Raw genomic sequence first — 144,179 nt, 5'->3', positions numbered from 1 at the left:
TCCAGGACATCAGTTCCTTACTGGCTGCCCATTCTCAGTGCCCTTTTCCTGGTTTCTCCCTTCCTGCCTGCCCTTTCAATGGCTGGAGGGCTCCAGGGCTCAGCCCTTGAATTCCTTCTTTAGATATACCTACTTCTTTAGTTACCCAATCAAGGTTTTGGATTTAAATACTAACTACATCCTGATAATTTACAGTTCTGTATCTTCAGAGAGGAGTATTCCACCGAGTTTCAGTTTCATAAATTTGGTTTTCAACATTCTACCTGGAAGGCTGACAGGTATGCCAGCTTCGTACATTCTCCCTCTGCCCAAGCCTGTTTCAACATGTCTCCATCTCTGCAAATGACAATCCCATCCACCCTGTTACTCTAGAACCTTGTCGTCCTCCTTGTCTCTTTTTCATAGCCTAAATTCAATATGTCATTAAATCCTGTTGGCTCTGTCACATATGTCTAGACTCTGACTAAGCTGTTGAGGCTGGCCTTGAACTTGAGATCCTCTTGTCTTAGCCTTCCAAGTTCCTAGGATTACAGGCATGCACATCTGTGCCCTGCTTAATCTGTTTCCTCTATATCATCACCAATTGCCTTAGCACCAAATGTGAAAGAGTTTAATTTCTTCCTCTGATGTGCAATGCCTCCTCTGTCATATGTCATGTTTCCTGACATGCACGGGTTTGTTTGGTGGCTTTATTTCATTTCACTCTTTGTCCACTCTTGCGCCAATCATCTGGGCTTGGACATTAACACTCAAGGGTCTTTATTACTACAAATCCCTCAGTGTCATCTCTGATTCTTACTTGCTCTGGTTCTCTGCTCCTTCTTTGCTCTGGGTCCTGATGATGTATCTACTGGGAGATAAGCTATGTACATAAAGAGTTTTAAAGAACTTTTATCCAACATTTTTTGGAAATTTTTTAAAGGGGGAAATTTTCAGTTTACTTAATTTGCCATACTTTTAGAAATTGTAATCCTCAAAACAATTTTACTTAACATTTCTATGAATCATTCTATTCTTAACTGCACATAAATTAGTTTTATAGTAGAAGTAGCTGCAGTGTAAACAGTAAAGATTATTAAGAGGTTGGGAGGTATCAAACAGCAGATCCATTTTAGAATATTCTCTATTTCTTAATTCCATGGGCTTTGTGGCAAGAAGTCCTTTATGATAGAATAATACAATCTCTCGCCTTTAATTTGAATTAAAAATTGTATTCAGGGGCTGGGGTTGTGACTCAGTGGTAGTGTGCTTGCCTAGCCTGTTTGAGGCACTGGGTTTGATTATCAGCATCACATAAAATAAATAGATAAATAAAATAAAGATATTGTGTCTATTACCACCAAAAATATTTTTTAAATGAATTCAATAGGGCTGGGGTTGTGGCTCAGTGTTTTGCAAAGTGTTTGCCTCACACATGTATGGCACTGGATTCAGTCCTCAGCACCACATAAAAATAAATAAACAAAATAAAGATATTGTGTCCACGTATAAATTATAAATTCAATTATAAATTTAAAAAATTAAAAATTTTTAATGTATTCAATAGAAAAATAAAGTTTCTTGACAGCTTCCATATGGCCTTCTGCAGTGATATACACAGAGCAGTTGAGCAGTGCATTTTTCTTGAATCAAACATAATATCATTTATTCAACTAATGTCAATACAGAGTCAGAATTAAATTTTCCCCAACAATAAGTTGAAGAGTTACCAGTGCTTTGATCCATAGTGGGAAAAAGTAAGAGTAATTACAAGGAAAGTACAAAAAATGGTGCATCACATGAAGACCTCTTCATCTATGCTCAAACACAGATCTAGGCACGTTTCTGATAGTATCTACTAATGCCCTTTTGTGAATTCAGAGCACAAGGGAAGTTAAAATCCCAATGTAGCCTGGTGCGGTGGCACACACCTGTAATCACAGCAGCTCGGGAGGCTCATACAGGAGGATTGCAAGTTCAAAGTCAGTCTCAGCAAAAGCAAGGCACTAAGCAATTCAGTGAGACCCCATCTCCTGGGGATGTAGCTCAGTGGGAGAGTACCCCTGAGTTCAATCCCCGTATACCCCCTCCCCGCAAAAGAAACCAGTATAACACATTAATAATAGTGTCCTTTTGGGACAGATAAGTGGACCTTTTCTTCAAAAGGTGAACAAACTTAAATTTGCGCTCAAAGACTTCGGGTATTATCATTATTGTTGAATTTATATTATTCGGATTTAAATGTTATCATTATTTAATTATTTGAATTTTTCATAATTATCTAAATTCAATTATGATTAAGGAAAAGAAAACATTCAGGCCTGCTGACTTGGCCAGAATCAAGCCTGGCAATATGATTCATACTTCAGCTTTACTCCCAGGGGAGTGCCTGTTAAGAGCTCTTGGAATTTTTCATCCATTTCCTGGTTCTGAGTTTCACTGAACAAGTTTTTCCAATCACCAACTTCACCTACAACACAAAAAACGTGGCAGACCCAGACATCTGTTAGAATATTTTTTTCATGATTTTAAGGTATGCCCTACCTGATTTTATTATTTTTGTGCATGCAGTATTTCAGCTTTGAAATGTGAAAATGAACACATGAAAAAAAATAGCATTAAAAACTAATATAATTTTCCTTGTAAAATGAACACTATCCACTGGGGCTCCTGCAAGGTGGTGTGACATCAGTGGGGGAGAAAAGATTCATCATCGATGATGTCCTACCACCACTCCTCTCGCAATGTCTGGGATCTAAAATTCCACTTTGTGAGGTTAATTTTTTTCCTCTCTAAAGTCTTTTAAATACTTTAAATACCCTTTGAAAAGTAGCAATTTTTATCAGGTTTTGGTTAATATACTGAAAATTTTGCAAAAATTTAATAATTCTACCTACCATGAGGGTATGTTATTTCTATCTTTAGGATCTTTTGATGGTTTGTGTTGAAATTGTAAGTTCTATGTTGCATAGCCTTTGAAATATACGTTGATATAGAGGGTTTCATGTCACAAGGAAAGGCTTATCATATATTAAGGAAATGAAATAAAACACAAAACTGTTTACAAATGTCAACTGTATAAAACATGAACAGAAAAAGACTGGGAGAAAATGTGCCTTTGTTGGGAAACATTTAAACTTTTGACAACTTTTGTAAATGGTTTTGTGTTATATTTTAATGCTTTTCCACATTTTTTCTGTGCTGTGAATTTTCTACAAAAAAAATCAGAAATATTTAAAACTATTACTTTGTTGACTTCAGAATTTTTCTATCCTGAATAGTATTTGATTAACAATATATAGAAAGGTTCAATTTTTCCCCTCCTTAAAGCTAATAAAATAAGGCATAAAAATTAGGAGTAGTTAGGAATCAGACCAAAGCCAGGTTTGTGTTTAACGTTCCTTTCATACTGGATTTTTAAAATGGGTCTTCAACTGAAAATGTATAGTAGAGTAATGCAAATGAGGCTCTATTCCTGACTCCATTGTTTATTAGCTATGTAACAAAGGAAAAGTAATAGCTTTGACTCCTTTCCTACATTTGTAAAATGAGGATTTTGGGGGCTGGGGTTATAGGTCAGCAGTAGAGCATTTGCCTAGCATATATATGATGCATTGGGTTTGATCCTCAGTACCACATAAAAGAAAAGAAACAAAATAAAGGTGTTGTGTCCATCTAAAACTAAAAATAAATAAATAAATTAGGGATTTCGTATCCTTTTTATTATGAAATTTGATCCCAACAATATGTTTAATAGACTATCAAATGCCCAATGTTGGCAGGTGTCCTTGCTGTTACATGTGCTGCCTTTAAGTTTTGTTATAACATATTTTCATTGCATTATATGCAAAAAAAAAAAAAAGAAAAAAGAAAGACTGGCACAAGAATTTAGAGTACTTTGATGAAACTCAATAAATCATGTGTGTCAGGGACACCTAGTTATCTCTCCAACACTCATTTTCTTCTCTTACATTTAAACAGAATCCTGATTCTAATTGGGTAACAATGTGCCCAGGTTTTGTTGTTATTGTTGTTGTTGTTTAAATCACATTTTCTAACTATTGCTGCAGAGAGAGAGGTGATCAATGAAATGTAAGCAGTCCCTGAATGGCGCCTCCAGAAAGCTCTTTTTAAAGGGGGTTCATTCAGATAATGCGCATGATTCTTTCCCTTGATGTTTCCTTCAACCTGCCTGGACTTTTTTTTTTTCTTAATTGATTTTATTTTTTAAATAAATGACAGCAGAATGCATTACAATTCTTATTACACACATAGAGCCCAATTTTTCATTTCTCTGTATATAAAGTATGTTCACACCAATTCATGTCTTCATTCACATACTTTGGATCATGATGTCCATCACATTCCACCATCATTGCCAACTCCCTGCCCCCTCTCTTCTCTTCACACTCCTCTGCCCTGTCTAGAGTTCGTCTATTCCTCCCATGCTCCCCCTCCCTACCCCACTATAAGTCAGCCTCCTTATATCAGAGTAAACATTGGCATTTGTCTTTTTGGGATTGGCTAACTTCATTTAGCATTATCTTCTCCAACTCCATCCATTTACCTGCAAATGCCATGATTTTATTCTCTTTTATTGCTGAGTAATATTCCATTGTGTATATATGCCACATTTTTTTTATCCACTCCTCTACTGAAGGGCAATTAGGTTAGTTCCACAGTTTAGCTATTGTGAATTGTACTGCTATAAACTTTGATGTGGCTGTGTCCCTGTAGTATGCTGTTTTTAAGTCCTTTGTGTATAGACCGAGGAAAGGGATAGCTGGGTCAAATGGTGGTTCCATTCCCAGTTTTCCAAGGAATCCCCATACTACTTTCCATATTGGCTGCACCAATTTGCTGCCTGGATTTTGAATGCAATGGTGGAGTACAGCTGCTCTCTGTGTCATCACAGGTGACAAGCAGAAAGACAGAAGGCACTCGGTACAATAAACGGTTATGTGGAGCTGCCAGTTAAACAGCTCTGCACTGCCTATTCCAGACTTCTTATCGTGGAAGAGGAAAATGCAATTGTCTTACTGAAAATGAAGTTATTGAGATTGCCTGTTATGTTCAAAGTTATTCCCCAAGTGACATGATACCCCAGAAATGAAAGCAAGTTTACCTTTGCGGAACAGGAATGGGCCAACAGCACCATGCGTCTCCTGAGATTTTTCTCTCATGGCTTGGAAGGTACTCTGGGCTGAGATGGTTTGAATCTGTTCCCCAGTTACAGAGAATCCTAAGAACTCAGCAATTTGTTTTATTCCAGCAGTCAGATTCTGAAAATAAAAAATTTAAAGGATAAATATTTTTCCATGGAAATTAAACTGGTGCAAAGAGAAACTCAGAGGGGATTAAGTTTATTAATCAGAGTGGATTAAGATTATAAAGTCTAACTCCCTAGTTAATTTGCTTCTCTCTTAGATTTCTTTGATACTTTTATGTAAGTATTCAAGATATCATTATAATATATTCTATATTGATTGTACTTTGTAGTTTCAATTTATGACACTCACTGAACTAGATTGTACTATTTAGAATATAAATAATGATAGTAGCATTAATTAGGTAGATTAGAATTTCATGTAGGATGATATCCGTTGTATTAAAAAGCATCAGCTTAGACCACCCAAGGAAACAAATGTATTTATATGAGTTTAATTCAAATCTTTCTTCAGAATCCTATTTGTAGCTAATGTTTAATTCCACCAAATAAGTCTAATTTTAAAAGTCATAAAAGCTTGGAGTTGGGTAAAGTGGTGCATGCCTATAATCCCAGTGACTTAGGGAGCTAAGGCAGGAGGATGGCAAATTTGAGACCAGCCTCAGTAACTTAGCAAGATCCTGTCTCCAGAAATAAAAAGGGTGCTTGGGGCTGGGGCTCAGTGGTAAATAAAGGTATTGTGTCCACCTACAACAACAACAAAAAATACATTATAAAATTTAAAAAAATAAAAAGGGCTGTGGATGTAGTTAAGTGATAGAGGAGCCTCCAAGTTTAATCCCCTGTACTAGGGGGGAAAAAAAGGAAAAACCTTGAAAGAATCTTGAAATTTATCTTGTCTAATTAACCATGTAAATCATGATCCACCCAACACTGTGTCTGGCTGACGTAAATTCATAAATATTCTAAAACAGGTTTTAAAACTGTATTCTCCAAAACGCTAATGTACTGTCAGACAGCTGTAGACGTTTCATGGAGGGAAAAAAGAAGGGTGATGGGGGTCAAATTCGTATAAAATCCTTGAGATAAATGAAGGCAAGATCATTTTTCTTTAGACTCTCTCAGAGCCTTTAATGTACCGATCAATCTACAGTGTGGCTCTCCAGAGGAGCTGGCTATGTAATATAGCACTTCCTAAATCTGTTTGTACAAACAACCTCCTTCCAATTTCCAAAAAAAAGAAATACTAACATTCTGGGGCAACACTGCTAGTCTATGAAGCACAAGTTCCAGAAGCATTATTTTAAACTAGAGGCAGAAAAGACTAACTTAAAATGTCTTCCATATAATATAAATGCATCCTATAAACAGAAAAGGTGGATTAAATTGCATGTGCTTTTGATAAGAATATCTCAGGAAAATAGTGTGAACTCAAATTAGGGAGCATTTAACACACTCCCTTCCCTTTGACACACTTTCTTCCTTGAGGATCCAGGACTCTGGTTTCCCTCCTACCTCACTAACTGCTTCTCTACTGATTCCTCCTCTTCTCAAATTCTTTATATCAGCCATCTCCAGGACTCAGTTCTTGGTCATCTTCTCTTTTCTCTCTCTACACCTAGGTATGAAATCTCTGCCTTAAATGCCATCTGTGTGTCAGTGATGCCCAAATTTTATCTACACCTCACAACTCTCTGTATTCAAGACTTTTATGCTCGACTGCCTACTTGACCTTTTCATTAGGCTAATAACCATCTTACTTAAACTTATCATGCCCCAAACAAAACCTCTGATTTTCCCCACAGCCCTGCTTCACCTAATGCCATCTCCGACTCACATGATGGCATTGGAGTCTTATTTGACCCCTCTTTCTCTCCACATCTTCTCTTCCATCTAATCCACCAGAAAATCCTATTGACTCTTCCTTCAACATTTATCCAGCATTTAACCACTTCTCCTACCTGCACTGCCCCTTTCTGGCCTAAGTTTCCATCTTCCCTGGAAGATGCCTGGATTAGGGCAGTAGCCTCTTCACAGGTCTCTCTGCACTATCTTTGCTCCAGTCTATACTCACATACCAGCCAAAATGATCCTGTTAAAAACACACCATTGGCTTCCCTTTCCATTCAGAGGAAAGCAGGAGTCATTTCAATGTCCTGCTATCCTAATGATTTCACTCCTCCCTCATGGTGACTCTCTCGATTCTCTTCTACTGGCCTAGGCCTGGCTGCCTTCTTGCTGTACCTTAATCACATGTGAAGAAATCAGGGACTCTGCTCTGGTTGATTTCCTCAGCCTGCAAAGCTCTTCCTCCAGTTACCTATTTGGCCCACTCCCTCACCTCCTTCTCAGCTTTGTTCAGATCACATCCCCCCATAGGAACCCAACTGACCACCTTATTTTATACGGGGAGTTGTGCAGCATTCTAATCCCCCACCCGCTGGCACTTCTAATCTTTCTTAACCAGTTATGTGTGTTCTTTTTCCTCACATATTACGTACATTTTCAAATTTTCAATTTCATTATATTTATTGTTTATCATTCTGTCTTCCGTCCTTCTCCTGGTAAGTAAGCTCCTCCAAAGCACTGAACTTTGTCTAGCCTGAGATTGATGTATCACTCAGACCAAAACAATGTTGAGTAAACAGTTTTTTAAAAATAACAGTAACTGGTGCATGCCTGTAATCCCAGCTACCCAAAAGGCTGGAACAGGAGGATGGCAAGTTTGAGGCCAACTTGGGCAATTTAATGAGACTCTGTCTTAAAATAAGATTTTTTTAAAAAATACATTTATTTTTTAGTTGTAGTTGGACTCAATATCTTTATTTATTTATTTTTATGTGGTGCTGAGGATCGAACCCAGGGCCTCGCAAGTGGCTCAGTGAGTGCTCTACCACTGAGCCACAACCCTAGCTCTTAAAATAAGATTTTAAAAGGGATGGGGATGTTACTCAGTGGTAGAGTGCTCTCAAGTTCAATCCCCAGTATTGCAAAAATAAATAGACAAACAAAGAAATAAAAATAACATAAGCTGGAAAAAATCAATTCACAATCAAATGCATATTCAATTAGATCAACTGACACTAACCTAATTTTTTTCCATTACTAATTTGGACTATCCATTATGAAGAAAGAATAAATCAGTTACTCTTAAGTTGTTAAGTGTTGTTTTATTTGTGTTAAGTAACAACTTAAGCATTTATGTATGGTTAGATTGTTTTCTAGTAGTGTGTTGCATATTTGGAATATTTTAAAATTGAATATCATATTTGACCATACAACCAGACCTGGTAAATATGTGCCGCACATTGTAACTTATAATAAGTCTTGCTCCAGAATATCAATGTGCATAGTCTTACCTCTTTCAGGTCTTCATATAGTATGAACTTAACATTTTCATTGTCCAGGTGTTTGTTCCAATTGATTGCAAAATCAAAATAGCTTCCCCAAGAAACTAAAAACACAGGGAAAAAGACTTCATATATAGGGAATTTTACAAAACTGAGGTAAAAATGATAGTTAATTTATGCCCTAAAAATTGTTAATAAAGCAGACATATTATTTCTATATTCTGGTCTTCAAAAGCTGGTGGGTATTTTACATATATACAGAATCTCAATTTAAATGCTAAAGTTTTATTGTCAATACTTAAGTATATTTATTTTTCACAAAACTCACAGTTGAAAAAGCATATTTATACATTCAGTGCATAAAAAAATCAGGGAGAGGATAAGTAACCACTTTAAGGCCACACCATTAGTACACTACAGGTATTACTATCATTCAGTCAGTCTGACAACAGAGCTGGTACTGCTTAAGGGAGGTAGAAAAATGCGAAACAGAATTCTCTATACTGTCTTACCTCCTGAAGGCTGAATACGTATCTTCACTTTACAATTAAGGAGGTTGAAGTTCAGAGAGATCAAGTGTCTTGCTTACATTACTCAGGTATAAAGTCATGTGAATCTGGGTTTACTTTTGAGCTCTACTACTTAATGGCTATGTAACCTTGCCATGCCTCTACTTTCTTCATTAGGAGATGGGGATAATAAGAATATTATCCTATGAGGATAATACTTTTCTCCAGTATTATCCTTAATAATTATAGTGAGAATTAAAGTTAAATACTGGGTTTTGTCATACCACCTGACATGTAGTAACTTCTTAGTAACTGGTATCTATCGTAATTTGTCCAATATTAATTATTATTATATAATAAGTGATGAAGCCCAATCCAGGCCTTCTCATTCCAAATCTGATGTTTCCAGTGCATTCAGTTGCCTTTATAAGTTGCATCTAAGAAATGTGCAAGGCAGAGCTTCTATCCAAGTTATCACTGCCATATATTATCACTGCCAATCAACTAATTGTGGTAAGAGAATGGATAGGGTGACAAAGATTCCCTAAAACAGGTTGCCCCACCCATAACAAATTTCTCATCATTGACTGTTCTCTTGTGTCATTAATTGAGTGACATTTCAGATTTGCTTTAACTGCATCTGTACAGTCTTAGTGAAGAGTTATTAGACAAAACAAAGCATTCTTTAAAAAATTTTTTTTCTTAGTTGTCAATGGACCTTTATTTTATTTATTGATAGTAGTGCTGAGAATCAAGCCCAGTGCCTAACACATGCTAGGCAAGCGCTCTGCCACTGAGCCACAACCCCAGCCCCAAAACAAAGCATTATTAATGGTGCTTCCTATGTACCTTTTATGGGCTTTTCTTTCTGCTCTTCTCAATCTCAATATTTAATCTTTGCTTGGGAGCCAGCACTGTGCCCAGTGTTCACACAGGTGGGATGTTACAGCATTTTCTGTGCTGATCACCTTTTTAAAAAGTCCTTTTGGTTGATGTGTGTGTGTATAATGTATACATATAATATATACATATTATATATTACTCAGCCTTAACAAAGAAATACATGGTGACTTTTATTTGTTTGTTTGTTTATTTATTTATTTATTTATTTATTTATTGGAGCTGGGCATTGAACCCAGGACCTTGTGCATGCAAGGGAAGCACTTGGTGAACTGAGCTATATCCCCAGTCCTTATTTCTAATAATATGAATGACCCTGAAGAACATTTTGCTAACTGAAAGAAGCCAGACACACACACATACACACATACCTATATTTTCTCACCTTAATGTGGAACCTAGAAAAAGTTGAATACATAGAAATAGAGAGTAGGGGGGCTGGAGTTGTAACTCAGTGGTACAGTGCTTGCCTAGCACAGGTGAGGCACTGGGTTCAGCACCACATAAAAATAAATAAATAAAATAAAGGTGTTACGTCCATCTATGACTAAAAATAAAAAGAAATAGTGAGTAGGATGGTGTTTCCCAGGTGTGAGGGAGAGAGGTAATGGGAAGATGTAGATCAGAAGGTACAAACTTGTAGGTATGCAGTTTTGAATTATTCAGTTGTGAATTGGTCTAGCGATCCAGTGTACAGCATGAGGACTAGATAGTTAATAACATTGTACACTGAAAATTTGGTAGGATAGTAGATTTTGGCTGCTGTCTCCACATACAAAAAAAGTAGCTATGTAACATGATGCATGTGTTCATTTGCTTGACTGTAATTATCATTTCTCTCTATATAATAATATAATGCTGTGGTGCGTGCTTGCAATCCCAACAACTCATGAGGCTAAGACAGGAACATCACAAATTTGAGGCCAGCCTCAGCAGCTTAGTGGTGTCCTGTCTCAAAATAAAAAAGGGCTGGGGGGTATGGCTCAGTGATAGTGGGCCTCTATTTCCAGTACTGAAAAAAAGAAGAGAAAAGAAAAGAAAGCAAGAAAGAAGGAAAATGGTTCTTTAAAAGTAAACTGACAGGGCTGGAGATGTGGCTCAAGCGGTAGCACACTCGCTTGGCATGCATGTGGCCCGGGTTCAATCCTCAGCACCACATACAAACAAAAATGTTGTGTCCGCTGAAAAGTAAAAAATAAATAAAAATTTTTTTTTAAAAAGTAAACTGACAAAACTTCTCCCCTAGGGTCATCTGGCGTCAGTTCTTTCTTCTACTACACTGCAAAGACTCAAAGAAGATACTATTAATGAAAGTCTTTATTGTTCCACCACTGTACTCATGGCCACTTATAATCAGCGGTACCACAGGCAAATAATCTAATTTTTTTTATTAGTTTCATCCTCTGTGAATGAGGCCTTACTCATGGTTTGTTATGTAAGTGAAATTATGCACATAGGACACTTAATTTAGTGCCTGAAGGATTGGTAGACACTAGCAAACTGTGATTATAAATGACCAGAGGTAAAATATTAACACGTTCTAATGAAAACTTACTTCCTTTCTGGCAAACAAATGTCTTACACGTAGCTACTCTGAGTCAGGGTTTTTTAAAAAATCTTTTTTGGTTTTTATCATTGTGTTACCTAGTGATTAAGAGACTGAACTAGAAATGCTTTTCTATGTGACTCCATTAAAGACCTTGTCCCACCCCCTGTTCCATAGCCATTCAATACTCCTAGTCAACATACGAATTGTCCAGCTTATTTTTAAATCAGTAATGCATTGTAATTTCTTGATGCCCAGAACTAGTGGTGCTATAAAACTTCATTTGAATGCAACTTTTTAGTTCCTGGATCTACCTAAAACGTTTCTTTCTTACTCTAAAACACCTTTGAGTTTTCATATATAGGTGGTCATCGGTTTTGAAATAAGGAGGATTCTTTTACCAATAGCCATACCTTGTCCTTTCATGAACTGTCTGAAGAATTCATCCCAAGAGGCATAGCTTGGAATATCAGGGACATCATTGTGGAAATGGAAAAAAGATACCGCTGTATCTTTAGGGTTGCGGAATATCACCAATATCTGGGGAGTGAAAACCAAGTTAATTTATTTAGGTCTACGTTTTGGACATTGGAAGAGTGAAAGGGAGAGCAGTGTCATTGTGTCCAGATGTATATTTTGCACAATTGTGTTAAGAGAGAGAGAAAGAAGGACAGACAGAAAGAAGTCACAGATGGGGAAGCCTGGGCAGAGGGGAGGAAGAAAGAGGAAGGCAAGGAAGATGGATGTGGTCGCAGGGGGCCTTGGCTAAGGATGACTTCAGAAAGTAAAAACGTGTGTGCAGATGATAGAAATAAGGAAAACAGAGCACATGCACCAGAGGAGTCACAGGAGTATCCTGTGAAAGGCTAAGCCCCCAAATAAAATTAAAATTGCAAAATAACTTTAAAGACCATAAGATTAGAACTGGTGGAGAAGATCAAAGAATGGCAAGGCGCACTGTCTGGGGACCAAGGTATGAGGTTTGTGCAAGACGGTGATGTAGATGAAGAAGAACCACTAAATTGCCACCTTCTGTCTTCTCTGACGATGACAGAGTTTTTTTGGATGAAAATAAAAAGCCAAATAAACACTGTAAAGAGCAAATTGAAAGAGAATCAAATATTGTGGTAAGGTGCCTGGCGGCTCTCCCAGTATTCTGGCTTCCAATCTGATACTTTGTGTTTCAAACCAAGGATTCTGGAGAAGGTCACTGAGCATGTTGGTGAAAACTCTGGGTATTCTAGGTCACACAGAAGAGCTCAGGTGACTAGAAGCAGGCAGAGGTCATTTCACTTACAGAACGTGTGGGAGACACAGATGGTGCAAAGTTCCAATTGCAATTCTGACCTCCATGTAGGCCAAGCTTCTCCAGCTGGCTAAATAGATTCAAGGCAACATAAAGGAGGAGGCAGTGACCAGTAGGGGGCAACCTGGGTCCACTCAGATACGGGCACTGCTGAGAGCAGGGTTTTTGGACATGGTTTCTAATTAATAGATTTGAGTTGCTTTTGATTGCTTGTATGAAAATAGAAGAACGTCAGTGGGAAGCAGGAGCAATTAGGCATATAAAGCTGACCAGTACTCAAGTGCAAAGGAGGCTAAATCATTAATGAATATAAACCTATCTGAATTTTATTTTATCCTGAGAGGACCATCGTTAACAATTTCATGGGTGATTGACCTAAAGATTCAGATCTATTTCTATCAAATCAGTAGATGATATGAAACTGAGAGGGAAATAGGATCCCAAAACACCTTGTGCATCTAAAAAAATGAACTAATGCTAACAGTATAAATTTTTTTCCCTGAGCTGGAGGTGTGGCTCAGTGATAGAGTGCTTGCCTAGCATGTGCAAAGCCCTGGGTCAGTCCCTTTACTTGGGAAAAAATTTTCCCGTGCAGGGAATCAACCCAGGGCTACGCATATGCTAGGCATGTGCTCTCCTACTGAGTTACACCCCAGCTTCTTCTTTTTTATTATTATTATTTTAGCAGGGACTCACTAAATTATGGAGGTTAGCCCTGAACTTGCATTCCTCCAGCTTGAGCCTCCTGAGTCGCAGAGATTAAAAGAGGGTGGACCACTGTGCTGGCCATAACAGGGTAAAATTGAATAGAGATAAATGGGCTGGGGTTTTGACTCTGATTTAAAGCTTACCATTCCCCCCTATCCAAATTTAGTATATTCTTGTCATTTGAAGGATTTTATGTTTGAGGCTTTAACTGACACTCATTGAACACTTTGGTTTGCAGTAATTCATAATTTCACAAAGACAGGAATTTGAATTGAGAAAGCCAATAGGCGAGAGTATGGACAAATCCTAAGCATCCACCTCTTAACCCATCTGTTGCTCTTTTCTTGCCCTTGTATCTTTTTTTAATATTTATTTTTTAGTTATAGGTGGACACATATCTTTATTTTTGTGTGGTGCTGAGGATCGAACCTAGTGCCTCATGCGTGTTAGGCAAACGCTCTACCTCTGAGCCACAATCCCAGCCCCGCCCTTGTATCCTTTTGAAGAGTCACTCTGCCAGGTGCAGTGGTGCACATCTGTAATCCCAGCTATTAGGCAGGAACATTTCAAATCCAAGGCCGGTCTCCTCTACATCTTGACCAGAGTTGTCTCAAAATTTTAAAAAGTAAAAAGGGCTAGGAATGTAGTTTAGTAATAGAGCAAAGCCTGGGTTCAATCTCCAGTAACTCTCCCCCCTACAAAAGAGAGAGAGAGAGAAAGAAAAGAAAGTGACCAAATGCATTATAAATTACTTCAGCTCTGTTTGTAATGAAATCATTAAGAGGAAAAAAAAAAGGCCATCTAGATTTGTGATTATGTTAACTGCAATAAACAGAAAATTGTACGTTAAAGTATTATTTCTAATTTTGTAGATTTTCAACATAAGGAAAAACTGTTTTACAGAGTTGTACAAAGCTGGCTTAGTACAATTTAGGGAATAGAGGATTTATAATTGGATGTGCTCAGTCTTGGTCCAGACAATCACTTAATGGAATTAAAACACCCACTGGGAATAGAGTAGACCATTTTTAAGGTATTTTCCAATTCTAGGCTCCCAGGATTCTTGTATTGTAGCCACAGGTGGCTAATTCTAGTTCCCACTTTCCTAATGTTTTCCATCCTACTCTTCTTTCCTCCTGTATTCCTCTTGTCTCTCACCCCTGGCAGTTTAACCCAACTGTTTTCTTTTCCTTTCTTTGACGTTACTTCACTATTTCCCATTCTTCTTTGTGGCATTCAAAAGTTTAAATCTTGATTTTTAACTCACTCTCATTCTTACCTTCTGAGACAGAGAAAAGAGGCACCAAGAAAAAAGAATGGGGCAGGAGGAGACCAGGGAACAGAAAACAAAAAGGACCAGGTAAGAACTAATAATTATAAGAAATAGATTAATGAATCAAGATTTTTCAACAAATGATGAGACTAGCCAAAGCACAAATAGTTCTGCATGCATGGCATGAAATTTGTTATTGTGTGTGAAATGCAGAAATAAAATAGTTTCAGATCTCAGGCAAGGAGTGCTAACCAGAAATAATCAAAGGAAAATTTCTGCTCATCTTACTAGGCTGTATTCTTTTGTTAAACACTCTAAAATAGTCTAGTGGGGTTCTGAAATCTACTAATTGTATAAAACAGATTACAAAATGCTACACCTTTCATTCTATGCATTTGTCTTATATCTTAGTCAAAAACGCATTGGACTTGAACATAACCATAGCAAATATATCTGAAAAAAGAAACAACAGCAAAAGAAATACTAAATCTCACATTTTGATTATCAGCTTTCTATGAGAAAACTCATCATGTTTCTCAAAAAGCTAATAGCTACGGGGCTAGAGTATAACTCAGTGGTAAAGTGCTTTTCAGGCATATACAAGACTTTGGGTTCCTTCCCTGGTACCACAGTAAAAACAAATGGAAAAAAAAAAAAACCAGCCAATATATACACATAAAAATTGCAAATTCAAATACCAGTAGGAAGGGACACTCACCTTGACTTTATGTTCCAAGATGGATCCAGGTAATTTGTCATAATGGAGGTGAGTTGTCAAAATCCTTGGTGACGGAAACTGTTTCATTCTCTTTAAAACATACAAAGTAAGATGAAAGAGCAGGTGTTGTGCATTTGTGTGTGTGTGTGTGTGTGTTGAATCACCCCTAGGTGTGGTATCTAACTAAGAGCTTCAAGCACCACTATCACTGCTTCTTCATTTCTCCTGCTCCCCCTGCAAGCAATTCAATAAAATGTCCTTGCTGGATCCTGCCTATTAATTTCCAATGTTTGTTGTTGCTTAATATTTTTTTATTTTTTTCTACAGTTGTTTCAAATCTCTTTTGTTCAAGACAGTTTACAATTTGCAATCAGCTCTTTCACTTATTTGGAGCTTTTCACATTCAAGTTCTTTTAATGGAAATATTCAAGTCTTCCCACAGCTTCTGTAAATCCATTTTTAACATCTAGATCTTTTTTTAACCAACTAAATTTCCATGCAAATATCCCAATAGGGGGCTGGGGCTGGGCCTCAGCTGTAGCTCACTTGCCTGGCATGTGGGAGGCACTGGGTGTGATTCTTAGCACCGCATATAAATAAATAAAATAAAGGTCTATCAACAACTAAAATAGATATATAAATAAATAATCCAACAGAACTTGAAAGTCCAAAGAATTACTTAAATATCTAGGAAATATATTACAAAAGAAATTCTTGTCAGTATGAGAATTATAAGGTGATTGATTCTTTTTTTTTTTTTTTTTGTGTGTGTGTGTGGTGTTGGGGACTGAACCCAGGGCTTTGTGCATGCGAGACAAGCACTCTACCAACTGAACTATGTCCCCAGCCCTGGTGATTGATTTTTTTCTGTTATGTATCTCTACTGATAATTTTGGAAATCAAGTTTTCTATTTAATCTGCCAGGATAAAGGGTTTTAACTTAAAATCAGACCTTTAGATCATGTCATGGTGTGGGTGGGGGATGACACTAAGTTTTCATGTTTAAGTTCCACATGTTTAGCGGTCATTCTGTTTGCTATGGCTACGGTACACCTACTTTTTTCAAGTGATAAAATGATATTTGAACATTTGTAGCCAATTATTTCTGTAAACATTTGGCACAAACCTCAACTCAAGAAGGGAAGTAAAAAATGAGATTTTTTAAAGCAAAATATTTAAGTCAACAATATTTAAGTCAACAATTGGGTCCAAGTGGTGATTAGCAGTGATCATATCTTATTTACATCAAATTGTACTTTTTAGTATTTGAAGTACTTTTACATTCATTCACAACAATCCTTTCAAGTAGATATTGAAACCCCCATTTTAGAGATTAAGACCAGGCTTTTAGATTTTAAATGCTTTGTGTAAAATTACACAGGTGGTAATTTTCAGATTAAGTGATAGAGTACTGTTTCTACTAAATTACATGGCCCCAAATCACACTGTGACACATGAGAGATAGTAAGGTTATTCAAAGGATTAGAAATATATCCCCAGGGAAAATGACAGTTAACTGCCACAAAATTAGATAATTATATAATACTGTGTTTATGAAAATGTATAGTATAGCCAAACTATGCCATGTAAAGACTATTTTGTTTCAGGAAATATATGCATTCTAGAAAGGTTTTCTGTAAATTGAAAAGATTTGTTTGAGGTTACTTGTTTGGAAATTAAAATAGACTTTCCTAGAGAAACAATAAAAAATGTGAAAACTTATGACTCAGCATCCCAAACCCAATTTCAATTTTTTAAAATTTTATTTACTTATTTTGGTGCTGGGGATTGAACCCAGAGCCTTGTGCATGCAAGGCACACACTCTACCAACTGAGCTATACCCCCAGCCCTCCTATTTCAATTTTAAGAAGAACCTGCTTATCTCAGTGATAGGTAATAACACAAGCAAATACAATAAGAAAGGTTATATTAGTAAGGTACATAACAACAAGTGAGATGACCTGTGACCCACATAATAAGTTTTTAAAAGAGAAACTGGAAAGCTAGACATGTGTTAGCATCATTTCAAATGGTTGATGTTAAGCACGGTCATTAGGGGAAAGGTTTTGCAAGGACCCGGAGAAGTTAATGGGATTTTTCATTGGTTTTTCCAATTAAAAAAAAAAAAAGCTTCTTAAATCTCCTGTCCACCCATCCTGCCTGCATGTCTGAACCTGTCCTGACTGAGCCTCCACCAATTGTCCTTTAGTGCAGATGACCCTCCCAGGTGTGGGACCTGCAGGCCTGATGTGCCTGCTAGTCCTTCTGATGACTCCTGATGTTCCTTTGCCACCAACCAGACCCAGGACTTGGCACTTGCCTCCCCACCCCACTCCCGGTCAATTATTTCTGCTATTTGGGCCCAATCCATGGAATTGGGCTATCTAGGTTCCAATTTCTAAAGTTTGTACTTGTCATCGTGGTAAGAGTCTCAGTCACTTTCCAGGAGCTGTTCCCTAAGTCCCAGTCCAATGACTTTCTTTATAGTAACAGCTTTGTCTGCCTGGTGGGAGATTTGGTGGTGAGCACTTCTGAAGTTTTATTGAGACTGTGGTCCCCTTAAATACAGCGTATCTTTCCCACTGCATTCTGATGTGTCCAGGGGTAGGGAGAGGATGCTCCTCCTCACTCCTGTTCTGTGTAAGCACTAAAGTCCTCAGGTATGTCCTCACTTCTACCACTTTCTTGCCTTCCCTAAGCTGCCAGGGAGCAGAACATCCTGACTCACACCCAAGTCCCAGTATTGGAAAGGTGAGAAATACCAGGTCGGGTGAGTTGTTAATGCCTTCCTACACAGCAGTGACCTAGTCTCTAAGCTATCACTTGGCCCCTTCCCATCCCTCAAACATAAACACCAGATCATAATTGAGCTAGGGAAATAAAAAATAATGTCTTGTGAGGAAAAGACCAAAAATGATTCCCATAGTGTCCTGCCCTTGTCTGTGTCTTCAGAGGTGAAGCTTTTTTAATTTCAGTTCATTTCCAGAGGTTTCTTAGTCTACTTTCCCCCACTACATTAAAATAACAATAATAATATGGATGGTTATGCAGTGTAATCTTTTTTTTTTTTTTGGAGGCGGGGTGCAGGGATTGAACTCAGGGGCACTTGACCACTGAGCCACACCCCCAGCCCTATTTTGTATTTTATTTAGAGACAGGGTCTCATCGAGTTGCTTAGCACCTCATTAAGTTGCTGAGGCTGGCTTTGAACTCAAGATCCTTCTGCCTCAGACTCCCAAACTGCTGGGATTAAAGGCGTGAGCCACTGAGCCCAGCATGCAATGTAATCTTTAAGAGCTCAAATCAGAAAGCGTGGGTTCAAATTCTGGTACTTATTAGCCTCTTAACCTTAGGTAAATCTCTAACAGTTGTTTTGTTTGTGAAATGGTAATAAAGGTTGTTTTAGTGATAAAATCAGATAATAGCTAGAAAGCACTGAGGATATGGCAAGCACACAATAAATTGTAGCAATTGTTACCATTATTCTAACGGAATTCAGCATTGAGGAATCTCCAATGAGGAAGAAATCCTTCTATGATAATTTTTTGCAAGTTTAAAGTCTGTTGTACTAACCTGATATTTTTCTGAGTCCCCACATTCAATAACTGGGAATTCTGGACATTCATATTTTTTTTTAGAAACAGCAAATATTAATTCACTGACAATGTGAAGAATCCAATTTGAACCTATAATAAAATCCAGAAAATAAAAGCTCACTAAGGAATCTTAATATAACAAAGGCATGTGGGTTTAGTACATTCATGATAAAAATGAAAATGTACAATGAAAAAAGAAAACGTCCAACCATTACCCAATGGGTAGCTTTAGTTCTCCTGTGTTTGAAATAACTTAGGCTATAGAAAGAAACCATTTTGTAATAAACAGCATTTACTAATATTAGTGTAATATCCAATTTATTTTTAAAATTTAAGTTATTTCTCAGATGTCTCCTTTAACAAGAGACATGCTTCTTTTTGAATCTAAAATGTGTCCTTAAAAAAAAGTTGTTCTAGAAATGGTTGTTTATTATATCTCATATGTATTATTTTACCTTAAATTAACAAATATTTTCCAAAGGAGAATATAATTTTCTTTCTTTTTTTGGTGGTGCTGGGGGTGTATAATTTTGATTTTTATCAAAACCCAGCAGTGGGTACAAGAAAGAGAAATATTAAATGAAGCTGACTTTAATAAGCAACAGTTCAAAGAATTAAAAATAGATGGTATCAAAAAAGGGTAATTTAGACTCTTAATATCTCATCCTCCGTTGATAAAGGACTTTTGTAAAAATGATCTGAGAAACTGGAGGATCCATGTTTGATCCTGAAAAATAACCGGTGATCCAAAAATCATTACATAAATTACAGAAACAGCCATGCTTTTGCCTTGGGTCAAAAACCAAGATGAAAATCTCTACCACTATCCAAGCTCCATGGCAACTGGACTTTCCCACCTTCTGCTTCACCTCTGCAGCCCCATCACCCCACACTTCCACCACCCATCATCCACCATGCCATTTACACAGACCTCTTCCTTCAGACACTGGGCGTTTTTAAACCCAGCTATTCTAGCTTTTGATCTTACCACCTGTGTATTTTAGCCTTCTTGAACCCTCCTCACTGGTATCCAGCCAGCTTCATAGAAAGATGAACTGTCTTCGTCCCACTTTATCTCGCACCCACCTCCAACCTACTCATTGTTAAAAATGCGCTTACAGGAAATGATTGGCTATTTACCACACTTTGGGTAAGATGCTAGCACAATGTCATCGCTCCTGGCTTCAAAAGTGTCCATCGCTTGGAAAGTTTCTGAGGCACACATGGTAACTGGGTAAGGAATCCCCTGATAGGTGAAGAATAAGCGAGAAAGTGCAGTTTCTTTTGATTTTTCTAAAGCATCATCAATGTACTCAATAAATTTGGACTTATCTGCCATGCTGACTTCCTGCTAGTGAATCTGCTCTGTGCTTGTCCAGGTGCAGGGATTGCTTTTAATGGAGTTAGAATAAAGAACTCCTCCCATTCATCATTTAATTCTCATCCACCTCTTCCCCCTTTTGACATATCATCCTCAACAAAAGGAAAGCCACAGGTGCAAACCAGTGTGAGGATCAAGCAATATTAACCCTGAGTGCCGATTATATTACCATCTAGGTAACCCGCCCAGTGAAAGTAAGAATGAAATCTTCTAATAGAGGATTAATACATATTAAATATCTAACGATAGGTATTTAGCTGAATCAGGCATACTATTTTCCTATTAGCCATTCACAGAATGAAACCCAGTTTTCTTCTTGGTGGGCAGTTTTCCACACACATCCTAGTCAGTGTGACAGGGAAGCAATGGGGTTGCCGTGTAATAACTCGGGGGACAGCCTGGGCATCAGGCTCAGGTCTACCATTTATTGGCTCGATGGATTTAGAAGTCTCTTCTTCACCTATTAACAAAAGAACATTATGGTTCATAGGGGGAACTGCTCTATGAGGGGAAGAACTCAATGTGGCCCCATCTCCAGCCCTCTGGGTTCTGCTCCTGCTGGTTAAGGTCTCTAGGATGAGATCCTGCTCTCTGTAGCAGTTTCCCTGGCAGCTCTTCTCCCCTGTTCCCTTGGGTGAGTTGGCCCACAGTTCCCACCTCCCTTACAGCTTACTGTGGGCCTGGGGCTAATGGGAAGTGAACATAAGTGACATGTCCAACTTCTGGGTCATGTCCTTAAGACAGAAGTTGATGGTTTTTCCAATTCATATCTATTTCCTTTCCCACATCTGGATAGCAGACCTGATGCTGGAGAGCCACACTTATTAATTTGGATAAAAACATCATTTCAGAGGATGGTAGAGCAACAAAACAGAGGAAACCTGGCTACTGGACAACCTAGGAACACAGAATCATGACTCACATCTATGACAAGTCTTCATCTGAAGTGTATGTGTGTTTTTTTTTTTTATCTTCAAATTCTGGTATTTAATAAACATGTAAAGATCCTCTGTATATAAAAGTTATAATTAGTCACTTGTGCCTGTAAGTATAAAACTGATAGCAGTAGAAATGAAGAACAATTTGCAATTCTAACAACATGAGTAAAAGGAAAATTCTGTAAGATTTGATTCAAAGTTTTAACTGCTTGTGGTCAACACAGACCACTGGTTTTTTGTTTGTTTGTTTTTGGGTAGTGGGAGTTAAACTCAGGGGCACTTGACCACTGAGCCACATCCCCAGTCCTATTTTTTTTTGTATTTTATTTAGAGACAGGTGCTGAGAGCCACCGCCGAGTCTGTATGGCCCCTGGCATTTTGCCAACAGTATTGATTGACAGGCGAGGCATTACTATCCGCCTGTGCCTCAACTTTTGAGTTCTCACACTATTTTGGAGTTCTCCTGGGGATTTCCGGGGATTCCCCAAGAGTTCCCATTGGTTGGGGAAGTGCAGGAGGAGGGATTTCCGGGAGAGATATTTCCGGCTGGGGGTTCCTGGACGAGCCCCATGGCGTTTGGGAGGATTCCCCGGGAGCTGTGTGAAGTGTTTTCCTGCAGTTCAAAAATAAAGTTTGTTCCTGCTTCAGTGGCTTGTGATTTGTGCCCAGCCAGACTGCGGCAGACAGGGTCTCACTGAGTTGTTCAGAGCCTCGCTTTTTGCTGAGGCTGGCTTTGAATTTGGGATTTTCCTGTCTCAGCCTCCCAAACTGCTGGGATTACAGGTGTGTGCCACCACACCTGGCAGTACAAACCACTGTTTAAATTCACAAGTTTTACCAATCTTGGGGATTTTATTTTCATTTATATGAATTATGAATTTTACTAGTGTTATTAAATACTACTTTCAGCATACAGCCTCAGAAGATTTTTTTAGTTATTAAGTGGTAGGTAGATAAGGTAGGGTGTTCCCTATGGTAAGTTCTCATCAATGGGTTATTTGCTGCTGTGTTCTTTTTCTGACATTTCTCGCTGGTGAATTGTATCCTGTGCTGCTTGCTGCATTTTCTCCAGTTTTTCCAGAGTCAAAGATTTTAAGGGTAAAAGTTGGGTTTACACAGCACCATTGTGATTACGCACGCATTCCCCAGACAACTGCCCTTGGTTTGGAAGAATTTTCTGGAACATTGACTTCACTTCTGCCATATCTGAATTGTTGGATACATTAATTTTTTTTCCCTCAAGTTCTGGTCATTTTCTTGCTGTTTTAGCATCTAATCTGGTAATATCAAGATGTCAGAGTTCCTGACTAAAGTCTCCGGAAGGAACTACATGATGTAATGTCATAATCTTGTAAAGATGCATCCCTTCCAGACCAATCAGCTGTTGCCCAGGGTAAAAATCTGTGTCATGCTGGAGACAGGAAGTCAGGAAGCTCTCTGGACTCTATATATCCTGTCTAGTAAATTGCTAGGTCAAAATTTACTCTTTAACTTTTTAAATCAAAATTTCCATAAATACACATTGTGCCTTTCTTCTTCCTTCTCACTCTCTTTTCCACATCATTACCTTTTTTCATTTTTCTCCCCAACTCTAAGAGCATGGTCTTTTACTCCGTTTACCTTTCTCTAAACCAATTCTAGCCTGTTAAGAAGCTAACTCCTGGGTATGCCTCATTTCCTTGCTGTAATCATTTGTTTATCAGTTAACATAATAGCTCACATTATTGAACGCTTACATGTACCACACCCTCTACCACACTGCTGAGATGACATGCATGATGTAAGGTAACTTCCTAACAGACCTATGAAATTGGTGTTACTTCATTACCAATTGGCCGATTGAGGCTTGTAGGGTCAAAGTAACTAACTGGAATTTGCAAAGCCCTTGGAGGAGCTGGTATCAGAATGCAGGCCGGACAGCTCAGACTAGTGAGAAGAGCAGCTATTGAGAGATCTCAGAAGTCCCAGGTTTAGTTGTTAGTGCTGGTATATTTTCTTTTCTTTCTTTTTGGTTTTGCCCACCCCCTCCCCCGCCTTGGGCCTCTGGATTGAACCCAGGGTGCTTAACCATTGAGCCTCATCTCCAGCCCTCTTTTGCTTTTTTATTTTGAGACAGGGTCTCACTTAGTTGCTTAGGACCTCACCAAGTTGCCGAGGCTGGCTTTGAACTTGTGATCCTCCTGCTTCAGCCTCCCGAGAGGCTGAGTTTACAGGCATGAGCCACCACACCCAGTGCTGGTATGTTTTCTGATGCTTCTTTACCTGCTCAGAACAAGAATACCAGCCCTTTCACTGGAGGCCGGGGGAGGGGGAACTTACCTTCTGAAGAGATTTTTATAACCACAAGGGAAAAAATTTTTTTGGTTTCTAGAATATTTTATTTAAAAACAACATTTTGACCAAACACTACATTGAATGTTTACACTAATTGTAAGACTCATTTAATTTCAGAAATGTAACATATGGAAACATATATATCTTAGGACTGAGGAAATCTTATATATATGTCAACAGAAAGTAGTTTACTGAGCAGGGTGTGGATGTGGGAGAGTAGATTTTTGTCTTTATTTTACAAGAGGAAAGAACTAATAAAAGAGGGTCCCTAGCTAGGAACAAATATCTGAATATAATCAAATTTGTAAATATTTTTGGTACTGAGGATTGAACCCAGAGGTGCTTTACCACTGAGCTATATTTCTAGCCATTTTTAAAATTTGAAGACAGGTTCTAAGTTGCTTAGGGCCTCACTAAGTTTCTGAGGCTGACCTCAAACATGTGAGCTGAGTTGCTGGGATTACAAGTGTGTACCACTGTGCCTGGCTGTGAATATTTATTTTTAAAAAATTGACTTGTGAAAAGGTAAAAATCAGAATAGCTGAGTATCTTAATATTTGTATATTCCACTCCCTCTTGAAGGTCTTATTGTCTTACACAATAATGAGATGATGGTCACTGTGGTTGGGAAGGTGTTTTAAGAATCTCCCTCTCAGAAAAGAAAGGAATAGGACTGGTCTCCTGCAAATTGGCTCAGTGGGATTATCCAATTCAACACAAAGAGTCTTTGTTTTCCTCTAGCATAGAATTTAAGACATTGATTCAGACATGATTATTGTTTGCTTGCTTCTTGGTGAGTGAAATATTTAAAAAGACAATGGTCTGGATCCTGTTCTGAAAGTAATATTGTGATTATAAGAGGATTTGGGGGCCTCTTTGGGATGGGTAATGTGACCTCGATTCTTGTTTGTCTCCCCAGGGTTAGGTCATTCTGTCAATTGGCAATTCCACATACTCAACTCTGAATTGTCTGGCACGTATGATGAAGGCAAAGGGCAGGAAAGTAGATATATTAGCACTGCCCACCTTCAAGCGCAGGTGGGCCTCATGTTATGTGAAATCCCGCCCTCCCATTCAGCACCTGTCTTATCCACAGTAAGGGTAAATGACCGAGACTTTCTAGACTTTGTTTCCTTGTCACTAGATGGGGTCCAAAGAGATCCTCAAAAGAGAAAAGGGGATCTCAACTCTTTCATCCCTCTGGCAGGTTCTTGACCTACATCACAGAAAGATATGTCAAAAGAATCACAAGTGGAGGCCTGGGGTTTTGGCTCAGTGATAGAGCCCTTGCCTCACATGCATGAGGCACTGGGATCGATCCTCACCACCACCTAAAAATAAATAAATAAAATGAAGATATTGTGTCCATCTATAACTAAAAAAATTTTTTGAAAAAAAATGCACAAGTGGAGATTTGTTTAGGACAGCAAGATTTATTCAGGAAAACAAACACTAGAGCAGGATACGCACTCAAAGGTAGAGGGGTACAGGAAATGGAGATTCAGACATGCTTTGGGGTCTCAATCTTTTTTTTTTTAAAGGAAACTATGTAAATGGGGACCATGAAAGCATACGGGTAGCATCAGCCTAATGAACTTGATTCTTTTGATGGTGGAGCACAGAGTGGGCCACAGAGATCTGGTTCTTCTTAGAATCTTCAGGTTGATATTATCTAGTCAATAGCTGCTGCTGCTATCATCTAGTCAATTAGATTGCTCCCATATCATGGATCTTTAACAACATTTCTCTCTAGGCTTCTTTTACTTAGTCTATAAATACATTCTGTAAGCAAATGAGATACTCTACAATTTTATTGGATGTTTTAAGAATTTAGGCCTAGATTAAAAAAACAAACAAACAAACAAACAAAAAAAAAAAAAAAACAGGCCTGGGAGGTTGAAGGGAAGGGTGTTCATGGAGTTTTTAGATTGGAAGTTAGAGTCTCTCATTCCCTGTTCGTCTCCTTCTACCTATTCTATTTCTTCAATCCCTCCTCAGCCTGACTGCTCTGGGATACAGCTGCAAAGGAGGCTTATTTAAATGTCCCTCCTTTGCATTAAGATCTTTCCTGCTTACCTTCTCTTTTTCTTGGCTACAGGCTTGTTATCCACCTTCTCATGAGAAAACAGATGGGAAAAAAAAAAAAAGTCTAATGTGATTGAAATGAAGTCGGATTAGTAAAGCAGGGTCAAATAGCACAGGGTTTCTGTGAGATAGCCAGCCTCACTGCCCGTGGTTTGGACAGTAGTGTCAACCCCCTCTGACTATGGCCCTCGATATGCAGCAGTGTTCCTTCTGGATGAAGTTGTGCTTTTTCTTTTCTTTAGCAAGAGATGAGCTTTTTTTCCAGTGTAGCTCAAGAGTGAGGTTTACCTTGGAATTCCTCAGACAGGGAGAGACTGAAATCTTTTTCTTTTGGGGATTTACTAAAGATTGGCCCACCAGGCAGGTGATGCCCTGAGACAGTGGAGGCGGAAGCATTTGAAATCCAGGATGGCTTGTCTGGTATGCTACTTTGGCCTTTGTAAGGAAGGAGAAATTCCTTTTCCTTCCCCATCCTGTGTCCTGTGGCTGAGGTCCCTAGGACAAAAGACAGCTTAACCAGAGAAACTATATTAAAATTTTACATGATATAGACTTCATCAAGAACTGAAGCCTCCCAAAGAAACAGTTAAACTTGTATATTTTTGTGTTATTTGATGAATAGTGGACAATTATGGAGAAATGTAATTGTACAAAGGGGTGTGATCCAAGAGGAATACATTTAGGGGAACTTAGCCAGGCCTATAGTTCTGATTCTTTCCTTTGATCCTGTGTCTTCAGGGATAAGAATGTTCCTTTCTTCTGGGCATAGGGAGGGCACCCCACTAAGAAGGGTCTTATGATTTATTTTAGTGGAAGGTCAGAAAATCCTTCCTAGATCTTATGATCTTATGCCTTGGGGGAAAAGGGTAAAGACATGGAAAGGTGAGAGAGACCTTCCTGCATCTGCTGTTTTCTCAAATGCCAAGTTGCCCTCTTTGGGGGTAGCATGTTCTGAAACCCATCACCTCCTTGACTGAGGGTGATGGAGGACTGCTCCATTCCAAAGCCCAGCAGCTAGCAGGGCAGGGTCCTAACCACCTCCCATTGTCCCTGCTGCAGAAACAGTGCCCACTGCTCTTGACTACTCTGTGGTCTTCTGCAGGGAAGACTCAGCCACTTCCCAAACCCTGGGCCCCTCCTCTTTGAGAAGGTGTCCTTTGGTGTCCAGCGGTAAGGAATCATTGCTGCCTCATGTCAGATAATGAAAGAGCTTTTCCCTCCAGTATCCTCCAGACCAGCTGCTTTTTCTCTTGAGGTGAGCATGGAAGAACCTCTATGTATTCGTTATGGGGAGATTTCTGGTGCCCTATAGTCATTTCAGAAGATGGAGACTTTGGTTAGCTTCTGTGTCTCTGCATGATGCAACAAGAACTTCTAGTCACTGGTATCCATCTACTAGCAAATCAGGACAGGACCAGGAATGCACTGCCCCCAAAGGACCCTTTGGGAGAGGTGCTGGAGACTTGGAGGAGGATCAACTGGACTTCTGAATTAGGGAGCTTGAACATTTGCATTCTGGGGCTGGGGTAAAACAGGTTTAGTTGCCTCCTCCCCTCAGTTATGTAGAAGGACAGCCTTTACACCTGCTATCTGTGAGTCCCTCCATTTGACACTCAAAAGAACCAGTGCCACCTTGAAAAATCTGACACAAGAGTCTCTCCCACATGCCCAAACACCCTCTGCCCAATTCTTTGATCAAATCAACTTAGCTTCCTTCACCTGGTCTCCACTGAATCTCCACTTTTCTTGCCCTAAACCTTGTGGCCAAATGTTCCTTGCCTCAAAACATGATTGTGGAATCTATAAATGTATGTGTTCCCCTAAAATTCATATGTTGAAATCTTAACCCCCAAAGTGATATTAAAAGTTGGGGTCTTTGGGAGGTGATGAACTCAGGAGAGTAGGGCCTTAAGGACTGGAGTTAGTGTCCTTATGTAAGAGAATCCTTCGCCTCTTCTACTAGGATATAAGTCATCTTTGAAACCAGAAAGTTAGCTTTCATCAGACACTGAATCTGCCTAATGCTTTGTTGTTGGACTTCTCAACCTCTAGAGCTGTGAGAAATAAATATTTATCATTTACAACACCTAGTTTATATTTCTTTACTATCGAATAGTGTTTTAATTGATAAATATTTAAGAAAAGTCTAATGAACATAATGGGGTTTCTTTTGCTATGAAAATATTTATTGTGGAAAAAATGAATGAGAATGATCCCTTAAAGATTATGGCTGTCTTAAAGAAATATTAAATAGAATGAAAGTTCAATCCAGAGATGGTTTCTTTAGCAGACAGGTCAAGGGGATGCACATAGCCCAAATATTAAGATACTAGAAAAGTTGATTTAGGGCTGCTACGCCAAACGACTCTGGATCTGTGTAGATCTGAGTGCTATCGACCAATATGACATACTTTAATATAGTTTATGCATCAATATTTCTCATAATTGATGGTAGTTGTACTATGTGGTAGTTGTCCACATAGGTTGGACTTGGAGTCTTGGATTTGGCTGGGGTTGGGGCACGTGTGGTGAGTGTTGCAGAGGCCGTCAGAGCTTCCTTCACCTGGTATTGACAAAAACAGCTCCAATTATCACCTCTTCTCTGAAAAACTTCATGGCTTCCTGGGCTCCGAAACAAGGTCTTTAGCATTGTGTATTTTTCTCCAGTCATTTGTGGATATATTTTACTTTTCATTAGATTATACTTCGGTGAAGGTATATCTAAATATTTGGGGTATTCCAGGTTTTGTGTTACCCGTGGTATCTCAATAGACCTCTCATTTTCCCTCTCCTCCCTTTGCGTCATCTCTTTCTCTTCTTACCTAGTGGACAGTATATACTGAAAGAGCTTCTTGAATTTTGAATGGCAAAGGAATTGTCTAGGGATACGGATAGACTGCAGATCCTGGTTCAGTGGGCTTGCATTTCTGTCCAGTTCCGAGGCGATGAGGTGTTGCTGATCCTGAGACTTTGTGGCTTAGGATGCAGAAAGATGATACTCATCCCAGGCTTCTGAGTTTGGTTCTTGGCTCCGAATTATTTCTTCACACTTGATTTTAGCCTAAAGGCCGAGAAATGATCCGAATTCTTTCTCTTACTAGATGTGTGATTGTGTGCAGGGTAAATCTCCTATCTCTTCTGTAAAATGAGCTACTCGCAGCGCCTGCTAAACAGGGTTACCGTGGGGGCTTAGTAAAATAACACGCAGGGGCGGTCAGACTGGCTGCAGGACTGGCTGCTGGTGGGTACGCAAAACGGCCAGCGGATGGGGGCGGGGCCACAGCGGAGGGGCGGGCGCTGCAGCCTCGCGCACGCGCTGCTTGGGTGCGTGCACTTCAGGTAAGAGCGGCTGGTGGCACCAGCGAGGCTGCCTTAGTTGTAACCCCCGGGAGACCACAGGGACAGGTTTATTTTTGTTTTTAAGTTTTTATTTTGGAAGCGAGGCCTTGCCAAGTTATGAGATCTCGGACACTCCAGTGTCACTGTGTCCCGTGCTCGGGAGGCCGAGCATTTCCGGGTCTCTGGTCGACCTTGGCTGGGGTGGTGCAGCCAGTTCACCGCGCGCGTGTCGGTGCAGACCCGCCCCGAGAGCACCCGGTGGAAGGCAGGGAGGCCCGGGAATCCCAGAGGGGTGGGAGCGGAGCTGAGGCGTCCGCCGGGAGCTTGGTTCCCTACCGCGGGAATCTGCGCGACTGCTTTTGCTCTTCAAGCCCAGGGCCGAGATGCTGGGAAACGTCGCTCTTCGCTTCTACACTGGGAGGCCTTGCTGTTCCGATTCGTGTCGCCCTGAGATGCTGGGCCTTGTAGGCCACTTCTCAAATCAGCGACTTTGATTTGCAGCCTTCACTCACAGCCTCAGGTCAGGGGTTTCGGGACAGCGCTGCGCAAGCCGGACACTTCAGCACTGCAGCGTGTGCACCGGAAGCCAGTTTGTCAGGACAGCATGATGTTAACCCATGACACTCATCCCTTCTTTTCTTTGAGCTTGACTGATTGCTTCATTTTAAATTTCATCTAAGCCCCGCGCGCTTTGGCAATCCTGGGTATTCTGGTGCTGAAAATACCCAGGTGCTCCCTTGCCACATTTTCTGGTCAGGGCACCCCTGGTGGTTTTTAACCAAAGGGTATTTGTGAGCTGATAGAAACTCTGTCCCTGAAGCTCAGAGTTTATATTTTTTAAGAAAGGCAAATGTTTTATTATCACAGTGTTATTATTATTATTGTTTTAATCCTTAGCATCAATCTCTTCCAGCGACATTTTTTTTTTTTTTTTGGCTTGGATTCCTTAAGCTGTAGACCTGGTTGCAGGCAGGTCTTGTTGTCTTGAACTTAAACAATAACTCCAAGAGGGCTGGGGTTATGGCTCAGCACTTGCCATGGCATGTGTTTGATTCTCAGCACCACATATAAATAAATGAATGAAATAAAGGTTCATCAATAACTAGAAAATACATAAAAAACCAAGAGAGCTCTCTGCTGAGCATGACTTATTTTGTCAGTAATGCACAGTATTGTAGAGAATAGAACAAAACCATTCTCACCTACTCATCCAAAGTTCTAACTTCTTTTGCTTCATTTCTTGTAAGAATAATAAAAAATTTAATCTTTTGGTCCCTAGGCGAGCACATTATCAAAACGAGAGTTGGTTATTTGGGTGGGGAGTTGGGGTGGTGAATACTTGATGAAGATATGATGGTATTGGAAGGAGATGCCTACACGCTTATAAAACTAAGATTTTAAAATTGTCTGAAGGATCTAGAATGGTGGAAGACAGGTTAAATCAACTTTTTAGCTCTCTAGGAACTAGGAGATTCCCACCCTACTCCTAGGTATTGTGAAAAGAAGGCAGAAACGGAGTAAGCATCTGCCAGTGATGAGAGACAACTGGGATTGGATAGTGTTAAGACAACAAACTGCCACTGTACAGAGAGAAAAAGGATGGGGGTGGGGGCAAGGGAGAATCACAATGTAAGATTAAAAACTAGTGGTTCTCCCATTCTTGATTTTGAGATTATATGGAGGCAGGACAAGAACTTGGACTTAGGTTTCGTATATTCAGTAAGTCTCATATTGCCCATTTCTTGCCCATCTCATTTTTAGTTTTTACACTAATTAGAAAGACTCTTTCTCCCTTTTAAGCTTTCTGGGGATTGAATTGAGGGCCTCACATATGCTAAACATATACTCTACCTAGGAATTACACTCCCAGCCCACTAAACTTTTTTCATGTTTTGTGATGCTTAACCCTGTTGTGCTCTACCACCAAGCTTGACACTCAGCCTTTTCTTATTTTTGAGACAGGGTCTCACTAAATTGCTGAGGCTGATCTGGAACTTGTGATTCTCCTGCCTCAGCCTCACTAGTCTCTGGCATTACAGGTGTATCACTGCTCCTGGCTTCAACTTTCTTGATTAGTTTTTATTTCAACTACAGGAAGAGAATCAAGATCTAGTCTGTGTTGCCACTTATTGGGTCATCACCTAATCAGTTTTTCCCCTTATGTGGCCCATGAGCTTCTTGCATAAAAATTACTTGGAGTGCCTACTAAAGGGCAGATTACTGGGGTGCCAACCTTAGACTTGCTGAATGAGAATTGAGATTGGGAGTGGAGGATTGCAGGCTGAGCCTCTTGGGCAATGCAATTCAAGTTTTAAGACTTAGAATAGTATCTCCCCAGGAAGAGGAAGCAGTTAGCTTACTGCTCAACTTTGTATCCTTAGTGTCTAGCAAAATGCATGAACTGTATAGCACATACTTCAACTTCTTTAAAAATTTTTATAAGTTGTTAAGTTTTTTTAATAATGCCTTCTTGGATTTTAAATCCCTTTCTGTGCTTTATGCAGTCTTGAATCTTTGGTTATTGTGCTGCTTAGGCATTGAGATGAAAACTAGGTATGTAGGATGTGTCTAAAACAATGTAGTAATTTTGGGGTCTAATTCCTATAAAGTATTTCACACTGTGTGAATGGAGTTATTTTTTTATAGATGTGGCAAAATAAATTTAAGCATGTTCATTTGAGTTTATACATATTTGTTATTGTTAAATGTAGGATGGCCCACAAAATGGAATCAATGGCAAAGAAGATGTTTAAAGGAATTTTAGTAGCTGAATTGATGGGCGTTTTTGGAGCTTATTTTTTGTTTAATAAGATGAATACAAGTCAAGGTAATCATAATTCAGTAGTTAATGCTTTCAAGACAGACATAATGCATTTTAGTTATTAAATGCTATTGGCATTTTTGGAAAAATGTTCCTTCAGATTCAATGTATTAGATATTTTTATGGGCAGAGAGGAAGCAAGGTATTTATTATGGTAGATGAGGTGACTCTCACATTTTTCACATGCTAATTTGCTTTTAGACTTGGGAAACTTCCAAAACTATGGGTTTTACTTGTGGGAAGGGGAGGGTCAGCAATAGTTTGGGAGCAGCCTGCCCATTGTATTTCCTTGCTTGGTAGACTTACAGAAAGCAGGAAGTAATATCACTGTATTCTCAGGATAACCAGTTTACTTGGGCTATAGTAATCTTCCTATACATCAATAGTGAGCAATAAAACCCTTCCCTGTGCAATCACTGAAAGTGATTTATATTAGAGTTCTCAACATTTTAAATTAGGAAGTACTGCTTTTTCTTGCCCTAAAACTGAATGAAGCAAAGAGTAGGGTGGTGACTTATCTTTGAAGTGTGTCACTTCTCTTCCTCAAAGTATCTTATTGGAACACTGTGTACCAGAGTGCTACTGGATAATTACAAATTTTTATACAGAGTTAATACATATTAAACTATAAAGTAATACATATTAAACTATATACATATATGTGAACTATATATAAGAAAGGGCATAAAGAAAACATACCAACAGTTTTTAAAAGCAAATTAAAGTTTGGTATTAGTTTAAAAAACTAGGTATGATTTTATTTCCAATTCCTTGTCAAGATAAAATAACACCCATAAAAATTCATAGTTATGTTTAATGAAAATTTACATTTCTAAATTACATCACATTTAAAACTCTTTGTATCATAAAGACTCTAAATTACAAAATTGTGCCTTTATGTTTTACTAAGATGAATATCTGATCATGTCTAACTTCCTTTTTTTCATTAGATTTCAGGCAAACAATGAGCAAGAAATTTCCCTTCATCTTGGAAGGTATGTTTTCCTTAAGTAAAAAGGAGTACATAACAACTTTTTCAGGTAATCTGTAAATTCTGCAGTAAATTATGACTGAGGACTAAATGGCTTTATTTTATCGTATTTCAGTTTCCAAAAAAACTATTCACCCCTATTTTAGCTCCTTCTGAGACCATAGTGGGGAAAATTCTTACTTAGTTATCTAGATGAGAGCTGAGTTAGATATGGGCAGATTCTTAGTACTTCCAGTGATTAAGAATGTAGAATGAGACCCATCTGGGTGAAGCAAACCACAACTTAAACCTCAGTTTTAAAAATTTGTTTTATCTCAAGTTTGCTATCTCTCAGAGCTGCTTCTGTCAAGTAATGTTAATCCTCAGGTGATTGTTACAAGGACAGAACAAGATTATGTTATAACACTTGATCAGTGCTCATTACAGTAATTAGTAGTTAGAACTTACACAGGTTACACAGTAGTTAGAACTTACATATTAACATATGTTAATATTATTGTTGTTTTCATTTAATTATTAGCAATATGGAAAAAAGATTATTTTTCTCAATGAAAGTTTAACATTTTATATGATTTTTATAAATGGCAGTTACTTTTATTTATAGTTTACTATAAAGCCATCGAACAGTCTGGAATGTATGAAATCAGAAGGCAAGATCAAGAGAAATGGATGAATAGCAAAAATTAAGAGTAAGTATAAGTAGAATTTTAATTTATAATTTAATAATTCATTTCCTTTGCTTTTTAGTTTTATGAGTGGGTTTCTGCCTCTTCTTGAAATTTTTCTTTTTCTTGATAATACTTTTCACATCTCTGTTATGTAGCCAGTCATCACGTTCAGCCTCCCATCTGAGCTGTTTGAGACCTTTGAGAGGAGAAGAAAGATGAATTTAATCCCATTATAGACTCTGAACTACCACAGAACATCCTACCAAGTAACAGGAACTTCAGGTCTGCTTTGGCCTGTGGCTTCCCACCCACTATGCAAACCCACTCCTTGTTCGTTGCTCTTCTGTTTTTATTGTCAAAGATTAATATTTTACAAATAAATGACTAAGGAAGGAAAAGGAAAAAATGTTCCGAAGATTTCATTTCCCTGGAACACTTTTAGTAAAGAATAGAAACAGTAACTATTAAGATTAGAAATGCTAGGCAAATGCTCTACCACTACCACTGAACTACAGCCCTAGACAAGGCTATTTTTAAAAATTTCAATTAAAAAATTCAAGTTACTTACTTGCATTATCTTTATTAGCCATGGCATTTATGCCAATATTATCAAACTTGGATCCCACATTCTCATCCAACAGGTGGCCAAACTTAAAAAAAAAAAAAAAAAAAAAGTTTATTAGAAAATGTAAAAATGTAGAATAGCTAACTTCTAAAAACAGTATATTAGCCTTACCTCTTCAGCAGATACAAACAGGCTGGAGTCACTGAGGTTTCTTTTCTTTTTTTTTCTTGGTCCTAAAAAACAGTGTCCGGTTATTCAATTCTAAATCCCATATATATATATATTTTTAAAAAAATGTAAATCTTTCAACATGAGCTTATGTAAAAAATTATAGTTGAGTAAAGATATAATTGCAATTATCTTCTAGCACTGTTAGGAAGCAGATACTTGAATAAACATAATTTAAGAATTACTACATACAATTTTTAAGAAAGGAGCTGATATTCTAATAGAATTTTTCAGATGACAATAGTATGTTCTTATTTTTCAGATCTGGCCACTGATCAGAATTTGCCCTTAAGCGAAATATTATCAACCCAGATTAAAATTCCAAGGTTGACATGGATGGGTTTTTGGAATATTTAAGGCAAATACAATTTAAAAAAAATTTTTTTTGTAGTTGTAAATGGACAGCATGCCTTTATTTTTATGTGGTAATGAGGATTTCAAAAAATTTTTAAAAATTATAATTTAAAAATTCAGCTGCCTGAAGTAACATTAATTCAATTTTTTAATAAACTTACAGAGTTGTTCAACCATGACCATAAGCCAATTTAGAACATTTCCATCAACTCCAAAAGATCCTTGGTGCCCATTTGCAGCCATGCTACCCCTATTTCCCTGGATTTACATTGTTTTTGATTTGCCTTTTCTAACTATTTCATATAAATGGAGTCATTTATATGGTTGCCTATATCTTCCTAGCTGGTATAATATTTTTGAGGCTCATCTATGTTATGTATCAGTACTTCATTCCATTGGCTGAATACATCCTAGTGTATGGATATATCACATTCTTTTTTATCCATTTATCAGTTAATGGACATTTGTTTTATGTTGATTTAGCATTAATGAATAAGGCTGGTACGATCAATCCTGTATAAGTCTTTGTGTTGACACATCAGAGCCACTTTAAAAAAAAAATTTTTTTTTAGTTATAGATGGACACGATATCTTTATTTATTTATTTTTTTATGTGGTGCTGAGGATCAAACCCAGGGCCTCACCCATGTAAGGCAAGCGCTCCACCACTGACTGAGCATTTTTTCTTCATTTTTATTAAGGTGAAAAGTATATTACATAAGAATTGAGTAAATACTAGCATAGCAGTATCTGTGTGAACTCTATGAATAAGTATGTCTGTACCATTTTCTTAAAAGTTCCCTTAGGTTGTTTGGTCTTTTTTCTTTTTCCCTCTTTTTTTAATGGTACTAAGGCTTGAACCCAGGGCCTTGCACATGCCAGGGAAGCGCTCTATACCCCAGCCCTGAGGGACGAGCCTCAGGAAAACTGCATTTGAGCATATGCTCTTAATAAAATGTGATTTACTATCACTCAAGGGGAGTAAAAATCTGGAAAATAACTTATTATAATGTAAATTTTTATCAGTTAAATCATTTAAGTATTAGGGGATAATACCAGCAGTATTTTTAAGAGCTGATAAAAAAATTTTGTAGGCTTAAATATGAGACTACTACCAAAATGCAAATAGTTTCTTTAAAAATATTTAAATTGTTTTTATTTAACTTTGCAAATCTATTTTTTATTTTTATCAGTATCTTCCAGTAAGTACAAGCTAGAAAGACATTAGAAACAAAGCATTTAGTGCTTTCCATATTTTTATCAAAAACTTGGAAGTGTCACTTGACATAGAACTTTTTCTTTTATTTGTACTTTGCAAATGTTAATACTATAAAGCATAATCTTATGCAATATAAAGAATATTAGAGAATTAATCATAAAGGAGAATGTAATTAATGAAGGAGCATGAATTCTTTTTTCTTTTTTAAAAATATTTATTATTTTGTTTTAGTTGTAGGTGGACACCATAATATCTTTATTTCATTTTTATGTGGTGCTGAGGTTTGAACCCAGTGCCTCACATGTGCTAGGTGAGCATTCTACCACTGAACCACAACCACAGCCCCAAGGAGCATGAATTCTGACAAGGGTCAAATGGCAAAGAAAACATTTTGCTGAGGAAAGGAAAAAGCAACACTCTGAGAATCCAGGGCTTATATATGATGAAGTGCTTTAAACATGAATGAAAAGATGATCTAGATAGAGATATTTAAATGTGAGAAGAAGAAACTTAGGAAGATGAAAATGATTTAAGGTGAATGTCAACAATTTTCACATTAAAAGAAAAAACCCTATTACCAATTATAGAAACATCTTTAAGGAAAAAAAAATCCTAAATCTTATTAACCAATAGAAAAGTTTATCTCCAAAAATGATAATGAATAATACTTTTCACATGGATAATGTTTCAGTTTAAAAGATTAAATGCATTTTCTTACCTTGAAATGACCCAGCAAAGTCAAAATCGTCATCATCCTTTCTCTTGCTTCTCTTAGTATTGACTTTTGAGCTGTCTTCATCAGACTCTGTTACCCAAATAAATTTGTTATTAAGCCATTTCAAAACAAAAGAACTTCAAGTTATGTTAAAATCTTAGTCTGATGGCAAGGATTGAACCCAGGGCCTCGCATGTGCTAGGGGAGTGCTCTACCGCTGAGCCATAACCTCAGCCCGTTAATTATTATTCTAACATTAAAAAGATACAATATACACACTCAACTAGTATTGTATAGAGAGGCTAATTATTGATTAAAAGTCCCAAACTTGGGGCTTGGGATGTGGCTCAAGTGGAAGCGCGCTTGCCTAGCATGCGTGAGGCACTGGGTTCGATCCTCAGCACCACATTAAAAAATAAATAAATAAATAAAGATATTGTGTCCACCTAAAACTAAAAAAAAAAAAAAAAGTTCCAAACTCAAAACTCAACAAAAAAATACTGCCTTTAAACCTTTGGTTTGAAATAAGAAAAAGGTCCTCTTTAAAAATTCTAGTTTATTGTATTAATTTGAATACAGATTACATTAGAAATCTTTATTAGAAAAAGTAGCCAAGACTGAGAAAGGATTTTTTTTGTATTTGTATTTTATTAAAAACAAGAACAACAAAAACTCACCTGGAATGCTCTCATTTTCATCATCTAACACATCCATGAATGTTCCTCCATCTTCATCAATTTCAGCAAATTCTTCATCATTCATACTTCCCAAAGAAACTTCATCATCATCCAGGTTATCGAATTCATCATCGCTATCCTCTGAATCCTCATATTCCAAGTTATCCTTAGCTTTTTTTGTTTTTTTCTTCATATTGCTAGAAAAAAATCCCAAACTTATAATGTAATGAGGGTATTGTTTTCTAAAGTGTTTAGGGCCTAATATGGTACAAGGCTACTGAATGACTTAAAAGGAAAATTAAAGACTACTCAGAGTATACTAACATGTATTACAAATGTCCAAAATAAAAGTACTACACTCACTTCCCAAACTTAGTTGAATACAATTTCCCCATAACATCATATAGATCTAGGTCTGCTGCTGTGGGGGACAACAATTTGGGAAGTATTAGGAAACAGTAAAGAGAAGATTGAAGTAAAGTATTTTACCTGGCAAAATCAAGATCATCCTTTCCAGGGGTGAAACAGTTATCATCTTCAAATGTGTCTGTCAGAGAACAAGATTCAAATTGTGAAACACAGCAAAGAATAACAAGGTTGACATGTCTTATATCTGAATCAATTATAGTAGCAGAAATTATGGTTCTGTCGTTTATGACAAGCACCAAAATGACAGAAACATGATTACTATTGGTGTGTCTTAGAATGTATAAGTCTGTTAAAAGCTGATTTTAATGAAGTGTCTATACTAAAACGGGTTCTACTTCTTTTTACAGTTGCTTTATGGAGAAAAAAGTACATTAAATAAAATGATTTGTAGTAACTTCAGTTCTTTTTTACTTTATAAGAACTATTTAGCTGCTTATTTTTAGTAGATATAATGTAACAAAAGTGAAATCAATGTTAAGTCTTTCCAATTTTGCATGTATTTTGTTTTAGTCTGTTACATTTCAATTAAAATTTCAAGTGCTGTGGGAAGATAAAACAGATGAGACAGTAGACTAATTCTAGCAATAGTATTATGAGACTGTGAACAATAAATATGGTTCTTATTTGGCCTTAGGAATTATATACCATATAAATAGAAACTTTCTCACTTAGACTGTCTATTTTTTAGATTACATGTGGTTGAGTTACCATATACCATCAAAATATTTCTTAATCCTTCATTATGACTTACATGATATTCTTAGCTAAATGATTTTTTAAACACTAAGCTCACTTCTGCCACTAAGGTTCCATGTTCTAATAATAAATATTAATAGATCTAAAACTGAGATTCAATAAAAACAAATTACCAATCATCTTTTCAAATTCCTCATCATCCACATCTTCTATACTCTCTTCATCAGCACTCCGTTTTTGTTTCTCTTTAACAATAGCAACTTTTTTATAATACCTAAAACAAAAATGCATCTTATGTATTTATTAAAGGTCTGATCTTGATATAATCAAAACACTGAAGACAAACCACAATTATAATAAATTTTTTATGTATAGACTCAATTGGAGATGAGTGAAATTTGTCAATATACAAAAAATAATTCGATTTCAACAAAATAGATATAAACTTGAGAAATGCAGTGGAATAAATTTCAACAATCTTAGTTTCTTATAAACTATTTCTTAACAACTCACTGATTAACTCATCTTAATCAGCGTGGCACAGTGGGGGATGGGGGGTGCAGCTCAGTAGTACAGCAATTGCCTAGCATGCACAAGGACCTGGTTTGATCATCAGTATGTGAAAAAAGTAAGGACGACAACAGAAAACACAAAAGTAGAGCAATAGGTTGTTTCAGCTTCAATACTGACAATCTAAGTATTAGAATATTTTGGTCTAAATGATCTCAAAATCACAATAGTTTGTCAGCCCTACTCTTATACTAGGACACAGCAAAAAAGGCAAAAAAAAAGTATTTTCCAGATGATATCCATACCTTTAAAATTAAGTCAAATTAACCTATTAACCAGCTAAAATAATTTTACTTTTATAAGTTATTAACAGTAATTCTAGCAGATTTAGAACTTATTTCTACGAAGGCACAATGAATCTGGCCAATTCTGCTTTAAAGGCCATGATCTGGCCAAATTACTGATGAGTTATCACTATATTAAACTAATATAGATTTTTTTTTTTTGGTAGCAGGAATTGAACTCGGGGGCACTCGACTACTGAGGCATATCCTCAGCCCTATTTTGTATCTTATTAAGAGACAGGGCCTCTCTGAGTTGCTTAGTGCCTTGCTGTTGCTGAGGGTGGCTTTGAACTCACGATCCTCCTGTTTCAGCTTCCTGAGCTGCTGGGATTACAGGTGTGCACCACTGCGCCTGGCCTAAACTAATGTAGATTTTAAGTCTATAAAATTACTGTATTAAAAAAAAGACGAAATTCTATAAATTCAAGATCATAAACAAAAATTTATATGCTAAATTATTAAAAATTCCTCAAGCTGACTGTATTTTCATTAAGGTATCTTAAGATCAGCAAAATGAGTAATCTTAATTTCCTTTACAAAATAGAATTATAGACACATTATTCTCTGATCTTTTCAAACTATAACAATGTCAATGAAGGATTTTAGGGGATCTAAAAATTTAAAAAGTTCCCCAATGAAACTACATTAAATATATTACCTGTGGAAAAACACTTCATCCACTGGTATTTGGCTTTCTTCTTTTGCAAGGAACTCCTTACTATTCACTGTAAAAATAAAGCATTTTAATTTACCTTAGTAATCTCCTTTATGTGACAACCTCTGAGGACCAAATACAACACATCTATAATTCTAATATCTTAAAATGTGAGGAAGGTGGACAGAAGGGATCCTGAAATGCAAAGAACAATCTTGGGAAAAGTTGTTGTGGAGAGGATTCAACATATGAGACTGTTGATGTCACAGAGAAAAGTAGGCAGTTCATAGCCCAGTCACAGTAAAAGTAAAGGATTCTTTGAGTCTTCCAGTTGCTTCCAGCATCCAAATTTTAAGAGAAATAAAAATTCAAAGAGTTATTTAACTTTATTTTTATGTGGTGCTGAGGAATGAACCCAGTGCTTCACATATGCTGGGCAAGCACTCTGCCACTGAGGCACCACCCCAGCTCCATAGTTATTCTAATGTATAATCATTTTAAACTTGTGCCTGTCATTCTAAGAACAGGAAGTAAAGGTAAACAGAATTTTCTATAATTTTACTTATTAAGAAAATTAAGAAACAAGAATAATGAATGACAAAAACATTAGCTTTCGTCCTTCAGAATTAAAGACATCTGATTCATCCTCAATGAAAGAAAATCTGACTTCTAATTCTACTTTTAATTTTGAGTAAGCTCTTTTATATCTGTAGCTCTTTGTGAGGTCAGTCAGTTGGAAATTAAATGATTTATAAAGTTCATCTTAATCCTACTCTCAGAACAAAGGGAAGGTAGGATTTCACATGCAAAGAAATGTCTGCTCTGAATAGAAAAGCAGAATCAGATCCTGTTTAACAGAAGTAGAAGGATTATCAATGAAGTTTAAAATGATACTCCATGACAAAGTCAATTCTTTTTTTCCTGCTAAGCCTATATCAGAGAACTTAAAATGATTTGAGCCATAAAAGAACATTTATGAAGGAGTTACTGATAGAGCTATAGATAATACAAGAAAGGAAAATGGTAATAAGTGCTTAAGCTGGGAGGCTTCATCATACTGTTTGGTTTTACTTTTGGATATGTTTGAAATTTTTACTTTGGTAAAGTAGAGCAAAGAATAACATAATTTATGTTTTATTGTCTTGTACCATCTTTTCTGTTTCAATTGTCCAACCTTTATACTTACCAGCAAGACCATGAGTATCCTTTGAAAAATGTTTCCTTTTTGGCTGCATCACAACACTGTCAGTATTTTCTGAAATATAAATCAGGACAGTCTAATATAAGACCTGTGTTCATGTTGTTTACTAAGTATCAACATCGAACACTGAATAATTCATTAAACAGAAGCCTACCTTTGCCTTTATGTGGCTTTGGATTTCGGTATACGAATCGATCCAAGAATCTCATTAGGGTGAAATCCTGCAGTGGGTCCCCGGAATACTGGATATAATTTCCCTGAAAAGAAAAAATGGGGGAAAAATCAGTCTCTCCAGGTAAGAAAATAAAAAAGAAAAACATAAGCTTCTATTATCTTGTATCAAAGGCACAGATAATCGTTCAAATGTCCCTCAAATACACATTGTACTACAAATGAATTAAATATACATATACATACACATTATATGATGCTATGTTGATTTTGTGTGTAGGTAAATAAGAATAATGTGGCCATCTAACCATTAGCTGGGAATCAAACCCTAAAGTGGGAAACTCAGCAAATAGGGAGAGGGCAATCTTTCTCCAGAAAATGTAATGAATAACCATTGTGGTTTTCTAATGTCCCACATTTCTATTCATCTCAGACATTGGGAAGAATTATTTGCTGCTCTGTATTAAACAAGTTGTTATTCCTCTACAAGAGTAGTGGAAAAAAAAAATATATATATATGATTCTAGATGGTGGAGAAAATATCATATGACCAATTATTGATTATCAAAACCTATATCACTTTTGAATATTTTAGACTTACCTGAAGGATAGTTTTTGCAAAAAGGGCCACGGAGGGATGAAAATGCTCCGATAACTAGGAAGAAAAATGTGAATAATGTCAATTTCTTTTCTTTCCTAATATTGGGATTGAACCTAGTAGTGCTCTATCACTGGACTATATCTGAACTCTACTCATTTTTTGAGACAGGGTCTCACTGAGTTGCTGAGGCCTACCTCGAACCTGTGATCCTCCTTCTCCTCAGCTTCCTGAGGTGCTGGGATTATAGGCGTGCACCACCATGCCTGGCTAATGCCAATATTTCTAAGGTTGTCTCTTACTGCAATTAAACTTAAATTGAGGACAATCCAAAGAACTGAAACTTAATACATCAGAAAGATGATTCTCAAGCATTTCAGTGCCAGGACCATTTTATACACTTAAAAATCAAGGATCCCAGAAATTTTATTTTAGTGGGTTATATGTGTTGGTATTTATTAGCAATTACAACAGAAAACTTTTAAATAATTATAGTTATTTAAAATAATAAACCCATTACCTATTAATGTAAACCGCATGTTTATGAAAAATAGTTTTCAGACAAAAAAAATTACTATGTCAAGAAGAATAGCATTGTCTTAGGTTATTTTTCTTTACTTTTTAAAAAATATTTATTTTTTAGTTGTAGTTGGACACAATACCTTCATTTTATTTATTTATTTTTACGTGGTGCTGAGGATCAAACCCAGGGCCTCACACCAGCTAGGCAAGCACTTGACTGCTGAGCCACAACCCCAGCCTTTGTTTTGCTTTTGAAGGTAATGGGGATTGAGCCCAGGGGCTGGCACATACTATCACTGAGCTGAATCCCCAACCCTTTTTTAAAATTTTATTTTGAGACAGGGACTTGACCTCAAACTTGCAATCCTCCTGCCTCAGATTTCTGAGTAACTAGAATTAGAAGTGTAGGGCATTGCCCCTGGCTTAAATTACAGCTTTACAAATCTCTTCAATATCTGGCTTAATAAAAGACAATGGATTCTTTTTATCTGCTACTGTATTCCATGTTATTTTACTTGAAGTATATGAAGAAAATGTGGCCTCACATGGATATGTTGTTGGAAAATGAGGATTTAAATAATACCCTTTCACAAAAGCATGGAGATTTTCTTCTTCGATGCCACTGAAGATTAATTACAATTTGAAACTAAGTCAAGCTGTTAGCATTGTTTACTTATAATTATTTGGTCTACTTTGTATGTTATACATTGGTCATCTGAAAAATACCAACTGACTTAGGTAGTCTTCCAAATGTTGGTACATTTTATTATAGAACGATCATAGTGTCACCACTAATTTCATCAGAAAAGTTTTTTTTTTTTTTTTTTTTTTTTTACCTAGGGATATGCTGTTATACTGTCAAGCTCAAGATAGTGGTTATAAGATTTCTAAAAATTTTTATCTTTGCTTGAGATCTTGAATTTCATTATTAACAACAAATAATGTTGGTTGTTTTCCTTGAGTCAACAGGACTGATTCATTTTCAAAAAAAATGCCTCCCAGATCCCCATGTATGAGTAAGCCGTTTGTCAGTTTTATGAAAAAGCAGTTACATGAGTTTGGATTGGCTACCCAAGAGTTCCCTGAGACATGAAAGAATCTTCACACTACAGAAATGTGCTATGCATACTTGCTGTGTAAGCATGTGGAAAATCGAATAGACATGCACTTTAAGGTGAAGACTCACTGAAAAGGGATCAGGGATCCTGAGAGGTCCGTGATAACATTTTAATAATAGTTGTATAGGAAGAAAATATTTATCATTTACAGGAAAAATGGAAACTTTGATGTGTTAAATCCACAAGATCAAGACTATACATAGCACAAATGAAGTGAAAGATAATTTGGAATTATTTTACCTTTTTGAGTTCCCAAAGACTTGTATTTTCAGCTCCACAGAACAAAGGGTTTCTACTGAATGGATCATATGTTTTCAGTTGTTTGCCACCTAAAACCCAAAAATAGTATTTTTCAAATGCTTTATTTCTAGTCCAAGATGCCATTAAAACTACTATGATCAATATTTTCATAGACAGATAATCTTAATTAGCCAGGCTTCCTAGCTTGAAAACTCCAAATCTCTTCAAGAATTTATCTTGGTATCTAAGCTAACATTTGTTCTTGAATAAACCAAGCTCAGGTACTAACATATCCCTTCATTACTTTTCAAATAGCAACAGAAGGTGCTGAGCCACAAATCCAGGTTCATAAATGTGAAGATGGAAATTACCTGAAGATAGAATAGGTTTAAAGTCTTCTGGATTATGTAGAGTGCTCCAATTATTTGTCTTTAGAGTGTTTCTAGAAATAATTCTTACTTGGAACAGATTTATACTATGTTCACGTTTTCAGAAACTCAGCATTGGGCTGTGATTGTAGCTCAGTGGTAAAATGCCTGCCTAGCATGTGTGAAGCACTAGATTCGATCCTCAGCACCACATAAAAATAAATAAATAAAATAAAGGTATTCTGTCCATTTACAATTACAAAAAAAAAAAAAATAGGCTGGGGATGTCGGCTCCAATGACAGAGTGTCCCTGAGTTCAATCCCCAGTACACCCCCCCCCGCCCCCCGGCAAAAAGAACGAAGCTCACCATTATTCAAAAACCCAGTGTAAACTATCTCACAATGCACACCTTGTCATCCTTCTAAAGGATTTTTCTCAGGTTAGTCTTCATGATAACTGATGAATTCTTATAAAAACATTCTACGATAGATTTAATTCAGTTTGTGTATGTGGAAAACCACTTAAGGTTTCTAAGTCACAGAAAGTTTTACTATCTGAAAACACTGCTTTAAGAAACTGTAGATGGGCTGGGATTGTGGCTTAATGGTAGAGTGCTCGCCTAGCATGCGTGGGGTCCTGGGTTCGATCCTTAACAACACATATAAATAAATGAATGGAATAAAGGTATTGTGTCCAACTACAACTAAAAAAATAAATAAATATAAAAAAAAGAAACTGTAGATGGTCAAATAAAAGAACAAAAAGGTCTACACAATTAACAACTTATGACAAAATGCTTCTGTTCAGAAACTACTTGTTTATATTCATGTATTTAAGGGCTTTGCATGTAAAGATAAAAGGTCATGAAATTAAAATTGGCTCAACTTTTATATAGCTGAAGGAAATGAGATTTATTGTACATCTCAAATGTCCAATTTTTTCACTTAATCCTCACAGCTCTACTTGCTTTAATTTCTGATTATCTATTTTAAAATGCATAGTTATCAAAGTCTTGCTATATTTAAAATTTACTTCTACGCCTGGGGATACAGTTCCATGGTAGAATATTTGCCTAGTATAGATAAGTATATAGTTTGATCCTCTACATCACCAAAAAGAAAAGAAAATTTCTGTGCAGATCAAAGAGAAAACTAATTAGCTGGTTTAAGAATTCAAGAAAAAAATTTAAAGATTCAAAAGCCCTCACCTTTCAAATTATCAAAATGTACCCAGGAAGGAGTCTTTGGTTTTGTGGTGTCTGTGTCGCTTTCAGGCACTGCTTCTTCTGTTTGCACTTTTTTCATTGTATCCATTTCTGTTTCTTTGTCTGCATCAGTGAATTTTTCTATGTCTTCATCATCTCCTATGTCAACAAAATTTTCTTCATCATCAGACTCCTAAAAAAAAATGGTTTAATAAATTTATGTTAATTAACTGAAAGTTGCAATAAAGTCAGTCTTCAATCATGTGATATAGAACTCTGAAGAAATACTTTTGCAATTTGGTGAAACATGAAAAGTCTAATAAATAAAATGTTGGGCTTGAATGATATGTAGATTAAGAGAGATCATCCTTTTATTTCTAAATGAAAAAGTGTTAAATTTTGAGCCAAGAGCTCCTGAGATTTTGGAACTTTACTACTTAGCCCACAAATAAATATTTGGTATGTTGTAAATAACCCTATGAGGTGCTATAATTTTTTTTTCATTTTGCAATTGAGGAAACAAATTAAGAGATCTATTAGTTCTATAATCTTCTATAACATTCTCACAATATTGGAGTTTCTAGTGTAATACAATTTATTACAAGTAAAGGGATCAAGCAACCTGTCCCCACCTAGCTAATTGTATACCTGGCATTAAAATCTAGGTCTGTCTGACTCTAGACCGCACACTGTGCTCCAGAGAACTAAGTTACCTTCACTGAAGCAAAGAAAAATAAAACAAACCACCAATATATTTTAGCTCATAGTTGATTTAAAAAACAGTTTTCAAACATACCGGGTGATCATTTAATTGACTTCTTAAACCTGGTTTTGCTTTAAAGATCTCAGACACAAGATATAAAGCTCCACATATGAAAGGTGGCATCTGTGTGCAAGTAACCTGAAGCAACCGCTTCACAAAAGCCTTCACACGACGTAACACAATGTCAGCTTTCAGAGATTTGTAGACAAGGTTAAGAAACATAGCTTGCTTGGAACACATCATCAACCCAGGATCCAACATCTTTCTGTAAAATAAAATCAATACAGAGGTATAACTCTCCTACTTACATTAGAGGAAATAGGTAAAACGTAAATTAATGACCTGAAGAGAAAGAGTGATGATGGTAACAAGGGAAAAAAAGTCACAGGAGCAAAAGGCATTTTGTTTTATGGTTTCCTCTCCTTTCTGTTTTATAAACTAATTGGACACAACCCTAATAGTGTAAAGTTTATAAGAATATAGCACCCCACTAAAAGGCTAATCTGAAACCAAATAATGAAAAAGCAGTGAGCCAGAAGATCTGCTTTTCTCCACGTATTACTACCTACTCGCTGGGTGACCAGAGGTGTCCCCACATGGTTCTAGTGAACACTATCTATGAATAATAGAAAACTAAATTGTGAGGACTTCAGAGAATCTCTGGTCCAATGTATTAGCTGTACAGAATCCCTTCCATACATGCTATTCTCTCTGTCCAAAACGCTTTTCTCCACTTAGAGAGTATCTAAAATCAATGCCTCCTCTATTATCCTCTCATTTTCATATTCATGTTCTTCAGTTTCACAAACTTTGTTTCTTTGGCTTTCCTGCCTTTCTCCTAAGTTCCAATAGAACACGGATTATGCCTATTTTTTTACTGTGTCCTTAATATCTGAACTAAGTGCTCAATGTTTTTTGAGTGAATAAATGAATATCCAAAGTAAATGTTTGTGCATTCCTCACTCTCACTAGGAATCCAATCCCATTTTGGACAGCTAGAAATCTCCTTACTCATTTGGGGGGTGCTGAGGCTCAAACTCATATGCTAGGCAAGTCTCTTACCATTTAGTCCCCAGAAATCCCTTCTTTATCCAAAGCTGAAATCTGTTCCTATATAATTTACAAACATGAATTCTAATATCCTCTGAAGCAACACAACCGAATTATACTTGAACCTATATAGCTATTATGTGTTTTTCTCTCTCCTCAGAGTCTTCTATGGGGTGCTCAATTCTAATATCATTAACTTTTATTTTTGGGAATGCTGGAAATTGAATCTAGGGCCTCTTACCATTGTTCTACCACCAAACTATACCCTATTATGATAATTTAAAATACTCTTCAACTAGATTCCCACAGATGCCCCAACTGGTCTGGACCTCTACATATCAGGTCATCTAACTAGATTAGCTTTAATAACATGTGGGATCATTGCGCCCTTTACTCTTAAGCATTTCCATTAACTTCTTTTCATTAGTAGTAGAAATGAAAATACATGTTTCTATATTGCTCTGTATACCCATTTTCCATGTTGTCAGTTCTATAATTCTAGAATATCTCAGTGATAAGAGAATATTGTATTACTCAGATTTCTTCCTTCACATTTTTCATATTTTTTGTCATGCAAATCACATTTCTTTGATCCTTCAATTAAGCAGGATTTTTAAAATTTAATGAATTCTTAGTAAAGCCAAGAGCAAATAGATCATTTAAGAGGGCTTAAAAGTTTTAAAGAAATTCATCTCTGAGAGGTGTTGGCTAACAGTAATTGAAAAGAACTTGGGAATATACTTGTCCTCAGAGATAGACTGTTACATTAAACACACTGCTGTTACATGGATGAGAAAAAATTTTTCAAATAGATTCCAAACATTTTCTAAAAATATTTCTATGACCCTCAAAAATTAAACAAAACTCCCAAATTTCTACACTTTCAGCTTTGAACTTTTGTTTTCTCAGTGGTAGAGCGCTCGCCTAGCACGGGTGGGACCCGGGTTCCACATACCAGTTCCTCAGTACCACATAAAAATAAAGGCATTGTGTTGTGTCCATCTACACCTAAAAATAAATATTAAAAAAAATCTAAATTTCTTTTTAGTTATACAGTAGAATGCATTTTGATATATTATACATACATGGAGTATAATCCCATTCTTGTGGCTGTACATGATGTGGAGTTACACTGGTCTTGTATTCATATATGAACATAGGAAGGTTATGTCTGTCTGATTGATTCTACCGTCTTTCCTATTCCTATCCCCCATCCTTTCCTTCATTCCCCTTTGTCTAGTCCAAAGAACTTCTATTCTTCCCTTCCCTTCTTAATGTGTTAGCATCCACATACATTTGGCTTTTGTATTTTTGGGATTGGCTTATTTCACTTAGCATGACAATCTTAAGTTCCAGCCATTTACTGGTAACTGCCATTATTTCATTCTTTAGTAATATTCCATTGTGTACATATGCCACATTTTCTTTTTTGGAACTCTTCTTAAATTATGAATGGTAAGTATCAATTACTTTAAAAAAAAAAATCACAGATTCTTTAAAAAGTGTTGTGTAAGATCTTTGAGATTCTTTTTAGTGTACCAAAGAAATGACTTCCATTACATCTCCAGTTCTATTTCCTTAATATCCCAAAAGATTTAAAACAAAATATTAATTTTCAAATACAGGTGGTAAGATATGACTTAGTTAAAGTTCGTGAGTAGCAAGTTGCTGAGGGAGGTCTAACTCCAGTTTTCTAACTCTTCCTTGAGCTCTACACAGGGAACTGCACGTGCTATATTAGATCAAGTTATTTGTCATGTTTATGTATTAGAATGCTTTGTACCTACCTGTATAAGGCTGTATAATATCGATCTGATATTGTCTGCTGAGAATTCATTACCTGGAAAAGCAACATTAAAGCCTGCACACTGGTATTAAAGTTTACAACATGCAACACTTTGAACAAAGTATCAACCTGCTCTTTCACTTTCTCATCACCTGTCTCTGAATAAGGGTATGCCCTATTCACACCTGTTAGAAGGGCACTAAGCATTTTTGACTCAATATCTTTTTTCTTGATACAAGTCCGAAAAAAACAAAAATAAAGAGTTATTAATTTGTTGGCCAATTCACTTTCTTCATGGGAGAGGACCATTTGATTTAAAAAGCAAATTGCATAATATTGAGCTTTGGAGCTGATATTTGAACGAAAGAGTAGCCTTTCTACCTCACCACACACAATTCCTTTCATATTGGGATGTTTACAAAGTAATGTCTCTAACAGGTGAGAGGCTTTTGTGGCTATTCTGTTCTGAGGATCTCCCAGTTTATTTACCACCTGAACAAGAAGAGCCTTTTCTTCCTCAGGCTTGTTACAAAGAAGCTCATGAGCAGCTGTAAGTGCTCGAGTTTTAGTGGTTACTAATGAATCATGACTTAAAGTTTCTAAGACCTGAACAAATTCAGCTACTAAGTGTTTTAGTTGGTGTTCAAAATACCACAATATCAACCTTCTATCTCTTGAATCCTTGTTGCCACTGGACAACTGTTCTAATTTGTTGAATGGACGCTGACTGAAAATCCGTAACTTTCGACTTTCTGGCAAAAGGTCTGTAATGAGTAACTCTTTGAAAGTATCCAAAGCCATGAGGCACTGCTGTTTGCTGCCCTTCTTTTTAACAAGGTTCACAAGAGTTTCTACAAATTGGAGTGTGTGAATAGCATCATCCTGGATGAGAAGGATCATGGCTGCCATCCGGTCACCTAGCGTCCCTGATGATACAATCGCCTTCATCCAGGTAGAAGAGGCTCCCTTTTGATTATTCGTCTTACTTTTGAATAAGTTAACTTCATGCTCATATAGCTTCTGAGCCAGAGTTTTGTACTTAGACACAATATCTTGAGGCTGAGATTCCAAAGAATATTCACTGGTATAATCCAAATCATACCATTTGCCCCCAGGCTTGAGTAACAATGTCTGTCTCTCAGAAAATTCAAAGATGTCTTGTTGTTTATCTTTCTTTACTTTTGATATGGTACCACTGTTCTTATCAGAACGCTGTTCTGGCCTCTTATTTTTCACCTTATTGATTGATGTCCGTTCTCTTTCTGCTGCATTTTGCTTTTTATTATCAATGTTAGATACTTTTGATTCTTTTTTGCTGGCATTTTCCTTTTTAGGTTGTTCATCATCTTCAATGAAAGATTTTGCATATTTGGCCAAACTAAGATTTTGAATAAATGCTTCCAGTTCACCTTGTTGAAGATCATCAACTGCTCCCTTTTTTCCTCCATCCACCACTTCCTCATTTTCATCCAAAGTAGCCAGCATAAGGTAATCTTGCTGTATAAAAACATAAAAAGTTAAAAATATATCACCAATCCAACACTTCAGTTACAACTTCATCTTTGAAATCAATGAAACTTTGAATTACAATATTACCTGGGCTTCCACCCTACCTCCAAATTTAAGTGTGCCAAAACCATAAAATAATGGAAGAAGGTACAACATAAAAAAAAAAATTTAGAATGGGAAAAATCTTAAAATTCAATGTAAAACTCAGGGCCCACAAAAGATAAGATCAGTAAATTTATCATTCTCTCACACATAAAACATATAGAAAAATAAAAAGACAAATGAAAACTGAAAAGAGAATTGTAGCAACTCATAAAAGTAAAGCTCATTACCTTAATACAAAAGGTTTTGCGGATCAGTAAAAAAGTGAGAAGTACCCAACAGGAAAACATACAAAGGATAGAAACATGATAGAGAAAAATTGTTCTTTAAAAGATATGAAAAGATGCTCAACTTTGTTAGCATTTGTACAAATTCAAGTTAAACTGCATTTGGTGAAGGCAGGAGCACTTTCACATATGGTTGATGTGAATGTAAACTGGTACAACCTCTATGGAGGGTGATTTATCAACTTTAATCAAAACACAAGGCACACACATATCCGTTAACCCAGCATTTCCATTTCTGCAAATTTAAATTACACATATACTTACAAATATGGGGGTGAAAAATGTCTAAAGTTATTTACTGCGTTATTTAAAATATCGAATCATTGGCAACAATTTAAATATTCATAATAGATAAATTAAGACACAAAATGATTTATGCAGTTACAAGTCCACAGAATTTTATACACCCACACAGAAGGATCTCTAAAACAGAAAAAAAGATGCAAAATATACGGCAACATCTGTGTAAAGAATAACAATACATGCGTATATTTCATTTACATAATTGTGCATGTGTGAGGTCTAGGATATACCTGGAAGATATAAAATACAAAATAAAGTATAAAATATAATTGCTCCCTAGAAGATAAATTGCATATCAGGAGATAAAAGTGGGACAGAAGATTTTTCATTGTGTGCCACCCCAATAACCTTTTAAAGTTTATATCGTATATATATCACTTATTCAAGAATTAAATATAACCCAAGTATGAAATAAACAATAAATCTGTCCATATGATTACATTTATCCTTCCTCTAACAGCACCCCCATCCCCCACCCCTCTCCAAACTTAGTTAGGCACAATTCTGTCTTTGACTTTACACTGTCTGTTCCATCTGACTGGACAGACACATGGCTCACCTTTCTTTTTCCTCAGGTTTTTGCTCAAGTATCTTCAGACATGCGTTTACAGGTCATCTCATTTAAAACTGTAATGCCCTCTCAACTCTGTATCCTCCTCCTTTTTCTCTGGCACTACTTAGCATCTGATGTACTATCTAAAGTTTGTTTACTGTTTCTCTTAACTTGGAAAGTGAATTCCATAAAAGGGAGGCTCTTGGAGCGTACAGCGAGCATGCCCAAGCCCCCTTTGAGTACAGAAGTTCCAACACCGGCCATCAAAACATTAAAATCACGAGGTCAGGACCAAGAAGTCCGTTTTCTCGGACCTGATGGAGTGATGGTTACACCACGTCAATAACATGAGGATCGCTTATTCCCTGAAGAAGGCCACAGCATAAAACGTTCAATCCAGACTTTTTCTCTTGCAAAGAGCGGTGGAAAGAAGCGAGGGAAGCGCACCGAGCACATTCTACAGCTCTGATCTGGATCCGCAGGGCTGGAGCGGCGGACCATTGCCCTGATACTCTCAGAACTGCTCCGACACCCGCCCGGGTCTCCCTTCCGTGGAAGCCTCCGGCCGTTACCTTTGTGCCTCCGAGCCGTAACACCTCCTCCAGGGAGAACCCATTCTCGGCTTCACCGCTATCATCTTCGTCCTCCTCATCCGGATCGCCTACCGCCTCTTGCCCAGCCCAGGGCCGCTTGGCATGGAACTCCAAAGACGCCTTCGCAGCCGCCATGCCTAGCGGAGCACGCGCGCGCAATCTGCGGGCCACTTCCGCTTGTCACGTGACGTACTTCCCCGAGGGGGCGTGTCATCTCCCGGAAGCGACCGCAATCCCCGCCCTCGGGGCGGTGCATGGATGCTTGAGACGGTCAGCATGAGAGTCCCAGTGAGGTCCGCTGTGCGGCCTCTGTGGAACGCCGCGCGCGTTGGTAAGCGTCGGCTCCGCAGAATCCGGGCTCCAGTGGAATCGACTAGAGCGCCTCCGGTGCTCCTTTGGGGTCTTCTGGGGCTCAGGGGCTCACCTCCAGCCCGAAGGCGCTCGGGGCCGGAGACTGGAGTCCCGCCAGACACTAAATGGCTGTGAGATTGTGGCCAAAGTGCGTGCCTTCTCTGCGCCTTTTGGGCGCGCTGCACACGGTATTCTGCTTTCAGGGCTGGACTTAGTGAAGCTGCCTTGAAACTTGTCAGGCTGCTTGCACATACAGATACTGAGATTTATAATGGGTCCTACTTGACCTGTGTTTTTCAGTCATTCCCTGCATTTGGAGAGGGAAACACTTCAGTTCCGGGAATGAACCGGCAGAAAACAACCGGGTGACCCCAATGCTGCGGCATCTTATGTACAAAATAAAATCTACTGGTCCCATCACCGTGGCCGAGTATATGAAGGAGGTGTTGACCAACCCAGCCAAGGTATGGGTTTGACTCCTGAGGTTGGAGAGGCCCCGTCTTTCCTGTTCTAAAGTCCTGTTAAGGACTGCCATAAATTTTTTTTTGACCTGAATTTCCTTGTCAGCTCTACAAATCCATTTGGTGGAAGCCTGTAATTCTTTGTTTTAGACGTTTTTACATTTTGCTGGGTTAAATGTGATATCTGTAGAATTCTGGGATTGGTTCTGCCAATTACTGTTGGAATTGGTGGAGAGACCCAAGTATACAGAGGTTTTCTAAAGGCAGGGATACTTGAATGTTTGTGAGCAGTGCTACAAGATAGGCGGCTTAGATGAGTGTGAAAGGTGAAAGGTGAGTGGTTTAGAAACAAAACTTGGACTCACAGGATCTGCTGATGGATTAAGTATGGAAAGGTGAAGAAAAGGAAGGAATCAAGACTGATTCCTAGATTCTTCAGCTATTGTGTGATGGTGGTGCTTTGAGGTTAAGATAGAGTTGATCAGGTTTGAAGGAGCATTGGGGAAGAAGGTCTACATCAGGAGCTGCATCTTATACATACTGTGTTGGCAGTGACATCCAGGTGGAGATAGTAGGTAGGCAATTGGCTATAGGAGTCTAGAGTTCAGGTGAAAGTTTAGGGGTGTGTGTGTGAATTTGATTGTCATCATTGTATGGTGATTAAAGACAAGGAACTGGAAAGTGTGTACTTACAGAAAGATTGATTTCCAAAATTAAGATTTGGACTAACTCTAAAATTTAGTGTTGAGGTTCCTAACCTAAGGATCCTTGAATGGAAATCTGGGGAGTTTGTGAACTTGAACTGAAAAAAAAAAAAAATTTCTCCTTCATTTTCATTAACTTCTAACAGCAGCTTAGTATTTCTTCAATTATGAACAGGAAGAACCAGTAACATCCCACAATATCTGTGACTTTGTTATTAGTGGAAATCACTGATATCATATATTATATAGATCACAGCTGTTTCAAAATACCATTGTACTCATTCCTACTTAAAAACTTAGTCTTTGGTTTGATTTTTGTATCTTAATAAACTAATAAAGAAGTATATATATTTTATCACAAATGTATTTTTTTAACATTTGATAATTATTTTTAACTTGATTTTTACAATGCTGTATATTTAAAATTTTGTGCATTTAAAAACACTGTGAGGCAGGAGGGGTAGGCAGGGTCTTACTATGGTGGACTGTAAGAGCAGGGAGGGGGGAAAAGTAGGGAGGACAGAGATGGAACACTACATGGCTGAAAAATTGAGGAGTAATTGTTTTTTGTCAGTTCTGTAAAATCATTATTACTTTGTAAAATTTAGGTAAATAGTATACTGTCTTTATCTTGCCTAGTTACAAGAGAGAACTTTGATACTTTGAATTGCTTTGCTGCATATTATATAAAATTTCGAAGGAGTGTTTTTAAAAAGCCTTAATTGAAAATTAATTTTTCTCCATTTTCTCTTTTTACTCAGGGATATTATGTACACCATGACATGCTAGGAGAAAAAGGAGATTTCATTACTTCACCTGAAATAAGTCAGATCTTTGGCGAGGTAATACCCAATGTAATCTATAACAGACACTATAATATTTAACATCATAAACATTGGAGAGCACAGCTGATCAAGTTGTACTAGTTTATAATAGTTTTTTACAAGTTTTTTTGTGTGTGTGTCTGTGAGATTCATCAAGTTTTAAAAACTTTTAGAGGGAATAGAGAGGCAATAGAGGAAAATGGTAGAGAAGACATTTGAAAAGTTTATACTTCTCTGTGGAAAAGGAAATGAAGAGATGAGAGGGACAAAGAGAAGGAAAGATGTTGAAAGTAAAGAGGTTGGAAGAGGAGAACCAGAGGAAATATTAGAATGGAAGCAGGAAAAAAAGAAAATATAAAAAAGAACACTGAAGAATTAGTAGACTCAAGATGAGGTCTAAAGCTCCCAATCATGATTTATCCATAGTTACAGTAAAAATCTTCTTTCCACTAAAACAGAATTTTAGTTCATTTATTTCCATAAAGTACCTTTGGTGATTTAGAAATAAGAAATTATACACAAGTGGAAGTAGAATACAGGTATTGAAAAACTAATTATATCTAAGAATTATGTATTTATAAAATCATGTGAGTATGAAGAAATGGCATAATGGCATTTCATGTCTGTCTACTTTCAAATCTTGAGAATCTTTCTGTAAGTGGTTATCTCTTATTTGTTTCATGGGGCCTTTTACAGTGAAGACTGTCATATTACTTTCTCCTGTTGATAAGCTTCCTACATGGTGTATATTATGACAACCTTGGTGAAGTTCCTGTGTTTATGTGTGTGTGTGTGTGTGTGTGTGTATCTATCAAATAACAGAGTTATTTGCAAATATTTTGCTTTCTGGCATAAAGTGCATTATTTATGAGGAGTTTTATATTCTTTAATACTTTATAATGCTTTATGTTTTTCCATGTCATAGCTAATAGGAATATGGTTCATTAGTGAATGGATCGCTGCTGGAAAAAGTGCAGCTTTCCAGCTGGTGGAACTGGGCCCAGGTCGGGGTACCCTCACAGGAGATATTTTGAGGGTAAGTAATAAAAAAAAGTCTGTAAGTCACATGTAGATTAGTCTTCTTAATATGATGTTTGAATTCCTCAGCATTCAGTTGTACCTCTTTAATCTTATATTTCTCAGGTAAAATATAATAATGTCAGAGAAATGTAATGGATCATCTTTATTTATTATCTGTAAGCTTAAAAAATATGGTAGGGAGAATATAAAGCTAAAATTATGAAATGTTTAAAGACGTTATGGGAGAGTATATTTGTCTCCTCAGTAAGGAAGATTTTTAAAAATTATATAAAAAGCAGAAGCAGGGCTAGGGATGTAGTTCAGTGGTAGAGTGCTTACCTAGCACATGCAAGGCCTTGGGTTCAACCCCCAGCACCACAAAACCAAAAAAAAAAAAAAAGTCCAGAAGCCATAAAGGAAAAGAGTAATAATTTAATTTCAACTATATTAAAATTAAGAACTTATTGTTAAAGAAATTATGAATGTCTTGTTTTTTCAAAGACACTATAGAATGATGAGATAAGACAAAATAGGACAAGTTATTTCTAACACATATAACCAAAATAGTTATAATACATAAAGAACTGCTTTAAATCAATAAGCACATAACAGATAACTAAATAGAAAGATCAGGCTAGAGATGTGAAAAGGTACTTTATAAGAGAATATTGAAATGACTAATAAAAAGATGCTCAGTCTCTGATAGTTAGGAAAATGGAAATTAAAATTAGTGATGTAGCCAGGTATGGTGATCCACACCTGTAATCCCAGCAGCTCAGGAGACTGAGGCAGAAGGATTACCTCTTTGAGACCAGCCTCAGAAACTTAGGAAGACCCTGTCTCAAAATAAAAATGGACTCGGGGTATAGCTTAGCACCCCAGTACCAAAAAACCATAAAGAATATTAGAAAGTCTGGCAGTACCAAGTGTTGGTTAGGATGGGGCTATGTGGAGCATGAGAGTATAATTTGGTTCAACCACTTTGAGAAGCTATTGGATATTATCTAACATCAGTTATTTATTTATTCATTTATTCACTTATTTATTTATTTATTTTGGGGGTGGGTACCAGGGCACTCAACCACTGAACCACATCCCATGCCTATTTTGTATTTTATTTAGAGGCAGGGTCTCACTGAGTTGTTTAGCTCTTCCCTGTTACTGAGACTGGCTTTGAACTCATGATCCTTTTGTTTCAGCCTCCTGAGCAGCTCGGATTACAGGCGGGTGCCTGGCCAGAATTATTTGTATTGTATGACCCAGCAGTTTTACTGCGATTCATACACCCTAGAGAATCTAACATGTATGTGTACCAGGAGATATGTGAAAGATCATAGCAACATTATTTGAAATAGCAAAAAATTAGAAACAACCCATATAGTGAGAAATAAGCCAAATTATATTGAACATGAAATAAAATATTGAGTGAAAATACAATCTGCAAAATAATTCATATCATGATTGTATTTATATAAAATACAAAAACAGTCAACAGTAAGTAATATATATTTGATGATACAAATATATTTAGTAATGTTCATAAAGAAAAGTCAGGAAGAAGTGAATTGGACAATCAGAATGGTAGTGACTTCTAAGGGTACAGGGAAAATGTAAGAGCTTTAGAGACTAGGTCATATCTCATTTCTTTTAAAGTGGATATTCTTATTTAAGTGGGTATTCTTTCTTCTATTATTCTATGTAGTACTTCATACAAACATTTAAAGAGCATTACTGTTTATTGTACCTGGCAAATAATAATTAAAAATAGTTTTTACTATTTTGGAATCCATTGTACCTGGCAATTCATTAAAAAAAATACAATGTACTCATTATGAATTTCTATTTATATTTCTGTTCTTTTTTTTTTCCCTTTTGGTACTGGCGATTGAATCCAGAGCTGCTTTTTACCACTGAGCCACATCCCCAGCCTTTTTAAAATTTTTACACAGGGTCTCACTGAGCTGCTTAGGGCTGTGTTAAGTTGCTGAGACTGGCCTTGAACTTGTGATCCTCCTGCCATAGCCTCCTGAGTTGCGGGGATTAGAGGCATGCACTGCTGTGCCTGGTTATAAATTAAACATTTCTTGATGCTATATGAATTTTGATTGAATTAGAAATTAGAGGAGTTTTTGAAAGAAGATTTATAAACATCTGACAAGAATTTTGATTATATCAAATTGGGGGGTGGGATAGAATAACATTGATGATTTTAATTTCCAGGGTTCTGCTTTATTTAAGTTGGTAGTCATTTGCACATGATATATTTTAATAAGGTTTTTAAGTAATATTTGTTAAAAGTGTTTTTAAAAAATCAAGTCCATCACTCCTAAAATGTATAAGGAATGTTTCTCTAGATCAAGTCTTAAGAACTCTTTAAGAGTCAAAGAATTTAAAGAAATGTTAAAAAAATATATAGCCAAAATATTACCTGTATTTTAGTTTTGATATTACTTTGAGATATTATTCTCTTGGCAAGTCTTTTCATGTATAATTCCATCTCAAAATTATATTTTGGATAAAATCATCTCATTCAAATCTCAAAGGTAGTAGGCCATTAACCCATCAAATTTAAATTCAAATAAAAATACTGTTGCACTGGCATTCAGATTTGAGTCTCAGAAATACAGTTTAATCATCTTGAAGACAAGATTATTTTATAGACATACAGGTGTTCTTTTTTTTTTAGATTTCATAATCTGAAACATTGTTTTTATTGGATGCCAAATCTTTTTATTTGTTAATCATGATTTATCATTAAGAAACCAAATTGTGCTCTGTTCATTTCTTGTATAGATTACTCTTAATAACTAATAGGTTGTGATTCTTATAGACTTCTGGAGGGTGGCTTGGGCCAGAAACAAATCTCTCTGAGGGAATATATTACTTATATTGTGACATGACTGAATTACTGTATTAAGTGGACAGAAAAACCTAAAATTTACTTACATATTGTATCTTGCCAATATTTCTTTCTTTCTGTATTTAGGTGTTCAGTCAACTTGGATCTGTGCTGAAAAACTGTGACATTTCAATACACTTGGTAGAGGTGAGCCAAAAATTAAGTGAGATTCAAGCACTGACACTGACTGAACAGAAGATCCCCTTAGAGCGAAATGCTGAATCCCTAGTATATATGAAGGGTGTTTCTAAATCTGGGATTCCAATTTCCTGGTACCGAAATTTACAGGATGTTCCAAAAGGTAATTAATTACTTTACATTGTATAATGAAAGATTTTTTATCACAATAATGTTAGTTGACCATAACCTTTTACAGCAATATTGTATATAATTGCTGCCGAAACCTATTACCCATAGAGAACATCTTCTTTTTTTCTTTTTTTCTTTTTTTCCCTCTAGAAAAGAACACTGTAATGGAAGAGAAAATTTTCTAACATTAAGGAGCAGTATATTTTATGTAGTCTTATAAAACAAAACAAAACGAAAACCCCAAACCAACCAAAAACCAAAATGTGAATCTCTATTGTATTCTTTAGTGTTTCTTTGTAGTTACAATAGTACTGATTATAAAGCAGCCCAACACAGCAAGGTCTGAAGGAAGCAGTATTAGTAGATGGGTTTAGCTTAATGAGTTAATCTTTTGAAAATCCTACTTCCTAAAGGCAAGCAAAGTGTCGTGGTAGTGATCAGGAATTTGAGTCTCAGCTCAAACCTAAAGTGTGGGTGATAGGATCTTGGGCAAGAAATCTAAGCCATTCCTCCATTCAGTCTTGTCAGTTGATTGTATGATTTAGATTTTTTCCTGCTAACAACTTTTGAGTTTTAATTTCTTTTAGGCCTTGTGATGAGTAGATTTAACTGATAATTCAGGTATGAAAGTTCTCTGACCTTGTTATGTGGAAAATGAGAATAGTAATATTATTCCTTTCTATATTTTATAAAGTATATTTTTCATGAAAAGCAGGACAGAGTTTTGGTAGTAATGTGTATAGAAGTATCTCAGGCTCCAATACTGAGGAATTAGGCATTTTCTTTTTTACAGTTAATGTTTAAAACCAATTAATTGTCTCAAAATGCTGAATCATTAATTTTCTTGTTTTGTTTTTAAATAGGATACAGCTTTTATCTTGCACATGAATTTTTTGATGTTCTTCCTGTGCATAAATTTCAGGTATTGATGAAAAAAAATTTATGTTTATAATTAAATAATGAAACGTCTTGAGTTGCAAGAATGAATATTTACATATGGACATTACTTGTTGAAGTTATTCTTTTTTTTTTTTTTTTTTTTTTTTTTTTGTACTGAGGATTGAACCCAGGTGTGCTCTACTACTGAGCTACATCCCCAGTCCTTTTTATTTTTTATCTTAAGACAGAATTTCACTAAGTTGCCCAGGCTGGCCTCCAACTTGTGATCCTTTTGCTTCAGCCTCCCAGGTTGCTGGGATTACAGGCATGTACCACCACAACTGGCTGTTGAAGTTATTTTTAACTGTTTATTTAGAACTTTGATGAACATGAATAATTAAAAAGCAAAAATGATATATTAACTATAACTCTTAATTATCTTTGGATAATTATTAAAAAATTATTTAATTCTGAGAAATGATACATTTAGAAAATTTTATATAGAAAATACTCAGTATTATATTTATGGTATGAGGAGAAAGCTAACAGTTTGGGAAAAGCATTCTGAGAACTTGAAAAAATTTATTCTTATGTGTTACTTTGTTTAGAAAACACCACAAGGATGGAGAGAAGTATTTATTGATATTGATCCACAAGTTTCTGATAAATTGAGGTTTGTTTTGGCTCCTTGTGCCACCCCTGCAGAAGCCTTCATACAGGTAAGAATATAGTTTTTTCTTCTTTTTCTTATTGCTGGCTATTCAAATTCTTCTGAGTTACTGTTTTAGAATTTTTTCACAGGGTGAATTGCTAGCAATTGCTTTTTATTGAAAGTGAAAGTGCAGAGCTTCTAGAGTTAGGAGAATTCTTAAAACAATTTCTTAAGTGTGTCACCTTAATGTCAACTAGTAAGAGAGAAAGCTAGTAATTACGCATTAAATCATACAAGTCCCTCACTTTCTCTGTACCTGTTTCCTTACTATCAAATGGTGACAATATGGTCTACAAGATGAGTTCCATATCTGTGAAAGCAGTATATTATAGGTCACAGAAAAATAACAATAACAGATCATATTTATTGAGTTCTTTGTATGTATTACTCTGTATTTTCTTATTTAGCTTTCAAAGCAACTGTTGGGTAAGTTCTGTTGTAATCCCCGTCTTTGGGTGTAATGTGGCTTTTCCTTCATGCTTCCACCAAATTCAAATTTGATTGTAGACTGCCAAAAAGATTCACTGCAGCATTCTATTCTCCTCAAGGAATAATTGGAAGAGCATATCTATCTTGGAGTTGTGTTTTAAAGATCTCCAAATACCTATATTTGGGAATGTCTAAAGCTTCAGAACACCTTTTTGATTCCTTTTCACCAAGAGGGGAAAAACTAATTTTCTGGACAGTAATTAAGAATTTCCTACCTCAGAAGTTATCAGTTTTAAAAGCACAGTTGCTTTTAAACATACAACTATGAATTAAGATTTCTTTGTCAAGTGTAAGTTAAAATATAAACACTTGTAAACATTTCTATTTTTTAGTATTCTCTTTTTTGAGGGGGTACTGGGGATTAAGTCCAGAGGCACTCTACCATTGAGCTACATCTCCAGCACTTTTTAGTTTTATTTTGAGACAGGGACTTGCTAAATTTGCTGAGACTGGCCTGGAATTTGCAATTTTCCTGTGTCAGCCTCCCAAGTTTCGAGTTGCAGGCATTATAGGTATGTGCCACCACACCTGGTTTCTATTTTCACATTATATTTCATATTCTACCTAATTTTACTTGAATGACAAAAATGTATTTATAAAGCTATCGAGAGTAAACCTTGCCGGTGGGGTGGCGCACACTTGTAATCCTAGCAGCCAGGAGGCTGAGACAGAGGATTGTGAGTTCAAAGCCAGCCTCAGCAAAAGCAAGGCTCTAAGCAACTCAGTGAGACCCTGTCTCTTAGTAAACTGCAAAAATAGGGCTGGGGATGTGGCTTAGAGGGCGAGTGTCCTTGAGTTCAATCCGTGTTGCTGCCCTCCTCCCCTGCCAAAAAAAGAGGGAATCCTTGTGGCCCTGGGAGTTGTGATTCTTTTTAGTTCTTAACTTGGTTAGCATTTATGGATGAGGCAGAGTTTTCTCTTTTCACTTGAATGGGGTGAATGGTTGTGCTGTTTGTCTTGTTGAAGAGCAGTTCAAGGTGGTTCAAACAGCACAGTAAGCTGAGGTTTGTCAGCTGATGCCTGAAGAGGCTAGCTTCATGATTTTTATAGCAACATTATAATAATTTATTTGTATCAATCAGCACTTAGAGGAGCTGAGAGTCAATCTTAAGTCTGTCTTGACTGTACACATGTTATGCTTGTGACATCTGGGCAGGTCATTACCTCATTTTTAGGAGAGAGGGAACAAAAGATAATGTATGATTTTACCATGAAAAAATCTCCAAATTTTCATTCATTTGAGGTATCAGTGAAAATTCAAATATATTAGTAAAGTTGACAAGTGTATTTGTCATTTATTAATGTCAACTTATTGTCACTTCATTTTTAAAGCTAGTAAGCACTTCTTGTGAACCTTTAGGCACTGGTTGAACATGTTGGGTAATACGGGTCTCAGGTATTCTGATACTAGTTTACAAGCTGATATCTCTAGATATAGTGCATATCATTGGGATACTTTCTGCCCAAGAGAAGGCATCATAATATACCTGTTTAATAGAATTGTTTTGTTATATTGGGTTTATATTATTTGTTATTTTGTCACAATTTTTTGAGTGCCTGTTAATGCTAGGCACTGTTCCATGCAGACAGAAATCCCTTTCTCTGGCTTTTAGCCCAGTGGAGTATGTTTATATATATTACGATGTGAAAGTACTTTTACAGTAAGTAAAATGATAATGTACTTTGCCATTTGGTGGGTTGGAAGGGCATATCCCTTTTTATTAAGGAGATTAAAATGTGTGTAAACTTAGTGGATAGCATTAAAGCATCAGTTCCATATAATAAAAAGGATGTCATTTGAAGTGTTTAGTGTAGGTAGAGAACATAGTCATATTGAGAAGGAATTTATTTTTATTATAAACACTTATGAAATGCTCATTGTAGAATAATGTGAAAAACCTTAAGGAAACATTTCTTTTTGATTGTTCCAACTATTCCCTCACCAGCATGATGAAACAAGGGATCATGTTGAAGTATGTCCTGATGCTGGGGTTATTATTCAGGAACTTTCTCAACGCATTGCATTAACTGGAGGTGCTGCACTGATTGCTGATTATGGTCATGATGGAACAAAGACAGATACCTTCAGAGTATGTCTAATTCATTAACATGGTTGATTGGAATTTCATGGTTAGCTTTGAAGCTCATGGAAGATCTCTGGTTTTTACATTGTTTAGAACTAATGATTCATGTTTTAATTATCTTTTTTTAATATATATTTTTTTAGTTGTAGTTGGACATAACATCTTTATTTTATTTATTTTTTATGTGGTGCTGAGGATTGAACCGAGTGCCTCACACATGCTAGGTGAGCACTCTACCACTGAGCTACAACCCCAGCCCTCATGTTTTAATTATCTTTAATCCTAGATCTTTCTCCTAAGCCCATTGTCCAACCATTGAACAGACTTTGAACTACTTGATTTCTTTAGTTGCAGAACCTATGTTTGCATATATTCTAGTAAGCATCTGAATAATACAAATGGAAGTATTTCCTTTAAGTTCTTAAACTTTTCTGCCTTGCCTTCATTGAAAAAATGCCATTTCTTTTCAGATTTAATCTAGGTACATAATCAAATTTTTTCTATCAGAATTTTTAACATGTCTTTCCTCAACATTATTTTTCAGTGTTTTTTGAATATGATCAATTTTGTTGTATATTCTTTAATCAAAACATACATAACTTGATGTTATTAGTCATTTCCTACATCTGTGGTTCTTAATTTCTAACTTTATTATTTTACATACAAATAACCTGAAGAAGTTTGCTAAAAATCCTGATCTTTATCCTCAAGTCCAAAATTCTGATTAATCAGGTCTGAATGGAGACTAATAAACATGTTCAGGTGATTTCAGGTGTGCATGATTGATAGACACACTTCATAATACTGCCTATGTTCTGATAACCTGAATTAATATAGATAATTAATGAGATCATCTGTTTCATGAGAAGTATTTATGAAAATGTTAAATAACTTTATGTTAAGAGCAGCATCTTTACACTCCAACTTTGCTCTTTATGTTGGGTTTTCCATGCTTGCATCTCATTTGAAGAAAGTGCACTATTGCATGTCTAAAAAACAAATTTAGACCATATTTTCCTTTTCAACAGATGCTATATAAAATGTGCTAATATAATAGTGTTTTAAAGTCTTGATTTTGATAGCTATAAAAAGGCAGAAACTTATTTCTTTATGTTCAAGGGGTTTTGTGGCCACAGGCTCCATGATGTCTTAACTGCACCTGGAACAGCAGACCTTACAGCTGATGTGGACTTCCATTATTTGCGCAGAATGGCAGAAGAAAAAGTAGCCTCTTTGGGTCCAATAGAACAACAAACATTTTTGAAAAATATGGGTATTGATGTCCGGTTGAAGGTAATGGTTTATTTTATTTTACTATCATTAAATTTATTAATTTCATAGTATTTCAAAAATTATTTTACTTAGGTTCATTTGGCTTTAACATTTTTGTAGTTATGCAGCTCCTAGGTATTCCAGTCTTTCGGTAATGTAGAATTTAGTATATAACCAGACAGATGGAGGGTGGAACAGCCTGGTAAGTTTCCATATGGGGTAGAGTTAAGGCTTCTAAATAGGGTTCCCGTGTAAGAAAACCACACAGAGCAAATCACCAGGGGATGTTTGTTAAGAGCACAAATCCATAGATTTGGGTCAGAGAAACTTACATTTTTAATAAGCACCCTGTGATTTTTAGGTAATTAGAAATCACATTTTGAGCACTGGAACATTTAAGAATCAGTATTGTTTCACCTACTTAGGAATTCTTCTTCTGGTTACTTATGCTAAGAAATTTTTTCTTTTCAGGTTCTTTTAGATAAATCAGATGACCCATCAATGAGACTGCAGTTACTTCAGGGATATGATATGTTAATGAATCCTAAGAAGATGGGAGAAAGATTTAACTTTTTTGCCTTGCTTCCTCATCAGAGACTTCATGGTGGAAGTCATCAGATGAATGCACAGCAGTCAAGACCCTCTGCATCTCCTGTAGCTGGGTTTGATGAACTTACTTGGCGGTGATATTTCAGTTTGGACCTTTTATACCCCTAAATTGGCCTAAGAAATCAAAGTAAAGGGAATATATTTCATACATTAAAGGTAAACAGATGATTTTGGAGTATTTTCTCTCTTCATAGCCAATGAAAATAACCTAAATAATAAACAAAATTACAGATCTTTTGGGTTGGAATGGACTCTTGGTGCAAATGTGTTTTCTCAATTGACTGAAGTAATTAGGTTATTGTGAAATTGAGTTTCTTTTAGTAAAGCTGGTTGCTATATTTCTATTTTATTTTAAAAAGTTACACATGAGACTGGTTGGTTTAATAGAAATTTGAAAAAACCTAAATAGTTATTCCCAAGGAACTGATTAAATTGATCTGTATTTTATTTAAAAAGAGGAGGTAAAGGAGTATTGTCTGAAATAAAAAAATCTCAATTTTAAGATTTAACCCCAGCAGCTTGGGAGACTGAGGCAGGAGGATCACAAGTTCAAAGCCAACCCCAGCAATTTAGCAAGGCCCTAAGTAGTTACAAGACCTTGTCTCCAAACAAAAAGGCGAGAGGGGGCGGCTGGGGTTGTGGCTCAGTGGTTAAGTGCCCTGGGTTCAATCTCTGGTACCAAAAAAAAAGTAGTAATAATTACATGCAAAAGTTTTTATAGTTATGTTTCCATTTCTGTTACGGGGGGTGGGGGGTGGGGAGCTACATTTAAGTTAATATTTCTAACTGTTTTCATAGAAACTAATATACCAGTACAAATTTTACTGTGTTCTGCTCTGTAGTATGTATTTCAATAGAAGTAGTAAGTGCAGAATGCCCAGTAAACACTATTGAATTTCACATTTTGGAAGTGGGTTTAGAGTGGAGAGAGAGAGTTGGTATTGAATTTCGTACCTTATATTCTATAGATAATTTAAAATTTTTAAAAATCCTATTTTGACGTATCAAAGAGTAAAAATATCACAGTAAACTTGACCTGTACCTGAAATAAGAGTAAATGTAAACAACCTAGGTGGAATAATTTTCTAAATGGAGCTAATTCTCTCTTATTTTCAGAAAAATGTCAAATGTTAGCTCCACATTAGGTTCTCATCTTTTGATTCATACACCTTTATGTTAATGGTAGGAACACAGACTTTTTGAGGAAGTGTATGTTAGCAACACAAATTTCCAAGGGAGATTAAAGAAAAAAATAATACCAGCCATGTTGTGAACTTATGGATTAAATACAGTGGAAGTTCATGGGCAGAGTGATGAAGTATTGACGTTTATTGCTGCTTCTGCTTAAATAAGAACATGATTATTCTGTATCTCACTTGAAAGTAAAAGGAGATTAAAACTTTATCTTTTAAATGCTACCCAGCCTTAGGCCATTTGTAGTTGTTCTTATTCTCTTTCCGTATTTACTTTCTTTTTTAAAATATATATTTATTTTTTAGCTTTTAGGTGTACACCATATCTTTATTTTATTTTTATGTGGTGCTGAGGATTGATCCCAGTGCCTCAAGCATGTCAGGCAAGCACGCTACCACTTGAGCCATATCCCCAGCCCCTATTTACTTTCTTTTTAAACATGAAAATGCCCATAGTTGACTCCTCCCAAAGGTAATAGTTTTAAGGGCAAAGAGTCATTTAGTGACTTATAACTCAAATCCTAGAAAAGTAGTTTTGATAATTGTTTTTTTCTAAGTCTTCTGGTAGTTAACAGTAATTGAATGTTTGGTGGTAGTTACTAAAAAAATTACAATTACTCTAAACTTTCATTCCAAGAAATAAACCCTCTAGATAATTACCTTAAATGTACTACGTATCAGTGTAATGAAGGTTTGTTTTTTTTTTTTTCCCCAGACAAATCAGTTCTTTTAAACAAAGCCTTACTTCCATATACAAATGCTATTTTCACAACATTTCTGTGATCAAGGCCTGGGAAAACACAACTGAGTATAATTTTCTTTGGATACTTCTGCTAGAGATAGCCTGAGATTTTTACATGGAAAAGTATAGTGATACAGAAATACATTTTATTATCAAGCTTCTTAGAGCATATTTACAAAAAGTGGGATGTAACAAAAAATATAAAAATGTACTGAAGAATGTCATTAGACTACTTTGTACATTATCAAATGTTTCTAGCAATTATTTCTTATACAAACATAATTTCAAGACAAAAGGTTATGCAAGTTATACAGTATCTGGAGTAATTACTCAACTCCAAATTATCTGACAGTGCCCTTACAAAACTTTTTAGAAAACGTAGGCATTAACAAAAAGAGTGCAATTAATTTCATGGCTTGTAAAGTTTGATTATATAAGAATAGCAAACGAACATTCCAGTTAATTTTTACCTTATGTAGTAAAACCACAGTAGTGACTCAAAATTATTCCATTTTGTGCATGTTGATATAAACAGGCTTACTTTGGAGAAATTTGGGGAAGTCATTCTCTAACACAGGGAAAATCCAAAGTTTTCTCTAATTTGGTTTAATCTTTGCAACTGCTCTAAGAGAACAGATTAACGAGATGTGCGGAATATCCCTCAGTGAAAAAATATATTTGCAAAGGATAGTGTACAGCATAATGGCCAGCAGGGTGAAGAGGGATTCTGGAGACATTCTGCCTGGGTTCATATTCACATACTACTGTGGGAATTTTAGTAGCTAATTTCTTTGTGCCTTAGTTTCCTCATGTATAAGATGGGGTTCGTAATGTACTTACCATGTGATATTGTGAGGATAAATTAAAACACTCAAAGAACTTAGAATATATAACCACTGCATAATCTTTCTATTATTTTCTCAATGATGTTTTTGTCATAATAGGACAGTTGCTTTTGGGATCTGTAAAAGCCATCTCAGTCTTACTCTGTTGATGTGCAGGAGCATTCTTTTCCTTTACTACCTCAAATTCAGTGGGCAGTAATTCATGTTTATAATTTTGAGCTTACTGAGTACATTCATTCATATCTGATCTTTGCAACCACTGTGAGGAAGGTAGAGGCAAGGACTGTAGTCTTCATTTCATAAACTGAGAACTAAAGACTTAGGTGGGCTATCTACCCAGGCCAGCAGAGCTAATAAATAATGGAGCCAAAGACTTAAATCCAGATTTTCTGACTCCAAATCTTTTACTTTTAGAGTGTGGAAGAAGGAAACAGACAAACAAGGTCTGTGGTGATTACTGAAAAATGAAGAAACAAAAGCCACTATATATATATTTTAAGTGGATCCCAAATCTTAAATTTTCTTTGGGAAAAATACAACTTGACATCCCTAAATTGTGTTCCCCCTACCCCCATGGGGATCAAACCGAGGGCTTTGTGCATACTTGGCAAAAACTACCACTGAGCCCAACATCCCTAATGTGAAAGTAATGTAGAGCTCGAAAAGTTTTGGATTTCAAAGCATTTCAGATTTACAGATCAGGGATGCTCAACCAGTAAAGTTTATATAAATATCGTAAAATCTAAAAAACTCTAAAATCTGGAACACTTTGATCCCAAGCATTTCAAATAAGGGATACTCAACCTGTATTAGTAACTATTTTAAAATAGCTGGCTGCTGGAGCTGAAATGTAAAAAGAAGCACTTACTCCACTCTTTCATTTGCTGGGCTAAGCTAATATAACATAGTGCAACCCTCATAAACTGAGTGTTTCATGTCTATTCCACCCACAAACCAAACCCTAAATTGCTTAAAATGAAAATACTGATTTAAAAACATTCCCAACATTTGCAAACCCTCCAATAGGCTGAGGCAAGAAAAAGAGATACTGTTTGCTATATAGTGATGATATAGATAGCATTAACTGACCTACACTGGCCTTCCTTTTAGTATATATTTACTTTTCTCCCTCAAATTATTCAACCTTGGGTAAAGATAGCAATTATGTAATTAAAGTTCAGATCTTCACCCATGCAGTGCTGGGGACACAGTGTGGCATCACAGTGGTATCAGGTGGGAACATCAATGTTAAGCAGCAGAATGAGCTACAAGAAGGCACACATAACCACACAGTACTTACACCAGCAGTACCTACTCCTATTTTTTGGTAACACCAATCATTCCAAATTATCTTAGTGGCTATTGCAAAATACTCAAAAGGTGATAATTTCATTCTTATGTTGTAGAGGCCCTAATCAGAGTTGCAGCTCCAAAAAAGTAAGGAATCACTGTTTTAGAGTCTTAACTGACCTAACCAAGAAAGATAAAACAGCCTGGCACTCCGTAGGCATCTAGGAAAAATGCTTCAATGCCCCTATGGTCGGTTAGACAAACATTTAAAAGTCCTTATAGTAAATCACATATTATTAGCCTCACAGTTATTGCTTCAATGAAAATATGTTTAGTAATCAACTTTACAATCCTTGTATGATTTGGTCAAGCTTTGCTAGCTTGCCTTTAAAAAAAAAATGACATAAGATCAGGAAAGGGAAGATAAATTAAGTGGCATTATTGTACTTAAGTGAAGGATCAGGAAATAATACAAAACCAGTTATTACTTATGCTATAAAAATTTATAGAAAGCTTCCCCTTGATTCCATTATGTGTTTTTATTACTTAGCTTCCCTTCCTGTACCTACATATGAACTACAGTATTGATTATCACCAATTCCTTGTATTTCCTCATGTCTTGGCTTCCTTGCAGATGACAACATACAAATAACAGTTATGAAGCAAAATATCAGTCCATAAAATTAAATCCTTCCTTATTGAAGTTAGCTCATTGATAATTAAGGATCTTCTTCCATATCATCTGGATTGGGAGCCATAATGAAGTGCTTTGGGTATACAAGGTTATGTGTATATGCATGTATTTCCCAGCGAGCATCATCACTTTCATGTGTAATGTAACGTTCTCCAATGCGAGTTTCAAATTCTCTAAGGTCAAGCCATGTCTGATAGTCCTAGAAAAAATTGACATGATTATGAACCATAAACTAAATACTGGCTACTATTTTTCCCCCTTTGCTTAGCATCCTAGTTACAGAATTGACAATCTCTACTTGTAAGTTCTTGAATTAGAAATGTTAAAAATCGTTTTTTCAAATCTGAAGTCTCTATTAAAAGAAAGTAACTAGTTTCTTTTTTTTTTTAGAGAGAGAGAGAGAGAGAGAGAGAGAGAGAGAGAATTTTAATATTTATTTTTTAGTTTTTCGGCGGACACAACATGTTTATTTTGTATGTGGTGCCGAGGATCGAACTCAGGCCACACGCATGCCAGGCGAGCATGCTACCTCTTGAGCCACATCCCCAGCCCGAAAGTAACTAGTTTCTGAAATTTAAAAAACTGGAAAAAAAACCTGGTCTCTGAGATAACTCGTAATAATCACTAAAAGCTTTTGCCGTATACTGTTATCGGCCTAAACTTTACTCCTCAAAATGTGCAAGTGCTTGGAATACATTATCAGGTTAATTTATAATTGGTGAGCCTAACTATGATTGCATTTATTTTGAAGCTGATTCTACTCTTCATTCCCTTTAAAATACTTGTAAAACTTTTAAAATTTTACTTAGAGAAAGGGTCTTGCTGAGTTGCTTATGGCCTTGCTAAGTTTCAGAGGCTGGTTTTGAACTTTAGTCCTCTTGCTTCAGTCTCCCCAGTTGCTGGGATTATAGGTGTGCACTACCACGCCTGGCAATCCAAATATATTTTAAAGGGCTTTATTTTTTTGTCTCTTCAATGCAAAATGAGCCTTTTAGTGAACATTTAAAATAAACACACCTGACAAAATAGTATGTAATGTTAGTCTTACAAAAAAAAGTGAAATGAATGCATTATGTCTTATAAAAGGCTGTGGTTGCTTTTAGTACATGGGAGTTTAATTGCCTAATGGAACCAGGGATAGAACCCAGTGATGCTTTACCACTGAGCTACATCACCAGCCCTCTTTATTTTGAGACAGCATCTCGCTAAATTGCTTGGGGCCTCACTAAGTTGCTAAGGCTGACCTCAAATTAGTGATGTTCTTGCCTCAGGCTCCCTAGTTGCTGAGATTATAGGCGTGCTGCAGTGTGCTCAGCCTGTCAATACCAATTTGGATGAATACATGAACAACTTCCAGAGGATCAATTATGATATAAATTCATCATAAAAAAGCACTTAAATTATTCTAAGAAAATGCAGAATCTGTTGATCTTGTCTTGTGTCACAGAACTCACAGTGAACCATTCAAATGAGGATTGCTAAACATATATTTTTTTTTACCTGTAGCCAGGGATGACTAAGAGATTTGTCAACACTGTAGCGTTTTCTCATCTTCACTTGAAGCAGGTTGTTTATCAAATCAATTGCTAAGAGAAAAGACAAAATTAGATAAACAAATCTCAGTGTGTAAAATACCCCAAACCTATGATTCTTTCTGGAGGGCAGTTTAATCTAATCTATAGAAATACAGCATTGAAAACCAAGAATCAATAAATGGGATGAAATCAAACAAAAAAGTTTCTTTTCAGCAAAAGAAACAATCTGTGAGGTGAACATAGAGCCTACAGCAAATTTTTACCCCTCACACATCAGATAGAGCACTAATCTCTAGGGTATATAAAGAACTCAAAAAGCAAAACACCAAAAAAACAAATAACCCAATCAACAAATGGTCTAAGGACCTGAATAGACACTTCTCAGAAGAGGATGTATAATCAATCAACAAATATATGAAAAAATGCTCATCATCTCTAGCAATCAGAGAAATGCAAATCAAAACCACTCTAAGATATCCTCTCTCTCCAGTCAGAATGGCAGCTATTATGAAGACAAACAACAATTAGTGTTGGTGAGGATGTGGGGAAAAAGGCACACTCATACATTGCTGGTGGGACTGCAAATTGGTGCAGCCAATTTGGAAAGCAGTATGGAGATTCATTGGAAAACTGGATATGGAACCACCATTTGACCCAGCTATTCCTCTCCTTGGACTACACCCAAAGGACTTAAAAACAGGGACACAGCCACATGAATGTTTATAGCAGCACAATTCACAATAGCTAAACTTAGGAGCCAACCTAGATGTCCTTCAGTGGATGAATGGCTAAAAAAATGTGGCATATATACACAATGGAATTTTACTCAGCATTAAAAAAGAAGAAAACCATGACATTTGCAGGTAAATGGATGGCACTGGAGAAGATAATGCTAAGTGAAGTCAGCCAATCCCAAAAAAACAAATGCCAAATGTTTTCTCTGATATAAGGAGGTGGGGTAGGGCAGGAGAGCATGGGCAGAATAGATGAATTCTAGATAGTGAAGAAGGGTAGGAAGGAAAGGGAAGGGGCAGGGGATTAGCAAGGATGGTGAAATGTGATGGACATCGTTATACAAAGTACACATATGAAGACTTGAATTGGGTGTCAGCATACTTTATATATAAACAAATACAAAAACTGTGGTATATATGTGTATTAAGAATTGTAATGCAAAAAAAAGAAATTATATCCCATCTATGTATGATATATCAAAGTATATAAGTGCATTCTACTGTCATACATAACTAATTAAAACAAATTAAAAATTAATTTAAAAAAGAAAGCATTGAGAATTTTTGCTTAAGAACATAGACTTGAACAATTAAAATGATCCATAACTAAATTAAGTGTACCTAATTTTCATTTTATTAAGAAGGCAGTACAGAGTATACATTGAATGTATACACTATGAAGCCAGACTGCCTGGATGAATATGTTCCATTTTACACTGATTAGCGGTGTGATATTGGGTCAATTACTATGCCCTACAGTACCTTGGTTTCCTCATCAGTAAAATAAAACTATTGAGAAGATGAAATCAATTTAACACATTTAAAAGCTTAGAACAATGCTTAGCACATAGGTGTGAAATATTAACTAGTATTTCAAGATGCATGAAACACTCCAATTATAGGCTCATCTTCTCTGCCACTTCAAAGGATGCCATGTTGCTCTCTATTTCTTGGTTTTGTCTGGGAAAGTAGCCAAAGCTATTGCCTTGCCTCTACAGATGAGGTTAGAACTTGTTCCCAAAAGTTCATACTCAATAGGTTTTAACAAATAGATTCAGGGTGTTTTGGTGTATATGGTGAGATCTTGGCATACATATTTCATTATTTGGAGAATGAGTCAACTTCAAAACCAAAGGAACTGTTTGGGAGTAGAATAAGATGAAAGTAGTGTTTCCTGAAGATGGACTTAGCAGTAGTGACTGGGAAGAGCCATAAAAGAGAGTCTAGTGGGTAGGACAGTTAAGAAGATATGTATACGGGGTAAAAATGGGAGTTCATAATCTGCTTGAATCAAATGTATGAAATATGATATGTCAAGAGCTTTGTAATGTTTTGAACAACTAATAAAAATAAATAAATAAATAAATAAATAAATAAAAAGAAGATATTTTAGATGTTTCAGAATGAGGCATTTGGGGCCTGCATTATTGCTTTTCCTGGGAATTATAAGGAAAATAGGGATAGAAAAGAGTGTAAAAGGAAGGAGAGTGCTCAAAATTTGATAACTAAATAGGGAAGTCAGAAGAGACAACCTGATTTGGAGTCACAAAAAATTTTAGACTACAGGGCAGAGAGTCAAAACTTAACTTTTCTTACCTTCACCAGAAATTTCTCTCCATGGATTTGGTGGATACATAAATGCAGCATTTTGGATCTGGTCATTTATATCTTCATCCTCATTGAATGGAAATGTACCACTGAGGCTCACATAGACAATGACTCCCACTGACCACATATCTAGAGAACGGTTGTAACCTTTGCTTCTGAGAACCTCAGGGGCTAAGTATGCTGGAGTTCCTACTACAGATCTCCGAAATGACTTCTCACCAATAATGCGTGCAAATCCAAAGTCACACAACTTCACCTAGAAATTATGGAAGAATGATGTTAACTTTGTATTGATCTCTATATAAATGCCTCTTCCTAAATATGAAAATGTACTTACAAACTGTATTGATTATGAATACCAAACAACTGTAGATAGGGAAATTGAAATATCATTTTCCCAGAAGGCAGATATATTTATAGCTCTGTGATACTAACATAATGAAGAGCTCTCCTAGTGCTTATTTAAAAAAAGTTTTGTATCCTAGCTTCCACCCTGCTAATTACCAGACTGATGCTACAGGGCTTTAATTTTTTTACGAAGTGGAGAGTACTGCATTTGTCTCATAAGGAGATAACTTTTCTGTTATCTATGAGCAGGAACTCTTTCATTTCTGAATCCTCAGTGACTTCTCAATGTCTGGTCACATAAATATATTCAATAAATGTCTGCTGACCCTGGCACACACCTACAATCCCAGCTACTTAGGAGGCAGAGGCATGAAAGTTGCTAGCTTGGACAGCTTAGTGAGACCCTGTCTCAAAAACATAACACAAACAAAAAAGGGGTGAGATTTGACAAATTCCCACAAATAAATTACAATATTTAGAAAACATCCTTTATTCTGCTTGATGTAGAATCTCTCTTCCTAAAGATACTGTATATTGGCAAGTAAATAAAACTGAGAAGCATTAAACATTTATAAGTAACTGTTAATGTGAATAGTAAAAGATGTAATTTTGGAGATTTCTCCAAGGAATAAGTGTAGCAGTGTTTTATATTACCATAGAACAAATTATTGCTAGTTAGATGTTTATATTTTAAAAAAAGTTGTACATGAAGGCAGCCATAGTCACTACCATGTTCTCTCAGGAAAAGAGTTCTGGAAGTGTGGTGAAATGGGCAGAGCTTTAAATGCTTATCTTGCAGGCTGGAACTGTAACTCAGTGGCAGAGCACTTGCCTAGCATGTGTGAGGCACTGGGTTCAATCCTCAGCAGCACCATATACAAATAAATAAAATAAAAAGTATTTTAAAATACATACATACATACATACATATTTATCTTGCTACCCAACTTTTTGTAGATTTTGATGATTAATGACTGCATCTATGCTGAATGGGCAAATGTCAAGTAATTTCCACTGGAAGTGCTCTTGACTCAAAATATGATTCAGAAAAAGCATTAAGATAAATTGAGAGAAAAGGGATTTGGTGTCTAGAAAACAGTGGTATAGTGACAGGAGAACAAAGAGGTTAAGGTATATTCAAATGCTGCTTATTATTTCTAGGTTATGGACACTGATGTATGCTTTTATGAATGATATTTGCTGTCACTGTATTTGAAGACTAGTACAAACCCCAAAGAAATGTGAACTCTCTCTTGGTTAAATGCCAAATTTTAGATAACATTTAGATAAAATAAAAATGACTTGGCAGTTGGGCAACTGAATAAAGAAGTGTGGCCATGGCTAGCATGTGAGGAAAAAAAAAAAAAAATTCCCTGTTGCTCCTAATAGGAACACTGTGAATCACAAAAGTAGAGATCAGAAAGTTGGGAGTTTTAGCCTTTAGCTTCACAAGTGTACATCCTTTGCCTATACTATTCTGAAGATTAAATGAAATAATATATGGAAGCAGTTTATATATTTAAAACATTCCACCAACTACTAGGGAACTCTTTAACCTCACAATGATAGGGAATCAATCACTTTAACAACATAAGCTTTATAAAAGAAATGCTTACTACTTTACTTTTTTTATGTTAAAAAGTTTATTTCAGTAACACTGTAAGTCAATATTTAATCCTCAACAAATCAGCAAACCAGTGAAAAGAAATAGACAGAGACAATAATTTTCCCTAGTTTCCTGCTGTAAAAGTGAAAGAGTAGAATGATTTTTTAAAATACATATTTTCCTTTGAAAGACAATTTAAGTTGAATTTATAAAGAAGATAGCTATGTGTTGTCCTTGTTCTAGCCATATGACGACATTTCAGATGTACATAAATGATAGTTTGGCAATAGATATTCTAGTTGATTGGAGGAATCATCAATGGCAATCATGAAAAACAGTCATAGGTACTAAACTAACGGGTTTCTCACTACAATTGTAAAATCTGAATTCTGATTTATTAAGTAGGTTGTGAGATAAACTTAGTTGATCAAGATAAACATTAAAAAAAAAAAAAAACAACCACTTCAACTTTATTGAAAAAAAAAATCAGAGTATATCATGCATAGCCAGAACACACACACAGATGATATTATTATGTGAGTGTGAGCATCAATGGTTAGGAGAAATTAAATTCTTATGTTAGTTTTGGTGAAAATGCTTAAAATATGCTAAAAAAAAAAATAAAGAGGTTGGCTGCTTGTCTCAACCAAAATCTTCCCATTTTAGGTACCTGCTCTCAGCTATTTTTAATTTATGGAGAATTCATCCTGAGTACCAGGCACCACCAAGGTTAATTCTCTCTACTCCCAGCCCACAGGGATAGGTGAATTGCCAAGAATTTATTTACAAAAAAGTCATTCCTTGGGATCCATTAAGTCAAAAAACTCTTAATGAACATAACACAATTAATAAAAGAATTAAATTTATTTAGTTATTAATCCTGGCAGTTATAGACTAAAATGTTTCTGTAAGATGGTATACACCTTGAATCCACAGCACTTAGTACATTGACTTTTATTATGTGGGTACTTTTAAGTGTCAGACACTTAAAATGATGCTTCAAAAGAATATCTCACCTGAGGAAAGGGCTCTGCTGATGCAAGCAGCACATTTTCTGGCTTTAAATCACAGTGCACAATATTCTTAAAATGTAGATTCCTCAAAGCAACAAGTATCTGTTAATAAAGAAGAGGTTTTTTTCAATGCCTGGAAAATTAGTTAAATCACAATGTGACTCCTTGAATGGTGCAGTCCTCTGAAAACTTCAGTATAGTTTCAGATTTAGCTGAAAGTGTGATTTTCTTTCTTAAGGTTAACAATTCCTACAACTTCCCAATATTTCAAAGTACTGCTCTTAGTTTTCAATTATTTAGTTTCAAAAAAGAGCTAAAATACCTGTGTGACCATGAATTTTGTAATTCGTTCTGGAAGGCGACTTTTCTCACTGGATAGAATCATTTCCAACATATCTCCATGCAACTTTTCCATTACCACAAAGACTCGTTCTGGTGTTTCAAACATACATTCCAGGTTTACAATCCCAGGATGATGCAAATTCTGGAGCAGTTACAGGATATTAAAACAACCAACTTTAAAAGTAGAGAAGTAGTTTTATTACAGAAATAACTAACATGCTGCAATTAACTATATGAAATCACATTTAAAATGTTTGTAAACAATGTAAAAAGTACAATGATTAGACATGATCATAAATTCTGATTTTCCAAGTTGTGCACAGAAGAGTGGATGTACTACTCCTTCCATTTTTTCTGTATATGTAGTCATCTTTCTATATTTATTTTTTCTTAAGTTCACTACTTTTATTACTTTTTGCACACCTCCCCTCCCCTCCTATCCAGAGAACTGGTTTCTGAATTTATTGTATTCTTTTCTTCACCTACTGATTTCATTTTATCTTTGTTAACACTTCTGCTTTCCTCAAGATTTACGGTTCATTAATTTTTGAGTTGATTAGTTTCATTTCTTTCTTGCTTTAATATTTGAGATTATAAAGCTTCTTTGAATGACAGTCCAAAGACTCTAATATATACAGTATTTTTATCATAATTTTCTAAGTATTCTGAAATTTGTTCTAAGAATTGAGAATTAAGAAGTTTTCATAGTGGGAGCTTTTTGTTTTCTGATTCTATAATTTATGTCTGCTTTTACTGTATTAAGATCAAGGACTTATACTGATTTTGAATTGATGAGGGTTTTTTTCTTTTATTTCATTTTAGGATACAGAATTCAGTATAAAGCAGGTAGATCTTCCTTACTCTGTTTAGGCTTTGTATCTTATTTTTGTCTGCTCCATCTGTGATGCACTACTAAAATGGGCTTGGCTATCTCTCCTTGTGTTTTTTCTTGCTTTCCTTCATAAATATGATGATGTTATTTGTTATAGTGTGATTTTTACTCTTCCATTTTTAAGGGCCCTTTCTTCATTTCATGTTTTCCCTTGAATTAAATTTTGTCAAATCATGACCCCTTGGCTTTCTTTTGTTTGGGGAAGGGAACTAGAGATGGTACCACAGATGGGAGCTCAGAGAAAAGCAGCACAAACAGCTCTCACTGTGGCCCCTCCTTTATGTAGTCCTGCTTCATCCACTGTTTTTGGAAAATATTCTATGTATTCTAGAAGTCTGAACTTTTCTATTTTTGTTACAGTATACACTTCTGTTAATCATTTTTGTAGCTCTGGAGTAATTTTCAAGAAAATAGGAGGAAGATACTGAATTCATACCTTAATGTTCAAAAATTTCTAATGTTTTTCCATTTACATAGGTAGCTACAGAATGCTACATATCCACTATTCTACCACTCTCTTCAGGCAATAGCAAATAGCAAAAACATCTTGTATTACCCATATATCTAGGAAACAAAAATACTCCCCTATTTCTTTGCTTCCCCACAATGATCCCCCCAGATGTGGCCATGCTGACTTGTGTATAATACATTCCTTTAAAAAGTCACACAAATGTAATAATTCTACACTTTTTTTCATTTAACAATACATTGTAGATAATGTCCTACCTAAACATATCTATTCAATGAATAGTAAATGAGTATTTGTCATTTTCTTAGAACTATGCAGATAATCTGGATCCATTAATAACACTGAAAAAGAAGCCCTGTCTCATAGAGTTAATTAATTCCAGTGAGGTAAGACATATAGTAGGAAATAGTAGTGAATTACCTACAATGGAAGTGGTTAAGTGCTTTGGAGAGAAGCACTTCTGGTTTAGATATGGGGTGTTCTCCAAAATCTCATGTGTGAGACAAAAGTTCAGAGGTGAAATGATTGGTGAAAACCTTAACCTAGTCAGTGCATCAATACACTGATGTGGATTAACTGAATAGTAACTTTAGGTAGGTAGGGTATGGTTGGAGGAAGCAGGTCACTGAGGGTGTGCCTTTGGGGTTTATATATTTTCTCTGGTGAGTGGAGCTCTTTCTCTGCTTCCTAGTGGCCATGTCCTGAGCTGATTTCCTTCACCATGTCTGTTAGTCACGATGTTCTTTCTATCTTGGGCCTACAGCAATGGAGTTGGTCATCTATGGACTAAGACTTCTGAAACTGTGACCTCAAATAAATTTTTCCTCCTCGAATTGTTCCTCTCAGGTCTTTTGGTCACTGTGACGAAAAAGCTAACTAAAATAAGAGTGTAGCGGGTGGGAGGGTGGGTTTAGTGCTAATAGAATGTGAAGGCTTCATTAAAGAAATGATATTTGGGCAAAACTGTGAGGGAGACAAGGGAATTTGTCATGCAGATATCTAAGGGGGAAAGCATTCTCAGCAAAGAGAACAGCTAATGCAAAGCCCTTAAAACAGGAGGATGTCTGAGACACTGCAAGAAAGTGAATGTGATCATCATTTAGAAAAGAGATTAAGTTGGTTGAGTGTGTTATCTACAGTGGAGCCATTTTCAAGGGATTTTGGTTCTGTTTAATTAACAATCCCAGGTATCCAAAAATAGTACATGCTTATTTCTAATATACTGAGAGGAATACAGAGCCTACCAACAAGTGCTTATCAGAGAAGCTTATGTTGCTGCGTATGCTGTACGATCACTTCTAAATTGATTGTTAGGATTTTTCCTTCCTTCTACAGAAAAGGCCAAAGTTATGATCTCAAATAATATGTACACGTGGGCATGGGAAAGGAAAGCTATGGATGTCACTGATGCGTAGGAGAAGATAATACCAGAATAAACCACAGGAATAGTTTGTTTGTTGAAGGCTACATATAGGAACACAGGGAAAAAATGGAAAAGTAAAGATGATACAGCAGGAAGGGAAACAGCCAAAGTGTGGTGTGTAAGGGTACAGGATAGAGGATTCCTTTCAATCTATGTGAAAGTCTACCTCAATTTTGTGGAACTAATTTCAGTAAATGAGGGATGATTTGAATAGGTTTTCTTTTAAAATATTTACTGCATTAATTCATATTGTACTAACAAAATTATATTTGTGTATTTCATATACAAAATAGGCTAAATTCAACTTTGTGCTATATTTATTGAGTTTACATACTGCAGAGGATTGTTTTAAGTCACTGTTTTACATATGTACACACACATATACAGTAGGTCCAATAAATAAAAAAGAAGGCATATGTGATTTGGAGACAGGTTTAGATTCAAATTCTGAACCTGCCTTCTTCCTATTCAGTTATGCTGAGAAAAAGTAAATTTACATTACAAAATAAGTCATTTACTAAATATAAAATGTACATTTTTTATGTAAAGAATCTACAACAAAGGCAGTGATGTATTAAATTAGTATGAAAGAGTATATTTGAAGATATACTGAAATTACTTAATCTTAGTCTCAGTTTGGCAATACTGATGAAAATAACCAGAAGGATATAATTCTTTTTCACACTTCCAGAGCTGTGTTTGTGATCAAAGTGTCAAGGAGAAATCAATCCTTAGACATATATTCTTAACTTAAAATATTTTTGCATTTTAGTTGGATGATAAGATTCTAAAATTAGGCCTGGGGATGTGGTAGAATGGAGTGGTACAGTACCTTCCTAGCATGTACAAGAACCTGGGTTTGATCCCGGGTACCCCCAACCCCCGCCGCCTCCAGATTTTTATATATGTGTATATATATATGTAGTGTGTGTGTGTGTGTGTATGGTTAGGACAATTTGGCTGTGACTTGTCACACCACTGATAGCCAGGTTTGATTTGACTGGCTGGCTATGCAGGCTTCCCCTTCCTCCCTCATTATTCCATGTGCATCACTGCTGAAACTGCTAAAGAAGGACTATTCTTCGGCCAGGGTTTACAAGTAGCTGCACTCCCCTGTCAGAACCTCCAAACAAGCTCTCAAGATTCCAAAATTGAATATCCAAATATATCTCTAACAGAATCTAAATGCTATTAATATTATATTTAAAGGTAGCTCTGCAAGGGAGGAGGTAGGTTTAATGTAACATTAGGTGGCTACGGACTGGCCCACAAGCTTTTTTTTTAGGGCGGGGTGGTACTGGGGATTGAACTCAGGGGCACTTGACCACCATTATTAGCATTCCTCTGAGAAAAAAAAATTGAGGCAAATAGTTACCACTGTGACCAACAATGTAACAAATGAAACATCTTTTGTGTGTAAGTTTCTTACCTTCTTCAAGGAAGCATAAGTAGGCAGTTTTTTTTCTTGAATTTCACTCACAAGTAAAAAGGCATTAACTATTAAATGGCTATGATTTCTTAATGTGCACACAATATGCAATGAATTAATAGACATTTGCATACCATCAATATTATACATGAAACCCAGAAAAATGATCTAAGGATCAAGCTAAAGTTTAGTTTTCATTTTTACCCCCCCCAAAGAGGTAAAAATGTTAGATAAAAAGAAAAACACTTAGCAACTTATTTAATTGGACTTAAATCATTGCTATATTTCTTAATATACCTTATTTGACTACACCATTATAAAATTATTAAACAGGATTTCAAATAAATAAATAAATAATATGCTGCTATTAAAAGGTATTGTTTAGCAGTTTTTATTTTTATAGTAATAGCTATAATAATCAAGCATATAATTTGTGAGAACTGGAAGGGCATAACAATGACACAATAAAATGTGATGGTTGAAGCAGCAAATTGAAGTTCTTTGATGACTGTTGAATTAAGAATGAAATTTTACCTTTTCTTTTCTTTCTTTCTTTTTAAAGATTTTTACTTTAAAAAATGTGGGCTGGGGCTGTAGCTCAGTGGCAGAGCATTTGCCTCGCACATGTGAGGCACTGGGTTTGATCCTCAGCACCACATAAAAATAAATAAATAAAATAAAGATATTTTAAAAGATTTTACTTAAAAAAATGTGTTCTAAACAAACTGCTACTACAGAGCAAAATAATGGCAGGCATTATTAACTTATACATTACTGTAATATTAGAAAAAGGACTCAGTTAATTCAGTATCTCACCAGCTTTTTTCTAAGCCAGAAGATCATAAGAACAAAATGAAAAACAAGTCCTATTCTTATCTGCATACTAAATAAACTCAGGCTAAAAAAAAAAAAAAAAACCTGGTAAATAAAAAATTAAACCTACACAAGCCACTCTGTTTATTACCTGTAAAATAGCCACTTCATTACGGAGTTGACTTTCCTGCTTTGTGGGAAATCTCATCTTATCAATTACTTTAATAGCCACATCCCTTCCAGTCTTTCTATGTTTTCCTATTTAAAAAAAAAAAAAAAAAAAGAAAGCAGGGAATTGACAGACAACTCACATACAATACAAAAGCTTTACTAGAAAGTTGTCCCTGGACTGAAATTTATGTCCATAGACTGAAATTTACTCATGTACTATGTTCATTTTCTTTTTCCACATGCGTTCACTCATTTTTTATTTTGATAAGTATGTTTTTCCTTTACAGTGTTTCTCCTTAATAACAGCAGTTTCTTATTAAAAAATAAGAAAATTTGAATTAACTTGTTTGCTGAAAAGTAATCTACCTTGCTAAATAAAAGACAATTGAATGCCCTGACCTAGTGTTCAGACACTATCAAGATGGAAACACTACAAATAATTTTATTTTAGGTTTACACAGTGATTAATTACATATTATATCCCCAAATTCCAGGTCCCTATATACTAGAATCTAGATATAACATTTTTAAGGTAGAGTCATGCAATCAATAGCCACTCCTTCATTGATTAATTCAAACTAACTAGATATCTTGTGCCTATTATACAGTAGGTACCTTTAGACACTACAGATTAAGCAGTGAAAATGACAGATTTCTGATATTACTTCTTTTAATCTGTGTGTGACTTGCTATGTACCTGAAAGTAACCCACAGCTATTAGAAGGGCACAGTCATAAAAAATATGACACTTCAAAAGAATAGACAATTCTTTGCATGTTTGGTAAGAAGTCAAAAGTACCTCAGTTCTTTGCCTCCTCAATGAGAAAGTTTTCCAGAGATGTCACTAGTCTTAAAACTGACAAACTGAAAGTTACAAATCATAGATGTTATATATGTATGTATTTTCTAGGTGATTGTTGTATGTCAAACACAATGATATTTGTTAGGATACAAAGAAAAACCAGACATCTTTTCGCCTACCAGAAGAGACTAACAGAAACCCAAAGTTATAGATACTCTAACAGATACATGTCTACTATGCAGCAAAAGGATCAATGAGGAATAATCAGTCTTATCTGATGGAAAGGTAGGGATGGGGAAAAGAAAATCTTAAAAGAAAGGATTTTTCAGTTGAGCTTTGAAGTATAAATAAATCTTCACTACAGAGATAAAAGGATAGAGAAGGAGCAGAGGCAAGAGATGGAGGCAGGTCAGTAGGTCTGGAAGAAGACAGCAAAGAGGGAATTGTATTAAGAAGTTAGAAAGGGCTGGGGATGTGGCTCAAGTGGTAGCGTGCTCGCCTGGCATGCGTGCGGCCCGGGTTCGATCCTCAACACCACATACAAACAAAGATGTTGTGTCCGCCGAAAAACTAAAAAGTAAATATTAAAAAAATTTCTCTATCTCTCTTTCTCTCTTAAAAAAAAAAAAAAAAGAAGTTAGAAATGCTGGGAGAGATCAAAGCAGCTCTGTATGCCTTGCTAAGAACAATGGCCATGAATCTGTAAAAAAATGGTTCTATATGAAGTAGTACTAATTATCAGAAGTGAGTTTTCTGAAAGATTCACTCCAAGAGTGTTATGAATAAAGAATAAGACTGGAGGCGGAAAGGCCAACTACTAACAGTCTACTGTAGAGTTGTAGCAAGGGATAATGAGGTTTAACAATTATTTTGTATCTTGGAGCACATGTTAGATTTAATTAATATTAAATTTAATATAAAATAAAATTAAAATATAAAGTTAATGATATAAAAATTAAAATATTGAATCTGTGAATATGCAGATCAGATTTTATTAGCTCCATTAAACAGATGAACACAGTGATGTAAAAATCACTTCACCAATATAAGTCATAGAGCAGAATAAAATTTAAGGTTTCGATTTGATAGAACATTTATGTCAATACTGGACAAATGAAGACATCTGTGTTGCAGAACTAATAGGGAATATACTTCAATGGACAAGTTCAAACAGCCTATCATAAACTTTATATCCCCACCACACAAACATATATATTTTTTAATTGTAGATGGACACAATACCTTCATTTTGTTTATTTATTTTTCTATGGTGCTGAGGATTGAACCCAGTGTCCCACACATTTGAGGCAAGTGCTCTACTGCTGAGCCCCAGCCCCACCACAAACATCTTTATGTGTGAGATACAAGAGATAAAAACTATTATAAAATTAATTTTCTGATTCTTTGTTACTTTTACAGTGGAATTTAAGGAATAAATACTCAGTTTTAGTGAAAAGAACAGCCAAAAGGATACAAGTAAATCTCTGAGAAAAGGCAACTTAATAAACTATGAGATGATAAAATAGCTGGCAGGCTTAAAATTGCATCATTTTCCTAAAATGATCTACAATACACAAAAGGCTGTAGTTGCTTACCTCCATAAACAATGCCAAACTGGCCAGAACCAAGCACCTCATCTGCAAAGATCTGATAAACGGTACTGATGTCCTATCAGGAAAAAGTAATCATCACTTATGTCTGGAAAACAATGCCAATATCTCTTAACTCAAATACTTAAATACATTTTGTTTTTATGTTAAAGACAACTAATTTTCATAAAGTACAAAATATTTCATGAAACACAGGCTTTTTATATTCTAGAAAAAGTTAAGCTCCAATGTTATGGTATGATATTAATGGGCAAGTATAAAGTATTCCCCAAGAACCTTGAGGAAAAAATGCTTTGAATAAAAAGATGTGGTATTTATTAAGCATTAAAGTATATAAAATATTAAGTATATAAAACAATATTAACATAAAAAATTAAAAACAAAATTTTATCTATTTTGCTTTTAAAAAGACTGCTACAGGGCTGGGGTTGTAGCTTAGTGGTTGAGAGCTTACTTTACATGCGTGAAGCACTGGGTTTGATCCTCAGCACCACTTAAAAAATAAATAAATAAATAAATAAAACAAAGCTATTGTGTCCATCTACAACTAAAAAAAATTTTTTTTGTGGGGGGGGTTGTTGTTGTTTTTTTTTTTTTTAATATTTTTTTAGTTGCTGATAAACCTTTATTTTATTTATTTATATGTGGTGTTGAGACTTGAACCCAGTGCCTCACACATGCTAGGGAAGTGCGCTACCCCTGAGCCACAGCCCCAGTCCGGGTTGTTGTTTTTAAAGACTACTATGTTTGGGAAGAAAAACTCAGAAGTGTATATTAGGATTAGGCTGATTTTGAAAAATTAATTCAAATTCACTCCTCAATCTTTCTTCCCTCTTTTTTTGATAGTGTTTGTTGCTGTCAGAATATTCATGTACTAACATGGGATGTGTAGTGTCAGAATTGCACTACAGGTGTGACTGAAGAAAGACAAAGTGTAACTTCATTTAGCAGATCACACTTAAAGACAAAGCCTCAGCCCAGCAATTAAGGCCAGTGAATGTGCATATGTACATGCCAAGTTGTTATGTGCTTCTCAATTTAAATCAATTTTTTCATATAACTAACCAATTTGGGTTCTAATTAAATTAGACCAGGAGCATCCAATATAAATATAACTGCCAGAAAAGGTTCTTCAACAAATACTAATTCTGGATCTTTTTCTTCTTATCTATGCAAGGATATATCCTTAAGTTCCTGTGAGATCATTCAATTTGTCCTTTCATGTTCTTGGTGTTCTCTTTTTTTTTAAATAAACTATTCTACCTACCACCTGGACAAGAAACACATAGATTGTATCTCCTTGAAACCCTCTTATCTCCTATAATACTATTAGATGTCCAGTCTTCACTGTGATCTTAGAAATTTCAAACATTGTAGGTTAGAGAAATGTAACAGCTGGATGCTCAAGTTAGAAAAAGAGAAATTTTAATTAGAGAAATTACAATTTTCTGGCTTCATTTTCTAGCCTTTGTTCATTCTGATCCAGAGTTGGCAAACTATGGCTAGTGGGACAAATGTAGCCTTCTGTCTCTTTTTGCATGGCCTCTAAAAATGGTCTTTAAATTTTATGACCAAACAAATAATATTTTGCAATGTGAATATTATGAGATACTCAAATTTCAGAGTCTACAAATTTTATTAGAGTAGTCAGGATCTCTCATTTATTTATGTATTGCCTATGGCTGCCTTGTTGCCACAACTGCAGAGTTGAGTAGTTTTATATGGTCCACAAAGCCTAAAATATTTAATATCTAGCCCTGTTCAGAAGTTTGCTGACCAATTATAAAATCCTAGCATACCTATTATTATTATTGTACTAGCCAAACTTAATCTATTTACTATTTCTTAAAAGTCCTGCATTTTCTGCTTCTTTCTATTTGCTCATCTTCTTCCCTGTACTTGCATAAAATGTTGTTCTCCTGTTTTCATATCCTCAGTACTTCTATCAAAAACCCATTACCATCCCTTTAACATGGATCAAATTGTACTTTATTTAGGAAGCCTTCCCTGCTGACCAAGAAAGAAGTAATCTCTCCTTTTTCTTTAACAAGTCTATTGTTTTAGTGACATTTATTCTAATGTCACTTTTTAAGTGAAAAAGTTTATTCTGCTTCTGTAATTTAAAAAATATGCCTTAGTTTCCTCCATAAAGCAGAACTCTTTAGGTAAGTTCTCACTCAGAAAGTATAATTGTCTTTAGGCAAACTGCTCAACACTTTGGGCTATGAACCTATTTCTCTAGTAAGATCTCACATTTTATTTTTCCCTATTTTAATCACCCAATTTATGAATGTTAGCTTAATTATTACATACCACATTCTCCTGGACCTGACAATTAGATACAGAGATACTGGTAGACAAATCTTCTGTAAAATATAAGAATGGTATATGGGAAAAGAACAAATTATTAGTATATGACTTAACAATATTTATTGACATGTGAATACCCATGGTATAGCAAACTTAAAAAAAATAGGTTAATATATAATATGTACATTAAAATAATTTTCTATGTACAAAATTCTAATCCATCAAGAGGAAACTGGTTAAATAAAATATGATAAATCTATTCAAATGATACTCTAAACACTTAATAAATGACATAGAACTATAAATATGGAATCAGAAAGCTAGCCAGGATGTCATATTGAGTCAGCTGCAGGCATAGCTCAGTGGTAGCATCCATAAGGCTTTGATTTTGATTCCCAGCAACCACCCCGCCGCAAAAAAAGAAAAGCTGCATGGTGGTAGCATCTGAATTAAAAATAAAAATATTACTTCTTGGTAAATGGGGGAGGTAAAGCTGGGTAATGAGGATTTTAGTTTTCATACACGTCTATACTATCTGTACTTTTTAAAACATAAAAAGCATGCATTATTTTTATTTAAAAAATATTAATTAGGTAAGCCTACATACTGTAATTGGAATATATCTAGTATACATTAAATCATGAATAAAAGCAAGTTGCAAAAAGAACACAGGGTATGACTCTATGTTTTTGTAAAAAGAAAACTAAAACAGTATAGCAGATAGTGTAGGTTTCTCTCCCTACCCTGAATTCTTCCCCAATCTAGAAATATATAGCAAATTTAATAATGGTTTCCTGAGGGCAGAGTTACAGGAGTGGGGGGGGGGTCTGGAATTACATATGTATAGGAAGGACTTTCTCTTTTTATATTACATATTTCTTTTCTTTTTAAATTTTTTGCAGTGGGAGTCGACTTGGGTGCTCTACCACTGAGCTACCTCTCCATTTCTTTAATTCTATCTTTACTAAGTTGCCCAGACTGGCCTCAAAATTTCATTACAGGTGTGTGCCACCAGCTAAATTACATATTTCTATAAAATTTAAATATATTGCTTTGGTAAGCAAAGTAAGCAACTGACAAGAAAAAAGGAAAAAAGGAAGTTAGCAAGAGAATAGTATTAAACATATAGAATCTCAGAGAAAACTCAAAAAAAATATGGAGTTTCTTTTATAATCCCAAATATAAAAATATAAAACGTCATTAATACAAAAATGTAAGCAAAGTATTCACCAAAAATAAGTAACATGAAAAAGGTACCATTACATTTTTTAAAGTTGATTTTCAATTGTTTTTTAAATAACTCAAAATTTAAACATTAATGATCAATAAAAGGCAGAACATGAACAAAATTAGTGTCTAACATTCTGCTTTCAGTAGTTTGTTTCCTAGTTTAAGTCTCAGTATTTATTTTCTTTCAAAGGCTTCCTCTATCTAGCTCCAAGCTCCATCCAATTTTAATTTCTATTTGTTCCAGAAAGGTTATTTTAAGGACCACAAGAACAACAGCACAGCAATAACCACATTTATGTATCAGGCACTGTCTTAAGCACATTATGTGCATTTATTCTTCTTTCCACTTTAGAGAACTGTAGAGTCTAAGAACACATATCCAGTAAGCATCAGAACTGAGTGTAAACTCTCTAGAATCTTCATCTTTTTTTTGGGGGGGGGTGTGCATACCCAGGATTGAACCCAGGGGCACTTAACCACTGAGCACATCCTCAGTTCTTTTTTTATATTTTTATTTAGGGACAGGGTCTCACTAAGTTGCTTAAGGCCTCGCTAAATTGCTGAGGCTGCATTTCAACTTGTGATGTTCCTGCCTCAGCCTCTCCTGTGCCTGGGATTACCAGCATGTGTCACAGTGCCTGACTTGGAGTTCTATCTTTAGAGACTCAACTCTAGATAAGAGGTGCATAGATGAGCTTGAAAGGGTTCCTAAACCCTTGGAAACTACATATAAAATGTGTGTGTATGCGTCTTCATTGTTTTCTGGGGAAAGGGTTCTTGGTTTTAATGAGAACGTCTGAGATTCTGTCTAAAACTCCCAGAACTTAAGAATCACTGTCAAATATCCATCTACCTATCCCTCACAATATCAATAGTAAACAGCAAAGATGTACGTGGTCATCATCATCCCTTTGATCACCCCTATTCTCCTTATCTAGGGTAATACTACTCTCCTACCTCTTTTATCTAGCTCTGCCTAATCTATTATTCCCTGATGTCCAAAGTCCAAATCAGATTCTACTAAGAAGTCTCTTGCTTTCTCTTCCTATCCACATCAGAGTTTCTTGAGTAATGCATCCATCCACTTACTTATGTATATCATATAGCCCTTTTGATTTTTGTTATTTCTTTTGTATTCTATCTCAGGGCTTAGCATAATACCAAAAAGAGTTGCAAAAAATTATGTAAGTAAAGTGAAATAAACTATATTTGGCAAGCGGCTGGTACTTATTTCAATATGAATGTATTTCTTGAATGACTTTTTTCTCCATATTGCCAATGGAGTATAAGTGGCATTATACTGTGATTTTCTGATTGTTAACTATTCACTCAAACCTTTATCAAATCTAGGGCTAATTTTACAAATTTTCCCACTGTAGAACATGTGTTTCAATAATTCTTAATATTGCTGAATTTTTAAAATTCACTTAAATGAACATTTCTGACTTCACATATATCATGAGTATGGTATGAATTTACTGATTGTAGGTATGGTATGAACATAATACTTTATTGCTTGTTTATATCTCAACATATGCAAAAATACTAACAGAATATTTAATCCAGTGAAACTTCATAGATGCCACGTACTGTTCTGTACTTTATAGATTCCCTTTCATTTAATACTAATAACTCCATGAAACAGTTACTACTACAGAGAGGGAAAGTATTTGACTAAGAACATATAGCAGGTTGGTAAAGCTACTTATATGTAGGGAGACTTACTCTGGAGCCTGGCTCTGGGCTGTGTGTGTGTGTGTGTGTGTGTGCGCGCACACACACGCACATGTGTATATAATAGCATAATTTTATAAAGGAATCAACGATATAAAGCTTAAGCTAAGCATTAAGAATGCACAAGGGAACATAATTACATCCCAAAATGTTTAAAACCAAAGAGGAGAAAAAGTCATCAACTATCTTATTGCTTACTGTGGTCTTTCCCCTGCCCTGGAGAAGTGCAAACACTTGCTTGAGGGGTCACTGGCATGAGGGCTTGGCGAATTGCTTTTTCCCAGCTCTGTGCTACATCAAGTCCAACTCCAGTGGCAGCAAGAACAGGATTGTGAGAGTTGTCCCCATTGTTCTCACCAACAAAGTATACCATAGTGTCAGTGATGATTTCAAAACAGTGTGGGTTACTGCCTTGTGAAATGTTTGTGAAATCTCGTGGTGAAGATACTTGGAGAATTTCTGAAAGTGGAATTTCCTGAAAGTGTAAGTAAAAAATTAAACTTTAAAAAAATATGAATACCTATTTGTTTTCATTTTTAAATAAGCTTAGAAATTTAAGACATGCATTTGAAAAAATTCCATTAAATATTCCATTCCATTAAACAAAATATGTGGTATACTGAACACAGAATCAAGTCTTATGATAATGCCTGCCTTAAATGACCTGCATGTTTAGCAATGTGAAAGGCAAAGCATGAAATATGATAAGTATAACAAAAGATTTAGGCCTATAATACATTATTAGGATGCAGGAAGAAAAGGATTTAGGAGGGTAGTGTGCCACTATATCCAACATTTTTTCAGTTTCCACTTGTCATTAAATTAGCTTAACAGCTATTTTTCTAGTGGCTACTTTTTTTGCAAGTTATAGCCCCAAAGTGAGCAAGAAGCAGAAAAAGCAGAATCTTGGGTCATTAGAGGTCACATAAATACTCCCTGGTTCTGTCAATTGAAGTCAACTACCAGTCATTTAATGTTCAGTCTACTTCTTAAGGAAAAAAAAGTTTATTCTTAAAAACATGTTGTTGTGCTTCTGTGCATTTTCTTTCTTTTAAAGAGATGGGGTCTCCCTATGTTGCCCAAGCTAGCTCCAAACTTCCAGGCTAAAGTTATCTTTCTGAGTAGCTTAGATTGTTCTAAGCATGAAACCACATTTCATTCACTGAATATTTTCACCAATTCTTTAATTTTTAGCTGCTTTTCCTTTAGAGACCATGTTTCATTCCCCTCTATGGAAAGTACTGGTATTGAACATTAAACTGGAGGGCTCCAAAAGAGCAGTGAAAGATGAAACTTTCCTCCCATTCTTTCTTACTGATCAAATTGCTACACTTATAATCTTGTTTAGTGTTAGTCTGTGACATGGCAAAAAGTGGTGCAAGCCAAGGAAGAAGACTATACAAAGGAGATGAAGAGTAAAAATAAATAACTGGGAACTGGAGCCCAAGATAATGTGGGCTCTTCTGCATAGGCAATGAAATGGACTTTCTAAGCTGTCCAATCTAAATCACACTATCCCAAATCAAAGCAGCTTCAACTTGACAGGACAAAACCACACATACAACCAAAAAGCAATCTTTGGTAGCAGGGTTGCTGAGAGGAGTTGTGTGGAGGGGTGGAGAATAGGTGCTTCAATAAGAAATTTAACAGTGACTTCTATAAATAATATTAGGCAGGGTCATAACAGTATATATTTATATATATTTGGAAAAATAAAATATTTTAATAACTTTCATAAAATGTAAAATGCTTACCTTGTAATACTTTGATCCAGATTCATTTTGAAATAATGTTAGACTTTTGCTGTCAAGTCTCCAATAATGCCTCTTTCTCTATAAATTAGAGATCAAAAGATGGTGAGGTTCAAAAATAATTCCTCCAAAGAACTTATACTTTCTTTTTCCTTAATTTCTACTCATAAGTGTTTATTCTTTTTTAAAAATATTTATTTTTTAGTTGTAGTTGGACACAATACCTTTATTTTATTTATTTATTTTTATGTGGTGCTGAGGATCGAACCCAGGGTCTCGCATGTGCGAGGCAAGTGCTGTACCACTGAGCCACAACCCCAGCCCAAGTGTGTATTCTTGGTAAGTTTAAAATCTACGATTCTAAATTTTCAAAACATAAGGTATAGAGTATCACTCCAACAGTCACTCAGATCCTATTCCTGACCCTCATTCCATTCAAACAATGTTGTTAGATTTTTGGAAAATGTTTTAGAGAAATGTATGCATGCTCATATAAATATGTATTTGTTAAAGACATATACACACAGATACATAATTTACCTACTGGCGAAATTTCTAGAAACTGACCTATTGGATCGAAAAATATGTGCATGTGTAATTTTAAAAATAGTGTTAAATTATTCTATACAAGACTTAATTTGCAGTCTCATCAGCAACATATGAGAGTACTATTTTACTCATACTCTCACTAATGCAGTATATTATTAAACTTTTTGATGTTTGATATTCTGAAAAATAAAAACTGGTATTTCAGTGCAAGTTTAAATTGATATTTCTTTTATTGTAAATGAAATCAAGTTCTTATATGTAAGAGTCATTTTTCTGTGAACTCTCTTCATATTCTTTTTTTAAAAATTTTTTTTTAGTTATACATGGGCACAATGTATTTTATTTATTTTTATGTGGTGCTGAGGATTGAACCCAGGGTCTCACATGTGCGAGGCGAGCACCCTACCGCTGAGCCACAACCCCAGCCCTCTCTTCATATTCTTTTCCCATTTTCCTACTGTGATATGATCTTTTTCATATCTATTTATTGGCTTTATTCACATATTATGGAATTAACCCGTTTAGAAAACGAGTGAAAAATAATTTTTCCAGCTTGTTATTTGGTTTTTGCCATGTGGAATTTACAAGATTGAATTTACTGATTTTTTCCTCCTATTGTCAGTTTATAAATAATAATTCTACAGTTTCTTCTACTGGTTTAATTTGTTTACATTTTTTTTTATATATTTATTTTTTAGTTATAAGTGGACATGTGTCTTTATTTTACTTTATGTGGTGCTGAGGATTGAACCCAGTGCCTCATGCATGCTAGGTGTGCGCTCTACTTCTGAGCCACAACCCCAGCCCCAATTTGTTTACATTTAAATTTTAGATCTACTTAGGTTTATTCCATGTAGAGTGTGGGTTATGTTTATGATTTTTTTTTTCAAAATGGCTATGTGGTTGTCCCAATACCATTTATTGAATTATCTACCTCTCACCTTGCTGATATGATATAGTACCTTTTTGATATGCTGCTAAATTCTCAAACATGTATCACTCAGAGTTCCATTTAGAAGGATAAGGACTAAATTAAAAATAATAATAATAATAATATATATATACATCTATAGTCTGTACTCCTGTCATCAAATAGAACTTCTTTAAAACCAGCTAAATGTATTGAATACTCTAAATATTCTTAAAAGGTCTACTAAAAAGTCTTTCAGTAACCTTCATCAAATTTAGAAAAATAACAAAATAATGGCTATTAAATACTTTCTTGAGTACTTACTGCATGTCAAACATTGTTCTAAACTTTTCTTACATATTCACTCACTTGGATCTGTGAGGTAGTTACTATTATTATAACAATATTACAGATGAGAAAACTGAGGCATAAAGAAAATCAGTAACTTTCCCAAGTTCACACAGTTTTAGTAAGTCACATAGACTCAGGCAGTCTACGTATAAAGTCTATGTTCTTAACTACAACACTAAGTTAACTCTTCATATCTACTGCCATCCCACTATAATTTCACCATTCCTTTTCTTTGCTAGCTAGATCTAAAAAATAATTTGACTATTTACACTAAGTCAAAATCTACATAAAAACAGATGCCTCTATCTTTGTAATAACTTACAATGACTTTGGATAAGGTTCTAGTTCCTTCCACCTTTATTTGTAGTTCATTATGTTTTGATTCATTACTCTTTATTGTCATATAATATCGGATTCTTTTTTAGCGGGGGTGTTCAGGATTGAACCCAGGGGCACTATTGTCATTGAGTCACTTCCCTAGCCCTTTTTATTTTTTTGAGATAGGTTCTTTCGCTAAGTTGTTTAGGGCCTTGCTAAGTTGCTTAGGCTGTCCTTGAACTTGCATTCCTCCTGCCTCAGTCTCCAGTTGCTAGAATTACAGGTGTGCACCACCATGACTGGCTCAGAATCTTTTTGAATCTTGACTATTCTTTCAGTTTGTAAAGACAACACATTAGATGTTATGCCTTTCAAAAGCTTGTGTAACTATAATTCCAGTGTAACTTACATACTGCTATATTGTACACAGATGTCTTAATATATACGTACATTTCATCCTCATTTTGATTTTAAAAGTATGGAAAATAAAACTCAGAAGCAAGTTTCACTAGCATATTAAAAGATATGTAATTACTGACCAGATTATCCCTGCTGGTGTAATGGACCATCCACCCTTCCTTCACCATTGTGCTGCTCTTCCTCTTTGTGTGCTTGATGGATTGTACGACTCTCATTAGCGGAATATTATTGCTTGTTGATGGACTAAAAAATATTTAACATTTATAAATATTTATAATTTAGATTTTTTAAAAAAATATCATAAATACTATAAGCTCATCAAGTCTCTTTTTAAAGTAACAGCTAAAATTTTTTAAACCATCTTAGGAAGACAGACAACTACTCAAAAGAAAATAAGTTAACCCTATTATTATGATACATAGAAAACTAAGATAATATTTTTTAAATATTCATTATTTACATGAGTAAATGACTTTTTTCTGGAGGGTCACAAAAAAATAGGAAAATAATAAACAGCAGAAAAAATACTCCTTAACTAGAAGATCTGGAGCCTGGAGGAGGGTCTAATCTCATTTGGATTTGCTGTGGAGTTGTTTTCTTGCCTAGGCAGCATGATAAATTAGCAAATCCATAATATGGCAAAATACATATACTCAAATTCACATGGCTCAAATGTCAAATTCAGTTGATTATGTTGTTAGCGAAAGCCCCTCTAATAGTCAATACTAAAATAATTTTTAAAAAATATTTTTTTAGTTATAGACAGACACAAAACCTTTATTATTTATTTATTTATTTTTATGTGTCGCTGAGGATCGAACCCAGTACCTCACATGTATGAGGAAAGCACTCTACCACTGAGCCACAATCCCAGCCCCAAAAGAAAATAATTCATAAATAATTCTTTCTTAAATAAATAAACCCAATGTTATCAGTCCAATCAGATTATACTGTAATGTGGCTCAGTAACTATAGCTGGAGAAAAAGAGCAATCTGGTGTGTATAAATATGTGTATACATATATATATCTCAAATATAGTTTTGAAAGTTCATCTACAAACAGTTAAATAATGTTCTCTTAAACTAGGAGGTATCCATGATTAGAAAACTAGCTAGATTTTTTTAGCAGTCTCCAAACTGGGTAAACATCAAGTTTTAGCTAGTAATGATAATGATAATAAAAGCTATAATTTAATGAAAAGTCAAAGTAAATAAATGATGACTCAGCCATGTGAGATTGATAAATGACCCATTTTTCTCTAAATAACTCTTCACTGCCAACTGAAAAACAAAACCTGCCAAAAATGCTTACATCTTACTACAAAGTAGTATATCCTATAGGTAATGAATATTTAATTTACATAATAGTGAATATTTAAAAGTTTTATAGTCCAGTAACATTTGTACAAAAATGCTAATAGATTAACTGTGTTAGTATGAAAACTACCCTCAAATTCATGGTCTTCATTTTTATGCAACATTCTCAGGAATGTATTCTTTATTGCTATTTCTATCATCAGGTAATTTGCCTGTGTGAAGAAAATGGCTGCTTTAACTGATGGTTTAATACTGACACCTTGTGGTTTGCCCCATAAGTAGATATTAAATCTAGACTATATTTAAATATTTTTCTTTTTAAGAAAAATGGATGGCAAAAATGATATTTATTTCAGAAATACTGTAGTGCATGTAAAGAACTAGCCACAACTTAGATTTTAAGTTACATTTAAAGTTCTGCTTAAAGAGATGCAAGTTTTTCTTAATGGAGATCCTAACCTGACCATGATTTTGGAAGCAGTCTGCAACATCTACACGTGTTACCTGATTGTTTTAATAGCTTCTTCATCTCGTTCCACATCAAGATCAGATGGATCCAGGAAGAACATTTTATCTTCTGGGGGAGATGGCTCTTCTGTGTCATCCAAGCCTCGACTACCATCACTATTTATGTCACTATTGTCAATGTCCATTGGTATATCTGTATCTGTTCCCAGACTGGAAGGTTCTGGCAAAGTTTTAAATGAATTTCAGAGTTTTATGTTAATGAAATAACATATCTAAGTAGTCTGTTAAACAGGAAAAAACATTTTAAAACTCTTTAAATATAGAAAAATATCTTTGTGATTCAAGATAAATAAGTATTTCTTAAAGAAGATACAAAATGGGGGCTGGAGATATAGCCCAGTTGGCAGAGTGCATGCCTCTCATGCACAAGCCCTGGGTTCAATCCCCCCCCCTCCCACACACACACAAACACACACACACACACACACAAAAAAAAAAGATACAAAATCATGAGGTACAAAATTAATTTTGATTATGTTAGAATTTTAAATTTCCATATGACAGAAGGTACTGCATATAAGCAAAGTAAAAGATAAGCCCCTATTTTACATTTTGGTAAAAAAAAATTTTTAGTAACAGTGCCAAGATAATTCAATGAGGAAAGAATTAAATAGTCTTTTAAATAAATGCTGATAGGACAACTGGATATTTATATACAGAAGAATTGAGTCTGATGCCTTTCTTAAACTATATTAAAAAATTAACTCAAAGTAGATCAACCTAAAATATAAGAGTTAAAACTATAAATGCTTAGAAGAAAACACGGGAGTAAATATTTGTGATCCTGGTTTATGCAAAGCCTTCTTAGATACAACACCAACAACCTAAGTGACAAAAATAAATGCATGCATGCACTGGATTTCATCAAAAAAACATACTTCTGTGGGGTACACCACACCTTAAGAAAGTGAAAAGACAGCCCTCAGCATGGGAGAATATACCTGTAAATTATATATTACATAAGGAACTTGTATCCAGAACATCTGAAGAACTTTTATAACAATAATTAAAAAAACAAATAATTTAGTTAAATGGGGAAAGGACCACAAGAGAAAGTTCTCCAAAGAGGAGATAAAAACCGCCAACAAGCACATGAAAAGATGCTCAATATCATTAGCCAACAAGGAAATGCAAGTGAAAACCACAATGAGATAGACTTAACACTTAGTAGATGCCTATAATCAGAAAGACAGATAAAAACAGGTGGTGAGGACACAGAAAAACTTAGATTTTCATATATTGCTGGTGGGATGTAAAATAGTGCAGCTGCTTTGGAAAAGTCTGACAGGTCCTCAAAATGTTCAACATGAAGTTTCTGTATGACTCAACAATTCTACTACTAGGTATCCATCCAAGTGAAATGAAAATATCTCCTTTGAAAAATTATACAAGTGTTCATAGCAACCTTATTCTTAACAGTCCCAATATAACTCAAACATCCATTGATTGATGAATGGATAAATAAAAATGCAACATAAACCTGAAGAGCAATATTATTTGTCAATAAAAAAATGAATTAAGTGGGGCTGGGGTTGTGGCTCAGTGGTAGAGTGCTCGCCTAGCATGCATGAGGCACTGGGTTCGATCCTCAGCACCCCATAAAAATAAAATAAAGATACTGTGTCCACCTAAAAATTTAAAAAAAATATATAAAAAATGAATTAAGTATTGACAGATGCCACAATAGAGATGAACCCTGCAAACATTAATGCTAAGTAAAACAAACCACTCATAAGACTATATATTGTGTAATTCCAAGTATACAAATGTCTAAAATAGACAAAAGCAAAAAGTTGATTAGAGGTTGCCAGGGACAGCAGGAAGTAGAGGACAGGAACCACTAGTTATGGAATTTATTTTGGGGGTGATGAAAATGTTCTAATATTACAGTTACAACTGTGTAACTTTGTGAATGTATCCACTAGATGTATTGTAAGGTATGCAAATTACATCTTAAATCTGTTAAAAAATAAAGTCACTGAGAAGCTACTTATACCACACATAACTGAAAAAGGATTAGTATGTAGAATTAACAACTTCTGAAAATCTATAATAAACAAACAAAAATAGCAAAGCATTTGAACAGGCAATTTACAAGGAAAGAAATTCTAAATAACAAATAAACATCTGAAGGATGCTCAAACTCAATAGTAATCAGAGAAATGCACACTAAAATACATAGTATTTCATATCCATTTGTCAAAGGAAAAAAGATACAAAAATGCAAATACATGAACTGTAAATTTAGAGAAGACTTCAGTCATAGAAAACTATATTAATAAAGATTAATTGAAAAATAAAACCAACTTTACTTTGTCAATGATGTTACCTAGCTATGGTGCAAATGACTCTTTGTACCCACAATCCATTTGCTGAAATCCTAACTCCCAGAATAATATGGTATAAGGAGGTGGGGCCTTTGAGAGATGATTAAATTATAAGAGATCTGCTCTCATGATTGGGATAATGCCCTTATAAAATAGGCCCAATGGAGCTGGTTTACCCATTATACCATCTAAAGATGCAGCTAAAAGGTACCATCTATGAACCAAGAGATGGACACCCTCACCAGACATAGAATCTGCCAGCACCCTGAACTTCCCAGCCTCTAGAACTACAAAAAAAAATTTTGTCATTTATAAGCTACTGAGCTTTTGGTATTTTATTATAGTAGCCTGAACAGACCAAGACAATCAGTAGCAATGGAAAGCATGCCACAAGAGAAAACATTAAACTCTGTTTTGCAAATTTTCTTTTTCTATTTTGCGGTGCTTAGGACTGAAACCAGGGCCTCATACATACTACACAAACAACCACTAAGCCACATTCCCAGCACAAGAAAATGTTAAACTCTCAAGTAATTTAATTTTTCATTTGTTATGCTTTTTCTACAGAATAACATATTATTTTTTTAATAGTCATGTAAATTGTCAAAGGAAAAATATGTTGAAAATTTAGAGCCCTTCCTCCTTCATTCAAAAAATGGTAATGTCTTTGCTTAGTATTATCTTGAAAAGAGAAGGTGTGGGAGGCCATATGTGGGAGGCCAACCTTACTGGTGACTGAGTTACACTCCCCAGCTGGGTGCCGAGGCGCTCAGTCACAGAAATGGGTGTGTCTTGCTACAGCCCCATGGGTGAAGCTATGCTCACCTGTTCCTTTGTAATATAACCCCTTGCCCTGTTTAGGATAGAATCTTCCATGGAAGTGCCTTGTGTGTGTCCCCTCCTCTTACTGTGCCCTTGGGTGTGGCCTACCCAGGTGTCAGTCAACCTGCTGACAGTGGACATCATGAAGATAGACTCAGCCCCCTGAAACCTGACCCCTTGCCTCATTTGAATAGCTTCTCCTCAATAAAAGGGGTCAGCGTGTGCTCTCTCTCTCTCTCTCTTTCTGCGGACCCTTAAGGTCAGAGGAGCCGTCACAGGAACCCCAAAGAAAAAGGTATTTGTGTCTCTTGTGTGGTTATTTCGTGCAGCCCAGTTAGCCCAGTTTAACTAGTGACCCCTGAGCCTTTTAGTCGTGAGAACAGAAATCCGGCAAGAAGGGGTAGGGGGGGACATGACAACACAATGACAGACAGTAGGATAGTGTTTCAATGACTATGAACTAAGGTACCCAGATCATATGATCATATGGGTCCAAATTCTGACTCTGCTAACTTTGGCTGTATTTCTGACAAGTTATTTCATGTCTTGTGCCTTTGTTTACTCATTTCTTGGTACTTATCTCAAAGGGTTGTTCTTCTTATGTTTAAATGTCAAATATTTCTAGAGTTCAGAACAGTGTATAACATAGTAAAAAGCTAATAAATACAGGAACTTTGCAAGAATAAGGACAAAAGCAGAGTTTTAAAAGAGATCTTCTTATGTCTACAGATGGAAGTTGATATGTAGCACTACTGGCTATTTTAAACAACAAAGTGGAACGTGGCTAGAGGAAAGATGGGACAGTATAATTATTATTATTATTTTTTTTTTAAAGAGAGAGAGAGAGAATTTTAATATTTATTTATTTTATTTTTTTTTAGTTTTCGGTGGACACATCTTTGTTTGTATGTGGTGCTGAGGATCGAACCCAGGCCACACGCATGCCAGGCAAGTGCACTACCGCTTGAGCCACATCCCCAGCCCAACAGTATAATTATTAATGAATGAATAGTATCACTGATTTCTATAGTTTGCTTGATTATTAAATCAGAAAAAACCTTAAAAAAGAAAAATAAACAAAGTAAAATATGTAAATATAACTTGACACAAAGGTAATACACAAAGGAATCATGATCTTTTCTGTTCTTTTACAGAAATTAAGAAAAATAATTTTACCTCCATTGAAAGTAACCTCTCCAAGGCAGTCTCTTGGTACTTTTGATGCACAGCGTTTATGGCAATTGAATTTACAATCTAAAATAAAAATATATGGCTTATTATTATTATATGTAGATAGGCAGTATCAGATGTGGTTAGACTTTCCTTAAATCACACATGGAATATAAATACTAATGATGATATTTCTGCTAAAATAATAGTATCTTCCTCCACTAAGAACTCAAGTCTTGCAATAAAGGTCTGGTTAACTTCTGATGACACATCTTAATAGTTATTTAACCTTCCACAAATTACTCAACTCCACCAGGGACCTTCATCTGTATAATGGGGCTAGTAGCATTAATATAACACTGCAAAAGTGTGCTGGCAGCTCCATGTTTACTTCTCTTATCTCACATGCATTGTATCTCTTATCTCACTGTATTTCCTGTATTTTAAGCTGATAATCTCCTATAAGAGTCTTTTAAGCTGACATCTAATGTATGTCAGATACATATTTTTATCTTCTGAGTATTAAAACCTGATACAGATGCTAAAAGGTACCAGATGCAGAAAGGAGACTGAGACTCCACATATATTCTAATAAGGATTTTCACATACAGCCCTGTAAGAAAGAACTAAGGTTCTTAGGCATAACATCTCCATTTCTACATACTGGTTCTCTTCTGCCTACAAGAACCTCAGAGTTGATGGCACTGCAGAATAGAATCAGATATAATCTATTCAACATGACTGTATAACTCAGTGGTTCTCAAATTGTGATCCCCAGCTCAGCATCAGCATCATTTGGCAACTTGTTAGAAATGTAAATTCTTAGAAGTAAGGCTGAGAAATCTGTGTCCTAATGAGCTTTTTAAGTAACATTAAAATTGAGATCCACTAATGTAACCATGTCTAACACTGCCTCTGAGATTAATTTACCAAAAATAACTGGGTAAAAATAATTTGAGTCCTGATCTACAATGCTTTGTAACTCTTGTGAGTCAAGGAAATCCCATGTATCACATGAGCAGCATAGGTTGAAAGTCATTATAGAAAAAACCAGCCATGAACTTAATAATTTGATGGGTAATAAACTTCACATTAGGTAAAATACAGTCTTTAGGAGAGGTCCTAGTAAAAAATATCATACATGTTAATATCTTGTATATCTCTTAAGCAACATATTAGGTTTTAATTTCATAAACTTTGCAAATTCTGCAAATAACAAGTTCCATTTTCCCTTAGAAAATGTAAAGCTAAATGGTCCACTTGTAGTATACAGGTTCTAATTGTAGGCATTTTTATTTCTTTATGTTCTTACCCATTTATTAAGTAATTTATTTATGCTTCCTTAGATTTTACACATGACTTCAAGCTGCATTAAGTTTTTGTATAGGAAAGGAATTTGAAAATAAAAGAATAAATAGATGGATGAATAAATGAAGAGTAATCAATGACCCCATATAATTTTATTGTTAACATTTTTTTTGCTTTCTTAGCTTTACAAATGAATGAAAACAATGACTATTTTCCTTTTTAACTGTATTAATTCATATTATAATAAACAGGAATTGCTGGATTATAATTATATGGATCACTGAAAAGGTTCAGCTATTCAGAAATATTAACTTGACATTTTCTGAACCAGTATAAGCACAAAACATTATTCTTCTAGAATCCTAAAAGGTTAATCTAATAATCCAGTGGCAGAGTTAACAGGCTTTATTTAAAAACTCATCAATCTGAGGATGCAGCTCAGTGGTAGAGCACTTACCTCACATGCACAAAGCCCTGGGTTCAATCCCCAGTATGAAAAAAAAAGAGAGAAAGCCTAATGCCTGAAAGAGTCATATAGTAGGTAACCACATAGTAGATAACCATAACTTACCTTACAAGAGCCAAATTCTTGTTTTTCTGTGTACTAGTGATGTAACTTTTTTTTGTTATTGTGGTGGTGGAGATTAAACTCAGGGCCTCATGCATGCTATGCAAGTGTTATACTGGTAAGTTACATCCCCAGCTCCACTAGCTATGTATGTGATCTTAAGCAATTTACAAATGGAAAATGACTGCTAGTACTAATGATTTTATACAATGCTTGGTATGTAGTACAAACACTGCAGGTAAAAGTTGTTAACATACACACATATATATATTTTTAATATTTGTTTTTTAGTTATAGGTGGACACAATATCTTTATTTTATTTTTATGTGGTGCTGAGGATCAAACCCAGTGCCTCACCCATGCTAGGCGAACGCTCTACCTCTGAGCCACAACCCCAGCCCGGACACATATATTTTATATGCTTTTACACACACACACACACACACACACACACACACATACACACACCTTTCTTTTTAAAGCTGACAAGTAGAAGAACAATTTCTTCAGCAAATTCTTCTAAATAAAAATATTTTAGTAGCTCAGTAGTAGAGCACTTGCCTAGCACATGTGAGGCACTGGGTTCAATCCATTGCACTACATAAAAATAGACAAATAAAATAAAGGTATTGTGTCCATCTACAACTAAAAATATTTTATATGTATTAAGAAAAAAAAAAGAAATTTTACTGAAAGAAAACATTCAATCCTACCTTTGCACTGCATTCCTTGGCGAAAGAGACCTTTCAGTAACCGTTTGCAGTACTGACATATTGTGGGGCGGCCGTAAGAGTGAACAGCAAACGTGTGTGGAACTTTTACTCTGCACATTACCATCTTTTCCATCCAGATTGGGCGACCACTCCAAGATGGAATTCTCTTACTTGGTTCTTGGTGAACATGCGACTAAAATATAAATAAATCAATATTAAAAACAAAGTGTGGGAGCACAGCTTAACCACAAAAGTCATTATTTGCAATGCTAAAGTCAATAATCTGAAATGTGGATTTCAGCAATTTCCTATGGAAAATTTAGTTTATCAACCCTTGAAGGAGAAAAGTATAGATTCTTTTTCTTGCTATTACTCACATTAAAAACAACAACAACAACAACAACAAATGAAAATAAGGTGTGTTCATTCAGATATATGTCATTTTTTTCATTGACTAACTATTATTTGCCAGGCACGTTCAGCATATAATTAAAAGCCAAAAATCTTAACATGACTCAATTATTTTATTTTTTTGTAGTAATGAGGATCATACCTTGGGGTGTTCCAATACTGAGCTACATTCCCTGTTCTTTTTATTTATTTTTTGTTTTGAGGCAGCGTCTTGCTAAGTTGCCCAGTCTGGCACTGAATTATGATCCTCCTGCCTCAACCTTCTAAACTGATGGAATTAAGGGGTGTACCACCATGACCGGTTTAACATTAATTTATAACTAATTTTCAAATCTATTCAAAACATGACCAAAGCCAGGAATGGTGGCTCATGCTGGTTATTCCAGCCACCCAGGAGACTGAGGCAGGAAGATCACAAGTTTGAGGCCAGCCTCAGTAACTCAGAGGACCCCTAAGCAACTGAGTGAGATCCTGTCTCAAAATAAGAAATAAAAAGGGCTGCAGATGTTGTTCAGTGATTAAATGACCCTGAGTTTAACCTCCAAACCCAAAACAAACAACAAAAACAAAACCCTAAGGATTTAATCATAGAAAATGTACATAAATTTGAAGAGTATTATTGTATTATTGAACATGAAGTCTCAAAATTATTTTAAAATAAATTTTAGATTTTCAAAAATATCTCAACCTATATATATATAAATTTATGTCTAATTCATTTTGATGATATAATTAATGACAGGTACAAAATAATTAAAATGGCTTTAGCTTTAGGGGCTGGGGCTGGGGCTCAGTGGTAGAGTGCTCACCTAGCATGTGTGAGGTGCTGGGTTCAATCCTTAGCACCACATAAAAATAAATAAAATAAAGGTATTGCGTCCAACTACAACTAAAAAAATGCATTTAAAAAAAATGGCTTTAGCCTTAGTAATTAGGCTTTAAGTAATTCCTTAATATTTTCAAGTTCTTTGGATTTTTTTCTCCCAAGTGAACAAAAAACAAAATTAAAGAACAATATGAAATTTTTGTGTAATATAAGGGAGAAAAGGATTTTGTAACTATGCTCTTTCTATATGAAGGAAATAAAGTAAATTGTTGGCTATTTCAATGTGGCTCATTTCATTCATTCACCAAACATTCACTTATTATTATATGCTAGGCCCCATGTTATATATTTGGGACACAAAACTGAATAAAACATAACCCAGGTTCTCAAGCACAAAGTTAAATACCTAACTACCACCTAGATATATGAATAGATTATGCTGTATGTAACTGTTTGCATCTTCTCTGCCAGAATTGAGGTCCTGAGACTGTTTGGATGACTTCTGTAACTAGGAATATTTATAACTCAGAAAAGTTGAGTTTTTCTATATTGATACGTTCCACTAATGGAAGCAAAAGAAGTGAGAAAAAAACAAGAGACAGAGAAATGTAGGAGGAAGTAAAAGGAGGAAGACGAGCAAAAAACAGAAGAAAAGGAAAAGAATCAGAACAAAACAACTGAATGCAGAACACTATAAAAGGAACACAAATGTAGTTTCAGATCAATAGTTTTTTCCTAATGTGTATCGAGAAATTTCTGAAATGAATTATGAAGCTGTTTAATTCGGGAAAAGTTCAAAAAGAATGTTAAAACCCAAACCACATTTGCATGCTTCAGATGTCCAAGGTGTCTGGTCTGGCTCACCCTTTCTCCCTGCTGCCATGCATGGAACACCTTCAGCTAAAGGAACACCACAGGGATTCTGCAAAGTTAAGAAAGAAGCCAAAGGGAACCAGAAACAGATATTTTAAGTCTGCTCACCCCTGGCTCCCTATTCTAATGGTGGCTCAACACTCTGCTTCTCTTGATTCTGCTTCTACCACTTTTGATTTATCTCAAATTCAAAACACACAAGGTGGAGTTAGACTGATTTAGGCAGCCATCATCAAACATAAAGGGCACTCCTGTAAAAAAGAAACTTCATAACAGACCTTTACAAATATCAGTGGTCAGTTACTGCCTTCTGGTCAGGTCCTGCTGGGATTGGGGTCTTGGGGACATGGTAAAGACCATGTGTGTCAGGAACTGTTCAGAGGATCAAGGTTGTAGCAGCCACCTAATATGTTATATCCAGGTAAAGTTATTTATGTTATCTCAATTTTAAATAGGAAAAAATAGGCTTAAAGGGATTAATACCAGTAAGTGGTAATATCAGAATCTAGATTTATGTTTAGTTCTTCTTCATTCTAGTCCATCTACAGATTTCCCATCTCAATATACTGAGGGGGCTGGAGTTTTGGCTCAGTGGTAGAACACTTGCCTAGCACGTGTGAGGCACTTGGCTTGATCCTCAGCACCACATAAAAATAAATAAAATAAAGATACTGTGTTCATCTACAATTAAAAAAAATTTTAAAAAATATATTCAGGCTTCCAATACAATCCTACTTGTAACAGCGGTTTGTCTATTAAGGAAGAAATGGTATGGCAGACTTAATCAGAATTTGAAGGAAAGAGAACGTTGGTAGATTAGCAAGAGAAATTGATTAAAATGGGACTATGAAGGGGCTAAGGATTTAGTTCAGTGGTAGAGCTGCTTATTTAGCATATGTGAAGTCCTGGGTTTGATCCTTAGCACCACAAAACAAAAAAACCACAAACAAACAAAAAATTCACCACGATCACCCCAAAAATCCCAAACACAGGATACTTAAAAAGAAACACATAAGGTCTATCTGGGAAAATATCTGCAGGGCTTGAAGTTTAGCTAAATGATAGAGCATGTGCAAAGCCCTAAGTCCAACCCCTGGCAACACACACACACACACACACACACACACACACACAAAGGGGGCAGGGAACTATTGAGATTAAAGTAACAATGAGTGAAATTTCTTCTTACCTTGTTTTAATGTCCCCTATTTACAAATTACCATTTTGCTTAAATTGTTATTTCTTGCCTATTAATGCAAAGCCAGAAAATTTCTAAAAGTAATTGATTATTTCCACAGTTTAGTTTTAAGCTAACATTTGCCCAAGTTAATTGTCCACAAAAACCATATAACATTGCCAATACTATATTGTACATAATAATGAAGGAAATAAAAGCATTTTTAAAATCAGTAATTCCTCAATTATGTATATTTAATTGGCTTTGGAGTATTTCTCAGTGAAAGAAATATTTCCACTTTTACACATACACTTAGATCCAACATTTTCTTTCCATTCTGTTCTATACCCTCAAGGATATAAAGAAGCACTTAACTGTCTCATCTTCAAAAAGTCAGCACTCAATTTTGGATTCTTTAACCTTAGTGATCCCAATCTAGCCAAACTCAATGAACAGTATATCTTCTTCTATTCTTCTTCTATCTCTGTTTCCTCTTTAGACTGACTTCTGATATAATAACAGAAACGGCCTTCTTACATGTGAACAAAAACCATCTTGATAGACTCAAAGGTTTCTAATACGAATAATATCTCAGTGACTCACAAACTTTTCTTTCCCATTTCCCTACCTATATAATCAGGACAAGACTATAGCTCCTAGGAGTGTGGTTAGGAGACAAGGTAAAGCTCCTAGCACAAAGCCTGGCACATGTGAGCCACTCTGCTCTTCTCTTTGTTCAGCTGTCTCCTCTGTTCCTATAGTGTATCCTCTCTTCTTATCTTTCTTCCCTGTGATTTTCCTCCCGAGTTCTTCCTTTACTTTATATCTAACTTTCTGAGACTGCATGACTAGATCAACAAAACAAAACCTTGAGGACTTTCCACTCTACCAGTTTTACTTGTTGTAAAATATTCTAAGCAATCAAGCCAATTCAAACTTGTCACTCTACTTCTCATACTTTCCTAAGGAACTTTCATCTTTAGGATAAAATATAAGCCAAGAGATTTAAATTTAACTAGTTAACCTCCTGTACCCATGGGTTTGGCATCCACATATTCAGTCAACCCTGAACTACAAATGTAGTTTGCGTATGGTGGATGAATCTGTATTGAACATACACAGACTTTTTTTTTCCTTAGGAATAAAGTTCCCCAAACAGTAAGAACAACACCTATTTACACAGAATTTGCAGCATATTAGGTATTATAAGTAATCTAGAAATGATTTAAAGTATATGAGTATATGCATATATAAATGTACCAAAGAGAATTTCACAATTCTGTGCATGTTGAAAGTACCAATCAAAAATAAAGGAGTGAAAGGAAGATCAATAGAGGAGAGGAGGAAGAAGGGGAGGAAAAGGGGAGGAAGAAGAAAAAATATATACAAGAGGATGTGTGAAAGTTATATGCAAATACTATACCATTTTATATAAAGGACTTGAGCATCCATGAACTTGTTCATAAGATGCACCAACTTTCCTACCATCAATCTTCACCCAAGCTTTTCCACATGTTTATACCTAACTCCTTGTTCTTGGTCTCTATGCCACAGTATTCTTCTTCTACTTTAAAATCAGAAGGTTTTACCCCAATATCTCAGTATACCAAAATCTTGTAACCCCCTTGGGCATCAAGACAATATCCCAAGTCTTGATTTTGCCACTAATATATTGAAGATCAAAAAGGTTATAAAACAACTAAATGATAAGATTACAACCTATGGATGAAAGTCATTTCAAGTACTATTAAATGATTAAGGGAGTTATTTCTTTTTTCTCTGACCTTTATCTTTGAGAAGCACAATACATTAGGGAGAAAAATCACAGATTTAAAAATAATGAGATCTGGATTTAATTCTAATATCTCTTATTCATTTGCTCTGTGACTTCAGACAGGTTCTGGGTCTCCACTGTCTTATGTGTATACAGACTTATGAATATACCTCAAAATGTGAGGTTCAATGGAATCATTCACTCACTAATTCACGCACCAACTGAGTATCTACTAAGTACCAGGTACTGTGATGAGCATTAGGGGCACATAAAGACACAAATATTGTCTTCTCTAAATAGATAATAAACTCCTTCGGGACACAAAAGTGATATTAGGTAGTATGTCATATACACAATTAGAAAGTTTTGAAAAGTATGATGTCATTCACAAAATAAAATAACTTCTAGGTAAGGAAAATTGGGAAAGGCAGGTAGGTAGCTATTGAGGTAGGTCTAGAAAAACTATGCACGACTGACATGAAGAACAGAGTTAGGAGGAACAAGGATGTGCAGGAAATGTTGGAATAATGTAGACTGCCAGGAACATAGACTATATAAAGATTTCTGTGATGGTTAATCTTGGTTATGGACCTGACTAGATTGAGAAATGTCTAGAAAATCCATAAAGCTTACTTCTGGGTATGTCTGGAAGGGTGTTTCCATAGATGACTGACATGCAGGTCACAGAACTGAGTGGGAAAGACCTGCCCTGGATGTGCATTGTCCAATAAGCTGGGGTCCTGGCTTTAACAAAGAGCAGAAGAAGGAGAAAACTTGTACATGCACACTATCCTCTTTTAAGTGGGAGGATTCTTTTTTTTTTTTTTTTTTTTTTTTTTTGCTGCCATCACAGATTCCAGCTTCTTCAGCCTTTGAATGTGCACTTGCACTAGAAACTCTCCAAGACACTTTGGGGCCTGTAGCCTTGAAATGGGGTTCATTATTGGTCCTTCTTACACTCTGAGGTTTCAGCTTTTTTGACTGAGCAGCTCTCCAGCCTACAGATGGCCATGTAGGACTATTAAACCTCTGACTGTATACGTCAATTTAATAAATTCCCTCTTTTAATCTCTCTCTCTCTCTCACACACACACACACACACACACACACTATTGTTTCTGTTCTTCTGGAGCTCCCGAACTAATAGTTTTCTAGTGGGAAGCAACATCAAGTTGCATATTAGGGAAACTCATCTGGCTGTTTTATATGAGATGGAAAGTTAAGTATGGAGACCAGGAGCCAGGATACTGGCTAGTAGCTAATGCAATGGTCCAATTGATAAAATAATGCAATCCTTAGGTACACAAAATCCAATTTATTCCTACTGGTAAGATTTGTCTTCATTATTACATTTTAAGCTTCTTAAGTGTAGGAATATTACTATATTTAATTATATAAGTTATATTCTAGAATGATGTCATACCCTGTGGAAGCATTAGGAATAACTAGCAAAACCTCCTTCTATTTCCTTAGAATACATACCTCTTCACTGAGAAGGGCTATACACTCAGGCTGTAGGGGTCTTGGAACTGAGAGGCCAGGTCCTGGTAGAGATACATTCGATAGCCGTCTCTTTCTTACTCCACTACAGTTATTTGGTATCTTGAAGGCACATCGTTTGTGATAATTTAGTCCACAACCTAAATATATTTTAAAAGGTAAAATGTAAGATCAAAAAAACTTTACTGCTTACATGTGACACATAAAAAACTATCACTTCTTTTATTTAACTTACTTTCTCTGTCAACAATACCTACCCTGATTAAGAACTCAGATGACAGGCTAAGTAGAAGGTAACAAATTCAAGAACAGGAAACATGCAGAAAGGTTTATTTAGAAAGGTTAAGTTAGCTTTAAAGTAGTAGATCCTGAAGTGCAATCCAAAAGGCAATCACCTTGGAATTTGTTAGAAATGTAAATTACTGGTTTCACCTCTGATTTACTTCATTAGAAACGCAGGAGGGGGCATACCTAAGTGTTTTATGATGCCTGGTATTGAGAGCCACAGCTTAATACAGTGGCCAGCAGCAAACTGTGGTCATGTATCAAATCTTTCCTTTGATGAGAAAACCGTATGAAACTCAAATATCAGTGTTCAAAAATACAACTTTGACTGGAACACAGCCATGCTATTTGTTTATGTATTGTCTATGGTTTGTTTCACACTACAACAACAGAATTAAGTCACAAGAGACACCACATGCTCTGCAGAACCTAAAATATTTACTCTCTGGCTATTACAAAAAAGTTTATTGACCCTACATACTAAAAGACTGCTTCTTTGTAAAAAATGTACATTTGCAGCCTAACCCCTAGCAATTCTAATTTAGAATGACTTTGACCATTATATTTAAGAGACTTAACTTTCTAAAAACTTTTAAGTAAGGAGGTTAATATTTACTGAGCCACATTTTGTGCCAAATGTTTTATCTATATTACCTTATTTGAACCATTCATGAAACCAGTGGGGTTGAATATATTTTTACAGAGAAATCCATCCTCAGGTCTAGTAAGTTGCCTACGATAAAAATGTGTAGGTGGCAGAAGTAGGAACAGAATCTTATAATCTCTGCAATCCTTTTTTTTTTTCCCTTCTCAGTACTGGGGATTGAACCTGGGGTATTTTACCACTGAGCTACATTCCCAGCCCTTTTTATTTTTTATTTCAAGATAGGATCTCATTAAGTTGCTTGGGGCCTAAGTTGCTGAGATTGGCCTTGAACTTGTGACCCTCTTGCTGAAGCCTCCCAAATCACTTCACCCAGCTAATCTTTACAATTCTAAACCCTGGTTACTACTAGATCCAACTATGACTTGTTTTTTTCTTTAATAATAAAAAATGCAAATATGAAAAATTTTAAACCACATACCTTCACATTTTAGTCCCTGACGTACCAATCCCCACAGCATCTCACCACAATAATCACAAAAAGTAGGAGCTTTGTAAGAATGTACATAGAGAGTATGTGGTCGAATCTGGAAGTCTTCTACTGTGGCCAAAGCTTTTAAAAAGAGAAGTATTAAAATAACTTTGCATTTGTAATTACAAGGAGATCAGAAATGCTCACCATGTACATTTATGTTGAAACAGAATCACCATTTCTCTAAAGCTTTCATTTGACCATAAAATTAAATTATTTTCCACATTCTATACTGTGAATTTTAAACTTGTTTAGAAAGTCCACTGGCTTCAAATTTTGAACTCCAACTCAACTTGGATTATTGATATTATTATTGTATGCAGATTATTTGGTCCTTCACAAGCATTTTCATATAATGACAAGACTATAAATAGTTGTTAGATCTATTTTAACTAATTAAAAATTGTTTAGCTTCCAATACACCGAGGAAAAAACACTAAAATTAAAATGAAAATACTGTGGAACTTAACCTCAATTTATCACAATATTTCTGTTGGAAAAGAGTTCTAATTTAGGATCCCATGATACAATCTGTTTGTTCTCCATAGTCTTAGCGATTAAGAGAGAGAGAAACTCCTTTCCCCTCAGTGAACAAAAGAACAAATCTGCAAGTATAATTACTATACATCCTTGTGGTTTTATTCCGACTGGTCCATAACAAAGAAGGAATGGATGTAAGCATGACTTGCAGGGAAGGCAAGGAGTGGAAGCCCCTCATGAGTGAAAAAGACAAGGAATGGAAAGTATATAGTTTGGGGTTGTAGTTTAGAAGAGTGATGGGGAGGGGCTATATGAATGAGAAGAACAGAAATATAAGAGGAGTGGGAACTAATAAAGAAAGGTGATGTTGGTCAGAGAGGCTCTAAAGAATAGGCTCAAAGATGAGTTTGGGGTGAGGGAAACGTGGTAGCAGGACTCCGAATTCTTAGGTGGCAAGTTTATTTGCTTTTTCTATCAGTCTTCCTTTCTTGCCAAACAAAAAGTATCACAGACCTATTATGTGCATAATTATGACATTCTTTCTCCCTTTACATATGTCACTAACAATCTTGCCCACAAACTGTTGATGAGACTAAAAATGGAGTTAAGGAACAAGGAATGGCAAAAGCAAGTAAGGTAAAGAGGAAAATGCCCATTGGGAACAAAATGGAAAGAAGAATTTTTTCTGATATTATTAGTTCATTTTAGTTATATATAATATTAGGGTTCATTTTGACACAATTATACAATCATGGAATATAATTTTCTCTAATTCAGTCCCTACTAGGAAGACGCATTTTTTTTTAAGCCAAGGAAACCAGTACTGTTATTTCCTCTTTCATATCTTTAATATTTTTTTTCCAATTCTCTTTTCTGAACCTCAATTTCCCTCATCTAAACTGTTTATAAAATGGGAAAAAGAAAACAAAATTTTAATATTGTTTTATTTATTTGACTCAGAGAAAAAAAGAACATATTTCTTTGTCAGTTCAATTGACAATTCCATTAATTTAGTAAAACCCAAGTAATTCGCAGTTCATTTTCCTACTTTTTTCATCTGTGAAAGTAGTAAGTAATCTTCCTAAAAGTAAAATTACATAGTAATGACTATTTTATAGAGGAAAGAAGTAAGCAACCATATAGTACCAAGACCAAATGTAACTGAACATAGCATTTAATGCAGAAAATAAAGCTCTTTGCAAAAATTAAAATAAAAAAAGAACAAAATAAAAGGAGTTATTTACTTACCTGAAAGAACAACTTCTACTAGATCTCCTTCATGTATTTCATCTGCTGAGGTAATCAGCTGCAAAATATTTTCTGAGTTCATGTCATGGCGAAAGAGAAGAATTTTATCATACATGCCAAAGAATCCACACTCTGGAAACTGTGGGAAAATAGTCCTATATCAATATACTCATAACTTTCTGTTTTTATAAGTAAATGTCTCAAAGTTATGAGAGAATTTTTAATAGTGTTTTAGCTTAACACTATTTGATAGCAATTTTATTGATATCCAAAAAAAACACACTCAAGCTTTGTGGTTAAAATTCAAAAATAGAAAAGTAAATTTATAAATAGTCACTGATTATCTTAAAAGACAAAATCTCTTTGAATGAAAGCACTTTTTTTGTTTGTTTGTTTTGTGTCGTGCTGGGGATTGAACCCAATGCCTCCTACATGCTGGATAAATGCCCTGCCACTGAGCTACATCCCCAGCCCCACACCTCTTTGAAACAGAGAATTTTTATATTGCTGATGAAGAATATAATCTTGAACTCATACTTTATTATTATATAGCTTGAAAGACAAGTAGTTTTTCACATTCTCTAGAACTGCATTGTCTGATATACAGCTTCTATAGTTGCTATTATAGTTTGGATCTTAAGTGCTCACCAAAGATTTATGTGTTACAGCCTTGGCACTTTGGGGTGGTGCTATTAGGAGATCATGGAGCACTTATGTGGTAAGTAGGGTTACTGAAAGGTTTTTATGTCATTGTTCCTGAAGGGACTGTGGGACCCTGGTCTTCTTCTTCTTTTTTTTTTTTTTAACTGTCTTTTGCTCCCTCATGAGGTGAACAGTTCTATTCTGCCTCATGCATCTACTATTATGTGTTTCTTCACTGAAAGCAACTGGAACCTTTGAAACTGTGAGCCAAACCACACCCTTTCTTTATAAGCTGCTTATCTCAGGTGTCTAATGTAGCTATTAACCACAAGCAGTTATTTAAATGTAAAATAATTAGAATTAAGTAAAAATAAAATTTTGATTCCTTATTCACTCAAGCCATATTATATATAAGCACTCAACTGCCATGCTAACTACAAGTTATCATACTGAACAAGACAGATATAGAACACTTCCACCATTTTAGTACGTTCTACTGAACAATGCTTAGAAGACCAATAATAATCAAACTATAGTCACAAGACTGCTATTTCCAATATTTCTGCAAGACACACAGTCTCTAGCATTTATTTAATACCTTATTTATATTTACTCACTGTAATTACAAATGCATCATTTACAATACCTTTCTTTAAAAAAAAAAATAAACAAAAAAAAACCTTTGGCCAGAGCAGGAGAATTGCAGATTTGTTCACATATGCCCTATCTGTATCATTTTAAGGCTTCTCCATTTTGTCAATATAGTGCCAAGACACTTTGGGGATTTGTATGTGGCCTAAAATATGAAGATGTATGACTAATATTTTTAATAGTAAATAGTTTGAGGTTAAGAGAGGATTTTAAGTACTGGCCTTACAAAATAACCATGTTTAGTTTCCCAATCAATTTTTAAAGATCATCTTCAAATCTACTAGGGTCTTGGGATATGCTGCTCTAGAAAATTCTTCAGGTCTCAAGAATTATGAACATTCATAACTTATTTTAGCTCCTCACAAAATATTTTTTAATAAACTATACAGTGTGTCAGGCCTTATCAGGCCTATGTTGAATGGCCTGAAAGAAATCACATAAAACTATAAATGCATTTACTTTAGGGATGTTGTTGGTGATAGAGTTTACTACTTCATACAATAGCCCTGCTTTGTGAGGACCCATGAAACAAAGGTTCCCTGGTTAGTTTTGTATGAGCAACTTGGATCATATATAATCAGTGATGTTTTTGTGTTTACTTTGCCTACTAGAAAAAAACAAGCCAAATTTGTAGTCTACTTTACCAGTCTAGGATCTATGGCAGATGTTTTTAGGTGCAGAAGCAACCTACCTTCCTCTTGTTTTCTGACTTTAATTTTCCCATTAGAAAAATCTTTTATATCTCTCTCTCAAGAGTTCTCAAATCTTTTATTTTTTAAAGTTAAAATTTAAAAAACTGAAAACAAGAACTTCATTAGAAAGTTGGGAGATTATTAGTATTTTTTGAACCTGTTAAATAATAAGAAAAAATAGAAATATTTAGATTTTTATAAAACTAATTCTATTTTCAATAATTTGAGTTGCCAATAGGATTTATAAAAGTTCATAATATGCTTTAAAATATTTAACACTATCTGGAAAGATAACAGTAAAAATACAGACTCAGGAAATTATTACATTTTTATTTAAATTTTAAAATAAATTAATTTTAAAATGTTAAAATTTTAATTAGAGAATATCTTCATAACTTAGTTCCAACAATTTTTCACAGTGAATAAAAAAGATTCCACATTTCATCCTTATAAAAATAAACTCTCTAACAAAATATTTGGATTTTTTTTTTTTAATACTGGTGGGGGTGTTCTATCACTAAGCTACATTCCTATCCCTGTTTTAATTTTGAAACAGGGTCTTGATCAGTTATTTACGCCAGCTTGGAACTTACAATCTTCCTGCTCCAGTTTCACAAGTAACTGGGATTAAAAACATGTACTACCATGTCTAGCTTCTGACAAAATATTTGTATGAATGAAGCTGAATTTTAAAAGTCATATTTCTTGTAAGTCTGCTAACTGCAAGGTATTTGCCCCATAATGTGTAAACAGAAAAAAAGATACTATCTTCTAGGAGATTACAATCTAGTAGGAAATAAACACAAATATTATACCACATGGTTAAGTTAATGATGAAAATGAAATAAAAACAAAATCATAGAAATAAAAGCAAATAAATAACTGGGAAAGTATAGTAAAGGATACAGAATGATATTTAGGGGCTGGGGATATAGCTCAGTTGGTAGAGTGCTTGCCTCACATGCACAAGGCCCTGGGTTCAATCCCCAGCACCACCAAAAAGAAAGAAAGAAATCATCTCTTGATGAATTATAATACCTAATACAATAAAATGCTACACAGAATGATATTTAAACAGAACTGCAGTTAAAGAAGCCGGTGGGGGCATGCATGGGTTCCATAAGCTAAAGGTAAAGATGTAATGTCATTGTTGAGAAAGTACAAGGTAAATGGAACAAGGTGAAGTGTAGCCATGAGACTGAAGAATGAGGTAGGGAAGAACGGGGCAGAAATAGCACAAAAATGCACACAGGCCTGATGGACCATACTAAAAACCTTGGAGTTGACAGAGTTAGTTCAAGCTCTGTTACTTACTAACTACAGAAACTTAGATCAGCTATGAAACCTCCCTTTATCAGTTTCTTGTTTATAAAATGGGGATAACATAGTAGTGTGGCTTTATAGGGTTCTTGTCAAAATTAAATTTCTTGATAGCACTATGATCAATAAATACTGGTGGTTCATATTATTCTGTATCCAAGAGGGAGAGACTCAGATCAAAGCAGTAATATGAACAAATCTGTTACCTAAAAAAAATAATGCTTACAGCATTGTGTAAAGAAACTGAAATAGAAGAGACCAGAGCAATCTCCCGAAACAAAGAATGAAGCTAATGTATGGGAAATAAAAATCAGAGTCTGGATTATATAATACAAAATGAAAAGAGATGAAGAATACTTCTCTCTTTAACAAAATATATGGATCATTAATGCTGGTTTGATCAAAGCAGAAGTCCTAAAGAATGGTAATGAAGAACTGAATTTAATAAACATACCAATGAAAGAAGGAAAACAACATTAAAATAAATTTACAGCTTGGACAAAAAACAAACATAACCTTCTTAACAGACATATGACCTAATGAATAATAACAACAAGAAACTGGTATTAAGAGATCCAAGAGCAAGTTAAAAAATTACAGAAAGTATTACAAATGTTTATTTAAAATAAAAATTTATACATCAGAGGCTGGAAAGCTATTGGTGGTAATAAAGAATAAAGTCATTTTCTAGGCTAGTAAATACTTTCATAATATACTCACCTATAAAATTGACAAATTAAGAATTCCGAGGGGAAAAGTTGTAATAACTAGCCTAAAATAAATGGATTTTTGCTACTCGAGATTATAATTTAATGGTATGGCTGGTAAGAGATTTAGGTGTGTTTGGTAAGATTATCTGAAAGCAAGGGTCAGAACTAAATGATAATAGAAAATGTAGCTTGGCAAAAAAACAACAAAAGATTAAATACTGTCACTGAACATGAGGGAAACATTATGGCCAAGGTTTAAAAATATTAGAAGTCTGGAAGCATGAATATATTAAAGATAAACATCTAAAAAGAAGAAACAGGAAATAAACAATGAGAACACACTTTAAAAAGTCTAAACAATTATGCAAAATAAACAAAACAATCTGCCAATGAAATGGATATACAGGGATATTGTTCATAATTTTTACAAATTCAGAAATTAGTTCTTTCAAGCATGAATAAATACGTAAAACAATGCCTTAACTCTGATAACACATCAGAACCACCTGTGGAGCTTAAAACTTGAAAAGATGCTCAGGTTTTCTTTTCCCATAGACACCTGAATTCTAAATTTACTTTAAAAACATTATTCAATATATTAAAAATAGTCTTTATTTTTAAAAATAGTTTTATACTTATAGAAAAATTCATACAATAGTACATAGAGGGTTCCCATATACCCTATTATTAACATTTTACATTAGTTTGGTACATTATAAATTAATCACCTAACTTTATCAACTAAAGCCCATATTTTATTAAAATTTCCTTAGTTTTCACCTAATGTCCTTTCTCTGTTCCAGTATCCCATCCATGTTACCACATTACCTTTAGTCGTCCCGTACCCTGAGGCCTCTTTTGGCTGTGATGATTTCCTCAGACTCTAATGCCCTTGACTGTTGTATTTAAAGAGTGCTGGTCAGGTATTTTGTAGGATGCCTCATTGCTGGAATGTGTTTGATGTTTTTTCATGGTTAGCCTGGGATTATTGGTGTCAGGGAGGTAGACCACAGAGGTTAAGTGCCATTCTGTGTCATCTTCATTATATCCTATCAAGGGAAGCTATTATATGACATCACTGATGTTGACTGAGTTAAGGTTTGCCAGATTTCTCCACTGCAAATCTACCCACCCCCTGTCCAGACCATATTTTTTCAAAGTAAGTTAAAATGAGCATCCCCCACTTAAGAAGCAGAAAGTTATGTTCTCTTTCCTTGAAGGTAGAATATCTACAAAAATTATTTGGAATTCTTCTACCTAGGAGATTCATCTATTATCCTCCATTTATTTGTTTATTCAATCATTTATAAATGTCAGTATAGACTCAGGGATATTTATTTTATACTTTGGGATATTCTACTCTTTAAAAATAAATAAATAAAGATATTGTGTCCATCTACAACTAGAAAAAATATATTTAAAAAAAATTCAAAGGGTTAAAAAGAGTAGAGGGCAAAATCTATGTCCTAGTTGCTTAGTTATCTATCCTATAATCAGTACTGCCCAGAATCTTGAAAATATTTTATATACAATCAAGTAAACATAAATATGTTTTTCCCTTTTACATGGATGGTGGCACACTACACTTTTCTGTACCTTTTAAAATTTTTTACTTAGCAATAGAGATCATTCCATTAACAAAGGAAGTTCTTATTCCCCCTGCACCCACAACTGCATTGCTTTCTACTAGTCTCTATTGATGGGATGTGGGGTGAGCAGTAAAATTAAGGTCAAACTGCCCTGAGTTCAAATCTTACTAATTGTATAATCTTACCTCAGTTTCTCCATCTGTAAAACAGTGCCTATTTCATAAAATTATCATGAGAATTAACTGGCTTTTCTTGATTTGCTTTCTATAGATTATACCTATGAGCCTTCTTGATTGTGCAAAATGAACTCTTTTCCCTGTCCATATGGGAAAGAAACAGAATTTCATCATAAAGGTATTAAATTCCCTCTCCCACACATTCTCTTTATTCACTTTGGACTCTTTCTTTGATTTTCCATGAAAGATATGGCTTCAAGAACAAAAGATTCATTTTTCTACAAGAATTTTACAGAAGTTCCTTTTTATGGCATTAACTTATGCTTGTTATAAGATTCCAATACTTGCAAAAAATTATTTAAGCAACACATATTTTGAGAGTTCTTTTTTAAAAAAAGATTTTTTAATATTTATCTTTTAGTTGTAGTTGGACACAATACCTTTATTTTGTTTATTTTTATGTGGTGCTGAGGATCAAACCCAGGGCCACGCATGTGCTATACGAGTGCTCTATGGCTGAGCCACAACCCCAGCCCTTTTGAGAGTTCTTTAAGGTTAAGCTCATGTCATTAAACTTCTGTCACTAAAATGTTAGATGAGCTAGGAAGCTTGCAAGTTTTTATTTTACTTGGTCACATCATACAATTTTTGCATATAAATAAACAGAAGCTTCAGAATTTAACATTATTTGAATGAATAATTTATCATTATTTTAAAAGAGTATGGATTTCATTTTAAATATACTGGGAAACCACGGGTGTTTTAACATACATTTCCTTTTTTCCTTTTTTTTGGGTACTGGGGATTGAACCCAGGGGCACTTAACCACTTAGCCACATCCTCAGCCCTTTTTTATATTTAGAGACAGGGTCTTGCCTAGTTGCTTAGGGCCTTGCTAAATTGCTGAGGCTGGCTTTGAACTCTGGATCCTTGTGCTTCAGCCTCCTGAGCCACTGTGGCCATGTGCCATTGTGACTGGCCACTTAATTTACTTTTTTAAAAAAAGGTTTCTGTTTTGGGTATAATAAGTAAAGTAACTAATCTCATTTAGGAAGTCTGAAAACTATGCACATGCAGACCCACTTGTGTGTGTGTGTGTGTGTGTGTGTGTGTGTGTGTACGCGCGCGCGCGCAAGCATGTATCTGGCTCAAAATGACATTTAGTGCTAAAGTTGAGAAACCCTGATATAGGGAATAAAGGAGTCAAGAGTATAGAGACACTTGGAAATTTATATAAATGTAACCACCACTTAGGTTAAGATATAAAACATTCTCAGCACCACAGATTTTTTTCATATGCACTTAATTTGAGATGCTGAATATTTACATGATTTTCAAATTTGATAATAAGTAAGTCTTTTTATGCATAAATCAGATAATAGTAAATAATTGGCAAGAATGTTCTCTTTTCAGGTTTCCTCTAAAATCCCTAAGAACCTAGAATGTAGTTATTTAACAGGTCCTTACTAGTTTTAAGATTTCTAAAAGATAAAAAATCTATTGACTATTATTTTTTTTAATTTTATTTTTGTGATGCCAGGAATTGAACCCAGAACCTCACACATGCTAGGCAAGTACTCTACCACTAACTAAGCTATGGCTCCAGATTGGTGAATATTAAGCAATTAATTTGGCATTAATAAATTCCCCAGAACCAAGTCTAATATTAATTTAACATCAATTTTTGAAGTATTGAAGAATTCCAGTGACTTTGTGATATATACACAAAGCAATAAAGTCTAGTTGAGAATGAGAAAATTATTCAACACGAACTTGAATTTATTTTTACCTTTCATCATTAATCTCCAACTCAGAATTTTATGGATATTACATACCAGAAAAGCTGTTTCAATTAACACCTGCCTTTTTGACACAAACCAGAGCAATTTTTTTCTTTTATTTCCTTGTTTTGTTATTAATTCTGATTATATTTAATTCAAACTTTCTGGGACCAAGGTTTTAACCGGAATAAGCAGAATTAAAAAAAAATTTTCTTCTTCCAGTTTGAGCCTCCAGATTACTAATGGTTGCCTGACACTTGTTTTGCCTAGACAAAGAATGTAGGGGAAAGGGGGAGGATGTCACCAAGTCACTGTAACAGAGCTGTAGTAAAAAAAGAATAGAGTAGAGAAAACAAGACAGACTGACAAAAGGTTTCTGGAAAACAAAAGATACAGCTGGGTTTTTTTGCTCTGCCTTGGCAGAACCTGAAAATTATACTCAATCCGTCTCTACAGAGACAATATATTCATTCAGTAGACCAAAATCATTCATAAATCAGGCTGCAATCGCTGTCTTCAGGTTTAGTATCATGTAAATGGTCAAAACTAAATGTTTTAAAATCAGCTAAATGCAGATGGTCAGCTTTAGTCAGAATAATTTTGATTTTGCTAAACATTGTTACAAACTTAAGACTTGCTTTCTGTGTTTCCTTTTTCACTCCAGTTACTATGTTCATTCAACAAATTAACATTAGCAGTAGTGTTATGGCTGTAATGTCTAATCCTCCTGACAATATGAAAGCAAGGTGGAAAGATAACATTGAGTATAGTCATTATGCACCAGAAATTGTACAAAGCGCTTGACATAAGTCATTTATTTTCCTGAAAGTTCCTAAAACAAGTAACCCCTGTCCTTTAATAAGATAAACAATGAATCTTATTTTTTATAGTTTGCTAAATACTAAAAAGTTAAGAGCAAAGCAAAATAACAGTATTGGCTATACATGTTCTGATATTTATTAGTTTTAAGGCTTCTACAAGACCAATGATCTTTCCAGATTTGAAAAGACTTTAAAAAACCACAGGTATTACTATTTCTGAACACTAATTATATGCCAGACATTGTATTATCAGCTTTGTATTTTAATCACCATATTTTTTTTATAGAGATGAGTATTATGATTGTAACTTCACACAAAAGAAAGTGACAAAATAAAAATTTTGCATCCTTGGTCTGTCTCCTCAATACTGAAATTCTACTGAGACAATACACTCTGCTATGTCTTCCTTGGATTATTCTTAAAAAAAAAAAAAAAAAAAACTTATAACAAAGCTAATGCAATTTCACTATTTGGAACCCATGAAGCATTATTATAAAATGGGCCAGGGTTTTGGTCTATTCCCTCAGTACTTATTTGCTCACTTGTAATCATTCTCTTGATTGTGCCTCCCACCTGGGATCTGATAAGCAAATTTTTACTTGGCTCATTCCCAGTTCCACCTGCTGCTCAGATATGTCTGATTGCCAGTCCCATTAGTTCTTTGGGTTTTATCATGAAAACAAACAAACAAAAAAACAAAACAACAAAAAAAAAAAAACAAAGAAACCACAGCGTGCTATCCTCAGTTTATAAATCTCTAGAAGACAGATATATTATTTGTGCTTAACTTTGTTTTACCAACTAATACGAAGAAATAGGAATCTGGTGGGGTAGCTCAGTTGCAGAGTGTTTGCTTAGCATACACAAGGCCATGAGTTCAATCCCCAGCTCTTAAAAAAACAAAAACAAAAAAAGGGACTCTAATATATACACAGGTTAAAATCTTTTTAGGGGTAAGGGGTACCAGGGATTGAACTCAGAGGCACTCAACCACTGAGCCACATCCCTAGCCCTATTTTGTATTTTATTTAGAGAGAGGGTCACCCTGGGTTGCTTAGCGCCTTGCCATTGCTGAGGCTGGCTTTGAACTCATGATCCTCCTGCCTCAGCCTCCCGAGCCTCTGAGATTACAGGTGTAAGCTATTGTGCCTGGTGAAATCTTTTTTTTTTTTTTAAGTACTTTTTTAGTTAAAGATGGACATATCTTTATTTATTTTTATGTGGTGCTGAGTATCAAACCCAGTGTCCCACATGTGAGGGCAAGTGCTCTACCACTAAGCCATAACCCCAGCCCCTACAGGTTAAAATCTTACATTCACTGTTTAACTATATCCATATTCACAAGAGAAACCATGCACTATTCCTAAAACAAACAAAAATGCCCAAGCCCAATCTAAAATTTTACTTGGAACATCTCAAATTACAATTTACATTTAGAAGATTTTAATCTAAGAAATATTCTAAGATCTGTCAATAGTGCTAACAGAGAAAAGTTTTAGATTTCTCCAAAGGTCTGAAATTCTGTTTTTGTGTCAGTTTAAATAAGTGGTTTCAACCTTAGCATTATTAACATTTTGGGCCAGTTAACTACTGAGGCGGCTCTCCGGTGCATTGTGACAATACTCTTGCCATCTACCCAACTAGTAGCCAGTAGCATTGCTTCCCTGCTCTCATTGGGAAGATTAAAAATGTCTCAGACATTGTGAAATGACCCCTGGGGTGGGTATCAAAATCTCCTCAGTTAAGAACCACAGTTTAATTTGATCTTATATATTAAAATCAGAGACCAAGACTATAATACTCCACAATTAAGAACAGTACAAGGGCTTATCCACATTTGTGTGTGTGTGTGTGGTACTGGGAATTGAACCCAGAGGTTCAATACTGAAATTGTACCACACTACTGAGCCACAACCCCAACCTTTTTTTTTTTTTTTATTTAGAGACAGGGTCTTACTGAGTTGCTAAACTGCTTAGGCTTGGCTTTGAACTTGAGATCCTCCTGCTTCAGCCTCCCAAGCCTCTGGGATTACAGGCATGCGCCCGGTATAATTCACATTCATATGTGAAATGAGGAAAAGGTCCACTGGTGTCCTGAGGGAGCAAACATCTTGAGAACTTTAAAGTGTTTTAGGAAACCCTAGGAAGACAAACTAAATAACTATCTACACTAGGGAGAGCAACTTGGGCACAACTAAGACACAAGACACATGAAGTAGGATGGGAACAAATACTGGTGCTTATATGCTCATTACTTTCTATTTTCAGTGCTGACAACTATAAATCTTTTCATCAATGCAAGTAATTACCATCAAAGATTATCTGTAGTATCCCTAGGTAGCAGTAAGAGCAGGTAAAATGTCCTTTACCAGACATTTGCTTAAGTAAGGTATTTCTAAGCATAAGAGATGAGTATGCACCAATCACAATGTATCATGGATACTGGAAGGCTTTCAAAGCTTAAAAAAAAAAAAAAAAGGAAGCTAAGTTTTGGCTTATGCTAACAACAAAAACAAAAGAAACTCCACCCCATTCCACCCTTGAAATGTGTCATGAAATTCAAAGCTCAACTAAACATTATCTGTTGATTGAAAAGAGACTTTCTTGGAAAATAAAAATCTCAGTGTATATATTTTGTGTTTTATCCTTGTTAGAATTTAATGGGTTAATTTAAACTCACTATAAGCCTTTAAATCATTGTTTTTTATAAGATTCTATTATGTTCTGCCCCATATCAAGAATACAAATTTCTTTTCCCCCCTACTTGAACACATGATACCTAATCTATACATATTTATTTTTATTTTTGGTTTGATTGAACCCAGGGGTGCTTTACCACTGAGCTATATCCCAGTTCTTTTTATTTTTTGTTTTGAAACAGGGTCTTGCTAAGTTGCTGAGACTAGTCTCAACTTGTGATCCTCCTGCCTCAGGCTCCTGAGTTGCTGGGATAATAAGCATGTGCCATGTGCCTGGCCTATACTTATTTTAAAACTACTTTGAACATTTCCCCATGTTTTTTCCCGTTTTATTAATTTTTGTGAAATATATTTTTATATAATTTGACTAAATATTTGAGGTCAGTGTTCACTTTAAAGTGCTCTGTTCTGAGCACTTTAAAGATTTTTCTTTCTTTCTTTTGTTTTTATTATTTTTACATGTTTATATCACAATTTTGTACAATAAAATCTGCACACTGTACTTTTCCCTTTTGTTTCTGTTTACTGATCTGGGAAAGAGTTTCCTACTGTTCAGAAGTTTGATTGTTGATCCATTTTATACTAATTTACCTCTGATTTGCATTTACATACTTTTAGTTAGTTTTCTTGTCCCTCTTGTGATACCAAAGATCTTAAGCCTGGTGCAGTGGCAGATGCCTGTAATCTCAGCAATTTGGGAGGCTGAAGTAAGAGGATCTCAAATCCAAGGCTAGCCTCAGCAACTTAGCCAGCCCCTAGAGTAAGACTCTGTCTCAAAATAAAAAAAAATAAATAAAATAAAAAGGACTGGGGATGTGGCTCAGTGATTAATCAAACAAAAACAAAAGCAACAAAAAAGATTTTATGTAATCTATTAACTATTATCCCTCTGTAGCGACTCTATAGGTTTTTTTGTTTGTATGTATGTGTTTTTTTTTTTTTTTTGTGGCAGTTTAACCTTCGGAATATGTATATAAAGCAGAAGTATCTTAATTTCATTATATTAGATATAATAGCCTGAGGGTATGGAAATACAAAAAAGCATGCTTACTCACTGTTTAACAATTAACTATCTAGTTAAATTAGGCGAACACAAAATTATATGATTCTGATCATATATGCAATTACCATTAATCTAAAGAAAAACATTTACCACGATGAATATGATACACTATAATATTCTAATAAAGAAACCATAATTTTCACATGCATACAAGAAAAGTAAATCAATAACATAACTGATAAACCATTAACCTCGAATTTTCTGTACCAATAAAAAGCATTAGAAGAACTAATAGAAAACTGTGAATTTATCTATACAGATCAAAGAAAAAATCAATTTGTCTTCTATATAAAACAGATCGACAAATATGTATATTTCATAAAGAACAAAACTGGAAGTTGACATACATTTAGTTGGTTAGTAACTTTCAGTCATTTCTAGATCACCACTGATGAATTCTATTATATTTTCAACAGAGAGCAATCTTAAAGCACTGTGGCTAGAGATTTGGAGATCTTTTAGTTAGAAACCCAATGAGATCAGATTGACAAGCTAACATTTATTTTTAAATATTGTTTAAAAAAAATTGTGTGATTACTATGTGCTAGGTCCTGGGCTAAGTATTTTATAAACATTTAATACATACATACATATACACAACACACACAAAAAACCATAAAATGAGCACTATTTTTAATATCATTTTTCAGATAATAAACCAAGGTATCCAACTAGTAAACAGAAGAGATAAACCTCAGTTTGACCAAAACCTCATGTTTTAAGTACAATACCATGCTGCTTCATATGAATCCCCCCCCCACCTTTTTTTTTTAGTACTGGGGATTGAACCCAAGGGCACTTTACTACTGAGTACATCCCCTGTCCTTTGTACTTTTTATTTTGAGGGTCTCACTAAGTTGCTGAGCCTGGCCTAGAACTTGCAAAAGAATTGTTGAAAGAATCTTTAAAGATTTGTTGAATCCTGAAAGAATTGTTATGCAATTATATAATTTGCATCAGTCTCTCGAACTGCTGGAATTACAGGTGTGTGTCATGGTGTCTAGCTTGGATTCCTTTCTTTATTCAACCAAGAAATATTTATTGAGCACTTACTGTGGCTGTGTTATCTCGCCTCATAGAGCTTTATGGTACATACATTCAAATAAAGCGAAAATTAACAATCAGCAAGATTTGCTGGAGGTCCAAGCAGAGGATATGGTGGGGAAAGGTTATTTGAAGCAGAGGAATGTCGGCACAAAGGCCTAGTTAATGAGACAGCATGTGGCATGTTTGAAGGTTATGAAAGTAACCTGGATCACAAATATGCTTTTGGGAATCATCAGCACACTTTTGTAAGTAATCTTGCAATAATACTTTTACATAAGTAATCACATATTTTTGTCACCTCTTGCAGCTAGCAACTACAAATGCTTGCCTAGTTTATTTCAGGGAAGCAAGGAAGGCAGAGATTTCCATGAATTTCTTGAATACCTAGGCCTAGCTTACATAGTACCCAAGGCTTTATTCATTTCACCATGAAAAAGAAGTCCACCTGTGCATAAATGGATTGGTTTCTGCTCTTTTACTGACTACTGATGATATTAAAGTCTTAGTTTATTTATACTAGCAGTAAGGTTTATTTCCCCAGGTGAAGTATACAGGAGATGATGGCAAAAGCAAAAAGGAAGGCATTCCTAACTCTACAGTCTAGGAGTTTTTCTTATTTTGAGTCATTTTACCATCTTGAACCTTTCCTTCACGATCTACCTTACATTACAGTAATTTGACATTCACTCATTTTTTCTGAAACATAAATTGTTAAGGGCAAGGAATCGTTCTTCCCAGGAGCTTCAGTAGTACCTAGCACTGTGACTGGACCATAAGTATTTGTTCAACTGAAGGCCATAACAGATAATGGTCCTGAGGTAAGGGACAACTGTATCATACTATTTACTTTCTGAAAACTGCCAATTAGAAAAAACAAAGTCACTAGCATTTGTTTTCTTTCTATCTAGGTGCAACTATCTTAATTAAACTGTGATTAGATGTGGACCTCAATGAATTTTAAATTACCAGATTATTACATTTTCAGCATAGGGAAAACAAATGGCAAGCTCATATAATGAAACATACAATTTAAATGTTTGGGGAAAAAAAACCTTCAGATTATTATCATCTGGTCCTTAAGTATGATAATTTCCATTGGCTCTAAACTCTGGCTGAGTTAATCAACCTTTATTCAGCCATGAGTTATGGTGCTACTGACTGTGTGAGTACAAGGTTAACTTCTTTACTAACAAAAATATTATGAACAGAGGAGGAACCTAACCTGTATTTCCACTAGGAGCAATGGTTCAGTACTTGCTAATTCAGTAGTTGCAGAGATTTTAGAGCATGACTACTGTGAATAATAAGAACTAATGTATATAGAAATAAAAGAAGTGGAAGACTAGATTTTGCTTTTTGATGTAAACCACTGACCCCTACAGTAGGAAAATAGCTGAAAGAATTGTTTGGCAATTTTTTAAATAAAAAACCAGCAGTAAAGATAAAATGAAATGATATAAAATACTCAATTCAAAAGAAGGCAGAAAAGGAAGGGGTAAAAAGCCCCCAAGAACAGAAGGGACAAATATAAAACAAATAGCAAATATTTTTATATAGATGCTCCTTGACTTATGATTATATCCCAATAAACTCATCCTAGGTTGAAAATACTTAGTCAAAAATCATTTAATACACCTAGCCTACCAAACATCAGTAACTTAGCAACTCAGTACACTGTAGTGCTGTTAGCTGTTTACCCTTGTGATCGCTTGGCTGACTGGGAGTGGGGGCTGGCTGCTGCTGCCCAGCATTGCAAGAGTACTGTACCATGTATAGCTAGCTAGGAAAATTCAAAGTAGTTTTATTGAATGAGTACCATTTTCATATCATCATCAAGTTGAGAAGTCCTAAATCAAACTATTATCAGCAGGAGACCACCTGTATATTTAAATATATCTATAGTGAAAACTGTATTAAATATAAGTGATCGAAACACAGAAAAAGTGGAAGTTGACAGACTGAACTTAACAAACATGACCAAATACCATTTCTGAAAAATAATCAGGATCTAAAGGGAAAGGAAAGTGTACAAAAGAGAGTAGAGGGCAACTAGAAAACACAAAATGTGGACCTGGGACTCAGCTGTTGCTGTATCTTGCCTTTTTGGTAAGCCACCTCAATGTCCTTTTTCTCAGAAAGCAAATGAGATTTCTTATATCCCCCTGATTTATAGATTCTCCTGCTTTTAAGAGACAGAGCAGCAGCATTTTAAAGCTGGGATAAGTGGTATTCTCAATCTGGAATACAGGTTTCCAATTAGGTTCTGAAATTTCAGATTTTCAGCTCATAGTCTACTAGAATATTTCTAAAAATGCTCATAATCAGGATATAAATTACTGATGGATCCATTATGGGTTAACTCATTGTTACATGCTAACTTATTGTCACATATATATAATTGATAGAGATACATTAGAAACATTGAGAAACAATTGAAATAAATAGCTGGCACAGTACCTTTTGATAAACAATGGAGCACACAAGATCCTTGACAGCAGATAAAGATAGTTCTTGGGCTTCAATGGTAACACTCTCTCGTGTGAGGCCAATCTGCAGTAGAAATGAAACTGTATGCACAGAGCCTCTGGAGTTGGTGAGTGATGGTGCACTGAAGCTTCCATTAGAGAGTCGGGAAGAGAGTCCTGTCTGAGGACTTGAACACGGAGAAGGAGTTGGAAGCACAGGAGGAATAGTTGCAGGTAACACAGACTTCTGGGCTGATGGAGGAGAATTATTTGCAGACATCTGCCTTTCTTTAATCTTTAAAAAATAGTTGTCAATTATTTTTAAATGGTTATGAAAAGGTTTTCAAAATAATAGCAGTAAAAAAAATGACTGTACTTTTGGATGTAGATGAAATCTTCTTTATTTCCTCTATTAAGCCATTCATACCGATGATTACAAATTCTATCACTCTGAGTTGAATGCACAAATAGTCCTACTTCTCTTAATATCAGTCCCATCAAAAACAGTCTTGTTTTTAGGGCCACAATCAAGGATTTGTACAGGATTTCACATTACTGAGTTATCTTCATGAGAATACAGTTGACAATGCTTATTTACTAAATATCTTCATCTATATTAAGTCTGTTTTTGTCTCTCACTTTGCATTTCATAAGATACACACTGAATCAAAATTGTTTTTCTGTCAAGATGAGAGCCTTCTGGTTTAAAAAATAATGTTTTAGATTAATTTATTCAGTACTTATCCTTTGGTTCACCAATTTGACAAGACACTTTCTCAGATCACTCTCTCAAATGTCCTCATTTTCATTTGGGGGGGGTAAACTTTTCTATGATGATGTAAAAAGCTTTTAAAAATAGTACACGCATATTTCATTTGATGAATGGATCCATCAAGAAAAGTAGATGCTTTCTGAAATGCTGTCAGCCTAGAAGGAATTTTTAAAAAGTTTTTTTTAATAGTTTATATTCACTTGACATTAATTTAAAAAAATGTATGTATTCTGATACTTTTTTAAAACAATAATTTTTGGTTGTATGTTCACAATTCACAATGAGTAGCCATTTTTGGTCTAGCTATCAGAATCATTTTTTACTACAGGAATAATTTTAGAGAGAGCCTCCTGCTTTAAAAAATATCCCCGGCACTGCTAACACTTGAAACTTGAAGAAATGATCACTTTTAAAAAAGCTACAAGATTTTACATCAATGAAATTCAACACTTTTATTGTACAATTATAAATGAGTATGACAAGAAGAGAAAAACAGAAGGGATAAAAAAGAAAAGATGTAAAACACATACCACCCAGTCATATAAAAGATGTATAACAATTTCCTAATATAGGTAAATTGAGTATTCTTTTTTTTATATGTTAAAAGTCTAATCCTGCAAAATATGACTCCTTACTTGCTTTGCTGACAAATTCCTTTCAGAAGGCTAAGGGACCAGGAGGGAATATACCGGACAACAAAGACATAAATACGTAAGATAGGAAAACAGGATAAAATGATTTTATCATAAGAAGTTCTAACAGTAGGAAAGACAACAGTAGATACAATTAAATATGTATGACAGTTGTTAGGAAAACAGTTCGGAAAGTTAAAAAACAAAAAACATTGGTATGACCCCACGTGGCTAAGTAAAATGGCTCATGAGAGGATTCTAAACTCTATCTATGTACCCATCAACAATTCCAATGATGAAAAAGTAAGGCATCCAATGTGGACGTAGAGTGACATGCTTGCAGAGTAGTTAATGGTGCTGAATTAGGATGAACATGACAGAACAACAAAGACATGCAGATACAGTATTATAAAAGAAAGCTCAGAGAAAACTGAGACCAGAAAAACTGTTAAAAGTATTTATAGCTACCTTCAAATAAATTATTATTCCACACTTATACTGTACAGTACCTAATAGTTCATTTCACATATTGCATCTCACAATACCTCTTTGAAAGTTGACAGAGAAATATCATTTTTGCAGATGAGAAAACTAAAGCACAGGGTAATAAAACAATTTACATAGTGTCACATGGCTATGAAGAGACAGAGTAGAAATCAGAATGCAGGTTACATATTTTCTTATCTAGTGCCTTCTCCACAATCACATAATATCTCTCAACAAGAACAAGGAACCGAGAATCACTTGTTCAGGGAGGATGTTGCTAAGGTTGACAGATCACAGACAGAATTGCTCAACTTGTATTTTGCTTTTCTTTTCCAACTGTTTTAAATTATAGCTGCAGAAAAAGATTAAGAACTGAAACCTAAGTCTCTTGAATAAGAGACTTAAAGCAACTTTATGTGAGTTCAAGCCTCTGGGCCCAAATGCAGTCCACTCCATACACTTTGTGATCAAGTGTAATCACAAAGCTGACTCTGACAATCTTGGAGAAAGATCTCAGAATGAGAGAGTCATAATCCAGAAGTTGGGTAGAGTTGCTTCAAATACTGGGGGCTAGAGAAGCAGATAAGCAAATTTCAAAAATTAGATACATAAAGTTATAACTCTTTAACCAAATCCAAGAATAGATTATGAAGCAAATGGTTTGTGAATAACCAGAGAATAAAATGGTCACTAGATGTCAGCCTGAATTCAAATAGAAAAAGTAATGCCAAGTCCACTGCATTTACAACTTAGAAAAAATGACTATTACAGTTTCTTAGATGGAGGAAATAATACCTTACATTCACTGAACTCTTACTATCTGCTGGACACTGTTCTAAACACTGTATATGTATTACCTTATTTAATCCTTACAACTCACTTTATAGTTGAGAAAACAGAAGTTCAGAAGTTAAAGTACTTTCCATACTATCTTTCCAAATATGTTGTTTGTGAGTTGAATGTTAAGTGTCATTGGGAAATGTACTGCTCTGTCAACTTACATAATTCTTTAGGGGAGAGCCTTGGAACTCTGTTCTTAGCTTACATTGTTTTTCATTATGTGTGCATTAATGAAGACACAGGTGACATGCTTATACAATCTTCAGATTGAACAAATACAGGAGAAATAAAAACTAAAATGAGTTTGAAACTTTACAAGGATAAATGTAAAGCTTTGCATTTTGTTTCAGAAATTTAAATGTGCATCAGAAAAAGGAAAATGTTGACTTAGAAATTGTTCATATGAGACTGGGTTATGAACCCAAGAGTTTAATATGCACTGTTAATATAATGGGTGACTAGGAAAATGATCAGAAAAAGGAAGCCAAAGAGAAAGGTACCTGGGTTCAGCTGAAGCGCCACCCTGCCCCACCCAGAGAAGCACATTTTGTGAGAACAAATGGAAAGGAGCCTGAACTGCTGGAACCTATTCCCTATGAATTCATGGCATAATAAATGTTTATATCTATATCTATATATCTATATCTATATCTATAGTGACTAGAAGACTAATGCAAAACTAAATTCCCTGGGCACCAAGAATGCATCAGCATCAATCTGTATACTGTAATGTTTATTTTCATGGCCCACATTTCTAGACCTACAGAGATTTAGAGTTGAAGAAAAAACTGCATCCAATAAAGGGGAAAGCAATGTCATGTGATAAACATGTGCTTAACAAAACCAAATAGACTAAGTGGTCTTCAAATACTTAAAGGGGTATTAATAGAGGGATTGGTTTTATTCAGTGTTATTGCAGAAGATGGAAACACTACTTACTTACTTACTTGTGTAAGTACCTATAACAATACCTAGTTTACAGTAAGTGCTCAAACTATTCAGTAAGTTTGAGCAATTTTCATGGTAACTACAAAAGAAATAGCAATTAAGACCAGGCAAGTGGCGTATGCCTGTAATCCCAGCAAGAGGCTGAGGCAAGAAGATCACAAATTCAAAGCCAGCCTTGGCAATTTAGGGAGGCCCTAAACAACTTAGCAAGACCCTGACTCAAAATAAAAAAAATAAAAAGGGCTGGAGGTGTGGCTCAATGGTTAAGCAACCCTGAGTTCAATCCCTGGTACAAAAAAATAAAAAGAAAAAAAAAATTAAGCCTCTTACCTTATGCTAAACTCTGCAAGTGAGATAAACATACTTCATTAAATCCTTGCAACATCCTTATGAGATTTAACTCTTACAGAAAAGGAACCAAAGTTTCAAGAAGTTGCTGGTTGCCCACAATTACATAGCTAATAAGTGATGGAACTGAGATTCAAACTAAAATTTTCTGGACTTCAAATCCCTTTTCTAATATTTCATTCCATATCAACCGCCTAGCAACAGGTTGTCTTAAGAGGGAATGAACTCCATAAGATGTCTGACTCAACAGTTGTAAAAAGCTGAACTGTCACAATAAAGTAGTATAATACTGATGAACACTGTATACAAACCAATCTCTTAAAAATATAATATCACTGTTATATATTATTTGATCAATATCTTCCCAATAAGTTTCTATTTTATATACCAATTAATATTAAATAGTAGTAACTAATAATACAATTTACCTAATAGAACTGATAACTGTTTATAATTACATATAATTTTCTATAAAAGTGATTTTTTTTAAAGTTGCAGTATGAACAGTAAGAAACCAAGAAGTTGTCATATTATCTTCAGCCCACTCATTCCCTCTGTTTCCCTCTCCTTGTTTAGTTTAGGGAACTTTGATTTGCTCTGTAATTTGCAACAAGTTGTAGGAAGCAAAATATCAAGACCAAGTATTAAAAAAAAAAAAAGCTAACAATTCTAATTTATACAAACCCTGGTATGTTGCTTTATTTTTTGTCTTTATGCTTCAAGTAGAAGGCTGAAATAGTATATCTTATTAATTTATAAACTGTATATCAATTAAATATATTATTTTTAACAGCTATAAGAGAGGTTATAATCAAAGATAATAGAATTTCTGTTTATGTGGAACATCTCAGGTATTCTTTTGGGGAGCTGTCATATTGTGTTTAAGTGAGTTTACATCATCTGTCACCATTGTTGAATGCAATCAAAACATAGAATTTTGGGGGGAGGGCGTGTACTGGGGATTGAACTCAGGGGCACTTGACCACTGAACCACAACTCCAGCCCTATTTTGTATTTTATTTAGAGGTAGAGTCTCAATGAGTTGCTTAGCCCCTAGCTTTTGCTGGGTCTGGCTTTGAACTTGCAATCTTCCTGCCTTAGCCTCCCCAGCGGCTGGGGTTACAAGCATGTGCCACCACACCTGGCTTAAAACATAGAATATTAAAGGCATCATGAGCCCAGTCTGCCAAATTATTATAGACAAAGGTCTTGGAGGTTAAGGGACTTGGTTGAAGGTTACTGCATGGTATATAACAAGTTCATCTACCTTCTTCCTCTCAGAGTCACCTTTCCTATAACACATTATTTTCTACCTTAACAAAGTAGCTACTTAGGAGAAGCTCTAACAGCAGCATTTTCATTCAACAAATCCTCATTGAGTAAGCAATATTTACCAGACTGCTATGAGACACTGGAGTTAAGATAGCAGTGACAGAAACAGACAAGGCCAGTGCTCTCAAGGAAGTCACAGACATTAAACAAACATTTGCATAAATAGCTAGGCAATTACAAACTATGAGAAGTGATATGACCATGCATACCAAGGGGACTTAATTTCAGCTGAGGTCTCAAGGAAGGTCCCTTTAAGGAAGTGACATTTAAGCTAGGACCATTTGATACATACTAGTCAGAAAGGCAGAGAGAGGCAACAGAATCATAAGAAGACAAAACATATCTAGCTACTAAATATTCAAAAGATAGCTCATTATTTAGCGTAGACAACATTCTTTTTGAACTCAGTAAAAGCTAAAGAGGTAAAATGCTTTTCCTATTTGGAACAGTATATTTACCATGACTCCCACCAGCAAAAGGTCACCCAGGTTCAATTTAGTTTTGTGTGCTAGGAATGCTAATGAAGTGGCAGGCTGGGTCTCCTCATCACCTCCACGTTATTATGTGCATGTACTCTTTTAGCATGTAAAAAAACATATGACCTTTTTCAGTGCAACACTCACTGACAAGTGTGCTGAAGTCAATGTCCATGTTTTGCCTTGACAAGTTTCACTGTGCTTAATAGTGTGGATGTGGTCTTTATATTGTATATTGTGTAAAAACTCAAGTATCTGCTTATTTTTTAAAATACCAATATTTACTTAATACATTTTCAAAATCATGACTATTACTTTAGATTAATTCAACTAAATTGATTCCTTTAAAACTCTGCTTACCTGGACCATTGGCATTTGAATCTCAGTCCCTCCATTGTCAGGCAGAGTACTGAGAGGGCATAGTACCTGTGCTCTCTGCTCAGGCACTGAAAATTATATCCAGTAATAAGATTACAGACTGCCAGTCTTGCAATGCAAAGTGAATCTATGCTGAGTTTCATATATCTTCATCTTCGCCCCAGTAGTATATAAGAAATCTGATTGGCTAATATCCAAAGAGCAATTTCTCACATGCCACCACTATAAACTAATCACACAAGTGGAGAAAACTTTATTCCTACACTGAAATTAAAACTAAAACATCTCTTAAGTACCTACCTCAATTTTTTCATAAGACAACTGCTCCAAAGAGGTATGCACATATAACAAGTTCAATTTGAATTACATAATTGGAGGGACTCAAAGCACGAGCAGCACAGAAGATGGTGATTATTAAATCAAATTTAAACTTGTACTAGCAAATAATTTCCCCTTGTTCTGTATAGTTACTTTAAAAATGAGCAATTAATTTCACTATGGTTAATATGGTTAATATGGTTAATATTTTTGCCATAGAATGTCTTTTTTAAAAACTGTACCAAAATTTCCCTTAGGAAAAGTGCATTTAAATTATCATCTATTCATTTTTTCCTGTATGAAGTGTTTTCAGTTCTTATGTAACTTAAAAAATTTAATATCCCAAAACTCATTACATTCTTTGTGTGTGTGTGGCAGTGTTTAACAGAAAGAAATGTCTATTTTAAAGGTCATCTGATGAAACCAAAAGCTTATAAAATGTGTACACTAAAAGACTCAGACTATCTGGGATACTTAAAAATTAATTTTAAAGTATACAGCAGTCAACATTCTTGAATCTGAGTAATCCTGAAATGGGAACTGTTTTACAACTAGCTTCTCAAACAGGAATACTCAAAGTTCATCTGCTCAGGTCTACATCATTTATATTATTACCTTATGGAGCAGAAGCTACCTTAAAGATTTCTGTGACACATTTTTAACTACTACTTTTATTAAAACTTGCAATTTCTTCCTTTCAGCTGAATTGCCATACCTGACCTCACCCCAGATTCTAATATGGGAAGAGGAAAGTAAAACGGGGAACTTTATGGAAATTTTCTGCAGCAAATCCATAGGTATTCCCTGCCTTTACTGCATTAAAAGTTTAAGCTTGACCTAAGCAAAAACAAAATCGCTAAAAACACCAGAACCACAACGTCAAGTACAAGTATTTTAAGCGTAATAATATTTTCTAGAGGACAAATCGGCGCATTTAAAAAGTTTTCGTTTCATTTGTGGCTAAAGTTCATAAATTTAGGCCATGTCCTGCAGAGTAGGAGTTCAGGGTGTAACTTATCCTTCCTAATCAAAGATGACACCGATAGTCTCATTTCCTGTGGGGATGGGTGTGGCTGAAGAGACAGTTATGTCCATGCCATCAATCTGTGCGTGGAAAGCTCTGCAGGTTGCCTGTCGCTTTATATTCGTGCTTGCAGACCGCAAGGCCTATGCTTCTGGTTCGGACAACTTGAAACAAAATAACAGGCAATCAAATAGTATGTGGTTATTTTTATTGCTCAAAGAAACAGTCGCACTCTTCAGTACTTCGTCTCACGAAAACCCTCCCGAAGCCGAGAACAACTCGGAGCAATGCTGCAACTTGCAAACCTAAAGGCAATCAGGAAACCCGGGTGGGGAGACTCTCCAAGCACCTACTCACCCCTTTCAGACGGGTACAGCGTAAAGTGATGAAAGGAAACGAAAAGCCTCAGGCAAAATTCGGCACTGTGAGTGGCGTCCGCAACTAGTTTGGGGACACCGGGAACTGATGGACCCTGAAGGGCCGCGCGCGGTGGTCACCCGCGAGAGAGAATCCAAGTTGGCCTCCGCGNNNNCCCGCGGCCCCGACCGGTGGTGTCCGCGCGGGAGGTCGTCCGCTCTCCGCACGCGGGTGAGGGGCTGCGGCAGCGTCCGGCGCGCTGGGCTTCTCACCACACCCTGTGGGGTCCCGGCGGCCCTGCGAGCGCTGGGCGGCGGAGCGGCGACGCCGCCCCTGGCGCGACCCCGTGTGTGCCCAGTCCCGCGCTGCACTTGAACCTCACCGTTCCTACTGACATGCCTTTTTCTCTTTTGCTCTCCGCTCCAAGGAAGACGATGGCGTCTAGAGGTGATGTCTCGAACTTGGGACTTCAGGGTGTCCAGAGCCGTAAGCAGGTCCCACCCTAAGACGCCGTCGACTCCCGCCCACATTCCCCTCCTACCCTCCAGGTGCCGCCTGACTTGGCGGCCCGGGCGTTCCGCACCGAGACGGACGCCGCCGGGGCGCTTCACCTCGGCACCGCAAACCAGGAATGGCAATTTGCACTGTTTTCGCGTTTGCTCCTTGTCTATCTTCACCCTCGAGTATGACCTCTAACATCCAAGTGAAGTGCAGTCGAAAATCACCGAACCTCGGCTCCTACATGCAGTGAAGCCAGGGTGACAGCGCGAACCTCGGCTCCTACATGCAGTGAAGCCAGGGTGACAGCGCAGGGCGAGTATTGGAGTGGAAGTCACATAGGGATCTAGGGGGAAGAGATGTTAAATTATAGATATATGTGGGAGAAAAGCCAGAGCGGCTAATGGTCATTGTCACAAAAAGACGTAGTTTTCCTGTCAACATTTTATCCGAAATAATACTTAAGTAAAATACAGGGAAACAATTGGAGGGGTTACAGTCAATGATCCCCATTCAGAGGTCAAGAGGGAAGTTTTGAGAATGGAAAGAAATCTGACCTAAGTGGGCACCACCTTTTTTTTTTTTCTTTCTTTCTTTTTGGTACCAGGAATTGAGCCCAAAGGTGCTTAACTACTGAGCCATATCCCCAGCCTTTTTTGTATTTTATTTAGAGACAGGGTCTTGCTAAGTTGGTCAGGGCCGTGCTATGTTGCTCTGGCTTTGAACTCTGAGATTCTCCTGCCTCAGCCTCCCAACCTGGGATTACAGGCGTGTGCCGCTGGGCCCCTACTTTTGATACCATATCATAATGTTAGTGGATATTCCTGGATTTGAAGTTAAGAAATGGGATTTTGTTGTGGCTGTTGCTGCTGCTGCTGCTGTTCTGGAGATTGAACCCAGGGCCTCACACATGCTTAACACTGACTTTATGTCTAGCTATCTCTCCAGAGGTCCTGGCCCCTATAGGGATTTTAAAATAAGTTGTAATAAAGATGGAACAAGTAAAATTGTATGTAGCCCTGCTCTACTCCGAAGCTAGTTTTAAATGATGTTTCTGACACAGTCTCTGGAATTGTAAGCTGATGGTCTCCAGTAGCATCTAGCTCAATCTGATTATATTTTTGTATTTAGCCTTATTCTTCCATACTTTTGTTTTAGAATTGAAAGTAGATTCATTTATCTTCTTTTCAAAGAACTCTCTTGCCTTACTTTGACTTTTTTTTTTTTCCCTTCCACTTCCCAAAGTTTTAGTCCAGCCCAAATATCCTTTTAGCAAAATTCCCAGGACCTCATTGGACCAGTTTGCAGCCAGTCTCATCTCATTATTGACTTCCATTTTCTGTTGTGATCCTTAAAGAGACAGAGTTACTCTTCTAGAAGAACTTTTCTAAATGAATCAAACTGTTAATATACAGAGTTTTAAGTGCTTGTGAGAGAACAGATTGTTTATATGTACTTTATTTCACTCACATTGCTTTGCTTCTTTATAAAAATAAATTGTCTTCTCCACTGTAGTTGAATCTTTCAACAACACATTTAAACATAAGACGTTTTGTACCTGTAATGTTTTTGTTTGACATGAACTTCAACTTCCTCAAGACGTTCCATTCTTGTTCTAAGGGCATTACAGAGATACAGATCGGGTTTAATAAGTGATATATTTTATCCCTAATAGAAAATGCAATCTGAATGGCCCAGACAGAATTTTTCTTCTGAGTGGTATTTTGTGAAAACAAAATATTAAAATCTTTCTCTTCCACCGCCACAATTGCCAATCTTCTTTTCCCGTATGGAATATTCCTCCGCCTCATACTTAATGACACACACAAAGCCATACACATGGTACATAATATATGCCAAAAGCCAAAAGGGTCAAATTTTTGTGCCTTGAGACAGGAGAATTTCCTGATTAAAAATCCTAAGTACAAAACAAAAAAAAAAAAAAAAAACATGATTTGCTAAGGACCAGCTGGGTTTAATTGATAGAATGTAGTTACTGGAAAATTGTTTTGTGTTTATGTCTTTTTTCATGACCTTGGAACATAACTGAAAAACTCAGAAAGCTGTCAATATAAAGTTAATTCGGTAGTTATGGGGGGGGAAATACTTTAGGATCTATTTCTTAATCAACTGAGACACTTGATATAGACTTTGAAACCTCCTGCCTCTGTTTCCACTGCCATCACCCTGTTCATATCTCAGTTTGGATTACTACAATAGACTTTTAGCTGTTCTCCTTCAAGACTAGCTAGAATCATTATATCCTTGGAACTGTCTCCTCTGATTTGTATGCTTTCAGTAATTATTCTGTACTCTGATAAATCTTGATATACAATTCTCTTGTCATTTGTCACATTTGAATTGTAAATTGTTTATCGGATCCTCCTGGGCTTTCTGTCTGCCCTTTCCCCTACTGAATTTGTGGAAGCCCATGTCTTATTTTTTATTTACTCATCCATTAGCATAGTGCTTAGTAACTTTTGGCTGATTTGGGTGAATTTTTCAATATGTTTTTATCATATTGGTTAGCCTAGTACTCCTAAAATATTATGCAATAGACTCTGCATATATCCACATATGTATTTATAACATCTGTATATAATCAAAAAGATATTATATAGCTCGACTAAGAGGAAGATTAGGAATATCTGGTAACTAAAGGGAGAGATTACTATATATGCCCCACCAAGAATTTTATATGGTGTCCTTAAAAGTGAGAATTCAGTTAATTTGCAATAAAAAGCCAATTATGTTGTCTCCTCCCCCATAATTTCTGTTTATCTTTGTGATTATAATATGGGTTTGTCCAGGAAAAAAAAAAGGTAATGCATAAATGTCCTAATGAATTTTTTAAAATGGAATTAACATTAGATTCCCTGTGGATAACCCACTTGAATCAAATGTATGGAAGATGATATGTCATGAGCTGTGTAATGTTTTGAACAACCAATAAAAAAAAAAAAGAAAAAAAAATACCATTGCATATAAAAGCCAAGCATAAAAAGTAATAATAAAAAAGCTCTATAATAGAAAAAAAAAAAGATTCCCTGTGGCTATAGAGCATTTCTTTTATTCTAGATTTAATATAATTGGGTATTAATTTTAAAACTCTCTTTTGAAAAACTGAAAACTAGTTACAATTCCTCCCTCCCTCTTTCTTTCTTTCTTTCTTTCTTTCCTTCCTTCCTTCCTTCCTTCCTTCCTTCCTTCCTTCCTTCCTTCCTTCCTTCTTTCTTTCTTTCTTTCTTTCTTTCTTTCTTTCTTTCTTTCTTTCTATTATTGAACTCAGGGATACCTTACCGCTGAATACATCCCATCCCTTTTTATTTTTTTATTTCCTGTTAAGTTGCTGAGGTCCTTGCTAAGTTCCTGAGGCTGGACTCAAACTTGTGATTCTCCTTCCTCAGCCTTCGGAGTCACTGGGATTACAGGCATGTGCCACTGTGCCCAGTTAGTTATAATATATTTAAAAAATCAACTGAGAAAGAGAACAAAGGTACTATGGACCTCATAGGAAGCTATTTAAATTACCACACCAGGACCTATCCAAACAGAGGAGTTGAACCCTCTCTCTCATATTGTGGAGCCAAAGGAGTCCATTGGAAGGAAGCAGCTGGGAAGGTACTTAGGACAGAGTCCCTTAGGCTCTGCCATTTAGTACCTTCATGCCACTTAACTTCACTAAGAATTGATCTCTTTATATGAAGGGAAAGGAAATACTTATTTACCTCATAGGGTTCTTATGAGAGTTAAATGAAAAAAAAAAATACATGTAATGTATTACTACACATGTAATATAATCTGCCTTGGTATGTATCATGGTTCCATGGTGACCATGGGTAAGTTAAACTTTGTGCTTCTGTCTCTTCCTCATCAATTAATTTGGATGATAGTGATCCTTACCCCATGAATTTTTATAAGGATTAAATGAGATAATGCACAGAAAGCACTTTTTTAAATGCCTCACACACACAGTATGCTCAATAAATATTATTATTATGTGTTATACTAGTAGTATTTTTCATGTTAAAGAGCTTTTTATATCTATTTATCTCTTCCTATCCTTTGGCAGTACAGAGGAATAAAAGTAGGTTAACCTTGATTCTAGGGAGGGAGATTTAAAATAACAAAAAGCTGAAAAGGAACAGGAATGTGAATGGTCATAGAGTGAATTCCTTTTTGCTTCATCAAAGGGAGGCCAACTGCCACCCTCAAGTGACCAGAAGCTATCATTTATGCAGTGTTCCAGTACAACTAAAATCATTAGTTTTATGTTTGTTGGTTTTATTTTAAATATAGTCAGTTAAACTATCATGACCTGGATAGTTAATTTTAATTTGTACTCTGATCATAACACCTCAAAGTTGACAACATCAAGTAACTCCAGAATGAATTGAGTATACAACTTAGACTTGAAGCCGTCTGTTACTTAAATGATGAAGTCGAACTTAGCTGAAGCCTAATCTATTTTAATTTAGCTTGTTTGTTTTTCCTAGATTTCCTTTGAGACTTTACAGTCTTTGATTTATTGATTCACTAAACATTTTTGAGAGATATTTGTGTCTAAACCTAAAGACTGTTAGCTAAGTTATGGGAAAAATCTATAAAACATAAAAGAGTTTAAAAAAAAGTAGGAGGCAAAATAAAGGGTTAGAAAATGTCGGAGAAGTGCATCCCATGTGTTTGTGGAGGATGATGGTATAAACAAACTAGCAGTTGTATAAAAGTAGAAAACATATAATTATGTATAGTGCATAATACTTGAAATAACAATGAGAGACTATTACTGCCTCATGTATTTACTATACTATACTATTTATTTATTTATTTATTTGTTTGCTGATTTATTTATTGGTGCTGGGGATTAAACCTAGGGTCTAATACATGCTAAGCACTTGCTCTACCACTGAGCTACATCCTTGGCCCCCAATATACTTTTTATTGTTATTTTAAAGTATTTTCCTTTTACTTATTAAAAAAAGTTTACTGTAAAACTGTATACTGTGTTTTGCTGGCAGGAGACTCATATATTTATAGCATCTCTTGATTGTATAATTTTTTCTTGTACTTAATTTAATCTCCTGTTGTTTTGTTCATTATAGTCCTAGGAGCAATAAACTATACCACACATATATCAACCATATATCATCTCATGAAAACCCTCCCGAAGCCAAGAACAACTTGGAGCAACGCTGCAACTTGCAAACCTAAAGGCAATCAGGAAACCTGGGTACATATAGCTTAGGTGTGTATTAGGTGTGTATTGTGTGTATTACATCTAGGTTTGTGTAAGTACTCTGTGACAATTGCACAATGACAGAATTGCCTAATAATGCACTTCTTAGAATGTATCTATTTTGTTAAATGACACACTTATACCTATATTTGTATGATAAAGATGTGTGTGTATATAAAAGTATTCTGTAACTAGCTGCATGATTTAATAAAATGTAATTGTAGCACACAGAGATGTGTGTAATCAGGCTATTGTTTATCTGCTATATCATGTTTCCCTCACATTTTCAGTCTGTAAAAATCCTGAATAATAATTTTTATTGCATCCTATATATATGGCTTTCTCATGAATGACATTCATTTCCTGTCTAAGCTATTACATTGTTTTCTGATTGATGTTCATTTTCTCTAATCTAAAAATTGTATCAAAAGAAGGTAATCATTTTACCTTCTTTTGCTTATGAAATTTCTACCTTCCCCCTTTCTAAATTTACTACTTTGTTTCTTCCTAATTTGTAATACAGATCTAACCCAAACTATTAGAAGGGTTTTCCTGAAAGACTAAATGAACATATTATAAAAGGTAATTAATCAACTTCTTTTGTTTTGTCACAGAACTCTAAATTCAAGCTGTAGAATTCCCTATAACAGTTATGTGAGTTACTGAGTGAAGCCCATAAAATATCAAGCCTTGACCAGTAACAGAAGGGGATTAGTCTTGCTAAAATTTTATGCTAAAATTTAAGCTTCTTTTGGGGGGTGGGATTTAGATAAATTGAAAGATTATTTTGTAACCACAATTTTTTGCTGTTTTAGTTTTACCAAAACACTCAAACTACTTTGTTAGTGTTTTCAAGTATATAAATAAAACAAACAGCATAAAATTGGCCCAACTAAGTAAAACTAAATATATATATATAGGAACATAATGTGGTTTTAAAGGCAGAATTTGAGTTATGATATTATGTTGCAACTTTCTGTCTAGTACTAGTAGTAGTAGCTATGTATGGTATAACCAACTTGTTTTTAATGACTATTGCTATTTTCTGTGAATCTGTGTCATCTTTTTTGCTTGTTTGTTTTTTTTTGTTTGGTGCTGGGGGATTGAACTCAGAACATTGCATTTGCTAGGCAAGTGTGCTACTACTGAGCCACACCTCCAACCCATATTTGCTTTCTTAATGTTCTATTTTTGGACCCTGTGGAAAGAGATTTTAAAGTCTTTCTTCCTGTTTCATTTGAGACTAGCAGGCTTAACCTACACCTTAAAAACAAGCATTTTAAAAAATATAACTTGAATATTACTCTTGCAATGATTGATCTTTCATGAAAAGTCAGAAGGGGACTAATTAACATGCACAATTAACACTGCTCCAAGATTACAAGATTGAGAGAAAGGGCATTTTTCAGTTAAAACTCTTTGTAGCCTGATCAGTAGAAAAATCTCACAATTGCACACCATTAAAACAAATATAAATAGAATATGCACCTTAAAAAATGCACAAATGATCCCAAAGCAAAAAATAACTGAGTGCCTCAGTCTTGACTTTAGATTATATTAATTTATATTATGGTATTTAATTTTCTTTAAAGAAGAGAAAGTAATGCAAAAATGAATGTTCTGCTTAAAGCCTGGAAATAAGATAATTCCAAAGGTCTTGTCTTTGGAACGAGCAGAAGAGGAGAGGGAGAGATCACATGTAAAATAAGTAAAAGCTTATTTTAGCATATTAAAAAGTAGATTTTTCATAAATTTTCTCCTTTGAAACTGTTAAGTGCCTGTAGGATTGCTATGGTTTGGACACGATTTGCCCCCCAAGAATTTATGCCTTGGAGCCTTGGTTCCCATTGTGGGGATATGAAAGGTGGTGGGAACTTCAAGAGGTGGGCTTAGTAGAAAATGATAAGGTTGCTGGGGGCACTTCCATATTTGTTGTTTTGCAGTTCTGGGGATCAAACCCTGGACCTTGTGCATTCTAGGCAGGTGTTCTGCCACTGAGCTACATGCCCCCCAATTAATGCAATTCTTCTGGGACCCTGGCTAGTTCTCAAGAGAGGGTTTAGCTATAAAAGAGCAAGACTGGCCCTTTCCCAAGCTCTGGTTTCATGTCTTGACATGTGATCTCTCCCTCTCCTCTTAACTTCTGCTCTTCTGCCATGATGTCATTCACCATGATGTGATGCAGTTAGGGGCACCTTCACCAGAGCCATCACCATGCTGTTTGGACCTTAAGCCTTCCAAACTATGAGCTAAATAAACCTCTTTTCTTCATGAGTTATCTAGCCTCAGTATTTTGTT

The 144,179-nt window shown here is 35.4% G+C and overlaps 5 protein-coding genes, 1 non-coding gene and 1 pseudogene across 17 annotated transcripts; 3 read left to right on the top strand and 4 right to left on the bottom strand.

Moving 5' to 3' along the window:
• Positions 1-2,213: 2,213 nt before the first annotated feature.
• Positions 2,214-23,354, bottom strand: Sult6b1 (sulfotransferase family 6B member 1). 2 transcript variants are annotated; one of them, XM_048804544.1, is made up of 8 exons: positions 23,316-23,354; positions 20,194-20,299; positions 19,031-19,143; positions 15,457-15,546; positions 11,865-11,991; positions 8,506-8,600; positions 5,105-5,261; positions 2,214-2,449 (listed from the first exon to the last, which is right to left on the bottom strand). In XM_048804544.1, exons 2-8 carry the CDS (start codon positions 20,276-20,278, stop codon positions 2,319-2,321), a joined length of 798 nt encoding a protein of 265 aa, XP_048660501.1. In that variant the 5' UTR covers positions 20,279-20,299; positions 23,316-23,354; the 3' UTR covers positions 2,214-2,318. The 2 variants fall into 2 exon arrangements, with proteins under 2 accessions (XP_048660501.1, XP_015335252.1); XM_015479766.2 differs by lacking the exon at positions 23,316-23,354 and having other exon boundaries at positions 20,194-20,614.
• On the bottom strand, positions 22,359-22,679 carry LOC107137132 (annotated as a pseudogene).
• A 5,714-nt stretch (positions 23,355-29,068) lies between the features above and the next one.
• Cebpzos (CEBPZ opposite strand) lies at positions 29,069-53,153 on the top strand. Of its 6 annotated transcripts, XM_048804547.1 has the most exons (6): positions 29,233-29,650; positions 31,093-31,169; positions 31,842-31,957; positions 32,902-32,946; positions 33,547-33,631; positions 33,766-34,461. In XM_048804547.1, exons 3-5 carry the CDS (start codon positions 31,843-31,845, stop codon positions 33,627-33,629), a joined length of 243 nt encoding a protein of 80 aa, XP_048660504.1. In that variant the 5' UTR covers positions 29,233-29,650; positions 31,093-31,169; position 31,842; the 3' UTR covers positions 33,630-33,631; positions 33,766-34,461. The 6 variants fall into 6 exon arrangements, with proteins under 6 accessions (XP_015335248.2, XP_048660507.1, XP_048660505.1 ...); XM_015479762.2 differs by lacking the exons at positions 29,233-29,650; positions 31,093-31,169 and adding an exon at positions 29,069-29,130; XM_048804550.1 differs by lacking the exons at positions 31,093-31,169; positions 33,766-34,461 and adding an exon at positions 53,023-53,153 and having other exon boundaries at positions 29,221-29,650.
• Cebpz (CCAAT enhancer binding protein zeta) lies at positions 32,684-52,554 on the bottom strand. 3 transcript variants are annotated; one of them, XM_015479765.2, is made up of 16 exons: positions 52,351-52,554; positions 49,026-50,521; positions 46,222-46,453; positions 45,429-45,618; positions 43,853-43,941; positions 41,976-42,029; positions 41,358-41,460; positions 41,189-41,257; positions 40,006-40,072; positions 38,667-38,767; positions 37,858-37,915; positions 37,369-37,565; positions 36,695-36,781; positions 34,347-34,408; positions 34,179-34,260; positions 32,684-33,806 (listed from the first exon to the last, which is right to left on the bottom strand). In XM_015479765.2, exons 1-16 carry the CDS (start codon positions 52,504-52,506, stop codon positions 33,670-33,672), a joined length of 3,180 nt encoding a protein of 1,059 aa, XP_015335251.1. In that variant the 5' UTR covers positions 52,507-52,554; the 3' UTR covers positions 32,684-33,669. The 3 variants fall into 3 exon arrangements, with proteins under 3 accessions (XP_015335251.1, XP_048660500.1, XP_048660499.1); XM_048804543.1 differs by having other exon boundaries at positions 49,689-50,521; XM_048804542.1 differs by lacking the exon at positions 52,351-52,554 and adding an exon at positions 51,785-52,283.
• On the top strand, positions 52,521-65,235 carry Ndufaf7 (NADH:ubiquinone oxidoreductase complex assembly factor 7). Of its 2 annotated transcripts, none has more exons than XM_015479759.2 (10): positions 52,521-52,702; positions 53,023-53,186; positions 54,649-54,729; positions 55,637-55,747; positions 58,718-58,931; positions 59,803-59,861; positions 60,427-60,537; positions 62,966-63,109; positions 64,223-64,396; positions 64,847-65,235. In XM_015479759.2, exons 1-10 carry the CDS (start codon positions 52,630-52,632, stop codon positions 65,060-65,062), a joined length of 1,347 nt encoding a protein of 448 aa, XP_015335245.1. In that variant the 5' UTR covers positions 52,521-52,629; the 3' UTR covers positions 65,063-65,235. The 2 variants fall into 2 exon arrangements, with proteins under 2 accessions (XP_015335245.1, XP_015335246.1); XM_015479760.2 differs by having other exon boundaries at positions 52,556-52,702; positions 64,970-65,235.
• A 1,808-nt stretch (positions 65,236-67,043) lies between these two features.
• Positions 67,044-136,653, bottom strand: Prkd3 (protein kinase D3). Of its 3 annotated transcripts, none has more exons than XM_048804540.1 (19): positions 136,530-136,653; positions 128,229-129,163; positions 112,581-112,719; positions 110,802-110,933; positions 109,414-109,571; positions 102,871-103,063; positions 100,287-100,364; positions 95,938-96,121; positions 94,236-94,359; positions 91,572-91,649; positions 90,016-90,292; positions 86,857-86,909; positions 84,529-84,601; positions 82,112-82,218; positions 76,915-77,076; positions 76,596-76,694; positions 73,614-73,881; positions 71,249-71,334; positions 67,044-69,947 (listed from the first exon to the last, which is right to left on the bottom strand). In XM_048804540.1, the coding sequence occupies exons 2-19, from the start codon at positions 128,514-128,516 to the stop codon at positions 69,774-69,776; spliced, it is 2,673 nt and encodes an 890-aa protein (XP_048660497.1). In that variant the 5' UTR covers positions 128,517-129,163; positions 136,530-136,653; the 3' UTR covers positions 67,044-69,773. The 3 variants fall into 3 exon arrangements, with proteins under 3 accessions (XP_048660497.1, XP_015335244.1, XP_048660498.1); XM_015479758.2 differs by lacking the exon at positions 136,530-136,653 and adding an exon at positions 136,148-136,312; XM_048804541.1 differs by lacking the exon at positions 136,530-136,653 and adding an exon at positions 136,148-136,312 and having other exon boundaries at positions 86,857-86,906.
• Positions 115,491-115,563, top strand: Trnav-cac. Its single transcript has one exon. It is a non-coding gene; the product is annotated as a tRNA-Val (tRNA).
• Positions 136,654-144,179: the final 7,526 nt, after the last annotated feature.

The sequence above is a fragment of the Marmota marmota genome, unplaced genomic scaffold (genome assembly GCF_001458135.2).
Source record: "Marmota marmota marmota unplaced genomic scaffold, marMar, whole genome shotgun sequence".
In the NCBI taxonomy this organism is placed as follows: Eukaryota; Metazoa; Chordata; class Mammalia; order Rodentia; family Sciuridae; genus Marmota; species Marmota marmota.
This window is presented reverse-complemented; position numbering and strand designations above follow the sequence as displayed.

What these genes read in the sequence shown, in the direction of transcription:
- Prkd3 (XM_048804540.1), bottom strand. Translation starts at nt 128,516, where the DNA reads ATGTCTGCAAATAATTCTCCTCCATCAGCCCAGAAGTCTGTGTTACCT. An exon ending in GTTTGGCATTGTTTATGGAG is followed by an intron (nt 82,219 to 84,528) that starts GTAAGCAACTAC and finishes TTTTTTAAATAG; the next exon opens with GAAAACATAGAAAGACTGGA. An exon ending in CAGCAGAGCCCTTTCCTCAG is followed by an intron (nt 73,882 to 76,595) that starts GTGAGATATTCT and finishes CATAATTTCTAG; the next exon opens with GTGAAGTTGTGTGACTTTGG.
- Sult6b1 (XM_015479766.2), bottom strand. Translation starts at nt 20,392, where the DNA reads ATGGCAGATAAGTCCAAATTTATTGAGTACATTGATGATGCTTTAGAA. An exon ending in ACAGTTCATGAAAGGACAAG is followed by an intron (nt 8,601 to 11,864) that starts GTATGGCTATTG and finishes CTGTGTTTTTAG; the next exon opens with TTTCTTGGGGAAGCTATTTT. An exon ending in CCCATTCCTGTTCCGCAAAG is followed by an intron (nt 2,450 to 5,104) that starts GTAAACTTGCTT and finishes TTTGTGTTGTAG; the next exon opens with GTGAAGTTGGTGATTGGAAA.
- Ndufaf7 (XM_015479759.2), top strand. Translation starts at nt 52,630, where the DNA reads ATGCTTGAGACGGTCAGCATGAGAGTCCCAGTGAGGTCCGCTGTGCGG. An exon ending in TCACAGGAGATATTTTGAGG is followed by an intron (nt 55,748 to 58,717) that starts GTAAGTAATAAA and finishes TTCTGTATTTAG; the next exon opens with GTGTTCAGTCAACTTGGATC. An exon ending in CAAAGACAGATACCTTCAGA is followed by an intron (nt 63,110 to 64,222) that starts GTATGTCTAATT and finishes TTTATGTTCAAG; the next exon opens with GGGTTTTGTGGCCACAGGCT.
- Cebpzos (XM_048804550.1), top strand. Translation starts at nt 31,843, where the DNA reads ATGGCCCACAAAATGGAATCAATGGCAAAGAAGATGTTTAAAGGAATT. An exon ending in TAAGATGAATACAAGTCAAG is followed by an intron (nt 31,958 to 32,901) that starts GTAATCATAATT and finishes TTTTTTCATTAG; the next exon opens with ATTTCAGGCAAACAATGAGC. An exon ending in ATTTCCCTTCATCTTGGAAG is followed by an intron (nt 32,947 to 33,546) that starts GTATGTTTTCCT and finishes TTTTATTTATAG; the next exon opens with TTTACTATAAAGCCATCGAA.
- Cebpz (XM_015479765.2), bottom strand. Translation starts at nt 52,506, where the DNA reads ATGGCGGCTGCGAAGGCGTCTTTGGAGTTCCATGCCAAGCGGCCCTGG. An exon ending in GATGAAGTGTTTTTCCACAG is followed by an intron (nt 38,768 to 40,005) that starts GTAATATATTTA and finishes TTTTTGTTTTAG; the next exon opens with GTATTATAAAAAAGTTGCTA. An exon ending in GGAATTTGAAAAGATGATTG is followed by an intron (nt 37,916 to 38,666) that starts GTAATTTGTTTT and finishes GTTCTCTGACAG; the next exon opens with ACACATTTGAAGATGATAAC.